General features: G+C 32.7%; 10 protein-coding genes across 34 annotated transcripts in view; 5 read left to right on the top strand and 5 right to left on the bottom strand.

Moving 5' to 3' along the window:
* Positions 1–3,738, top strand: part of LOC105166521 (magnesium transporter NIPA (DUF803)) — a 5,282-nt gene extending 1,544 nt beyond the window's left edge. For 2 of the 4 annotated variants that reach the window (XM_088882927.1, XM_088882928.1), the window contains exons 3-8: positions 26–82; positions 261–351; positions 429–589; positions 1,339–1,697; positions 2,223–2,315; positions 3,133–3,738. In XM_088882927.1, the coding sequence (XP_088739053.1) occupies positions 26–82; positions 261–351; positions 429–589; positions 1,339–1,697; positions 2,223–2,315; positions 3,133–3,306 (935 nt within the window). In that variant the 3' untranslated portion in view covers positions 3,307–3,738. Of the gene's footprint in view, positions 1–25; positions 83–260; positions 352–428; positions 590–1,338; positions 1,698–2,222; positions 2,316–2,939; positions 3,072–3,132 lie in introns of those variants that run through there. The other 2 variants (XM_011085900.3, XM_020695485.2) reach the window with 2 other exon arrangements.
* Positions 3,739–6,891: 3,153 nt separating this feature from the next.
* On the top strand, positions 6,892–15,904 carry LOC105166522 (RNA recognition motif (RRM)-containing protein). 8 transcript variants are annotated; one of them, XM_088882923.1, is made up of 7 exons: positions 6,892–7,608; positions 9,151–9,582; positions 9,887–10,403; positions 11,479–12,828; positions 13,336–13,412; positions 13,664–13,753; positions 15,511–15,904. In XM_088882923.1, the coding sequence occupies exons 1-4, from the start codon at positions 7,026–7,028 to the stop codon at positions 12,491–12,493; spliced, it is 2,547 nt and encodes an 848-aa protein (XP_088739049.1). In that variant the 5' UTR covers positions 6,892–7,025; the 3' UTR covers positions 12,494–12,828; positions 13,336–13,412; positions 13,664–13,753; positions 15,511–15,904. The 8 variants fall into 8 exon arrangements, with proteins under 8 accessions (XP_088739049.1, XP_088739047.1, XP_088739051.1 ...); XM_088882921.1 differs by having other exon boundaries at positions 13,650–13,753; XM_088882925.1 differs by having other exon boundaries at positions 11,479–12,852.
* An 18,004-nt stretch (positions 15,905–33,908) lies between these two features.
* LOC105166524 (chaperone protein dnaJ 20, chloroplastic) lies at positions 33,909–36,856 on the top strand. Of its 2 annotated transcripts, XR_016066289.1 has the most exons (3): positions 33,909–34,426; positions 35,915–36,212; positions 36,458–36,856. XR_016066289.1 is itself a non-coding variant. In XM_011085902.3 (2 exons), the coding sequence occupies exons 1-2, from the start codon at positions 34,001–34,003 to the stop codon at positions 36,053–36,055; spliced, it is 567 nt and encodes a 188-aa protein (XP_011084204.1). In that variant the 5' UTR covers positions 33,909–34,000; the 3' UTR covers positions 36,056–36,273. The 2 variants fall into 2 exon arrangements, 1 of the variants encoding a protein (XP_011084204.1); XM_011085902.3 differs by lacking the exon at positions 36,458–36,856 and having other exon boundaries at positions 35,915–36,273.
* Positions 36,857–39,889: 3,033 nt separating this feature from the next.
* On the bottom strand, positions 39,890–46,271 carry LOC105166525 (HXXXD-type acyl-transferase family protein). Its single transcript, XM_011085903.3, has 2 exons — positions 45,745–46,271; positions 39,890–41,006 (listed from the first exon to the last, which is right to left on the bottom strand). Exons 1-2 carry the CDS (start codon positions 46,183–46,185, stop codon positions 40,143–40,145), a joined length of 1,305 nt encoding a protein of 434 aa, XP_011084205.1. The 5' UTR covers positions 46,186–46,271; the 3' UTR covers positions 39,890–40,142.
* An 8,559-nt stretch (positions 46,272–54,830) lies between these two features.
* LOC105166526 (uncharacterized) lies at positions 54,831–64,426 on the bottom strand. 2 transcript variants are annotated; one of them, XM_011085907.2, is made up of 4 exons: positions 64,062–64,426; positions 62,680–63,748; positions 56,181–57,183; positions 54,831–55,938 (listed from the first exon to the last, which is right to left on the bottom strand). In XM_011085907.2, exons 2-4 carry the CDS (start codon positions 62,755–62,757, stop codon positions 55,391–55,393), a joined length of 1,629 nt encoding a protein of 542 aa, XP_011084209.1. In that variant the 5' UTR covers positions 62,758–63,748; positions 64,062–64,426; the 3' UTR covers positions 54,831–55,390. The 2 variants fall into 2 exon arrangements, with proteins under 2 accessions (XP_011084209.1, XP_011084208.1); XM_011085906.2 differs by having other exon boundaries at positions 62,680–63,698.
* A 9,041-nt stretch (positions 64,427–73,467) lies between these two features.
* GRP4 (glycine-rich RNA-binding protein 4) lies at positions 73,468–76,100 on the top strand. 2 transcript variants are annotated; one of them, XM_011085909.3, is made up of 5 exons: positions 73,468–73,608; positions 74,634–74,767; positions 74,882–74,950; positions 75,590–75,696; positions 75,783–76,100. In XM_011085909.3, exons 2-5 carry the CDS (start codon positions 74,644–74,646, stop codon positions 75,915–75,917), a joined length of 435 nt encoding a protein of 144 aa, XP_011084211.1. In that variant the 5' UTR covers positions 73,468–73,608; positions 74,634–74,643; the 3' UTR covers positions 75,918–76,100. The 2 variants fall into 2 exon arrangements, with proteins under 2 accessions (XP_011084211.1, XP_011084212.1); XM_011085910.3 differs by having other exon boundaries at positions 73,608–73,749.
* Positions 76,101–88,192: 12,092 nt separating this feature from the next.
* On the bottom strand, positions 88,193–89,775 carry GAE6 (UDP-D-glucuronate 4-epimerase 6). The gene has a single exon (XM_011085911.3). The coding sequence runs from the start codon at positions 89,656–89,658 to the stop codon at positions 88,279–88,281; it is 1,380 nt and encodes a 459-aa protein (XP_011084213.1). The 5' UTR covers positions 89,659–89,775; the 3' UTR covers positions 88,193–88,278.
* A 13,436-nt stretch (positions 89,776–103,211) lies between these two features.
* On the bottom strand, positions 103,212–108,521 carry LOC105166529 (3'-5' exonuclease). 8 transcript variants are annotated; one of them, XR_016066511.1, is made up of 9 exons: positions 108,143–108,521; positions 107,127–107,282; positions 105,791–105,921; positions 105,518–105,679; positions 105,143–105,229; positions 104,318–104,425; positions 104,075–104,166; positions 103,855–103,965; positions 103,719–103,745 (listed from the first exon to the last, which is right to left on the bottom strand). XR_016066511.1 is itself a non-coding variant. In XM_011085912.3 (6 exons), the coding sequence occupies exons 1-6, from the start codon at positions 108,453–108,455 to the stop codon at positions 103,653–103,655; spliced, it is 966 nt and encodes a 321-aa protein (XP_011084214.1). In that variant the 5' UTR covers positions 108,456–108,518; the 3' UTR covers positions 103,212–103,652. The 8 variants fall into 8 exon arrangements, 4 of the variants coding, with proteins under 4 accessions (XP_011084214.1, XP_011084216.1, XP_020550898.1 ...); XR_016066510.1 differs by having other exon boundaries at positions 104,075–104,428; XR_016066509.1 differs by having other exon boundaries at positions 104,075–104,425.
* Positions 108,522–111,049: 2,528 nt separating this feature from the next.
* Positions 111,050–139,413, top strand: RAD50 (DNA repair-recombination protein (RAD50)). Of its 5 annotated transcripts, XM_011085915.3 has the most exons (27): positions 111,052–111,412; positions 112,508–112,594; positions 112,692–112,859; positions 114,215–114,390; positions 116,086–116,200; positions 118,892–119,120; positions 119,228–119,406; positions 119,501–119,671; positions 121,499–121,603; positions 121,683–121,790; positions 121,872–122,083; positions 122,191–122,283; positions 124,026–124,153; positions 124,566–124,680; positions 124,772–124,901; positions 124,984–125,193; positions 126,743–126,951; positions 127,156–127,357; positions 129,410–129,579; positions 129,657–129,981; positions 130,341–130,466; positions 130,582–130,634; positions 133,274–133,424; positions 138,500–138,562; positions 138,670–138,803; positions 138,887–139,015; positions 139,132–139,413. In XM_011085915.3, exons 1-27 carry the CDS (start codon positions 111,290–111,292, stop codon positions 139,169–139,171), a joined length of 3,951 nt encoding a protein of 1,316 aa, XP_011084217.1. In that variant the 5' UTR covers positions 111,052–111,289; the 3' UTR covers positions 139,172–139,413. The 5 variants fall into 5 exon arrangements, 4 of the variants coding, with proteins under 4 accessions (XP_011084217.1, XP_088738629.1, XP_088738630.1 ...); XM_088882503.1 differs by lacking the exon at positions 111,052–111,412 and having other exon boundaries at positions 112,699–112,859; XM_088882504.1 differs by lacking the exons at positions 111,052–111,412; positions 112,508–112,594 and adding an exon at positions 113,173–113,245 and having other exon boundaries at positions 112,703–112,859.
* A 1,385-nt stretch (positions 139,414–140,798) lies between these two features.
* Positions 140,799–143,818, bottom strand: SHM4 (serine hydroxymethyltransferase 4). Its single transcript, XM_011085916.3, has 4 exons — positions 143,054–143,818; positions 141,840–142,230; positions 141,651–141,752; positions 140,799–141,300 (listed from the first exon to the last, which is right to left on the bottom strand). Exons 1-4 carry the CDS (start codon positions 143,729–143,731, stop codon positions 141,056–141,058), a joined length of 1,416 nt encoding a protein of 471 aa, XP_011084218.1. The 5' UTR covers positions 143,732–143,818; the 3' UTR covers positions 140,799–141,055.
* Positions 143,819–144,179: the final 361 nt, after the last annotated feature.

Below are 144,179 nucleotides of genomic sequence, written 5' to 3'. Positions count from 1 at the left end.
GTTGAATAATATGCTTTTTGATCAGGTGATGGAGGATATTCTTACCTGAAGGAACCTTGGTGGTGGGCTGGGATGATTACAAGTAAGATTCTTTGAATACAGTGTGGTGGATAAGACATTGTGATTAAAACTTAATTATTGGACTATCTCTGCACATGGATATTCATTCATGTAATATGTTTTGACTCATTTTCATCTTGAATTATCATAAGAAAGAACATCTTATACTATTTTATCACTATTTTACATGCTTATGGCAGTGATCCTTGGGGAGGGTCTAAATTTTGCTGCCTATGCATATGCTCCAGCTATCCTTGTCACTCCCTTGGGAGCTCTGAGTATCATTTTCAGGTATTGTAGTATAGCACCAATTAAGAGCTTTTACAGCAGCATATTTAGTCGAGTAACAAAATATAATTCTCATGCAGTGCAATATTAGCCCATTTTATTTTGGATGAACGGTTACATATGTTTGGGGTGGTTGGTTGTATCCTCTGCTTGTTTGGTTCTGTCACTATTGTTTTGCATGCCCCCCTGGAGAGGGATATTGAATCCGTCAAGCAAGTATGGCAGCTTGCCACTGAGCCAGGTATTAATGGTTTTCTCGTTGCTTTCTTTTGATAAGTTGTAAAACAGATTGCATAATATATGGAAAAGACAAAAAAGAAGAAAAGAGAGTGAAATCAAACACATGATCTTACAACTTCTACTTGATTTGGAGATGAACTGTTGTTACGTCCCAATCAGGTCTCTCTTACTATGGCAACAACCATCCATCAATTAATATAACTAGGGTGCCTGTAAACAATTGCAAAATCACACTTTTACCCTTAGGCAAACAGTGATGTTGGATCAAGCCCCGCGCTCCAACATATTTTTCCTGCTTCAATCAAACACTAAAAGTTGTTAGGCGACAATTTTTTTCTAAATTTTATTTGTAGAATTCCATTTTTCAAATCTTCCACTAGATATATTATGGGTCTCAAAGAGCAAGCTCTTGTAATTTCATGCTTGATGGTCTAACTTACAAGTGAAAATTTTAACACAATAAGGTAGCATCACCAATGTATTTATCTCACGAAACATTGAGCAAAGCAGATGTAGCTTCAATGTCGAGACTAAACCAGGTGCAGTCTGAAAAGATAAAAGAACTGAACTGAAAATATTGTCTTTGATGTAGTATATTTGACACCAATTGTCCTTTTAGTTGTCAGTTAAATGTATAATAATTTCAGAGACATGTACATTTTTTTTGTGCAAGTATTTTAGACTTGTTATGTTTCATCTAAAGGCTATTCTTTATTTACTCCTAACTAATAATTTAATTGTGATCGACAGGGTTTATTGTCTACACTGTTGTAGTTTTGGTTGTCGTCATTGTATTAATAGTTTTCTATGTTCCACGCTATGGACAATCGCATATGGTTGTGTACATTGGAATTTGCTCCCTCATGGGTTCTCTTACAGTCAGTTCCCTCCTCTCTAGTGTTTTTATTCAACATCATCTCTTCATCAGACATGACGAAACATTTTTATGTTTTCTCCCTTCTCGTATGCAGGTTATGGGTGTCAAAGCAGTTGCAATTGCTCTGAAGCTGTCATTTTCAGGATCAAATCAGTTTATATACTTTGAGACTTGGTTTTTCACTATTTTGGTCATTGCTTTCTGTTTTATGCAGATGATATATCTGAACAAGGTATTTCTTTAGTCCTTTAGTGGCATGCTTCTCTTTAGATAAAATTATGTTTATTTAAATGAGTTCCATTAGTTGAGTAAAAATAAATTCACATTACTTTTTGGCATTGTCGGTATTCTTCAATGTAGCTTATTTCTCACTGAAGAAACTAGAAAACCCCTTTTCACTTTCGTCTCTGTAGTTAAATTTTGTTCTACTGAGCGATAATACTACTATGCAACCACAAAAAGTAGAGGTCGTCCCTTAGCACATCTTTGGAAGAATACTATTATCATGGACCGTAATTTTTTTTGTAAAAAGAACTCAAATTGTTATTGTCTTTATCATCACCTCTTTTGAGACTTGAGTTCTGTTTGCTACCCTTTGACAATGGTGCCATATATTAGTACAATCCAACTTAATTGAAAAGTATTATCATGATACATAAATAATGTTGGGGAATGGAACAAAAATCATTAGTTCTGAATTTCTTTCCAGTTAATCTTATTCTGATCCGGTTTGATTGTCTGAATGTTGACATTGCAGGCACTGGATATCTTCAATACAGCCGTGGTTTCCCCTGTGTATTACGTCATGTTCACTACCCTCACGATCGTAGCCAGTATGATAATGTTTAAGGTGACAGCAAATCTGCACTCTGATCTTACTATGAATCTTTACTTTTTCCTTGTTTTTTGGACCATCCAAACTTATTGCATTGAAATATTTGTTACTTGATTAGCATGTCATCTTCAGCATCTCCCTTGATCTTGAAACATGACACTACACTACTTGTCATCATGTCTTTTTACATATGTTGAAGAATGGGGTAGGGGGTGTGAGGGCTATAACATAAATTTTCAAATTGAGGGACTTCTTGTTTTAATATGCTCAAATTCTATGAAGTCTCTATATTATTATTCAGGGTAAATTGCAATACGTACCTGTATTATGGAAAATAGGTAAACAACCCCTCATGAAAAATAAAATAGCAATTTATCCTCTCTGTATTTTTCAAAATGTAGCAATTTACCTCTCTATATTTTTAAAATTGAAGCAATTTATCTCCTTATGTAGGGAGGTCAATTGCTTCATTTTTTAAAATATAGGGAGGTAAATTGCTATTTATTTTTCATAGGGGAGTAATTTACTCATTTTTATTATCACATGAGGGTAAATTGCATTAAACTCTTATTATTCATTTTAAATAATCTTGTTTATCATAACAAACACTCACTTTTTTGTTCTGTCGTTAAAACTCAGGAATGGCATTCACAAACTACAACACAAATTGTTGTTAATAAGAGTAATTTGCTATTTATTTTTCATAGGGGAGTAATTTGCTCATTTTTAATATCACATGAGGGTAAATTGCATTAAACTCTTATTATTCATTTTAAATAATCTTGTTTATCATAACAAACACTCACTTTTTTGTTCTGTCGTTAAAACTCAGGAATGGCATTCACAAACTACAACACAAATTGTTTCTGAGTTCTGCGGTTTTGTGACCATCCTTTGTGGAACGTTTCTCCTCCACAAAACAAAGGACATGGGAGGGTCCCCGACCATGGCGACCCCGCTATACCACCGCTCTAGAGATTCGAGTCCAAGAGAGGTAGAGCCTTGACGCATGCCGACATTGTTAAGTTTTGAGGATAAATATGCTGGAATAATTAGAGATAAAGCTCATGGCTATGGGGAAAATGAGCACACACTTCTTAGCACTAAAAGTTTTGCTGCTTGTAGGAAAAGTTGAAGTTCTGGTCCAAAGAGGAGTAAGTTTTCCATTTCAAATACCTCAAACCCAACTCTCCTTACTCTTGCACACCTCCACAATCTCCATATATAGATTTTCACAGACTTAAGATTAGAAGTGAATTAGAGACAGGATTTTTGTTTTACACCCCCCCCCCCCCCCGAACCTTTTTTTTCTCTTCTCATTTTTTGTGGGGTGCTGTTCAAATTATATACTTGTAACATGAGAATGGATATTATGTTATACTCAGTTTAGACGGTGCTAACATGTGAATATGGTGCCTTGATGTGCAACTTTGTACAACATTGTGTCTCTTGTCATGGTTGTTTTTGTGTGTGTGTGTGTGCATGTTTTAAAAAGCAAAACTACCAATGTGACGGTGGAGGAAGCTTTTCGGGTTTTCATCCCTTCTATATAAAGATGTAAATAAAATAAGTATAACGGGAAGTACCAACTCCCTACATTTAGGAGGACTACTCCCTTGCAAGCATAAGCAAGAAAAAACATAAACACGAGCATCAGTCCTGTACAAAATAGTACCCTCTAGTTTCAAATCAACGAATAAATGAACAAGGAGTACTACTCATCATCTTAGTTCACCTTGTTCATTGAGAGGCTTGTGATATATTAGGAGTGTAGATTAATAATATTAAGGGTTATTTACACTTAGATCCCCTTTAAAAATTTGAAAGTACACTTTTCTTCCAAAAAAACTTTGAATTATACGTACATCCCTCCAAAAATTATTCATTTATACTTAATTTCTTTTATTAGGGTCTGAACAAAAAATGTTGATTTTTGCAAAATCAATTACATAAATTTTAATTTGGTCTTTTATTTAACATTTCTATGCATATTTTTATACTTATAAAGGGCTAAATATATATATATATATATGAAAGTAAGGTTAACATCATTATATTTTTCCTTTACAAGTACAAAATATTACACATGAATGTTGAATGAGGAGTAAAATTGAAAATTTATATAATTTTTTTTTGCTAACATTAGCACTTTTTGTCCAAACTCTAAAAAAGAGAAATATGTGTATACAATGAATTTTAAGAGGGGAAATAAGTGTAATTTCAAAAAAAATTTGAAGAAAAGTATAATTTCATATTTTTAGAGAGGTCTAAGTGTAATTTACCCTAATATTAATAAAAAATGTGGAGGCTTTTGGTGTGTTTTTAAATTATTTTACTAAATTGCCTTTTTCAATCTACACATAGGGTAACAACCCCATAATATCACTTCATAAATGAGAGTTAATAATATACGTTTAATTTGATAATTACAGCTTAATATCCTACATTATTATAACATTTTTACATTTATTAAACATTTCATTCAAAGTTAAAATTTAAATAATACAAAGATTTTTAATTAATACGTTTTCCTTCACAAATATATAATCATTATCAAATACATAAATACTTATTTTATATTTTGCACACGTATTGAATATGGTCAGTTGCTAGTTGTTTTAATTCCAACGTGAATGTACTATGCTTTTACAAAACTATGCATATTTTTGAAATTGTATATATATTGTTTACAATTCTAAATATTACAATTATTTTTTTATATAATTAAAAAGATCTCTAAAATTGGTTGTAATCATTTATAATTTTAGAAAATTAATCATTATTAAAAATAAATTCTATTAGTTTTTCTATAAGTTATTATCTTTCATTTTTTTTTGGGAAAGGTAAATTTCATAAATGGGAAAAGGAGGTATAATACAACAGTGCTCGTACGATATGTTATCCCTCGACAGGCCAAGGAATACGCTATAATTTATAAAGTGCACTAGAGCTAACAGAGCTAGGAAGATGTTTGCTAAGAATCCGTAGTCTGACATCCTCTATGATTAAGCTAGCTAATGTAGCCGACGACCTCGAAGTATACTCGAACCGTTTCATGTTGCGTTCCCTCCAAATATGGTCAACGCATGCCCAGTTATTATCTTTCATTAGTAAACACACGGATGGGGAGGTTTTTCCCATTAAATTTTATTTTAGGATGAAATAACAAGACTTATATACCTATCAAGTAACAACCATTAGCCTTCTAGTTAAATTTTAAAATTTTCTCATTCTTTTTCCTTTTTATTTTTTGCATATTACTAGTAAGTATAAATGTCAAGGTCGATTGCTATAGTACCGAGTTTGTTCCAATGTTTCTTATTCTTTTTGGTTTGTGTCCTAATGAAATGATTCCATTTGTATGCTTTATCGTTTGATGTGTTGTCGTTTTCAAAAATACAATGTATTATAAAATCATATTAAAATATAACAATAAATTAAATTCATATCCATTATATTAATTATTTAAAAGAGAATTATCAAAACTTTCTAAATTATTGATTAAACTTACTATTAGATAGATATTAGATAATATAAATAAAAATACTACATTTTATTATAAAATTAACATATGTGATATTGATGAATAATCTAATATATGATTTGATGCAAGCAAAAAGTTGTTCGTTTAGGTTGTCCTGGACTTGAGTCCTTGGGGCCGAATTACAAACCTAGAAACGAAAACCTGCAAAAAATACGTTAGCACTCTGATACTCAAGTTAGTAAACATTTGCGGAAAGATAAAAGTTGGACAAAATAAAGCAATAGCGTAGCACGAGAATGCTTAATATGTTAGTGTTTTATGCGTATGTTGTTATAAAAATATAGTACCCTTTACTGGAAGGGGAAGACTTGCTTTTATAACTATGATCTCCCACATGATGAAGAAGTATGACCCCTTTGGGTCAGTAGTTGTTGCAGATACACCTCCAACAAATTCGAAAGCAATTAATGGGGATCTTGAAGAATTGTGCTTGTTAGGAGGCCCTTGTGATCGAATAAGTCTCCTTGTAAAAATACGTCCCAAATTCCTAAAGGGTTGTTGGAGCGCATACTAGATGTGTAATCCTTTGTCATATGTTTCACTAATAGTCTATCTCCTGGGGGGTGAAACCTTCTGGCACTTGTGTACATGGACGCCCCAATAGTCATGTAGGTGTTAGGTAATTCTTCTTTGTGGGCCAGCGGGTCTTTGACACAACCACCATCTTTCAGGACTTTTATTGGGTGCCTGGATCGAGGGTCCCTCCTTCTTGGGCCTCATGCACTTATGAACTCCTTAATGTGCCTTATTCAGAATGGACTTCCTCTTGGACTGAGTGCAAATTTGAGGCATTGTTGTAGTGTTTTACTATATTTTTATGACGTCTGAATGAGTGTATTGACGTTTATAATTAAGATTTTTTCATTATAGATATATAAATATATGGGTATAATTCATTATTTAAGATATTTGATGATTGAATTACTATTTTTTCTAAAAATATTTAAGTTTTAGCATAATTATTTAATTGTAATTTAATTTATCCAAAATCACAAATATTGATCGATAACTCATTTATTCCATACGGTAGTAAACGCGGCCGAGGAGATTTGACTTGCACGCACCAAGTCCCCAGCCAAACCCCCCCACTTCATACATAACTATATCATTATCTCCTTCCTACGGTATCCTCCTCTGACTATAATTAGGGTTCGGCCATTCCTGAAAAGTTTCCCAATACAATGGCCGATCGGAACAATAATCCACCTGTCAACAGCAATTCGGCCGTGGCGGCAGCCGCAGCGGCTCCCAAGCCGATATGGATGAAGCAAGCCGAGGAAGCGAAGCTGAAGAGCGAAGCGGAGAAGGCTGCCGCTGCCAAAGCCGCATTCGAGGCCACCTTCAACAAATCCCTACCTCAACAGCCCCAATCTCCTTCTGCCGCGTCATCCTCTTCCTCTGACTCTGACGATGACGAGGGATCGTCGGAGAGAGAGCGTCCCGTCGGGCCTGTGGACCCCGCGAAGTGCACGGCGCAAGGCGCAGGGATTGCTGGCGGGACGGCGTGTGTGGGAGCCACGTTTACAGTGGTCACGAAGGACGCAGAGGGGAGGAAGGTGGTTCGGGGTGGGGCCCAAGTGAGAGTTCGCGTCGCCCCGGGAGTGGGAGTTGGGGGAAGTGAGCAGGATGGGATAGTGAAGGATATGGGGGATGGGAGCTACAGTGTGACGTATGTGGTGCCAAAGAGAGGAAATTATATGGTGAATGTCGAGTGCAATGGGAAGCCTATTATGGGAAGTCCATTCCCTGTCTTCTTTAGCTCAGGTGAGAGATCCTTCTGTGTTTAGCAGTATACTTTTGTCCCTATGTGTTTGCATATTAAAGATACCAGCGTGTCATGTTTTTGTCTTAGCGTGGTGCCATTTGTCTGATTGATTAGTAAAGATGACCAATTATACTGCCAGATGAATATGTGATGATTTTGTTTCTATGTAATCTTTGTTTCCCAAATACTGGCGCCTGCATGTGGATGGGGTAGTCAATTCATGAGACATTTAGTAATGCATCGCTGGTGATGTATGAATGTTTATAGTGAATGTGGTAGATCCTAGATGACATTATTGTGTAGCTGTTTCTATTATAATTTAAATAATCTTAATTCTTGATGGATCATCCTATCATGTAATGAGGAGTGTAGAATTGTCTATCGGAGTGCTATTGGTACTCCAGAGTTGCCTCAGTGACTTTTCAATTCACCTACTAGGAGTACCTTCTCTTTGACCACCTGAGGTAAATTTCTCTTTCACCTACTAGGAGTACCTTCTCTTTGACCACCTAAGGTAAATTTATCTGGAGCCCCAGTGTCAACAGCAGTGCATATATATATGTTTGTAGGACCTTAATGTTGTGATGGTTTGGTATTTCTGGATGATTAGCACAGATATAAGTGTGGAGTGTCACAAATTAATTTTTTATTTGGTCTAAGATTGTTTGTTCACCTGACTATGATGACGAAGGTTTAGATGGTTGTCACTGGCAATTCCTCAGCATACGTTTAAGCATGTGGACCTATTGCAGTGAGTCAACTCATGATGCATTTGTTGTATGCTAGATGCAAATATAGCTGATATCATACAATATTGCAGTGTGATAACTAATTGGGAACTTGTCAGTAACAAAATTTAGGGGATTGGTGAATCAACTGATTTGTTGCATGTTTGATGCAAATATAGCTGATCCCAGCTGATATTCAAATGTGAGTTTGTTTACTTATTTCTGGGGGAGTTTACAGAATTGTGAATGAGAATTAATGTTAAGATTTTAACTGACAGAATTTTACATTTTAATATCATTGCGTAAATGTTAACATTTCCTGATAAAGATAATCCAAAGAGAGGATCGTTTGGTGATACTTTTTAGTGAATGACATTAGGCACCTTGGTGCTTGATAGAGTTGTATCTTGTCTTAGAAACTAGAGTTCTGCTCTATGGTCTTTGTGGACTTGTTGGTTCTCAGTACTGGATGCTAAATATTTGGGAGTAATATTTCTTATTTATATCCAGAAATACAGGTATTTTATGAACATAAAAATGCCATGGTTCAAAGAATTTGAATGTCAGAAGATGCTGTCTGAATTTGGGTTAATGAGCGAACATACACATCATATATACTAGCGCCTTTTACTTGTTCATGTCTTGTACATCAATAGAATGTTAGAAATTTGGTCTCCTTACATAATTAAGCATCATCATCTGTTAATAATGATATGAGAATTTTTGTCTTCCCTTTAATTGCTAAAGAGAGGTGAGAAGTTGATCAATTTCTTTGCTTGGAAGAGTTTTCAACTCTGCAATTCTGTTGTTCAGGCACTCCAACTGGAGGGCTTCTTGGCATGGCTCCAGCAGCTTCATTTCCCAATTTAGTTAACCAGACCATGCCCAATATGCCAAACTATTCTGGCTCTGTATCTGGTGCTTTTCCTGGATTGCTTGGTATGATTCCAGGGGTTGTTGCTGGGGCCTCAGGTGGAGTGGTTTTACCTGGAATGGGGTCATCTTTAGGAGAAATATGTCGAGAATACCTTAATGGACGATGTGCAAGTACTGATTGCAAGTTTAATCACCCCCCTCATAATCTGCTGATGACTGCTTTAGCTGCCACCAGTACAATGGGAACTCTTAGTCAAGTGCCAATGGCACCTTCTGCTGCTGCCATGGCTGCTGCTCAGGCGATTGTTGCTGCTCAAGCTCTTCAAGCCCATGCTGCAGCTCAAGCTCAGTCCAACAAAGACTCCTCTGGTAAAATCAAGTATTAGGAATTTGTTACATTTCTGACTCCCGTTGTTCTATAACATGGCTTGGATCAATAATGTTTTCAATTTTTTCTAACTCAAATATCATGGAGTATAAAACAAAATTGCTTTACACTTAGTGACTTGGGACCCTTTTCTGGGTACTGCCTGGTGATTTTAGAATGCCTTCCTGCATTCCGTAGTGGTAACAGGTGCTCTTAAGAACTCAGCATTTTCAATTTATACTCAGTTTCACTGGTATCCTAAACAACTTTGAAGGTTCTTAATTATTTATGCTTGCCATCTATCAGGATCAGCTGACAACGAGAGGAAGGCTGATTCACTTAAAAAAACTGTACAAGTTAGTAATCTCAGCCCACTGCTGACAGTGGACCAGTTGAAACAGCTCTTTGGCTTTTGTGGCACAGTTATTGAATGTACCATCACTGACTCTAAACATTTTGCTTATATTGAATATTCAAAACCTGAAGAAGCCACTTCTGCTTTGGCATTGAACAATATGGATGTCGGGGGTCGTCCGTTGAATGTTGAAATGGCTAAATCACTTCCTCCAAAGCCCATTTTGAGTTCACCATTGGGTTCATCATCTTTGCCCATGGTGATGCAGCAAGCTGTTGCCATGCAACAAATGCAATTTCAGCAGGCTCTCTTGATGCAGCAAACATTGACAGCGCAGCAGGCAGCTAATCGAGCAGCAACTATGAAGTCCGCAACAGAATTGGCTGCAGCTAGGGCTGCAGAAATCAGTAAGAAGTTGCAAGCTGATGGACTGGTCATTGAAGAAAAGGAATCTGATAAAAAATCTAGGTACGTTATGAATGTTTTATAGCATCTTTATATGATATCCACAAAGGAAATTGTTATCGATATCATAATTCACCTGATGAAGTGCTTAAGATATGGCAACAAGACAAATATTTTAGCCTTTAAATCAAAATTCTATGATCCAAAAACAACGAATCATAAATGTGAGTAAGTATATTTCTAAAGCTTGCCTTTTGTTGTCAGATCTTTAACTAGGGTATTTGTGTTCATGTTTGTGATGTTAGCATATACCACCTTCACTGCTTTCTTGTCTGTAACATGCGAATAGGGAATAATAGCTTGTCCTGTTTCTTTGTTGTAGTTAGAAGTGGGGTGTGCAAGAGTATAAGGGTACACTTCATATAAAGATTGGTCAAGTGGATGAGGGTATGGGTTAACATTTAAATGCTCAGTTTTTCATCATCTCCAGTTGGTCCTACGGCTTATTCAATGCACACTTTTGATCTGTACTTATTTGCACGTTTATTCGTTGGGAATCGCTGACTGTTCATACATATTGGATTGACACCCAAGAAAAAATAAAACTTAATAATTGGCTGGTTATTAGGTTGAATTATTCAAGCCTATTTCTTATGATATCCTGCATCTGGTGTTTGAACTAAAGAAGTTAAATGTTATGCTGTTGCTATACATGACCCATGGAACTTCACCATTGTTTCTTTGATATTGGTCCACTTTCATGTAGCCCTCAAAGAGTTATTCTAGAGTCTACTCGTTTCACAATTGATAGGTTAAGATATCCTTCTTCCCTCCTTTAACTGCAAGAGAGGAGAGGACTCTTTCCTGAATTTGGAATTATAAATCACGAAATTCAGTGGGTAAAGGGTCCTTGAGATTTGTGGAATTAGTTTGCTTCTTCATGAAATGTTTTTAGTCCCTTGGAAAACATTTATAAGGGTCCTCTTTTATTTTATGCTTCTCTCTCTCTCTCTCTCTCTCTCTCTCCCCCCTCTTTATTCTGCTCAGGTTTGAGCAGGCAAACTATCTTTCCAGGTTTTTACGCTTTGTTAAGCTATTCCATATAACCAATGTAAACTGATTAGCAATGATGGTTTAGGTCACCATCTATAGCTCGTGCCAAGTCAAGATCTAGGTCGAGGTCCAAGTCAACCTCTCCTATTAATTATCGGTTGAGACGCAAGTCCCGCTCATCATCTCCTCCTACTCGCCGTGGCCGAGACTATAGATCCAGATCACCTGTGAGATCGCGCTACTACTCAAGTTATGAAAAAGAAAGGAGATACTACAGGAATAGTAGGGATAACAGTGACAAAAGTAGGAGGCGAGATTCAGGTAGATCACATGATAATGGTTCCCCTGTTTCCAGGAGAAAGAGGAGCAGGAGTGTGAGTCCTCGACCTAAGAAGTCATATCGGGATGATGTAAGCTCACCAAGACGCCGTCGAGAAAGTCCAAATGAGAGGACAAGGAAGTCAACCCGGTCTGATTCCAGATCTCCTCGCCATCATAGGAGGTCTTTATCCTCAGGAGAGGATGCAAGTAAATCAAAACATAGAAGGACCTCTTTGTCAAGGTCTGATGAAGTTAAGCATCACTCAGATGATAAAAAGGACAGCAGAAGGGAAGAGAAGTCCAGCAACCGGAATAGAAGACGGTCCAGATCAGCTTCAGTGGAGGGTCGTAATCATGGACGAAGATCCTCCCCTAGAGTTTTGGAGGAGAGCAGATCAAGACACAGAAGACGCTCAAGGTCCAGATCCCTGGAAGTTAAACATCAGTCAAGTGAGAAAAAAGAAAGGAGCAGAGAGGATAAATCAAGAAACATGGATAGAAGGCATTCTAGGTCAAGGTCTCCAGAAGTAAAGCATCGCAAAGGCAGTAAGACATTGTCACGACGTTCAGATGTGCGCAAGTCAAAACATAGGAAGCGCTCTCGGTCAAACTCAACTGATAATTTAAATGATATTGTTCCTATTGAAAGCAAAGATAAAGCATCAAAGGCTGAGAATGACAGATCTGTCAAATCTGATGGTGTCTATATGGACAGGTTGAACGAGTCGTCGCACATGAAGGATGAAGATGGTGGAAGTGATGAAAGTTATTCAAAATAATGCCAAAAGAAATAAGAGTAATGATAGAGGATGCTGTTGAAAATATGAATCTCTGATGTTTCTTCTTCGAAGAGCTTTATGCATGTTGTTTGACTACAGATTGGTTGAAAGGAGGACCACTGAAGAACTGGGTTTTGTATTTTAACGGTCAGATAATTAGGTAGTCTGACACTCTTCAAATGTTAAATGTACGATGTGTTTGTTTCTTTTGCAGGTGTGAGGCTAAATATACATTGGGGTCTGGAGCTGTCTATTTGGTTAGAAGGGTTGAAGAAGTGATCTGCCAATCTCAGATTCAACCATGAAAATGTTTTTTCCTGAACTGTTTAATTGATGTATGGTGACCTCTCTATTAGTAGGTAGTTGAATTATTATTTGTGATTTCATTGTGTCTGCTTAAAAGTTATTTGTGAATTCATGTCCCACAGCTGTTTGAATTCTGTACCTTCGCAAGATGCCCCTCCGTCCTTCTGTTAAATGTCTTTTTATTTTGGTTTAATTATCATATCATTTTGTTGAATTTTGTTTGTTTGAGTACCTCCGCAGAATATGCCACATCTTCCTCCTTATGTTAAATGTTTTTAGTTATCCTGTCACTTGCATGCTTGCTTGAGTTGATACTTGCATGTGTTCTGGAACCTAAAGTTTAACAGCATGACTAAAATCTTTATGCTCTAAGTTCATTTGTTGGAGTTGACCCCAAGTCATATATGTGGTCTTCTGAGTTTTGTGGACAGCTACTGGTGGGATTAATGGGTTTATGTGATATGGCTAATAAGAAATTTCACATTCAATTTGAATTTACTGGTATCGTGAGCCTATTACATTCCATAAAGATGCAGGTGTTTTTGGGCTGCTAATTCTTGGTGCTCAATCAGATGAATTTGGCACGATTGTATATATCTGATTGTAGATGAAGGTATGCTCCTGCATATTTTGGTAATGTAAAATCAGATTCACAGTTGAGCTTAAAATATCCTAATTGGCAGTGTTAGCTGAAATTGTAGAATGGAACGATAAATGACAAAATTTAAGCTGCTTGTCATGTACAGTGCATTTACTATGCTCTCTTCCTCATCTTTCTGTTTTTCTTCTCTTCTTTTTCTCCTTTTCTTCTTCTCCTGTCCTTTTTCTTTTCTTTTCTCCTCTTCTTGAGAATTGTTTGGTTAGGCAAGGTTCTCTTAAAGCTGATTCCAAGTCGGATGTTGCTGGGTTGGTTGGTTAATTTCTTGGTGAAGTCATTTGATTTCTTTCTGACAGGTAATTTTTGTTTAAACATTGCTTTGGATTCAGTTCTGGTAAATAATAAAATGGGTTGTCTATGGATGTCATGGCTGACAGTGCGGCTATTTTTTATTCTTATTTTGGCTTGCTTATCCTGTCCGTGCTTGACATTACGAACACGGATTATATCTGTATTCACTTTATCCTGTATAGTTTCATGCCTTGTTGCCTATTTCAGAAATCATATGTGAGCATTATATTTACAGAAACTTGCTTGTGGGGAGCAAAATTCACTTTCTGCATTTGAACCGCAAACACCACCCATCCATGGCCATGCTCACTCAAATAACCATATTTCAGTTAATTCTTATCATAGTTGTCCTTGTAGTTTAAATATTAAATTAAAAACTTTTTTGTTGTTGAATAACTGTTTTCTTATCAGAGATTCCTGTCTTCAATTGAAGTGCAAAGTGTAATAAATAATCTTGGTTGCTCCTTCTGAGTGAAAAATTTAATATTCACATAATGCTGTTGGATATCCTGGACGACAACAATGAAATGAGGTCATCATTTGTAGATCTTGAGACCTACTTGACTGAGCAGTAAGCAAAGATCTCACCTAAGTTCCTAACTTTCCTGCCAAATCAACTTCAGAACTAGACAAAGGAAGTAGGTCATATGAAATCTTGTTCAACTGTGATTAAAGAGATGGAATATGACTTGCTATCCGTCTAATGACTAGAGAAATTAGCTGTAATAGTTTAGATTTTTATGAGGATGTTTTAGGATATGAGCATGACAACGTAAAAATGTTCATAATATGTATCAGAAAGCAAGGATGCCATATCTCTGAATCATTATTCCAAAATACATTTGATGCTCCATGCCTTTAATCAAGTGAGCAAAGTGAAATGAACGGACATTATAACTGCGTATGAATTTATGGGAGAGCTCTTCAACAAAAAGTTCTGCAGCCTGCTATTGGGATGCCAGTTGCCTCTAGTGAAAAGCATCAAGACTTCTGTGACTTTTGCCCTACTTATTTTACCATTAAATAGAATGTGTTTGTTCTCCCAGAAATAGAACTGGTAGTCTAGTAAAAACCACCGGCAAGCTCATTTAGATACTATTGTATATATATTTTCTGACTCTGTATGTGTGTGCATCTTTTCAGGAATTGCTGTATGTATAAGCTTGTGACTGGTTAATGTTTTGTCATATGAGGCCAATTCATGAATTAACCTAAAGTCATTAATGGACCACGAATTGAAATTTTTTGCGTGAAAGCATCCAATACTACTAATACTCACCAACAACGGAATAAAGAAATTGAAAATCTGCTTGTTGCTTGGATGTATTATGACCAGGTTAAATTCAATTATCAGATGAGTAAATCATCTAAGAGATGTTCTGGTTCTTATTTTGACTTATATTCTTTTTATTGTGAGATCTTGTTCTTGAACTAGACTGTGCTTGGTTTATTAGAAAATTCATTTGTTGGTTTTTCTTAGATTGCGTCGAAGTATGGTATTAATCATGCAGCAGCATTGTCTATATGTAAGTTTCGAATTAGAATAGACTTTTGGGTCACATCTAACTCATAAAAGTGACATCAAGTGAAGTTATTTTGTCAACCAAGTGGATGGTGGAGGATAAAGCAGTGCTCCTCTAGATTATTACCTTATAAGTCAATATTGCTGGTTGATAACCTGTTCTCTTGCATATTTTATATGTTTTTTTTTTCTTTTTCTTTTTCTTTTTTTTTTCTTTTTTTCTTTTTTACTTTTTACTAGGCGATGCTGGATGTTTAGTGGATTGGAAGCTGAATCCTTGCGTCCAATCAGGATATGGTGCAATTGATCTTTTATTTCTTTTTACCCATTCTTTTTTTCCTATCCCCTATTTCTTTCTTCCTTTCTTTTCTCTTTCCTTTTTCTTGTTTAAATTTTAGCGAGGATGTTTGATGAAGAGGATGTTTCAGGCAACAACGATTGAAGATTCTTGCTGCCTTAGTGGCTAAACTGAGAATTTTCAATCCCAACAGCTCCAGTTGATACTTGAGTACTTTTTTAATCCCTAATAGTACAATTGATAGCTGATATTGGAAGGATATGTTTATAGGTTCATGGTTGTGAGGTTTTGGCTGATTTTGAATTATGGAATTAGATCCGGGCAAGTTACGTTGAAGTCCTCTAGCTGTGCTTTTAACACTACACACACTCACCCCACCCACCTGCTAAGACTCCCCAACCCACACCCCAAGGAATGAACAAAAAGAGAATATACGAGAAAGAGAACAAGAATAAGAAGAAATCAGGCTGTGTCAAGCATCCGTTTATAGCTAACAGTAGTGCGGTAACTAAGCTTCGTTTAACTGGATTAGCAGTATGCCTAGATCATGGTTAGAAGTGGTGGTTATTGAACTTTTGTTGGTAGAATTCCCTGCCTGGTTTAGGTTTTCTCTTTAGTTGTGGAACACAATCTCCAATCATTTTGGACTTTGCACCATTGTAGTGCATGTGCACTGCAATCTCTTAAAGCATTATTCTGTGCAGAACAAATAGAAGCAACATGAGTCACGTGCTCTGCATTTGTGTGTAAAAGAAGTTGGTAACAGTGTTAAAATTTAGACTTGACACAACCATTAATGATCAGTGACGTCTTGTGGACGTACGTTGGTAGTTGATGTCATTAAGGGCTGTGGTTTGATTGAAATATTGGAGTTTGGGATAATTTACCTTTCTTAAAGTTTGGTTTAATTATACATCGAATACTCTTGATGTTTGCTTTTATTTAATAAATAAGTTTTTCCGTTAGTTAAAATTCATTGAATTTTTTGATATTAACAAACAAAAGAAATAAATAAAAATCGATATTTATCTTCGATTGACTTATTACTGATTTATTTAAGATCAAATATGTTTTTACTGAATTACTCTTATAACGGTGATATGCATTATATGTATAAAAATGTATAAGAGTAATTTGTTTTAAAATAGATTTACTTTAATGTAATAAGTAATAAATTAATTGAGGATAAATATAGATTTTTATTCTATATAAGTAAATTCGGTGTATTTTAAACTTACGGAGGGACTTAGGTGGTAGACGGAAGACCTCAAGAGTAATTGAGTCAAAGGTACTATGGTTGTCTAGTGCTTTAATATCAATCTTGAATTTTGGAACTATTTGCTTGGTTACCCGATTGCAGATCTATCTGTAATGGAGTTATTTAACTTCTTAGCACTCAATTTTAAATCCAAGTGCAAGTCATAGCCTTTTGGTTGGGAGTTGGAATATGTTTCTCTCTTTGGTGCAGTTGATAGGTAGATGAGTTTATTAGGTCGTAAACTGTCATAGATTTTAAGCAATCATCTAAGACGAGAATGTGATTGTGTGACACCATAGAGCCTCTGAAATTTTATTGAAGCCATCAAATATTTCTTGACTTGGGCATTCAAGTTGGAGAATTAATCTGTTGAATTTGTGTGTAGCTTATTAAAGAAATTATTAACGATAAAAATGTTATCTATGAAGGGTTTACATAAAAGTTTTTCTTTTAAACTTTATAACGGGATAATGTTTTCAAACATACAAAAGATGTAATTATGTGTGCCCCACATCACATGCATTTATATATAGGTATTCATATAAATATAGAAACATATGGGGAAAGGTAGAGAGGATAATGTTCATTTTCGTCCTTCAAATTTCAATCCAACTTCAATATAATATATATATATATGTGTGTGTATATATATATTTTTCAATTGACTTCAAATTAGTACTTCTAGTGAATTTTCAGCATTTATTTCTTGCCAAGTTATGTGATTTTTTAAAATTATTTTATGATGTTTTACCTTGTTCATATTAATCATTTTGGTCCTTCACATTAAAATTTTGGAACCATTTTAAAAATTTTATGAAACAGATTGCAAAAAATATTGATTTGTTTTAATATATTTTATAAAACTAAAAATGTAGTTTATTCTACATAGATTGTGTAAATCAGTTGAATATGACCAGAGCTTATGACAGAGTTATTAACAAAAAAAAATATTAGATGGACAAAGTATCAGTGAAGGGTAATGGTAAAGAGTAGTTATGTAAATCATCAATTCTTTTGGGTAAATTCCATCAACATTTTCTGGGGTTAAATTGCATAAACGTTGTTTAATTTTTGCAAAATTATAGATATGCATATTGAGATTATAGTTGTAATTAAAAAAATATTTCTCTATTCAATAGTAAAATTTTATACTAACACTCCCTAAAGTACAATGCATGACGCCTTTTCAAGTGTACTTATATTTTTATTAAAAAGTTGGGCTGGAGTTAGAATTGTAGGAGAAATAATAATGTAGTTGTCTCACTGTATCTAGCAGGGCTCGTTTTTATGCATCAAATATCATATTTTAGTATATATTCATATATATATATATATATATATATATATAGTATTGGTCTTATATGAAATTGGACTTCAAAGTCATTTTATATACATCGAATTTTACTTTACCTCTATCTCTTTCTCTAAACAAAATATCAAATTATCTCATGTACATTCATTTTTACTTCTACTTTTCTTTCAAATTTCACCGTAATTAAACACACTCTTAGTGTAGTATATCTTTAAAATTTCATCACTGAATAGATGATGTACTTGTAATTGCAATTACAATCTTAATGTATATACTTATAATTTCACAAGAAAAGGGAGTGTTTACGTAATCAAACTTGGCCTCAGTGGTGTCACTATTGTATCTCTTACTCATGCACTCACTTCTCACTCGATTTTTAGCTCTTTTTAGGTCACTCTTTGCACGCCATATAAATTATATCACTTAAACGTCATTTTCAATGATTATTCTCATTTTGATTGAAGTTTTCTTTCATTTATTTAGTAATTATGTTATTGACTTAAATATCAAAGTGATGACCTCTATTTTATAGGGTAGTCCCCCATTAATTTTAAAATTTTCGTGAAAATCCTTTTATCTCTGTAGTGCTGCTGAAATTTAATATGCATCAAAAACGATAATGGGTGGCCTTGGCGTATTCTGCACACTGGGTGAATTATCCAAATTGGAAACCATATTCAATGTTAGCGAATAAGAAACAATAGTGAGCAAGAGCATGATAATCTCTACAAATCTTAAGGGGTGTTTGTACAATTATAAAATAAATATTGAATATTTATATAATTAAATTTAATCTCATGAAAGTCGTGATGTAATCTGCCGTTAAACAAATAATAAATGATTTAGAATTTCTTGTAATTATTATCTTTCCCTTTTACCACTCAGTACATTACCTAATTTCCATTCTTAAAATATAATAATAAATCAAAATTTTCTTGCCTCCACACAATATAAAAACAAATAATAATTCGTGGTTCTTAGCCGGCAAAGATGACATCATTAATATCAAGTTCGTATCTATTTATTAACTACTTTTGTTTTATTTGAATGATAGTTTCTATGTATCACTGTCTGAAATAGGAATTTTAAACATGATAAAAAACTTATAATATATTAAAAAATATTATTTATAATTATTTGAGTAAGCTTATAAGTTCTTGAAGTCATCTTATACGTTGTTTTAAAACTTATAAGATTTTACAAGATATTTGAAAATAAGGAGACCCGATTGCATCAAAAGCTTCTTTACAACGAGTAAGGAGTTCTTAATTTATTTTTAAAATTTTAACAAACTCCTTTAATAGGGTGTCTGGATAAGTTTATAAGTTCTACGAAACATGTTATAAGATGTTCGAGAATTTTTATGAGCTCTTAACTACTGTTTGGTATTTTTTTTTTTAATAAGAACTTATAGTATTCTAAAATAAGATGTTTTGAATTTGATACGATCTTTACAGAAAAAGAGTTAATGTTACTTATCTTAAGTTTTGAAAACATGTTATAAGTTTTAATATCTTATAAGCTTCTAAATTATCTTATATATAATATATTTTAGAAAAACTTAGCCAAACACTCTAAGTTAGTTATAAATTTATCACTACTGACGTGTTATAAGTACCATCGTCTTATTTTATTCAAACACTTCAATAATTTAGGAAAAATTATTTTTTTTCGTCCTTTAATTTTATCTCCTATTAGTTTAGTCCTATAAGTGTGTCTTTTGTTTATTTAGTTATGTAAGTTACCAAAATGATGACAAGTAGTTCTTCGGCCATCGAAATTTTAATTTTTCGCTAGAAAGATGACATGACAGCTGAGTTGGACACTTTTTGGGAGGTTTTAATCCTATTTGGCTTTGGATATGAGTTGGAAGACATATTGGACATATTTTAAAGGGGATAAAAGTTACAAATCTTAAATTATATTATATGTATAATTATAATATATAAAAATTATATCATTATTTTTTTAAAAAAAATTAACTTCTACCCGCCGACCTTCCTCCCTGATCCCCCAACATTCACCGCACAGGGGGCGAAAACGCCGCCCCCAATCTAGGAGAGGCGGAGTCGTTGCCCTTCTTTGTGGGGGCGATGGCGATCGCCCAAACAAATAAATTTGGGCGAAGGCGGTGAGGAGGGCACGATCGTCCTTCTCTGCGGCGGCGATCTAATCTTCGTCGTTGCAAATACATAAAAAAATTAATTATTAATTAAATTAATTAAAAGTAATTAAAAAATTATGAAAAAGTTATGTTTTTAAAAGAAAGTTAAAAAAACTATTTATTTTTTAATTTATAAATATAGTTAATATTATTTATAGTAAATAATATACTTATTAAAACATATTTAATTTTTATATTATAATGTTAATTTAATTTTTTAATTTAAATTATAATTTTTTTTAAAATTTTATATACTTTTTTTTTAAATTTGGTATTTAAATAATTGCCAGTTAGCATTAATGGCTATGTGTCATTACATGTGCTGTACACGTGTCTAAGTTGCTGGAATTTCAACAAATTGCCTACCACGTGGCAATTTCTGGTCGATTTTTAAATCTAACCGAAAAATCATGTAGAAATTAACCCTAATTCGGACTAGTTGTCATCATTTTTTTGTTACTGAGGGAACAAATAAACAAAATGCATACTTGTAGGACTAAAACTAATAGGGGGTAAAGTTAAAGGATGAAAAAAATAATTTTTTCAATAATTTATTAAAATAAAATTTGACATATTATAAGTTTAATTTATTTCTTTTTTTTTTATAAAATGTATGAACTTATAAAGTATCTTAAAGAATAAAATACATGGACAATTTTGATGTCAGGTTTAATTATACAAACACCTCTTACCCCTAAAAAATTTTACAAATATATCCTAAAAATCGTAATTATAATTAATACCGACACATCCTCAAATAGACCAACAAAAAAAAAAAAAATTGTTCAAATACCATCGAAGTACATTACATCGATAATCTTACAAAATGTACTTATAATTTACTAAACGGAAGAGATGAAATATTGATATAATATTCCCTATTTTAATAAATTTAGCTATACGCCCTTTTAATGGTTTCTGGGTTGGACTTTGATTTCAGCCCATGCAAGCTTACAACAACCATATGACAAAATAATTGGGATTTTTTATATTATCTTCCCCCTACATTCGTAGGAGATTCACAAGATTTAGTACATAAGATTGATTGAAAACTAGTCACCTGTTTAAATAATCTAAGGGGGGATCAAATTCTTAAACGTGCCCTTTGTTTTTTAGGGTCGTGTATATAGAAAATAGGATTAATTATGTTTTGTCATGTAATAAATTATAATCGATTTTATATTTTGATATTTAATTTTTTTGTATTAATTTATTATTTTAATTTTATGAAATTTTATACTTTTCTATTTATATTTGTTTTTCAACCAAATTTTTTATCAAAAAAAACATCACAGATAGTAAAGATGTCATATTTAAAAGTTATGTGATATGATGATTTTCACATATGAACAACATGTGATTTTTTTTTTGTAGAGAAATGAACAGAAAACCGATCATATATGGTAAAGTGTAAATTTTCCAAAGTTGAGATGATACGTTGCTAAAAAAACAAAAATAATGGCAAAGTATGAAAATATGTATAATTCAAATGATAAAATATAATTTACCCAAGAAAATAAAATAATTGATGTATATGTGCATGTATACGTTGTGGAAATAAGATATACGTGGGAGTTGTGTATTATGAAGTAGACAAGAGTTAGACTTTTTATTTTTAAAATAATTATTATCTGTTGTGGTGCTAATAGAAATGATGATTTATTTTCCAAGATACAATGACTTACGATTTCAAAGTAGCAGAGAAACTTTGAGAAACAATGAATCAAATAATATTTTGGAACTCTCATAATAAAAGACAATATCTTTTATTACAAACACTTTGAAATGCTCTAAAATGCTTTTCAAGCTGAATTGAATGAATGAAATGGTATGGGAGTGCCTATTTACATAAATTGGAAAGGTATCATTAAATGAATATGTGCAATAAAAAAAGATACTTTTAAAAAATTATGACATTTCATCCAAATGAACGTATCATTTTACTCAAAAGACATACCCTTTCACTAAAATAGACACATTATTTTGTGACTAGGGATAATTGTGGCAATGCTATCTTAGTCAAATACAAATATAAAGAAATTGAATAATTAGGGGAAGCATTTAGGTAGCCATTAAAATTAATATAATTAAGGGGTGTTTGGAATAAGTTGACTTAAGTGCTTATATATTTTATGTTAAAAATAAGTTGAGATGAGTGTTTCTCATTGATAATTTATGTTTTTAAATTGTTTAAATTAGTTCGATTAAGTTAAAAGTTATAAATTTATCTCCATAAGTTTTCTGGAATTTTAACTCCTTTTTTCAACCTTTTAATTTCTTTTCATCATAAAATAGAAATTATTACTGACACTTTCTAAATATCAAATGACCAGAATCGCAAATTATTATTTTGAGTTGCATATTCAAAGGCCTCTTTTGCTTGGCGCATGATAGAATTGGATGAGATGAGAAACAGAATGATCATTAATCCCATCATGATCTATTATATGTTGTTTGAGTTGAAAATTAATTATCTTGAGGCGTATAATGGGCTTCTTATGATATGATTAGGCATGATGTGATTGGATGAAATGGAATATGGAAGGATATATACTCCTATCATCTATTATATGTTGTTTGATTTAACGTATTGTGATGTGTGATATATTCCATGTAATAATATAATCTAGTATTTGGCTGAAAGGATCACAAATTAAACATAAAAAGACCATTAAGGGTATCTTCTTTTAAGTTATTTTCATTTTAATATTATAGTCTGTAAATAATTATAAAAAATAGAAAAACTCTAAATGTTTATTGAAATACAATTTTTAAAATAAAACTTCTCGTGGGAATTTTTTTTTTAACATTCATATAAGACAGAAGTTCAAAATAGCCCGCAATAGAGAGAGAGAGAAAGAATGTTAATTTTTTTTAAAAAAAATAGTTATAAAAATATAGGAAAAATTCAACCTTTTGAAATTTAATAACTAATAAAAACTCTAATATTTTTTAAAAATTCCAAAAAAATAAAATAATATTTTTTATTATATTTATTTATTAAATTATTACTTGTAGTGCATTTATTTAAGCATACATGAAAGCCAACGTGAAAAGTAGGACATATAATTAAGGAAGAATTTTTTTTTAATCCTACCTTATTAATAATCGGTTGGAATAATGTATCCCACCCCCTAAATAGAATATATTATTACACTATCCCATAAATTAAAATTACGAAGTTCGAGCTTGATATTAATATCGAGTTCTAATTAATTAATACTTTGAATCAAATGTATAATTATATATAATAGATAATTTTATCATATTTAATCATAAGAATTACATAAAATGCAAGAGGTGGAATACAATATTTCATAAATTAGTATTAAATCGAATCTGTGATTATATAATAGATAATCCTATCATAGATAATCACGAAATCAAACGAGCCCAAAGTGTTTACTTGGACGAGGCAGATTGTTAGGTGGATGTGTAGCAAACGTTTAGGTCTGCCAAAATTAAAGTTGGCTGGTATACGATAAAGTGATCATGAATGGAAAAAGTGTTGCCTAGCTATCTTCCAATTCAATTTATAATTACTACTAATAATTAGTCCACAAAGCAAAGATGGTTTGGTTAGCGCACCACATATGAAAATGAGTTACCATAACTATGAGATTGTACAATCCTATGCTTAATTTCTTGTATGTATCTTTAATATATACTTAAAATGCGCGGCATGAAAAATCATCGAAAGAAATATAGTTTGCACAACGGGTATTAATCGAAACTTTTGCAAGTAAGGTCAAAATATTTGGTACAACTAAAACCTATGACAAAATATTTTGACTATAGAAAAACCTTAACTAATGTTGATTAACCATGGTGAAAACTTAAATTTTCGCATCTAAGCCCTGGTTCAGGGGGACATCTTATTCTTCCTACGACAAAGTCTTGAAGTCCTACTCGAAGTAGGTCCCTCAAATAAGCCCTCATTCAAGGAGGCACAATAATCTTGCTCGTCCAAGACCTTTTCATAATATATACACATCTTTATTGTTAATATTTTCTTACTGAAAAATGAAGCCCTCAACTGGAGTAAGCATAAAAGGTACCCGCTAAGTCCTTGTCCGTGGAGGCACCTACATAAAAGCCTTGCTCCATACAGGCATGAAGTAAGCTTTTCTTTTTCTAACCATGCTTATGCTACTAAAATTCTTTCAGGAATTCAAAAAGAAAAATAGCTCCTTCTTTAAGCCTCGCCTCTAAAGATGTCTATTCTAATAGATGACTGAAATCTCCACTTATTAAAGTGGGGACTAATAATATGCATAAAAATAAACTGGCCCAAAGAGTCCAAACAACTCAAAAAGAAGAAAAAAAAATGCAATGCTCATAGTGCCTAAAGGGGGCCCAATTCGAAAGAAGGCCTAGGAAGCCCAAGCAGACATCTTCCAGAAAATAGAAGTCTAGCCAACCAAAATCCGAAAGGGTCCTAATCTAACAAGGCCTCATAGGCCCACAAGGAAGAAAGGGACCCGAAGCCCCCTAGCCAAACTCAAAAGTCCACCACATGGTGCCCACGAGGGACTTTGGTGGAGGTCATGCAGGACCTTTGGAAGTCTCTCTCACAAAATCGGATAAGGACCAATAACCCTCTCAAGAACACATGGCAGTCCCAAGGAGAAGTACTACAAATCCTAACATACTTGGATTTTAACTAGGAGAGGTCTTTTCAACCACCTCCCTGAAAATCCAAGAAAGCAACTACCTTATCCACCCAGCAGATGCACAACATAATCCAACAGTCCTCCAAATCTGGCGGGAGTCCTCTAGCTATCCCTCAAATCTGAGGGGGATCAGCCAGCCGCTGGGGACTCAGCACCAAATTTGAGAGAGATTTAGCACGCTCCCCCAATTCGTGACCTTCTAAAATAGAGCTCTCCCCCAACAGAAAAAGGACACTCATTCAATATGTACACACGATCAGAAGGGCATGGTTAGAAGGACATTTTTATTCACACATGTTCACATGATCAAAAGGACATGGTCAAAAAGACATTCATTCACACATGTTCACACGATCAGAGGGACATGTTTACACGCCTTCATATGTTTTGACATGTTCTTCACTTTGAGTCGACCTACAATAATTTTTACCCTTTTGCTACCATTTTAGCTTAAAGAAGCACTGTTATTCGTACTTAGAGTTTTTGATATCGTATCAATCTCTCTATTATACACAAAATCAAACAATAACAGTCTTTTCGTCACTCATTTAACCATTTTTACCTTCTAATATTTATTTCATCACTTTTCACTCCAATTGAAATTTACACGCATCTACTACAACTATACATACTAAAATTATTGCCTCCAAACACTCATAATTTTCTTCTCATTTTTCATTTTGCTATTCAAGCACTCTCAACTTTTGTGATTACTAAATTTATAATTTTTTTTACAAGATTCCTTGCAAGCTATTGCAAGCACTCTCTTGAATATCAAAAGTTGAATTCGGCTATATGACAAGGATTGAAGATTGATTATTTGAGTTGTATACTCTAAGTGTTTATGTGGAGAAGGCGCACTGTTAGGTCGATGATGTAGCAAACGTTGAGGTCTACCAAAATTAAAGTTGGTTGCACACAATAAACTCATCATAAATGGAAAAAGTCTTGCGTACCTATCTTCCAATTTCAATGTATAATTATTACTAATAATTAATCCACAAAGCAAGATATTTTGGTTAGCACACTACATATGAACATGAGTTACCATAACTCTGAGATTGTACAAATAATCCTATGTTCAAATGAGATGTTAATTTCTTGTATTTATTTTTATTATAATAAATTGTGTTGGATGTGTGTTTGTGGGACGTGTGCATGAATATTAGCATATGGCCTAATAGTCAAAAATTAAAATAAAATAATATCCAAAAAATAAAATAAAAAATAAAGTAAAAGACGAAACTTGAAGATATTGTGGAAATTATAAATTGTGAGTGGATTAAGCATTGAGATTCATTGAGTTGAAAAATAAATTTCACAGCCAATTATTGTGGTCTAGCGGCAGGTTAAAGTTGAACATTATCGCATTCATGATATAGGTTTGAATCATTACTAAGGCTTTTAGTATGCAAAAATATATGCTCTGACCTATATGTTGATTTTCACGTGGTTAAACGTTAGTTTTTACTGTTAGTAAGTCTGCTATCAGAACTCTGGGCGGCACACATGGCGCAAGCGCAATTCTCTCTAGTGGATCAGTAGGGTGCCACTTCTACTTTCTCATTTATATTAACAAAAAATTAAAATTAAACTTCAAATCTCGACACTAGAAAATTAGGAGTTGATTTTGTTTTTAACCCGTTTAGATTATGAATATTATCAATTCTCTCTTTTGGAGTTAGAAAAGCTTATTAAACTTTACTCTCTAAACCTACTTCCACAAAAATACCCAAGCTTATTAAGGTGTAATTGCAATATTTTCCACGGGGTGTTTATGTAAATTTTGTATTTGAATAGGGATATAATTATAATTTTACATAATGTAGGGGGTGTTTGTATATTTTGATTTAACCTTAAAAGATGTCAATATAATTTATCTAAAAGATTATATGAAGTAATAATTATAAAATTGTCAATCAAAACATATATTAAACGACAATAACATGATCTATTCTTTCCAATATAATTATTAATAAAAAAAAATTATAGACAATATTATCACTATAGACAATTAGTAACAACTTATAAAAAAAGCTTGTGAACAAAGTTGTCCCTACAAAATATATTTTGTTAGTGTTGTTTGACTTTACAATTCTTTTTTTTTTTTATTTTTTATGTAGTGCTACTTGACTTTACAAAAGCATACTTTACAAAAGCAAAAAATGGGCAAAAGCAATTAGAAGCTTTTACGATTTTTATAGAGTCTAGGTTTAATTATACAAATATTTTTTATTTTATGTAAAATTATAGGTATATTTTCTGACAGAATTTTAGTGCACTTCATGGGATGTTTGTGTAAAATTTTATCATTGAATATAAAATGCACTTTTTATTACGATTAAAATCTCAAATAATGTATTTATAACAAAGAATATGAGGTGTTTGTGCAATTAACTATAACTTTAGGGGTTGTCTATTTAATTTACCCTTTTTAATTTTTGTTAGCAAGTTATGTGAACAATTTCATCCTTGTTAATCTATTGAAACCCATGCTTCCTTTGACCTTATTCTATACTAATACATAAAAAAAAGAAAAATGACTTCTTAATTCACGCACAATGATCTGTTACACTGTGATATTAATTTTTTTGTTATATCAATAATACTCAATTTAAATTGTCGTTTTTTTTTTATTTTTTATTTTATCATAAAATGTGATGTGCTAGTTTATATGTTATTCTTATATATAATATATTATATCTTAAAGTACAAAATATTATCAATTATATGTATGCAAAAACAACGGCTATTTTATTAACTCACCGACTCAGTTCTTTTCACCACTATGACAACAAGTAGTCACAACAGTAGGAGTGTGCAGTCAATAAAGTCATATCAGCATACCTAAATTGTATATCGCGTATGCAAATGAAATACTACATATATTTAGTATATTTGGTTCGGTAAATGATAAATGACATTTCAATTATCTAATTTATTTATACCAAATACTGAGTATTTTAATATATAGTAAGGATATTCTAGTCATTTCATATCCAAGCAAAATTCATTTTGCCCGAAGCTTTTCTTTTTTTTTTTTTTTCCCTCCGTTTCGTTGCGAAACTTCTCAAGTCAACTCTTGAAGCTTCTATACTTTTGAGAAGCATTTTTCAAAGGTGCGTTTGCGAAATTTTTTTTGATATTTTCTTTTATCGTAAAAGTAAAAGTTTATGCAAACACTACCAAGTCCGTCTTCATTGAATGTATTTCTATTATTGTATAAATTTTCATACAGAAACGAAATATGTTTGAGTTCATTTATAAAGTTGCGAATAATTTTTTTCATTATTGATGTATCAAATTAATATATTTTTATTTAAATAAAATTATTTTTTTATTAATTTAGAATTATAAATTTATTATGAATCCGTTTTTTCAAAAAAATAACAACTAATGTGAAAATTACTAAAATATTTTTAACAAAAGCACATAAAAGCAAAACGATATTTTCATCTTTAAAATAAAAAACTGAAATTGAAAAAATTAAAATAAATACAAAAAAAATAGCTCCCTATTCTACAGCTTCAATTTTTTTTTAAAAAAGAAATACTCTAAAGTAAATTTAAGTATATATATATATCAGTGTCTTATAGGGATTGTAATTATACATAGACGTGATTTAAAAAATTACACCTAGTACTTCTGATATTTGATTTTATTCAATAAATAGATTCATCTATTAGTAAAATTTAAGATATTTGTTGATATAAGCAAAACAGTTAAAGAAAAATCCACATTTATCTCCGATTGACTCGCAAACTTATTATAGTTCAAAACAAATCTTTTCTGCTACCAGACTACCTTACAAGGATGAAAATATATCTTCACATGCATTAGCGTGTGAAAATATATACCGATAGTTTAGTCAGAGAAGATTTATTTGAGACACAATAAATCTTTAATAAGTCAATTGAGGGCAAATATAAATTTTTATTCAATTCTTTTATTGATGTCTATGAATTTCGTAAATTTTAACTAATAAATGAATTTATTTGTTTGACGAAACAAACGTCATAAATACTAAATGCAACTTCTCTAACCTACAAAATTATACGTATGATTATATTACATTTTAAAAGAAATAATATAATTATCTCTTAAATAAATTAATTAAAAAATATATGCACAAACATTCATTGTAGTGAACCTTTGTAACCTCTCACACGCTAAAAGGTCACTTAACCACACACATAATATAAACATACTCCACCGCCTAATTCCTCCCTGCCCAACACATAAAATCCTCTACTTTTATCTTTTTTTTTTAAATAATAATTACATTATTACGTAAATATATTATTAAAATTATAGTTTTAAAAAGTATGCCAATAAAATCTTTATTTTTAATTAGAATTACAATAAATTTACATAAAATGATACAAATAATCATAAATATAAAAAATTTAAACTCATGAGTTCATACTTTTTCAACGGGTCAAGAGCTTAAGAATTAGGGATAATTACACTCTCATCTCCTAAGATTTAATATAATTACATGTACACTCCAAGGTGATGTGGGATATTACATCTAGTACTCTTTGAATTTGCTTCCATCTAATAAATAAATCCCTTTATTAGTTAGAATTCACTGAATTTGTTGATGTAAAGCAAAAAAAACTGAATAAAAATTGATATTTATCCTTATTTGATTTATTATTGACTTGTTACAAATCAAACAATTTCTTTTCATTTTTTGGTTAACTACCCTTATAACGATAAAGATATATATCCTCACATATATTAACGTGTGAAAATGTATAAGAATAATTTGATCAAAAAAGATTTATTTGACCTGCAATAAATTAGTAACAAGTTAATTGGGGGTAAATATGACTTTTTATTAAATTTTTTTAATATCAGCAAATCCAATGAATTTTGTTCAATAAAAAAATTAATTTATTAGACGCAAGCAAATTTTAAAAATATTAAATATAATTTTTTTAAAATTATATATAATTATATTAAATCTCAATAAAAGAGGGTGTAATTAGAGAGTTTTTTGTTTTTGTTAAATTATCCGTAAGAGTTAAGAACCTCACTGTTCCCTTTTGACTTTGGATGTTAATGCACGCAACCGCGCGCGCGTACACATACACATTTGGAATTATTTTTTCAACTTCAAGTAGGGATTTCGGCAAGTTGTGATTGTGACTTGGAGAGGCGCTTGACAGCATAAGATATAATTATGCTTAAATTTGTCATTTAAATTTTATACTATTTCAGTTTTTATCTTTTTAATCATTTACTTTGTGAATAATTTTTTATTTATGAATATTCGGTATTAATTTAATTTAGATAAATTATCCATTTTTATCTTTTTTTTATTCAACTAAAGAAATATATAAATTTAAATTATGCATATGATTAAGAGTGTGTTTGGCTATATTGTTTTCAAATATATTATAACATCCTATATTTTATAGGATGTTTTAGCAGCTTATAAGTATTAATTTTATTTTAAAAATAAGTTTTTAAGTGTTTAAATAAAATAAAATGTTAAAATTTATAAAATATTAAGAATTTGGCATAATAAAATGATAGGGTATTTGAATAAAAATATATTTACATTCATTCTAGTCGAATATTAATATAAAATATATAATTGATATTGTTTTTGGTAATGCAGTGATTATTTGTGATTGGGACAATTACATTTTCCTCCCCTGAGGTTTGGTGTAATTATATGTAGACCCCTAATGGTTTGAAAAATTATATCTAGACCCATGAGGTTTGCTTCTATCTAACATATAAGTCCATCAGTTAGTCAAAATTAACTCAATTTGTTGATATTAATAAAAAAATTAAATAAAAGTTGATATTTACCCTCGAATTGACTTATTACTGTTTTATTGTAGGCTAAATAATTTTTCTCGAACTAAACTATCCTTATAACGGTGAAGATATACCTCCTCACATGCACTAACGCATGAAGAAGTATGAGGGTAATTTGGTTATAAAAAATATTATTTGACCTGCAATAAGTCAATCCTGGATAAATATAATTTTTCTTTTATTTTTTTTATTAATATCAATAAATTCAGTGAATTAGGAGACTTATTTGTTAGACGGAAGTAAATCTCGTGGGTGTTAGATGTAATTTTCTAAACAACATCGGATCTATGTGTAATTACATCAAATCTTAGGGGAAGATGTTGGGTGGAAACCACAAGTGATAAGTCCAAGTGGCGAATGCCCTAATCTACTATTACAACGAACGTTGGTTATGAAAACCCTTAGTATTACAAACTAGTATACAAAAATATTAACAAATCTTATACAGATCTAAAATAACAGAATATATATATTATTTACAGAGTTGTTAAATGCCAGGAATAGATAAAACAAAATCAATAAAGAGATTGGCTCAAGAAGCTAGATCTTGAGAGAGAAGCCCACAGCCACTGCAGACGGGCAACCTCTCACAGTTGCTTAGTACCCAAATACAACTACTCAAGCCACACAGACCGCTCAGGCTCACATAGATTTCCACACAGGAGATTATTCACAAAGAACCTTTAATTGTAGAAGAAGGGAAAGAAGGTTTCTGATTCGGTGTGTATAAGTCAGAAACCATGGGAGGCTTTTATAGAGGTAGAACATTGAAGACGGAGAGATAGAGAGAGAGAGAGAGAGAGGTGGCAAAGAAAGATTTTCCACAGGACAGGAGATTGGCAGAAGGAAAAAACAAAAAGAGAGACAAGGGATGGGAAAACAATGAGGTTGTGGGAAATAGGGTTAGAATTTCTGAAGATACGGATATAAGTATTAGAGGAACCAAGTAGGGTAGTAGAGATGGGTTGGCCAAGGCAGCTGATTTGAGCGAACCATCCAGGTGAGAGGGCTTAGGCACTTGTGGATTCGGTCTACCAAATGGTCCTGGGTCGTTTTATAATAGAGGAAAGTATAATTATCTCTTTATAATATTTTAAATTTATATTTTTCGGTAAATATCAATTTTATAGTAATTTTATATTTGTTCAACAATATTAAGTTATTATTAGATAATGAGACATTTGTTCTACATCGATTACAAAAAGAATTAAAAAATAAAATTCTCCAAATCCTAGAGAGATAGTGTGCGTGCGTGTGAGAGAGAGAGAGTAAATGTGTGAATAAGGACAAATTTTTCCATATAATCTTACAGAGCTTATTAAATATTTTGAAAAGTTAGATGAAGTTGGCTTCTCTTTTTTCTTCAAAGAGGGTATAAGATCCAAAAAAATCTTAAGTTAATATATTATAAGCTTTTTAAGAAAAATTTTGTGAAACAATTTTTTAAAATTTATACACTATGTTTGTTTTTATTTCCAAATTATTTTCGAAACAAGTCAAAACATACTCAATGTTTATCATCATTCAAAAATACCTTATTTATGTATTTTTGAATATTTTAGCATAAATACATGCATATATATACACACACACATATATATAAATATATATAAAAAAGACATGATTTGACAATAAATAGTAATTTTTGTCTCCCAAAACACAACAATAAACATATAATACTTATTTTAAATTATCTCAAAAAATAAATCCAAACATACATGCTATCTCTAACACACACTTATTTATCTTTATTTTTCTCTCTCTATATTCATAAAACACAACAAAACACTCAAAAAATGAATCCAAACATTATGATAAATTTTCAAATATCTTCTAAGATGTTTCGAGAAACTTATAAGTTTATCCAAACCCCATGCCAAGTGTGACTCTAACTGTTGTCCGCATCTATAAAGATGAGTTGGTTCACATTTGGGATTCTCAAATTATTTTTCAACTGTAATTAAAATTCTTTGCAAGTCTGAAAAATTATTTTAGTTGACAACGACTCTCACATGTTTCTAGAAACTTAAAATATAATTATGTATTTGAATTTTTTAATAAAAATAATGTAGTATAAATATATATATATATATGAAAATATTATTAAATAAATTAAATATTTATATTCATAGGACTCTATTTGCAACTTTCTAATTATGATCTATGAAAAGAAATAATCGAAATTCTACAAGGGGGTATTTGCAAAAAATCAAATTAAATGCTTTACTAAATTTTGATGAAATTAAACTAAGTTAAAGTGTTTGAAAATACAACTTCTCATTATATTTTTGTTAAATTGAATAAAGTAAATTAAGAAGCTGTAAGTTAGTGAAAATTTGTTTAGTGCAACTTAAGGAATTTTTTGTAAATAAATAGAACTTATTTAAGATTTTTCTGGCCTAAATTTTTTTATATATTTTGAAAATGCCCAATTTAACTCTACTCACTAACAAATTATTTAGGTAATTTCATAAATAAATTGATAATATACCAATTTATGTATCATATACTTTAGCATCAATTTTTTTCTACTCAATTATTACTTCGAAACTTTTTTATTTTACATTTTAATCACTTTTCAACTTTTTATACAATTAAACACTTTTAATAAAGTATACTTTTTTGCAAAAACACCAAGATGGTTGGGTACTAAATTTTTTTCTTTTAAATAAAAATGGTAATTATTTTACTACACTAGTCGTTATGGCACGCCTTTCCTATGTGTATATAATGAATATTTTTTACATACTTTAAAATATATTAGAAATAATATTATAAATAAAAATAAAATATATAAATCAATACATTACATTAAAAATTAAAAAAAAGAAAAAAAAAACTAATTTATCAATTAATATAAAATTTAAAAAATTAAATAAGTTAGTTATTTTATCGATTGAACAATGTTTTTAACTTATAAAAAATTAATGCATCAGTGTAAATTAGTGTAAGGCCTTTTCTTTCTCATAGTATAAATTAATAAATACTTTAATAAAATTACATAAAAGTTGGTGCACTGAAACTCTTGATGTTATGGAATCAGAAAGTAACTGTTAGACTAACTTTTTTACAAAAGTAATTGTTATATAAGATCAATTTGGTATTCTCACACCTTTGTAGATCATAACACAAACCAACCTACATAGAATAGAAGGAAGAGTTCCAAAGTAATTCCAAACAGTCGCACGATATGTACAGCAATGGCGTAGGACATCTCCCCAGAAGCGACCCCCTCCGCTTCTCCTTCCTCCACTCCACTCGACTTGAAAACCCTCCTCAATTCGTCTCCTTCCGGATCAGACCCGGACCCGCCATCCGATCCTCACTCAACGACACTATTTCCGAGCGACCCGCCATGAGTTTCTATGAGCTGCTGGGCATACCCGAGACGGGGTCTTTGGTAGAGATCAAACAAGCGTACAAGCAGCTTGCGAGGAAGTATCACCCGGACGTGTCTCCGCCGGGTCGGGCCGAGGAGTATACCCAGGCGTTCATTAGGGTACAGGAGGCTTACGAGACGTTGTCGGATCCCAGGAGGAGAGCGTTGTATGATCGGGACATGGCCAAGGGGGTTCACCTTGCGTTTACTGCCCGTCGGCGTGGCATATTTGATGAGGTTTGCTCAACTAACTCCTTTTACTTTTTCTCAATTGTATCAAATGATTGTGTGGGAATACGTAGCGGACAGAGCATAAATGCTGGTAGTTTTTGAATTTGGGGGTGGCGTTTTCGTGATTTGGTTAAAAAATCATCAGTCAGTTGTAGTCTTCTTAGGTTGAAATTGAGACTCTTGTGTGTTTCAAGATTGGCCATTTGATGGAGCCCGGTCTGTTACTTTGTTGTTCTGTTTTCTAATTGATATGGTTTTCTGGTTTTACAATTTTGTGGGCTAGTTTCTTGTGGGAATAAATTATAAAACAAGATAAACTCTAAATGGAGTTGGAAAATTAGCAATATTATTAACCTCTTTTTGTTGATCTGTAAACGTGTATGCATATGCAAATCTGTCAAAAAATTGTTTAGATGGCGAGTGGTAATCTGGTAATGAACTTTTAGTTCACTGACGGGCCGATTTTGGTGGAAGTTTTTCTATTCAATTATGTTTTCTGGGAGGGAAGGTATATTGGTCCTAACATAATAAGATTTCTGCATTGTTGTTCAATTTCGAGTCTATATTCTTAGTATTTCTGCAAAGTGTGCTTTATACTCATTCAATTTGGCGTCAAATGTAACTGAGTAAGTTTTTTTAGTCATAGCATTAAGATAGCTAGTTTACAAGGAAGAAAATAAGGTATCTGGAGGTCTTGCTACAATTCTTGTGCATATTTACATCCAAAATATTAATTATTATGGATAATATTGTACGACCAAGAGGTCATGTTTGCTGAGAGTGTTGATAATTAACAGTGGATATATACGAATGAATATGGGAGAATGAAGGTACAGAAGGGAAGAGCCAAATGAAATTACTAATTTTGCTATTTTGTGAGGAGGTTTGTACTGCTTCTTTTGGATCTCTGATGTCTCTAAGTCTACTCTAAGTTTGTTCACCAGAAGGAGAATTTTATCATTATCTTTGATATATTAAGTTCTTGTGGTGTGTCTGAAATGGCTTACTAATTCAGTTTAGAGTTCAGCTATTTGAAGCGACATAGACATAGGTGCATCCATGGAGTCTCATCTCTAAGTGTCGCTTTCCCAGAATTAAATCAGGCTGCATTGTTCGGTACGCAAGTATTGATAACTAGATGAAATTAGGTTGACTTATAAATATATAGAATAAATGCATCTGATCTCCATAGGATAACTGAAACGTAGTGGTGATATACAGTAAGCAGATCTGTCTAGCAGCTTTAGCATTTTCAACTTCTATCTTGTATAATGTGAATGAATTCATTACATAGGCCCACATTGACTTTGTATTTGAGATTTTGATTCTAGTGCATTTCAACCCTTCTGGACCGATGAATAAGCCAAAAGCGTGGCCTTTCGTTCCAATGGCTAGATGGAATGCATTCAAGATCTTTTTCTTTTTAGAATTTGGTTGCATTCGTGAGTTATAATCAATATCATGTGTCTAATAAGTGTTCTTGTGTACGAGCAGCAAATGGAAGAGAAAAGTGAATGGAAGAGCCGTTGGCAGTCTCAACTATCGGAGCTCAAGAGAAAAAGCATGCAGAAGGATTCCGACGATAACATGTCATGGGGAGCCAGAATGCGCAGAGAAAGGAATCAGTCATCCTGAATTTGCTTTGTCCTTTAATTACTAGTGTATATAGATTATAGCTTATATCTTTCTGTTTATTTTCTGGTGGTCTTAGATGGAGCATAGGGGCACTCTGCGTGAATAGCAGAAGCAGTTCAGAGACATGCTGGTTTTCATATAAACCAGAGAGCACGATGTAATTATATTATATTTTCTAATATTGCGCATAACTATAGGTCAGATTTATTAGTATATAATCACCTAATTGTTCACTTTATTCGTTAAATTCGCCTGCCGCCTAAGTAGCTCATGGAACCTGAACCTGGATGAAGTGATATTTTTTCGTTTTGTTTTTTCTTTAAGTGGTACTTATATTAACACCTCCATAATGATTATTCATATAATAGAGATATCTCTCCTTGTTTTTTTTCATGTGGACAGAGTTCAGAGAGAGTAGATGTGATTCTTCCTCTCTTTTATTTGGTACAAGCTTATGGCAACTGGCCGTCAGCTTTACAGGGTGAAATCTCTCTTGCTGCCCATTTCATTCCTACTGATGCAGCACTCTCCTTGGAACTCATACCACCCATTCATTAAAAGTAATAACATTTCAAAAACTGTTCAGCTTAGTTGGTGAGCCTAGGTTGTTTCCGACGACACGCTTGTGGATTTGGTTCCAAGGGCAGTATTGATAGGTAATCTGTAGGTATCCTTGTAAGCAGTCGATGGTGCTAGGGATATGGTTTGTCTATTGATGATAACAGAAGTTGAAGCTGCTCAAATTCTTTTCCATGAAAATTAATAATAATAATAATAACATCTTCCACTTATATTTGAAAATTACAAGTGTGTATCTATACGTTTAGATAATTTTCCTACTTTTGTGGTTCAAATCCGAGGTTTATCATGGATCATTCGTGCATCTTAGGCAACTTGCCTCTTGTCTAACTTGTGATAGAGCCCCTTGTAGACTCCTAAAGCCACTAAAACGAAATTCTCCCAGAAAAGGAACAAAAAACAAAGAAATCGGTGCTTTAATGAAGACCACAACGTCGACCTTCCTGAACTCTTCACATCGAAAACGTCTTGAAAATATTATTTGTAGTTATCTCTTTTACATAATATAACAAAAAATACGGATACAACAATCAGTATACGATGACGTTTACCTCAAAATTGTCCCTTATAAGGGTTTTCCTCAACCAACTTTATAGTCGAGAAATTCTATCCATTACTTGGTCCCGCAACTCTTATCACCATTTTAGATGCTGGATATTTAAGCAAGTGTATACAATGTAATTCACATACAAAAAGATCCAAAATAGTAGTTTCCGGGATTGGACCAGCTTTTGGACAATTGCCTTCATAGTATTGAAGCAAAACGAAACGTTGGACCACCAATCGTTCTAATAAAATCGAATATTGCCACGCCAATGATATGGGTTCTCGAATCTTTACCAAGGCGACTGGTGGGACAAAATGCACTACGTCCTACCCTATGTGTTGATTCCCACTTGATTAAATCTTGATTTTTTACGACAATAAATGACTATAAAGATTTTGATCAGTACACATAGTGCATACCCAGTCCTCCAAGGGATCTGTGAGGTGCACCTTTGTATTCCCATTGTAGTAAAAAAAAATTGTGGAAAACAAGAAGCACTGGGCGTCTGGTTTGTGTGCCTTTGCCTATTCAAAAGGTAATGTGGTTTTGAGAGTTACATTTAGGGTTTGATAAAGACTCTTTGTGTTGCGTTAGTGGACCTGTTGTTTTGACATCAAGAAAGGGCTTCTGTGTTTCAACATTTTAGGCCCCTTTTGTTTTCATTAGATTGATCGACAGATATTAATAATTAAAGACTTATTTAACTAAATTTTTTAAAACATCTTATAAATTCTGAATAAATAAAATGCCAGAATTTATAAAATATAAGAGTGTTTGACATAATAAGCTTTTCATACTGTAATAAAAACCGAAAAAACCACCAAACTATTAGAATTTAAAATTACATAATAGATCATTTTGTTGTTGGGGCAAACCATCAATTATATGAACGGTAAAAATGAAAGCCTAACAAAATTATGAGTATATTTTTGTTTATTGAAAAAAATTGGTAAAATTAACTTTTCTTTTAAAATTTTAGGATCTTATAAGCTTTAACAAAATAAATAAAATTGCGAAGCGGTTGTTTGAGAGCTTATAAACTTAGCCAAACACCCTCTACTATTGCCATAAAGTATATTAATTATTGTTTAAAAATTTTATTTGATTTTACATTTGGAATGAAAATATTCTGAAAGTTATGAGAAATCTTTTAAGGGTTTTTGAAATTCTCGTTATCGATTGATTTTATGTATTTGATATTAATAATTAATATATTAATTATTAAAAATTAAAATTTATAATATAATTATACTCGACAACTATATTATTAGAGAAAAGGAGAGAGAGAGAGAGACGAACCTTATGATATATGATTGAGACTCTCCAAGGAATTGTATGCATAAAATGAGCATCTACGCCTGTAAGGCCATCACACGCTGCTGATTTTGTGGCCGCCCCCCTCTCTTATATTGTGGAATTTGTTGATCTCAAAAAATCAAAGGAGAAATTATTCTCACGGTTCATGAAAATAGACAAGAGAGTTTTCATTTTTATTTAATCTCTTAATCATCTCTAATTAGCTACTTATACTATAATAAAACTTGCTATCCGAAACCAACTAAATTGAAAAGGGTTGGGGGACAGTCCAATAGTTTGGGTCTCAAGATTTCATTATTTCAACTATTGGGTATGACAATATTTCGTATCAATTCGATTATAGCTTTTGCATATGTGAAAAATAGTTAGACCTAATCAAATAACAAAGATGGCTACAATTATGTAATGCACATAATTAATTTACTTGCTATCCGTACCAATTATTCATGAAAATGACCATCATTGAACTCATAGATAGCAATAGAACAATGTACACTGAATCGATTTGTCTGATTAATCAATCGTAATCATCCCGTAAAGAATACAATCAAGACAAGAAATACTTGGAGAAATCATATATACGCAAGACCTCTATCGTAATACATAACTCAGTACTTTTTTTACTACTAGTTGTTATGGCACGCTGTCCCTTTGTGCATATAATAAATTTTTTTTTATGCTTTAAAATATATTATGCATAATAATAAAATATATAAACCAACATGTTACATTTCAATAAGTATATAAATAAATAAATAAATTTAATTTAAATATATTATCGACACAAAAAATTAGTTTTGCAGGTGTCACAAACCGTCGTTTGTGAATGAGAAACGATCTTTCTTTTATTATATTAGTATGCTTTATTTATTTTATGAACAAGCTTGTGCGTAAAGTGCTGTTTGAATTAAATTATATAATAAATTGATCTAATAATATATAAACATCAAAAGAACATTATTTAATAATAAAACAATATGATCACAGAAACACATTATAACAATACGGTGATATCATCGATTTAAATTCTTACATCTATCAATTAATATTAAAAAAAGATAGATGAATAATAAAAAATTAATTAACTAGTTGATCTCATCGACATATTTATACATGTGTATTATACAACAACAATAAAAATATTAATTAGTATTATAGTTGTTCTTATTGTCTTTAATATTATTTTGTCGATTATCAAACTTTTGTACAAAATTACAAAAAAATGTAGTATATTATTACTATTTTCATTAATATTAATATTTGGCCGAACACAACCTATCCGGTCAACGTAAATATAAAGCCGAATCAGATTGTCAAAATACATTCATTTTTTCCCCCTAAATTCGTCAAGAAAAGAACACAACTCGAAGATCTTATTAATATAACCACTATTTGCAAGAAACAATACTATTTTACCATTTATTTCCACAACCAACATTTCCTAAACAATCTGTCGTCAAGTCTTGAAGAATTGTTGATATGATTAATTGGTAGAAGAACTACATGCACAACTTCTAAATTTGCCATTGCTCATGAAGAACATTACATAAAATTTAAAAGCTTTAGATAAGAGGAAAAGAAAAAGGCTCACTCAAACCACAATGAAAAGTCCATATTTGGATGCACAACACATTCATAACTTGTTCATGCCATAAGACCCTCCCTTTTCAACTCCAATTTAAGCTCTTCAATCTCATTCTCCGGCAATATCGCCATAACACTCCTCCCCCCATCGTCCCCTTTCGGCCCCGGAAGCACCAAAATTGTCCCTTCCTCTCCAACTCCCTCAATCCTATAGCTAATGTTGACCGGCCTCTGCCCCCTATACTCAAACGCATAAAATCTTGCGTCTTCAAGGTTCACAAAAGTCAATTTTGCACCATAAACGATGAAATCTGGCAGTCCGCCATCTCTCTCCATAGCTTCTTCGATCTTCTCTCTCTCATCCAACGCCCCGTTTTGCACCAACAACGCTAGCTCACTAGGGTTGGAGTCCAATATCTGAAAATTAGCGTTAACCACACTCACAACTTGACTATTGCTCAAAGTACCATCACACGTCTTGCTTTCTTCACTTCCCTTGCAAATTGTCACAACATTGGAGTCCCATTCCCGAATTTTGGCAATGCATTGCCAAATGACAGCTGAAAGAGCTTCAAATGCACCAAATTGAGTTCCATTTGGACTTAGCTTTGATTGAAGATGGCTCAATTGTGTAGGTGTGACATTGAAGGAGAAGGCTTCCATCTTGCATTTAGTGACATTGACCCAATGATCTCCAACCGGCCCGACCCGTTTGATGGATAGCGGATCGTCACCGACTTTTTCCGGGCCATTGGGGGTTGTAACCTTTGTGCGAGAATGGGCCAAACTAGTGGGCTGGCCCAGATCATACCCCGCCACTGCCCGGCCCAACATGTTCATGAATTCTGCGGCCGAGAACGCATCGCCAAGAACATGGGACCAACTTAGGCCCACAGCCGTTCCTCCACATTTGAATTTAGTTAACTGCATAAAAATGTATCTTATCAAAAGGGAATAATTACTTTTTTTTCTGAATTTTTTTATTTTTTTCAGTATTATTGAAAATGAGGAGGAGTTACTATAAAATTACCACTTAATTTCTTCTGTCACTAATCACTCTCCTTTTTCTTTTGTTTTTGTATTGATTTTAAAATTTAGAAATTTTTATTAATATGATAATAGTTATTGATTAAATTGCGACGAGAAGCATTAATTCAATGGCTGAAATAGGTAAAACATTATAATTATTCACATAAATAACAAATAAATACTATATTGATATTAAAGAAGTCAAATATATGTTAAAATTTTTAAAATACATATAATAAGAAAGTGCGACTTAATTTCAAGGGTAAATTATCCCGATACTTTTTGAAATTATACCTAATTACACAATCACTTCATGTCATTTATTAAATTACAGGCGTGCGGAATGTTATAAGTGCAATGTACATGAGGGTGTTTGTGTAAAGTTTTGCTACTAACTAGGGATGTATTTATAATTATAACTCTATAAGTTTACAAAAGACAGAAAATATTTACATAATTAGACATAACCTCGATGAATTTCAATATAATTTATCCTATTTTTAAACTATTTTATTGTTTCTATATCTATGTTGCGGTTTGTGACACCATAATACCAAATTCTAAAATAAAAATTATACCCTCAAAATATTTGTAGCAATATAATTACTTATTTATTTTAAATGGTCCACATCATCTTTTAACTTTTAATATACTATTATATTTATCCTTCACTTTTACTTATATTAATCAATTAACCCACCTTTCATCATATATTGAATTTTTTTTTTAGAATTTCATGTCGTTTTTATTTAATTATATGCACGTAAATATGGCGTAATATGACAACTAATATATTCAAATACAAAATATCATAAGATGAGTTTCAAGTAAAGAAAAGATAAAATTTTACTTTTAGTCCTGTAATTATAGGTGTGTTACATTATTCGTCATTTATCTTTTGAATAAACACATTCAATCTTGTAATTTAGATATTTTTGACACATTTAATCCTACAACTATTAACAAAACAAATTTAGTCCTGTATGTATTTTACTTAAACACATTTAATCATGTATGTTTAATAAGTGTGACACTTTTAGTCCTGCTTTAACGACGAGTGAGATACGATACCTGAGAAAAAATGCGTGTTTTCACGCGTTAATTACTAAACACTATCAAACTTTTTATTTCACAAGCCCTACCCTAATTCCTCATTTCAGCACTAATTTTTCAAACCCCCAGATGATTATGCATAAGAAACTTCAAGAACTAACACATTAAATATCCACAAAATTCTTCGAATATATGCAAATCAAGTGAAAAAAACACAGAGAAATTTGATTGATTGGAATTTGGAGCGCATAATCGAAGATACGGAGGATAGAAAGCTTGGAATTTTGAAGAATGTTGCGAAGGGGATTTCAAGAAGAGAGTTAGGGGGGGAATTTGGGAGAAAATTTAGAGCAAGTGAGTAGAAATTAGAAATTTAGGGAGAAAATTAGGGTTTGGGATGTCGAGAATGTGTGTAATTTTTTGTGAGAAATGACATTAAGTAGGTGAAAATCCTACAAAGCAGTGCGTCCATTTCACTAAATTTTTTTCGGCCATTGTTTTTTTTTTTTTTTTTTCGGAAATAGCAGGACTAAAAGTGTCACACTTATTAAATATACAGGACTAAATTTATTTTGTCTATAATTATAGGACTAAATGTGTTAATAATATCTAAATTATAGGACTAAATACATTTATTTAAAAGATAAAAGATTAATTATGTAACACACATATAGTTATGGGACTAAATGTGAAATTTTGCCTAAAAGAAAAGTCCAACTACCACAATAATAGCGCAACTGCTTCATAAATACTTTTACAGCTACAGAGCATTTGAGTGCTGTAAAACCCCTTACCAACCACAAAGATCTGAAATTATTGAATATCCAGCTTTTCAGGCTGTGCTTGTTTTTAAAATATTTTCCATCTTAGTTTACGAAAATTTTTATTTGAATTAAATTTGATTAAATTAAATTAATCATAAATGATTGGTTATTTTTTTTAAATTATACACCGATCACACGACAAGTATATTATATTTACTATATAATTAATTTAAATTCGACCGAATCGAGTCCGAACTAAAATATTTCTTAGTTTACATTAGTAGGCCAAGGGTTTGTTGTTTGTTTAAGGAAAATTGTTTTTTATATTAAGAAAATATATCTCAAATACATTTTACTATTCTTAAAAAAAAATAAAAAAGGTAAGTTTTACTTTCTAGAGGTAAGGTCAAAATATACACATGCCTGTCTTTTTTTTTTTTTTTACATAATTACAATTACACCCTTTGAGATTGTGGTTGCAGTTACAACTATACCGCCTATTGAGTGACAAAAGCTTACACTAACATCCCTAAGGGAGCGTGTCTGTGGTTTTTTCAAAAGAAATGGGGTGTTTGTGTGTTTAAATCTAATTTCAAGGGGTGTTAATATAATTTATAAAAAAACAAAAAAAAAAGAAACACTATTTTTAGTAAAATTTATTTCATTCAATTTTTACTTACTGAAATGAAATGAGATGAATTTACCCTAAATTTAATGGAATAGGTAAATAGATAGCATAGCTTTAACTTAACCATAAGCATTTTTATACGTAATTCTTTTCTTGAGAGCTTTTTATTTTTGAAAATTCGAAGAATTTTTATTTTTATCTTAATTTTAGTGTTTCTATCACTATAATTATGACCATTCTTTTTTACATACAAAGAAGAAAACATGATTAAAAATTGGAAAAATTATATTTACGTCCCTAATTTATAGTCAATTTATACAAAACCACCCATATTTTTTACGTAATTACAGAAACTATCCCTAACAGCCAAAGAACATGGATATTTTGTGTAGTGTTGACGTTTCTAAGGGTATATGTGTATTTTTTTTTTTCTCAAAAAACATAAGTGGTTCATGTAAATGATGTTGACGTTTCTCATGGGTGTATATATAATTTTTTAAAAAATATGAATAATTTATATAAATAAATTATAAATCAGGGATCCTAGATGCAATAATTCCTTAAAACTTTTAATGTTTCAATTATTTTGCCTTTTCCTTTAAACTTTGGCAATAAGTTGGAGCCATAGGTAAAGGTAAGATAGGTTGGTCACCGCTGTTGTAGAAGAAGCATTAAGTGATGGAAAGCTGTGTTTGGTTTAATGAGCATTTATTATCTGCATTTTCAGGCAACTTCTCCATAGAAATTAAATAATTTCATTAAACTCTTAGATTTAGACTTATATCGAGCTGCATAAACGGGTTGGTCAGATTTAAATTAATTATATGATAATTATAAATATATTTATCATGTAATTTATATATAATTTAGAAAAAATGATCAATCGCATATCAAATACATCACACTTTTTCTGTAATTGATTGAGATCAATCAAACTTGATTAGGACAAAAATTTTCATGAATAGGTCGGAATATATTGGTAGGATGTCTTATGTTAGGTTGATTGAAAAAATTGGCAACCAAGAAATTTGGGCTGAAAAATTGGGTATTTTATAATATAGTTGATCGATATTAATTTATAAAATTGTTAATTAATGATATTTATGTATTTTTTTTATTGATATATGATATTATATATTAATTTGATAATTTTCAATTAAAAAATAAGTAGTTCAATGAGAAGCCTGATTTTTTTGTTTTATTATATAAAGATATATATATATGTCAGAGTTCGATATATGTAAGTATATTGCATATTTTGATTGTTATTAATTTTTCTACATATTTTGGCATTTCAAGTGAAGCTATCCTTTTTATCTGCCATTAATAAATATTTGTTTTTAAATTAGTTTGCCTCACTAGAAGAAAACTTATTATTATGAATATTTTAATAGTTATAAACTAAAAATTATGATAAATAATTATTAATAATTGTAATTTAAATAAAACTGATGCAAAACTTAACTTATCAATTATGGAAAAAAAATTATCGTGGTTCTTAACCATGATAAATATTTTAATTTCACTCGCAAAAGCTACGGCTAATAAACGTTGTGTGGCCATATATGATTAATAACTATTTAATATATTTATTTATTTTTAACTATGACAATTAATTATTATATATTAAATATTATATTTTTCAAGTGCATGACTCGATTAGTTGTTCATATATACTAAAGACTCATTTACAAGAGGTAAAAAAATATTAGCAAATAACTGCAAGAACTAAAATGGAACTAATCAAGATTTATAAATCTACAATATCTTGGACTGGTTTTATCAAATTTAAAGGGTTAGCTCTGCATTTTTTTGATGAATTAATTACCAGACACAAAGTTCTCCCAAAAAAAAAAAAAAAAAATACAACCTCTAAACTTTTAAAAAGAAGCTCGTTGTTTTCTGAGTCACGCTGGCCTTTATGTTAAAGTTGAGTTGTACTGTCGTTTTTTTTAAGGGGAGTTTTTTACCTATTGTTACTTTTACAGAACTTTTTTTAACCATGACAGCGGATTACAGTAAAAAGTCATATTTCTTCTAGTGCCCGCTTGATTTTCACCTAATTTATATTGTCAAAAATATTAAGAAAAGATAAAAAAAATCCTAAACTCGAATAATATCATTTTACTCCACAGATGGATCTATTTATAAATAATCATGCAATAATCCACACAAAATAAAAAATTACCTGTATGTAAACGAGGGGCGAAAACCCGAGTTCCGGGCCGAGAGCTTGATCCCTAACAAGGAGTTTCTCAAGGGTGGCATCCTTCATCTCCAGCCACTCATCAAGGGTTTTGTCACACTTAGCCTCCACGAACCTCACACCGCAGTCGTTGCACTTTAAGTAAGCCCGGCCCGTTTCAGTCCTCCTGAAACGTCCGCAGACTTGAGGATACTTGTTCAACCACGTGAACATAGGTTCCTTTATGACGAGGGTGCTCAAACCCTCGAATGCTTGGCTCCCAAAGTAGTATATGCCTCTTATGTAGTGGAGCTTCATTGCCAAGCCCATGGTTTCGGGCTCGTAGATGAGGTCAGAACCCGTTACGTTGGCCGGGCCGACGGAGGATATCTTGATGTTGTAGACGAGGCCGTCTGCAGCCATTGCAGGTGATGAAACGACCATGTTGTTCAACTTGTAGGGTTACACAAAATGGACTTCAATTAGGTTATATAATTTGACAACTCCTCTCTAGTTGATATATATGTATGCGGATTTATATGCCCACCTACATTTTGGGAGCATTAATGAGTAGCATCAACTTCATCTCCCAACCATATATATATATTTACTACAACTATATATGTTTCTATACTATATTTGTTTTAGAGGCAAGACTCTTAGAGTAGCTTAGGGTTAATTACTCGCCATTGAATAAAGGGTGTATTTGTAATTATACTACAAGCTCAAGGGTAATTATACTTATAAATTTCTAAAAAAATATTGGGTGTTTGCGACTAATATTGGACTAATGTATTTGTAATTACACTGCAACCTTTTTAACCAACTGACTAGTTCTATCAATAATTTTCCACTTGAGTAAGGCAATAGCTGCATGAAAATTCTCAATTATGGTGGCTTCATATATAGTTGAAAATTTCCTTCAAATTTGTTATATTTACTTTTTTTTTTAAATTTAATTATATGTGCATAAATGTGTGATGTGCATCAACCGCTAGTTATATAAATTTATGAGGGTAGAAGTTTTTTTCGGTATCGTTAAAAAATGTCATTTTCATTTTTGGTACCATAATTGTTGCGGGTTTGAGTTTTGATACCATTAAACTCAAAAATAAATCTTTTTAGTCCCATAAACTGCACATGACTGTTATGCTCCGTTAACTGCCATTAACCCCACTATTTTGGAGGAAAAATGCACGTGATGATGTGAAAAAGAAGGGAAAATTGGCATAAATTAGGACTTCCAACATTTCATTTCCACTTCATTTTCTTTCCCCACTTCATTTTTTTCTCATCTTTATTTTTGTATATTTATTTTGTATGGTGATTTTTAATTTAAAATTTTAACTTTCAAAAGTTTTATATATTTTTAGGTATTTTGATATTTAATTAATAGATTTTTAAATAATATAATTTATTAAAATATATTTGAATTAAATAATATTCTAAAATAATCAATAATAAATTATTTATTAAAATATATTTATATGTCAAAAAGGTGGAGTAAAATTAATAGACATTAGCACACATAAAGTAACCCTAAAAAATATCAAAAACGGTGCCCACTCTCATTTTAGGCATACGAAATGTATTCTCTATTAATTTCTAATGATAAGAAGATATTTTACTGCCTTTTAAATAATACAAAAGATTTTTTTTTTTTTTTTGTCTATAAACATAACACAGAGAATTTCACACTATTCTGCTAAAGTACGTGCTATGCAATTTACCCTGAGATATACTATTTATTAGCATCGGCGCCCCATACAATTAGAACTGGCAGCCGGCAGGCATGGAACCACATATAGTATCTCAATTTTATTTATAAATATTAATTATATTTTAAATAATTAAATATCATAAACCTTCGTAATTATTTGTAACACGATATATATATATATATATATATCAATTATTAAATAGTGTTTTTTTTTTTTTGCGAATTAGGTAGTCACGCAAATGGAAGAAATTTGTAGGGCTACACAAAATGGACTTGAAAAGCGAGACGACAGATGCAACAAAGATATTAAACTCACCTCATATATAGAAAGTAAAAAAAAAAAAAAAACAACAATGACTATAGATACTTTCTATTCAATGACTATAATTTGAGAACACTATTTTTTATTACAATTTTAAATATATTACATTGATCAGCTTACAAGTATAAAAATATTATTAAAAAAATGTTGCATAGGGGAATAAAATTAAAATATTATATAATTTTTTTGCTGACATCAGATTTTTTTCGTCCAAATTAAACCTAATATATAGAAGAAGATCAATTGTAAATGACGAATTTTTGGAGGAGATATGTGTAAGTATAATTTTCAATTTTTTTAAAAAAAAGTACAATTTTATGTTCTTGGGGGTAAGTATAATTAGTCTCAATTTTAAAGTGTACGCACACAAAAATGTACAACAGACAAAATATTGAGTAATAACTTTGAATTTATTGCTAAAGAACTATATTAAATGACCATAATTTTAATTCATCTAAATATAAATATAAAATTTTCAAAAACCAATTGGTGACATCAATATTTCATAAGTTATCACTATTGATAATTAGTAAGCCATCTACGGTGATAGTTTAATTAGTGTTGACGCAAATATAGCAACTATTGCTAATTTTTTTCAGTGACTTTTTTATAAAATAATTATCATTATTAAAATTATGAAAACTCACTATCATGACAAAATAATAAATCTTATTAATATATATAATTAATGACAAAATTATTATTTAATTTTTTGTCCTTAATCTTCTCATTTTTATAGTAAAATTAATTCATTTATCTTGCTCTGACTGTATTTTCGACTGAATTCAAAATACAACTACACTTATAATATACTAAAAATGATTATATATATAGATACTTAATTTTTAAAAATGAAGCAATTTACCTCTATAAACAGAGGGTTAAAATTGTTTCATTTCAAGAAACACAAAGGGATAAATTGCTATTATTTTTTCATAGAAAGAGTAATTTTTTCATTTGTAATATCACAGGGAGGTAAAGCACATTAAACTCAATAATAATCAGTCATGGCTGCATAATAGTTATTACCTGTTGTTTCAGCATACAGGGCCAAACTATTGATCATTGCGAAAAATCATGCCATGTGTAATTTTTGTTCATATCTAAAAACCACAGTAAATACTCTAGTTATAGCCAAAACTATGGCCAAAATTGATTAAAAGTGGTCAAAATTTATATTTTTATATTAATTTATTTGATTGTGATTGATATTCTTAATTTACCTCTATTTTTAAACCATGGTCATTCACTACGTAGGGAATCATCTATCCTTTTACATAAAATACTATAATTATGTATAACCAATGGGGGAAAGAAATCAAAATAAATAAGGTAATGATGACATGCTTAAAAAGGAAAATTTAAGATCAAATCTATCATATCAACACGACACAACAAATTACTGAAATAACTCTGGCTAATAATAGGAATTGATGAGGGATCAGATATCATCAGTTGGAGGATACATAAAAAGCGTGTATTGAACGTAGTAAAAGCGTGTCGAATCGCACCCTCATTTAATATAAATTTAATCGATCTCATTTTTTTCGACATCAATAACCAAGTGAATAAATTGAATCCGGTGGTCCCCAAAATTATGAAATTTGCATTTCGAGCCTTGTGATAATTTTATTTGAATTATGAATTATACAGAATTAGCGATTGACACCTTCACATAATTTAATACGTACATTTAAGCAACATTAAAAAGAAAACAGTGTGTGTATTAATTGATGAAGAGGACCGACAGCTAAAAGTTAGGACCATAAAATTGATAGAAGGAACTTGCGTGGCGCACATTCATAATAAGTGATGCAGACGGGCAGCTAAGGGTAAAGACAAATTATACACCATTAATTAATTGCAAAGCCACTGTACGTCATGACATGTGTGTCCATGATTTTTAAGTAGTTGAATTTTAGGTTTTGTACTTAAAATATTTTTTTTTTAAAATTTAGTATCTCAAATTTTCAAATCATCAGATTAGATACCTAAATTTTTAAATTTTTATTCACCTAAGTTCACATAATACATCAGTGAATATATATCAAACAAAATTCATATGTAATAAAACCCTAAAAAAAGAATTTTAAATTGCTAATATTATAATCAATTTATAGAAAAATTATATTTAATTTTCTGAGATTTGGGCTAATTGTAAATATATCACTGTCAGATTGAAAATTCCAATTGCCCCTTGAGGTTTGATTTGTCTTAACTCAATTCGATGGAATTTCGATTAATTTTGCATTTGATATTCTAAAACGTAATCCTTATAACATTTTGACTATAATTTGATTATTTGTTTAAGCTAAAATACTCCTCGAACCAAACTTCAGAGAAGATATCTCTGGTCACTTCACTCGTATTGCACTACTTTAAAGTGAAGATTACCAGCAACGAAGAGACGAAAAGACAACTAAAGTTGGCCGCATGAGGGAGACAATCCATAGAGACACGGATAAGAAACAAAGTGGGTGCTACATGTTATTATCTAATTTTGGATATTTTTGTCAAATTTTATTTAATATTTTCTCTTTTTTTCTGTCAGAAAAAACGATAATATCCAAGTACGTTTACACTTTCAATCGGATTAATAATATTCTGTATATCTCAAAAATTAAATATAATTGAAAATTTCAATTTAAGAATAAATGTATCTATAATTAGATTAAATTTCAGAAAATATGGATATAATATACCTTAATTAGATGATGGGAGTAATGGACACAGTTGAGAAGATTGAATGGGACAATAATTTGATCCAACATTTGAAGCAGATGAGTTGTGAGTTAGGTGGTCACATATATGCATTTATAGTTCTATTTAATGTCTCATAAATCAAGCAGTTGCACAGTTGGTAAATTCATCAATTTAATTGAATACCACGTTTTAGGTGCTGCTTAGAACCTATATGAGGTTATAGTTGTAGTTATAAATATATCCCTGAGGTTAGATCAAAATATATAAATACCCCATATTTTTTGTAAAGTTACAGCTATACTCCCTGAGGTTATAATCGTATTTACAATTACACCCCCTATTCAAATATAAAATTTACACAAAAACTCCCTGAAAAACATTACACTAGCGTCTCTCAAAGGGTGTAGCTGTAATTTTGTGAAACGCAAGAGGTGTTTGTGTAATTTGGCCTAACTTCAGGAAGTGTCAATGTAATTTATTTTATTTTTTAATAAAAGCATTAATTATATTATTATATTAATTTTAGTTAATAAATGAATACATTAATACATTTTTTAATTACAATCAAATTATAAAAAAATAATGTAAAAGTAAATTATAATAAATTCACATAAAGTAAAATAAACTTCTATATATTTATTATAATCAAATCAATGGTCCTGTATTTATACATCGAACTGGACTTTAATCACTAAATTAAGACCTGATTGATATACCTTTGGAATCAAAGAATAATTTACGAGAGAAATTATCGTTATTATTCTTTTCTCAGTAATAACCTTCTTTCATCCTTTGAGGGGGCTATTTATACTTATATATGGTCGATTTTATTTCGACAAGGAGGGTAAAATTATTGTTTAGTCCATCTTTTTGGTCCCATGATGCAACTATAATTACTCGGTAAGGGCACATCAGTAATTTTACATCTTCGACCCATCAGTGCAACTTTTTTTATTTTTTTGGAGTGAAATTTCTTTATTGCCCTGATACTTACTTTTATTCCCCATTATATTTATTTTTTATAACTTACTTTTTACTTTCTTTCAAAAAAAATATACCAAAATTTTTTTATATATTTTATCTCTCATTCAATATTCGGACAAATACATTAAAAATTTAGAACGTAAAAACAAGATAATCTCATACTAAATATAGCAAAGACAAATAGATATGGTTGCCATGCCCAAGTGTACTCTCACTGCAAATGATGTCAACACTTTTGTCTTATTATACATTAGCACAATTAAATAATTATTATTTTCTACTATTTTTTAGATTATATTATAGAAAAAGATACAAGATTCGCAGGGATATTGAGAATATTTAAAAAACTTCCTAAAAAATATAATAAATATTAAAATAATATATAAATATTTTTTAATAATAAAATATATTTTATATGTACATATATAATTATATTAATATTTTTCATATGATATTTTTTAATTATTTAATTATGTAATTAAATTAATTAAAATTAGTTTTTTCGTAAAATGGCTTTGTCATCACTGCAGAGGAGGACGACGTTGACTTGGCGGTCCAGACGGGGGCGACTGCATCGCTACCCCCGATTGGGGAGGAGGGTAGGCGGTGGGGAAGGGAGAGACTGCAGGGGTAATTATTATTGGTATTAAAATAATATTTTATTTTTATAAATTATAATAATACATATAATATAATTGTATCTAACATATCATTTACTATATTTTCTAAAGTCACGTAGGACTAAAAGCTCTCAAAGAATATTTAATTAGCATGTCATGTCATTTTTTGAATCAAAAATTAAAATTGTAGGCCACCAAAGAACTACATTTCATTAATATTGGGCATATTTTGACAAACCAAAAAATAATTTTTCCCATGTAAAGATTTTAATTTTATATATTATAGATATGTTTTAATTAAAATTTATATAATATAACCATTGAACTGTCCCTAAACGACAAATAATGCATTTAGTTGAAGTAGTTTATGGGTGGACAAAAGGATAAGCTTATAGACCAAGTCCATATGTCTAAGGCATGGGGTTGACTTGACAAAATTGTCATGAAAATATGTGTTCATGACTTAACCTTCTCTTGGGTTCAATAACTTGATAAGGAAAGAAAATAGGATAAAGGAATAATAAATGGAATTATAATTTTGGTCCTGCAAAACATATTTAGTATTTAGTAATTATAAATATAGTCTTGTACTTTAAATTTTGTTTTGTATATTTGGTTTTAATTTTGACACGTTTGATTTACGGTCTCACACATGTAGTCTTGAACCTCACAACTTAGGTATTGGGACACACACATTTGGTTCTGGATTGGTAAATATGGTCCTTTCTAATTTTCTGACGGAATGTCTTACCGGCAATAGACGCCTAGGTACCTCTTTTTTCCCCGCCTCATTAAATCTCTAAAATATAAAGAAAATTTATTTTCAACAGAAGAAGTCTAATCGGTCACATGATACTGATCATGTGTCTATTTCTGACAAGATTTTTTGGGCAAACAATTTAGGGAGAACCAAATTTATCAATCTAAGATCAAATGTGTTAAAATTAAAACCAAACGTGTGGGGGACCTAAATAACATAATTATATTTACTATAATTCTTAAAGATGCATGACTGATGAAGATTGTGTTCTTTGTTTTCTTTTTCTTTGTTTTTTTTTTTTTAAACTCTACATTTGATATCTATATTCTATTATTATTGAAAAAGGGCCTTCCAAAATAATTTTTCCCTCGACTCAAACTCTCTCTCGCCCATCTTGTAGCCCTATCGGCGCCCGATGGTGTTGAGCCGGATGAACGGAAGCTTGACAAAAATATTAAATGAAGGGTAAAATTAAAAATTTATATAATTTTTCGATGACATCATCAATTTTCATCCAAAATCCTAATTGAAAGAGTCCAGGGTGTAAACAAGAGAATTTTGGGAAGGGGTGTAAGTATAAATTTAAAATTTTTTAAGGAAAAAATATAATTTTATATTTTCAAAATGAGATTTAAGTGTAATTAACTGTATTTATTATTAAAATTTACTTAAATAAGAATATAAATATCTTTTCACAATAGAAAAAATTATGAATTCATATTATTATGTATAATATAAATATTGAATAGATGTGTTGGTTTGATATCATCATCCGAATGGAGAATGTTGGTTGATAGCACTGAGTCAGCACCTGAATTTGCCTAAACATTGGGGAATGCCATGATTCATAATGCTAAGCCTAAAGTCACAAGATTTTGGATTTATTACATAGTATGCGGTTTTGTTTTTTTTTTCTTTTCTTGTTAAATAAAGTTAACCTGAGAGTTTAGTCCAATTACCATATTAAACAAACTTAATTTACACTTAAACTCTCTATAAAAATGTGAAATACGAATTTTTTCAAAAAAAATCAAATTATATTTACATTATTTTCGAAAATTTTTCGTTTACAACTGACTTCCTTCATTAGAATTTGGATGGAAAATTGATGTTAGCGAAAAAATACATAAATTCTGATGTAATCCTTCATTCAATATTTTTCTATAGTATTTTTATATTTGTACAGGTAACATAATATATATAATGATCAAAAAGATGTAATTGTAATGAATTATTATTCACAAATAATAGCCATTATACAAAAAACAGTCTATGAATGGAAAACTATTCATCTTTTTGTACTTTTTTATATTTTCGATATATGAAGTGAAGTTAATATCATTGTTGCATTTATTTCTTAAAAATATCTTGTTCGAGTATTACATCTAATACTTCAAAAAATAGATGCAACAATAGGATACACCTTACCTTATATATAAAAAGTCCCAAAAAAAAAAAAAAGAAAAGACTAGTCTTTTCATTTATAAATGACTACCTTTTATCCACATTGCTATAATTATAAAATATTATTTTATTACACCCTTGTGACTTTATATATATTATATTTATCCTTTACAAATATAAAAAAACATACTAGAAAAATATTAAATGAAAGGTAAAATTATAATTCATGTAATATTTTTGCTGAGATCAGTGTTTTTTATCCATACCCAAATGAAAAGATGATCAGTTGTAAACAGATAATTCTCCCAAGTAACGGGCACACTCATCAATTGTTCAAAGGCAATATGCTAATGTTGTCCTTTGAGAAACGGATATCAACTTTCATCAAGATAAACAAAAATTGTATCAATCTGATATATGGAGGGCTTTTCTGCAGCTTCATGTTTCTAATGATCATTACTGGGAAAAGATGTGAAGTTTCTCCACATTTGCTAAAAGTAAAGACTCATTTTTCTGTGAGATTACTGAAGCCTGCAGCAGTTAATAATGCAGCTAAAATTTTGCAAGACATGAACATGATGATAATCATATGCCATAGAAGCCGAATGGGACTTATAAACAACAATTACATCCCAGTTAATGAAATGAATGGAGCTAACCCCTCCCTTTTTCCCTCTATCTTACATTTCATGTAAATAAGAGTACTATGTTACAAAATCAAAATTGTGGTAATGTGAAACTAGAGCTACACTTACACTCATTTAGAAAGGAATACATCAGCTTTATGCAATATAATAATCATTTGCAGAAGCTTTTTTATCCGTCTTCGTGGTCATGCCGATACTTCTAAATTTCATCTCAAGTACCACGTCCCATACCGATCGAAGTCTGTCCCCAGCATCCAAATCATTCCAAACTCTCGGAGACACAACACCGGCACATGATGATTAGTTTGGATCGGAAGGCAAGTGAATACCGATGGCCAACATTGCACCAGAGCGGTGTCGGCTAGTGTGGAAAAGCCAAATGGCCAGAAAATACACCAGATCATCTCAAGCCAGGTTCTGAGGGTAATCGAGAAGGCCGACCATTTGCGGAGAAGTTTACCGTGTCAGACTGAAGTTAATGACCAACCATCAGAAAGGAATGACATAAGGCAGAGCACATATATCTGCTGCTTCAATATGTACAGCTTCTGACCACACACGCAAATCCTCTTCGCCCACAGCTGATTCCAACTTAGGCTTATTTGACGGACCTTTCTTGCTAAACAGCCACTCCTGGTCGTCATTTTCAGACCAGTCCGCCATCTTAGGGACTGTTAGTACCTCAGCCAGATACTTGGAATCAGGATGAGGAGGCCTCCTTGATGCTTCACCAATTGGATCCTCCATCTTCGGCACCTTCAGCGCCTTGTTCAAAATATTGGAACCATGATGAGGGATCTTTGGAGCTTCAGCAATTTGGTCGCTGACCATAGCTGCAGCATTTGGTTTCAATGGAGATGGTTTCTGGGCTTCAATTATGCCATTCATCAACCGGTTATCAACTCGAACAGCAGCAGGAACAGCATGCTTGTCGGGAGAGGATTTACTGGGAGTTCGGCTAGCTTCAAGTTTCTTTCCATTCTCTATCGACTGATGAAGAGCTGGCCTTTGCAATTTGTTAGGCCTGATTTCACTCTCTGTAAAGAAGCAACACTGATCAGCATGGTAAAAGGTTAAGTTGCAGATGTACAAACTCATTCATTGACTTCGACAAAAAGTTACATTGATGTTCCATGAGAATCTGGTAAAGACCATTTGAAAGAAAAGTAGGAGCAGGCAGGTCCAAACAAAAATTATAAATAATTATTATTTCCCAATAATAGGAACAACATGCATTTTTCCCCTTGAAGTTTGTCCTATACCTATCCATTGAACTCACCATGGAGAAAACCATTTGCACCCATATCTTTTCTTTTCCTCATGCTTCCTTCATTAACAGCATCACTGTTGGCATTCTTCGAAAAATCAGTGCTCATATTACTAGAAGAGCCACCGCGATCGTTCCTCCCATCAGCTTTTAACTTGTCCTGCTCGCTTTTCTTATTTTCGGTTTTTACCTTCGGTTTCTCCTCCTTTACCTTCTCATTTTCCATGTCTTTTTCCTTCCCATGACTCTCCCTATCTTTATCTTTCTGTTTGTCCACCCATTTACCTGTTTCCTTATATTTCTGTTTATCTTCCAACCTTCTGCCATTTTGTTCGTCTACTGGCCTGGGGATTGCTCCCACTTTATTTCTGCCCATGGGATTGAGGTTCTGGACCATCATATTTCCACTAAACTCATTTCGCATTACATGAGGATCCAACTTTTTATCAACCCTTTTAATTTGGTTATCACCCTTTTCTTCTGCCAGTACTCTCGAAGAATTCCTGACAGCAGCTCGGGCTGCCATCTCTTGATCCCTTTTGTCCACAGCTGCAACTCTCTCAGGCAACTGGCTGCCTCTACCCTTCTCATCATCTCTGATCCTCCTATCCAGCTCCTGTACAAATTTTGATTCCTCATTTCCATGAGAGGGCAGACTGCTTTGCAAAGGCTTCCCACCATTTTGACCATGAAATAAGGCAGAACATTTCCCTTCATCCAAGGAACTGCTTCTATCTTTGCTTTGTCCTTTCTGATGAAGTTTCCCTCCACTTTTTGCCTCAAGTTCCCGAGCAACTGTTGACTCCTCTGATATGCTGCTTTTCTCCTTTTCTTTGCCCCGATCCTCCTTATCCTTCTTGTCCCTGTGCTTTTCTTTCTTGTCCTTGCGTTTTCCTTTTCGGTCTTTCTTGTCTCTATGTTTCTCATCACTTCCATCTTTCTCCTTCTTTTCTTTATCTTTCTTCCTTTCCTTATCCTTTTTATCCTTCTTATGCTTTTTCTCTTTGCGCTTCGCCTGAAAACATGAGACTCGTAAGCATAGTCCAAGCCAAGTCAATATTACAATGTACCTGATGGAATAATGAAGTATTATGTATATGTAGTTTTTTTAACATTAGAAGAAAACATAAATCAAATTCAAAACAATCAATTAATCAAATACTCAGTCTCGGTGAAGTGAACAAACTTGATGACAAGTTGTATGCATTCCAAGAAAACTGCCCCAAGTAAAGTTCCAACTTCTCACAAAATAAAATCCAAAATCAAATCTCTACAATAAATAAACTTCCACAACATCGACTAGAAATTCAGAAATACGAGGTTCTAAGCTGAGACATCATGAAGATAAAAATCCAGCCGTTGAAACAAAAGCTACAGACCACAATATAAATGCAATGATTGCACAAGAGAAGGCGTTCATTTTTTTGCCATCACTGACTTGTGGCATGCAAAACGATCTACGAATTTGCACAAACAATCAGTATGAACTCATCAATCATAATAAAACACTATAAATTAAACAGAGAAGATACTAGTACAATAGCAATCTTTCAACAATCATGATACTTGCATGTAAACTAATCTTCACCAGTTGCAAGTTTTATACCATATTACAGAAGTAACAGGGATATGGATAGTCATTCAAGCATATAATTCTCCTAATAGACATGTAAAAAATAATAAATTTCAACACTTTCCTGATCACAAGGTACATCTATGCAGCCACTTATATTGCACAGCAACTTAAAGCACTTTGCATCCCACATGATAAGCGGAAAATAAGACTTCGTAATACCAACTAACGTAAAGACGAGGTGAATTTAAGTACCCAAAAACACAACCCTCAATCAAAGAAAGACCAAAAGTGCTCCTCGATGTCCTTAATTTTCGACATCAAAGAAATACATAGGGATGTATGGATAACTCATTTAGTTCATATAACATATGCTCATTATTAAACAGGAAGGAGGAATCAATTCTATGATTGACGTATCTACTAATAATATTTGAACAGGAAACGATTCAAAAGATTTGCATGCTCCGCCAGATCAATAGAATTTTATCATGTAACAGGAAAGGAATCACTTCTGTGATTGACATGCCTACTGGTCTAATTACAGAAAATGATTTAAAAAAATTAGAATGGCTTCAAGATACTTGCATGCTTTAATGGTGAATGTCTGCAATCTTATTAAGTCTCCTCTCTTATATAATAATCAAGCTAATCAGTCATCACCATAATTTTTCTACCAAAGCAAAAGGAATCCCCATACCAACACTTTTGGATAATCTAGATGGCACTGAGAAGAAAAATCAAAACATATCAAAATCCATCAACAACAGGAAATATCTCTTTCTGCCAAACAATATTTCTCTATTATCTTTTGTGTTTCAACAAGCATGCATACCTGAGCATCCATCAAACATCAACAGATAGAAATTGTCAAACTACAAGATATAGACGTAACTGCTATGCGATATGCATCTGCATCATATTGATATGCTAAACTTATGTGATGCACAGACCATTATTACATATACTAAACTTGTATGATACACAGACCAGCATTAACTAAAATCTAGCATACTTTTATCAGTCAATCCATGAAATATCTTTTACTTATCTGTTTACCAAATTTTGATGTTATCTATTTCAGTTTCACAACAACATTTATGAAGCGCAGTGGAGGCCAGAGTACATGCTATATTAGTTTCCAACAAATCCAAATCAAGAATGAGCATATGTAAAAGAGCCCGCCAGGGATTGTTTTTAAGGGTGCTTTCAAATGATAATTATCAAAGGCAATGACATTCCATCTCAAAGACTCTTTTCCATATTGTTCCTCCTTTTTTTCAGCAGCATTAATAATCATTTCACAAAGCTGGTATCAATTCGGGGCGATTTTGGTTGCCTCTTACTTCCTTTATTGTTTTGGCTGGTCGTAAGAGGGAGTCATTCAATAGGAGAATGAAAGACTTGAAGCATGTTACAAGAAGATACCTTCTGAAATATGATCACAATGTCCATGAGGACTTCACTTATGCAATGGTATTGCATGGAGTCTAGATAAATTATTATGAGAGAGATAGTTATCTTTCCAAGTTTTCTCAAAAAAAAATATGCTATATAACTGCATTAAGTATCTTTACTTTGATTTTGGGTTATTAATCTCTGGAATGCAAATTGACAATAAAATAAAAAGTTCTGACACCCATAGCCAGCACAACTGGAGGCTGGTAGGTAAAAGGGTTTTTAGTAGAAAGAATATACCTCCTTACCTCATAAAGCAGGAGAATAGCACCATTCATTCTATCAAAGACATGATTGGAAGACAAGAACATTGGGCTAACATTTCCTTTGGACATTATAAGAAGTAGCATACTACCAAAATTGCATCCTCTGGAAAGATGTTAAGTATTACTAACGGTTCTTTCAGGGCTTGGTTCATTGTATACTACAAACACTGAAGAGCAGAGCAAGCAGCCGGAATTTGTCCCCTTCGGACTCAGATATGAACTGTTCATCTTCCAAGTGCTTGGAAGGTTGAAACTTATAACTTGTCTATGAATGAAAGACAAATTGCCTTAAGTAATGATATCTAAATGCTGTCATTGAAAGATATGCAAGCATTCAAGAAGCACCATGGATGCATTATAAACTTTGACAATATCAAGTGTCCAGTTGCATATTTTCACATCCTTCTGTTTTCACCATTCCATACTCTATATGCTTTCACTTGTAAAATAAATGCTATGTTGTATGCAATATTAAAGAGCCACCAACATTCTTCCTGAAGTTCATCATCAAATTGCTCGTTAGGGTTTATATTTTCAACCCCATACCCAACTGTTTTCCGCTGCATGATGTCAAAGCAGAACAGGTGATACAAATTTGCTCAATAGTAAGGTAAAAGGTTTATATTTGATCTATGCCCTCCAACTGTTAACACCATACATATGCTCCCAAATATAGTAAATTACCAATCAATCACATACTTCACATACATCTTAGAGGACTTACCTGGTAAAATCTAAGACCTAAAGTGTTTATTAATATTAATTACTAAAACAAAGTGAGCCAAAATTGATCAAGCGACGAGTTTCTAAATTACTCACTGGTTATAGGGAGACATCGGTGCATCAGAAATTACCAAATTAGCACAAGTGTTTGGTGAAAAATCAAGGAAACCATGTTAAACTACGGTTTTGTGAACTCTGACAAGCAGTATTACAATAGCAAAAATTCTTTTTCCTTCATTTATCACACTTGGCTATTCATCCGGAGATTGACTAGCCAAACAATCTACTTAAAGCGTTGGAGCAGAATCAGATTTGAGTTTAGACAAATTAGTATCATCAAGGGCAAGCCATGTTCCAGGGACCATATTTTGCAGCTCGGAGGACACATGTGCTTACTGTGACACTGTAATGGCTAAAAACAGAACAAATTGTAACAATGAAACACAGCAAACTCAACTTCTGAGACAACATGATGTGTATCATATACCTATCATTTGATACCATCACTTACAAACCCAAAACCCCTCGATTTAGAAAGCTAGATTAATTTAGTCCAATACCTATCTGAGAATGCAGTCATCAGACTTTTCTTGGACAAAAAAGATTCAGTAAGTCCTGATTTCTTGTAACGAAAATGTGCACTTGTCTTTACCACATAGGAATATGGATCAACACCAGACTTCAAGTTTAGTTCAATTCGCCCATGTCCACAACCCTACCCCTCAGAGTTATTTTATTCTTTAAGCTAAACCCAAAGGTATCAAAACAAGAAACTAAGACTGCATAACTAGGCACCATGAAAATGATATAAAGCTTCTGAAAAGCTACACTAAAGTGGTGTCTTGCATTTTTTTTTCTTTTAAAGAAAAATATGTCTGCTAAAAGCTATAATTATTGGCTACTACACCTCTTGGGATATATTTATTGGAAAGAATTCAGCATCTGCTTCACTGTATGCTATCTGGGTCAGTTGGGATTGGGACTCTTAGTTCTTTTCTATTTTCTTTTCCTTCTCATCTCCCTTTCGCTCTTTCTGGAAATTGCACCTTTAACTGTTCTGCTAATTATTCTGAGATTGATATTAAATATATTTGAACTATTGAATGAATAGATGGCAACAGATTCACGGCAGAATCTGTAACACTTGTTGATTCGAGCATGGTATAAGTCAATTTATAAGTTGCTACAGTTGACTGTGTTTCGGATTCTTTACATCTGCGTGTAAGCATCAAAATATTGACCCAGAGGTCTTACTTTAGAGCATCTTTGTTTCTAACAGAGTATATTCCGCATGTCATTTAATTGGTAGATTACCCAGTTGGAAGGTTTTATTAGGCTTTCCTGAGGTTAAACATATTGTCATACAACAACCATTTCGTTAGCAATTAACAGATGCCAAAGGCCAAACAAATTTCAGCATAAGCACATCTTTTTCTTTCCTTGCATGCCATGTGCATTCATTCAAACTTCTAGTTTCTCTTAAGTATAGCAACTTCAAGCCATTGAAATGAAATTATTTCGCCTATACTAGTTTATTACACCACTCAGCATTTATCATCATCCATTACATTCATTTCTAGAACTAGTACCCTAAATTTCCAGATCATGAGTTCATTGTTAATGACAAAGCAGCAAAGTTATTGTTCAGATACTCCTTCTAACCATAAGATTAGCTCCAAATCAACCAGCTTTTATCTCACCTGGATCATGGCTTGCCTAGTCATTAGTCAAAATATTTCTGTTGCCAAACATTCAACCAGTACAGATCTTACAGTTAACAAGAAGCTTAACACACTACAGTAGTTGGGGGCCATAAATCTAACATGCAGGTACGATACATTCATCAGAAAGTACTGTGAGGCCCTTTCTCTTGGCTGGAGCATCAGAATTTACTGTTTGCCAATAGAAACACTTTTGTCTCACTAAATGAAGCAAGAAGAAATAGAAGAGGGCTAAAAAAACTCCAATATGCACCCATAGATAATTAGATATACCAACCAAGCATCAATGCCATGGAGCAGAAACAAAATGAATAGCTCAACAGAGATTTTGGTTGTCCACATTAAACACAAGACTCACCTGGAGAGAACAGGAAAGCACATCCAGAGAAATATATTTTCACATGGGAGATGATTAAGACCAGTAAGGTGATTTTGGTTGATTCAGAAAAGCTTAGCAAAATTCAAGATGCAGGTCCACTGATTTCTCGTTTCAATTTAACCAAAATATCATTGTGACAGCTTTTATGTAAGGTATTAACATGCTCCAGGTACAACTAAAAGTTAGAAAAATAAACTTAATTGTTATATACTTAAGAAACTACCCAATGGAGGAGTAAAATATCAGACTAGGCTTCTAACTATCACTGATCAAAGTAGAATCAGAACCTTAGGAATTTATTATATGTTACATCCAAACATATCCCGGCTGGTGCATGTGGAAGTCGACTGGTATAAATGATAAACAGCAGAAAAAAAAAAGATGAACAAACCTCTTTCAGTAAGTCCAAGTCTTCGGGTCTGTGCTGTCTTTCATATCCTGGAGGCGGAAACGGAAAGCAGCGAGACATTGCACACTTTCCCCTTATAAGTAAAAATAATTCCAATCAAGATAACAATATTCTTAGATTATTTTCCCTGGATAGCAGTGCTCGAATATGGAAACAGACCAGCAACTGTGCATCTGTCCATGCAGCATGACCCAACACTAGTCCAGCTTCACTAGATCTCCATCTAGCTCCTCTTTGGGCAGGTCGGCATGCCCAAATTACACTTCGACTATCTCAGGCTTTACTCCAAATGTTTACCAAAATCCAACAGTTTGTCTACAACCTCAACAAAGTACGCTGCACTCTCTATCACAAATACACAACAAATTTGAAAGAATATATATCCTAACTCAACTGCAATCGGCAGGCCCAACAGTAACTGAGCAGACAGAATTTGCAACCAATTCAGGATACAAAATGCTGATATCTATAGTGCAACAAAAACTTCTGCAGAAACACTATGTTAATCCAAAGGGCTTCCTGAGAAAGGAAAATAGTTTGCTGATGGATGATTTTATGGCAGGTGTACTAAGAGAATGGCACTTGATGATCATCACCTTCACCCCCTCCACATTATCACCACAATTTAATCCGAAAATCATTCCCCAACTGAATAAAGAACAATAGAAGACCCACTACTTATTTCATCAGAAATCCCAAAATTTCTGACTTTCCAGTGTCTTATTAATTGTATTTGTGCCAGCAGTCCTCTTCCATACCCTTTTGAGAAGCAACTTTCCGCACAATAATAATGCTTACACTTAAAGATGCTGCTTGAGCTCCTTAGGATCAAAGCCAACTCCCATCAACTTTCCAATCTGCAGAGTGGAGTTCTTCCCGGGAAGCACCTGAAAACCTCGGAATTCCAAATTGAATCCCCCTACTTCCGGAATATGCTGATCAAAACCCTAATTGCAACTGTAAATCCAACCCCATCGGCAATCTGATCAGATTCGAAAACCCTAGATAAAATCCATCGTCAGTAACCAATCTCATAGCTACCCCGAAAACCCTAAATTCCAAAGAGGCAAAAAGCAAATTCCGATTCAATTAATCAAAGTGAATTTTAGGTTCCGCTACCAAAAAAAAAAAAAAAAAAAGAAAACCCAAATTCAGCACTTTTCAGCAAAAAGCCAACGCACAAAAGAGATTTGCTTTCGAATGAAGAATCGGATCGTAAAATTCATTCCGAAATCCGAAACATAACAAAAACCTTCAATTTCCAAAACACAAATAAATTTTCTTCAGAAACTCAGTTCATTTAAAAACCCACCAAGTTTAGAATAAATTATCACATCTAATTCAACTTTAATTCGTATTTTTACCTTGCCCGCTACAAAATGAAGGAGCATTTGTAGAAAGGGACAAGATCCCAGCTATCTTTTACTTTTTTGTTCACAACAATACAACCAAACAATCAAACAAGCAACGAATTCCTCTTTCTTCTATCAATATCCGGATACAGGCATCCAATGATGTGTTCGTTTAGGTTTATGCTGGCTCAGTGTGTGTGCTGCGTGTGAACAAAATGGGTAGAGACAGAGGTTTATTTTGGTGTTCGGGAATACCACGCGAAATGGGGAAAAATCAGGAGAAGAATAACAAATACCAAAGCATACTCCTTAGTAGTAGTGTTTTTTAGAGAGAGAAATGGAGAGGAGAGAGAAAGAAAGAGAGAAAGAAAGAGAGAGACGTGTACATGTATATATATATATATATATATATGTTCGTAATGGTATGTATATATGGAACAAGGCCACGCTCCAACTACACTCCGCTCAATGGAATGATCAAAACTCTCTACTAATTACTTCTATCCTAATACCCCTTTGCAAATTAGGGTTTTGATCCCTTTTGGATTTATGAAAAAGGGACAATTGATTGAGCTCACCACTTGCTAATTTTATTTTTATATGTAAGTAAAAGCTCCTCTACCATCCATAACATCATATTCCCACTTCTCCTCAATCTACAAACTAATAACTCATTTTTTTACCATTACAGTTTATAGCTTTTTAAGAAAATATTGGTCAAATACTTATTGCAAACTTAAAGTTAAAAAGTCCATAAATTATGAAAATTTATGACAACTCATTCAAATCAATATATTTCTAAGTTCTATTTGGTGATCAATTAATACAATAAGTGGGTTCTGTGTTTCTGTTCTATTATTATAAAAATATGAGTTATACGAACTACGTTAATATATTTTTATTAATTATGAAGTAAAAATATATATATGAAAATGCAGTTTTTATTATTATCGGGCTCCGATAAAAACTCGACAAAATAAGGAAATAAAAATTGCCCTCCAAGAATATTTGTTATTTAATATTAAATATTTATTCATATTAGCAAAATTACAAATGAAGCTCATAAAATTTTGGAAATTTCACTAAACCCCATTTTCAAAGAAAAGAAAAAGGGAAAATAGGGAGGAGGGGCGCGTGGTGGGGGAGGGCGCGTGAGGAGAGTAGGACAGGAGAGGGGAAAAGAGGCTTTGACACCAAGAAGCCATTTGCACAAGCACATGTGGGCTGGTACTGGGAATACCCCCCAGAATGCTTGTGTATCCACGTGGCACCACCCCGCGTACATCACTTCATATCTGTCCATACACGTGTCCATCTGTCTTTCCTTCACAGGAAGAAAAATGTTTTGTAATCCCATGTGAGTGTGTGTTTGTGTGTGTGTGTGTGTTAGCCAATAACACCAACTCAAACTTCACCAATGGGAATAAATACTCTTGAGAGAGTGATTTGCCTTGCTGCTGCCTCTCTATGTGAGTAGAGTTCAAAGTATAGTCATAGAGTTAGGGACTAAATAAGTTGACTAATAAAATACATAATTAAATAAGTCCCATTTACTTTGATGTATTAATTTAAATAAAAATAATAATATAATTTAATACAGTGTTTATTTGAGGTGTGGAAGCCCGATATTAAATTATGAATCTTATACTGGTGATCATTGTTCCATCTACATAATTTATTCAACTTTCGATTATCCGAATGACCGCAAGGTTTGCGACCAACCTGATGTTGTAATCGTAATTTAAATCAATATATTCTAGGTAAATGTTTATACATATCCTTTGAGTTAAATTATATTGACTTGTAAATTTACAAAGGGCATTGAGTGCTTGTATAATTAAGCATACTTTTAGGGACTGTAAGTGTAATTTATCCTGCTAAATATGATGTTATATTTGAATTGGCGCTTTTGAAATTATGAATTCCAAATCCTTAGTAACAAATCTTTTGAATTTATTTGGATAATTCTAAATTTGAATTATCTCAAATCCTTTATTTCTGATTTGAACTATATATGTTTTGTTGAATATTAATGCATTTCAAATTATTTTCAAATGGAGTTACTTGAAATCGTTCTTCAAATCCTTTCCTCAAATCTAAATTCATCAATCCAAACGGACCCTGATAGATTAAGAATTTTACCAACTCTTCGTATTGATATGGTTTCCTCTTATGAGGCATTTTTATTTCCATTAGAATCACATCATTTTATTTTAACGTAGTGCTTCATAAGAAGAGTATCTCGACACTTATATGCAACTCAAACTCCTCATCTTTACTCGTCATAGAACAACCAACCAGTCACACAATCAGTATCATGCCCCCCCCCCCCCAAACGCTAGACTGGAGATGGCCCACAATCACATTCTCAATGACAATGTCAATCAAGTCAAAATTTTTAATTTCATTTAATTTTAATGGAATCAATACCTAGAAGTTTTTCAATTTTCTCAAATTTTTCAACCACAGACCTTTTGAAATGTCGATTGTTCCTAACAAAAATTTCTAACGCTTAAGTTAGAACTTAGCTATAATCCCTGAAAGAAGAATGCTTTTCTAGAAAAATTGTTTTGAAAGTGTCACTATAATAATAGTTGAATCAACACGAACGTTTAGACACAGAATTGGAAATGACTAGTTTTTATAGGAAAAACTACCTCCAACTTTCTTCAACTCCCTCATCTTTTCTAATAAGTAGAAACTTCTAGAAAGAATACATAACATAAAATATAAAAAACAAGATAAAAGCTATAGAAAATAACAAAAGAATTCATGCCTCAGAGCTTGCATGTTAGAAGAATTCATCATTGTTTAAATGTTCTTCATTTGTATTAGAGCATGCATGATAGGTTGATTTCCTGACATGGGTATATGCATTCATATGTGATTATGAAACTTTAGTGGACAGGGCAATGCTTCATGTTTGGTGACGTAAGATAGGTTTTCACACGAGAAAGAAATGCGAGTTTTTGTTAAAGTTAATTATTATGGTTAAAAGACAGATAATAGTGAATATAAATGAATCACGGCTTTATAATGATCATTAATCGTTGTTTTAACAAGTGAGGTCTATCACCCATTGCTGAAAACATAACAAATATTTTGGTCATAATTAAAAACTATGTCAAATATTATATAACCGTTATAAAAGTTCAGTTTTTGTATGGTTAATAGTATTTATCTATTGCAGTTTATAAGTTGTGGTAATTTGTACTGCAACAAAAAATTATCTTTTTTATAGTGTCAAGTGATCAATTTATTGTATTTTAATTTAATTATCGTAGATTCGTCTCGTGTAAAGTTTCATCACAATATGTTATGCATAAGAAGAGAATTTATGCAATTTTCATCAAAACTATAGAATAGTTTAGTTTTGTTGCAATTTTGGGTCATTATATGTATAAAATTATTTTATAACCTTGTTCCTTTTGGAGACTTCAAAATTATTGATTAATATTAATTTGATCATTTTCAGGAGAGTAATGGCTTTTTCCAGGGGAGCTTCCAACTATTAACAATTATTTTTTTTTAGATATAATCCTTAATTACACTCTTCTTTTACACGAGCATATGTGGCACATTAACGTGTATGTCCGCACAATCAATTTAAAATTTAAAAAAAATATTTTTATTCTAAAAATATATTAATTAGATTAATGAAATATTAAAAAATAAAAAAAAAATGAGAGAAGAAAAAGAGATGTGGAAGTTGAGAAAAGAGGAAATAGGAAGTTAAGAAGATTGAGGAAAAAATTAATTAAATATTAAAAAATAAAAACTGACATACCAAAATTAAATGAGATATCAAAAGGGTGATGCCACTTTATATGTAGTATACTAGCTGTTGTGGCATGTCGTTCCAACGTGCATAAAATAAATAATATTTTATATTTTAAAATATATTATAAATAAGAGCAAAATATACAAATCACTATATTTTATATTAAAAATTAAAAAAAAAACTAATTTATTAGTTAAATATAATCTGGAAAGTTGAATAAGTTAGTTTTTTTATTAGTTGAAGGATATTTTTGACTTTACAAAAAATTGGTGCGACGGTGTCATTAACTGTCGTTTGTGAATATAGATCTCCTTTTCTTTTTATATTAGTATATATATATATATATTATTGCTCTCTTCTACTACGTTTATAGTCAAAATAGGGTAAATTAATTACAACAAGCTTTCCCGACTTTTCACATAATTACAAACATTCCCTTATTGTTGAAAAATTGATAAATACCCACTTGCTTTTAATGGTCATTTAATAATTAACCCAATCCTTTTGTTTTTATTAAATTTCCATCCACTTTTTATGTCTAAGTGACCAAAATGCCCTTGTATAGTATAAATTATAATATTATCTATTTTTTAAAATTTTATGAAAATTTTTATGGACCAAGTGGATAATTGTTTTACAATTATTCAATTTTTCTTCATCCATCTTATCCAATTTATTTTTTTAAAATTTTAAAGAAAATATAGCAAGGTTAAAAGTTGACAATTCCAAACATCCATCCAAGGATTACATAATTTTATCAAGCATTAGGGGGATATTTATAATTTTTCAAAAATAATAAAGAGGTATTTGTAATTATGCCAAATTTCAGAAAAGTTTATTATAATTTACTTGGTCAAAATATTAATGAATTGGACTTTTGGTTGTGTTATTGTTGATATCGTATCTAATAGGGAAATTCTAGCCCGAACTTGGTTCGACCAAATATAAATATCTAAAAAAAAATCATTACAACAATCATACTCTGATTAATAATATCAAATAAATAAAATCTAACCAACACCTACTATTATAATAGAAACAAAACCTACTATTCAGTAGAAACAACGCTCCACGCATAAGGTGAGGTTCGAGTCCATGACCTTAGAGTACCTCAACTTCGCCAACTGAGCTAGGCCTCATTGGCAATCTACTATAGTTTTTAAACAGTAGTAATTTATAGCGTAGTGAATAATTAATTTTTTTTTAATAGCATCTAATCAAATTTAAGAGGTGTGAGGTAGATTTAGTTTCATAATATTGGCTTTGCTTACTTAAGATAAAAATAAATAGAGTAAATTACATTTTATCATTTGAACTATGTCCGTTTTCATACTTCGCCATCGAAACTTTTTCTTGTGTCAATTTACCATCTCAATTTTGCAAAATTTGCACTTTGTCATATACGATCGTCTTTTTCTTGATTTTTCTATCGAAAAAACATCATATGTTGTACATATGTGAAAAATATCACATCACATAATCCTTAAACATCACATTTGCACTGCATGTGATGTTTTTTTGATAAAAAACTTGGTTGAAAAATAGTTATAAATGGCAAAGTATACAATTTTGTAAAGTTGAGATGATGAGTTGACATAAAAAAAAAGTTTAAATACCAAAGTGTAAAAATGATCATAGTTCGAATGATAAACTATAATAAACCTGGATAAATAAACAAAGGTGAGGAGAGGATTCACTAGTTATCTGAAATTGAAGGACATAATCACTATGCTTGTTTTCATTTTCAAGTTATTTCCGAAACGAGTCAAAACATACATAATGTTTGTCATCATTCAGAAACACCTTATCTAGGTGTTTTAAACTGTTTTAGCATAAATACATACATATATATAAATATATAGAAAAAAGACATGATTTGACCATGATATGATAATGAATAGTAATTTTTGTCTCCCAAAATACAACATTAAACATACAATACTCATCTTAAATTATCTTAAAATACAAATCCAAACATACATATTATCTCTAATACAACTTATTTATCTTTATTTTTATCTCTCTATCTCCATAAAATATAACAAAACACTCAAAAAACGAATTCAAATATTATGAATGTTTTTGGAACAAAGGCACGTTCAAGAATAGATAAAGAAGGTCGAATCGCATGATCATACATGTTTTCATGTTTCATGTTCACATTGTGAATAAATGAATTGGAGTGTTATTCAACACAATTCGCCTGAAGTCATGCTCTTTAGAGAGTCACTAGCATCGTCACTCAAATTACTAGTTCTGTTATATGTCTAAACTTTGGGTTTTGATGCTTTTTCGTGTTAGAAGATTACTTAAAGTCTTTTGTGTTAGTTTGGGATATTATTGGAGCTCTTGATTTTATTAAGTTTCATAGAAGTAATTTTTGTCGAGAGAGTTTAGTGTAATTATATTTTTCTCTACTGTTTGCGCATAAGTTTCATATTGTTGTTTAGCCATTTTGATAGTTGATGGTTTTTTCGTCACTTTTTTGTGTCAGTTCCTAATGCTGCAAATTAAGACGAGCGATCATTGGTCAAGTTGAAGTTTAAATTGATGTCAGTCTCCACACAAACACATGAAAAAAAATGAGTGTGGATAAGAAGGAATAGTTCTTGTTGATGATGCCTCAATCAAATATTTTTCAAGTTCAAAGTACAAATACTATCCAAATGTAAACCAAAGGAGTCAAGCCCCCCCATTCACTCAGCCTTGCCGGCACAAACATAATTTCAAGACAGCAAGGTCTTTAGCCTAGTTCTGTAACCAGACTAACAAGGCAGAGTGCATAAACAAGGTCCAATTAGTGAATCCAAGTACAAAAATAGCAAGGCAGCCATGTTAGCTACATTCGACACATCAGGAGGGGCCACATCAACCTGAAAGGGTGACTGCTAGGACTCTTTATCCAGCTGGATCCAGATGTTGTAAATAGCAAGTAACTGACTTCCCTACATTTTCAGTTGACAATGCAAGACATTTTCAAGCTAGTATATCTCTTAAGAGATAACTCGGTTTGACTGGATTTAATCTTTTGACTTTTACGCTTTCGTCACGTTTCCAGGCCAATCCACAACTTTGACTGGTATCAGAGCCCAGTCTAATACTGTGGCTTTGGATAAAAAAAATTATTATATTTTGGAGCATGTTTTACATATTTGTTTAAGCTTTGACTTCATGAATGACAGAGGGCACTTCCAAATCGACCGTATGGAATCGATGGAGATAGTTAGTTAGAGACTCCCCCTCTTTTTGGCAGATCATGAAGGACACTTAAATCATGTTGGGCAGCCCTAGCAAACGTGGTGTCAAAGACTCGGCACTTAATTCCATCAATATAATGGTGCAAGAGGGTTGCATTCTCAAAATGAGACAAATGCGCTTTGGGATTGTGGTGCCATTATACTCCTCGATAGAGAGGGTCCAACAGTTCAAAGGGAGCTTATCTATTATGACCCCTTCAATAAAGGGGATACCACAATGTTCCTCCAAGTCCTCTCCCATGACTTGATACTGGACTTTCTGAAGTCCCTTCTCTAAACACTACAGGCGGGCTAATTACTGAGGTGAGATTACTTCTAGGAGTTGCAGGAGTTGATCCTGCCTTTCTTAGGGAGCCATTAACCCTCGGGCCTGGGTCACCTCCTTCTCAGCTGCTGCCTCGACATCCATAGGGGTCATTATAGGTATGCGCGCCACAACCATCAAGTGCTCCCGTACTACTGATGCGATCATATATTGTATGGCCCTATCAATCTTGGAGACAATCTGTTGGAGGAGGTGTCTGACGACGTGCTATTTTGCGGGGGATCCACTCAGGGCTTAGAGAGCTAAGAAGACCCTATGATTGTTGGTCCTCCAATAGGGGCTAAGGAGGTGTTTACCACTACCTGGAGAGCCTGAGTATCATCGGCTATGTCCACAACCTTTTGTTTGTTGAAGTTGATGTTTGGAGCCTACATTAGTCCTCAGATCTTAGTTTTGTGTTCAACATATGGCTTCACTTGATGTGTACAAAATGCACGGGTAAAATAGTTCATAGACTTGATCTCCCTTGTAAGCTAATTGCCAAAATATGTATATATGTCGCTAATAAGTGCACTAGCTATCAAGTAGTATAATATGTATCGATACCACGAGGAATTAAATGGAATAATTACCAACTATGACTAATCTATGATTATTTGGATTGTAAATCAAATGATAGATTACTACTATGAAAAATTACTAACTAAAATAAATCAAACGAGAGTATTGGAGAAGATTTGGGAGTGAGAACCCGAAAACTCTGATACCACTGTTAGGTTTTCACCCCGTAGCGATTAGCCACAAAAATGCAACCAAACTCAACTATTACAATAATCAGAGATATAACAACAGTAACATTAAAATAAAGCGGAAACATGACATATAAAAAAGAAAAACGAAATAAAATCAAAGAGTCTCAGGGAGTCGAGATTAGGGGACGAAAAACACAGACTCAAAGCTTTCGGGTTCTTTTCTTCTGGTGATTGGTAAGATCGTTCCTCCTCGCTTGTGCGATTTCTGTATTTTCTTTTTTTTGTTCAATTTCTAGGATGGTGCTTAATGTTTTTTTCCTGAACTCTGTAAATTCTGCTATGTGCAACTATTATCTGTTGATATTTTACACTTGTTTCTATCAATTTGCATTGGTTGCTAACATCTCTATTTTGTAGGTACATTTTGGCAATGATGTTTGTCGGATCCATTCCTTGGACTAGATTTTCGTTTGGGTCTTGGTCCAAGACGAAATATGTTAGAAAATTGGCCCAAGATCAAATTCGGTAGGCCCAAGCCCATAGTCCCAATCCACTACCTGAAAGGCCTGACCCGACCCACCGACCGAACCCACCCATTACATGACCTGGTTCCTATTTTTGGATAACTGAAACCCTTTGCCTTTTTATTCTTTTTCCTTGATCGAATTTATTCACCCCCTCGTCTTCTCCCCACTTTCTTGATTTTTTGCGCCATAATTAATGGGGTTCTCTCTATTTATAACATTACTTTTGGAAAGAAAAAAAAAGAGGGAAACAAGTAAGAAAAAAAAGAGAAAAATAAAAAAATAAAGAAATAGATAAACCTAAGTGGTTTGATGGTGCCTTGGTGGCCGTGTGTGTGTTTTGTTGGCGTGGGTTAGCCTTGTTGCCTGTCGTCCCTTGGTGGATTTAAACAACCAGTGTTTGGGTTGCGGGCCTTTACCGGTGTGGGCTTCCTCATTGGATCCAACTCCCTGAGCCGAAATTATTTACTGTATATGTTTTTCCTTATTGTTCTTATTAATCTATAATCGTTGTTATATTGGTTTGTATTCCACTGTAATAATTATATTTTTTTTGTGGACTTACTATAAGGATAAATTATCAACAATATTGTATTTTAAAGCGTTAAAAGTATTTATTACATATAAGTAGAAATAACTTGCTACCACAATCGATTTTTTTTTTCCCTAAAGGGACTTTTTTACCTATTGAATTATGTGCAAGTATTTAAAAAGAAAACAAAAAAATGAATTATGTGTACAATTGTACCACTGCTAACCTTAAAATATCGACCAAATCACAGTCATAGCAACCATACAGAGCAACCGTAGGAAAAGTAACCGCACTGGAAAAGTGACGAGATATTTTCGAGAATGGGACAGTGGTATATATATGCATGTATGTAAACACTAGACAGAGTATCTTGAGAGTGGCAGATCATAAACCCTAGCCGCTTCGCCGAATACCCCATTTCTCCCTTAAACCCTTCTTCTTTTAACAGGTATTTTTCTTTCTTCTTTTTAGTGGATTTATTTCTTGCCGGTGGTTGTCTTGAGTTTCGCTTTTGGTTATTTGAGCTTCCTTTGAAGACAAGTTTAAGATTGGAATACAAGGAAATTTCTTCTTTTCTTTGTTTTTGAAGGTAATCTTGTGTAGTTTGCGGGTTTCTTTTTTCTGGCTCTGTTTCTTGATTTCTACTGTTTCCTCTTTCCTCCGCGAGGTTTGTTGATTTCATGGATATATGTTATATGCAAAAGAGCTCGATCCTCAATAGAAAATGTGGTGAAGATGTAATCTTTCATGTATGCTAAGGTCTTTTTTTGTGTTTTATTCAATATTTTTTTTAAGTTTTTTGTAAATGTTTTGGGCGATCGTCTAAGAAGTATAAGATATAAAAGAAGACTTCTAAGAAGTAAGTATAAGATATAAAAGATGACTTCTTTTACGGCTCGTACTTGGGCTGAAAAGAAGAGTAGTTCTGTGAAAATTTGTGAATTAGATGTATCTGCATAATACGTTCTATGTCGCAGTGAACTAAAGTGTGTGTCAATATTTCTGTGTTTGGATGGTTTGTTGGATTAGCATATTGTGTTGCCAGTTGATTCAGCTTTCTGTTTAGAAGACCATTATGTGCAAATGGGTTTCTTTATTTACTTTGTGAAACCTGCCAAATTTCTGTTTTTATGATTTAATGCCCATTGGATAAAGTTTTCATGATATGGTGTTATCATGATGTAGTGGGATATAAGATTGAACTTAAAGTTGGTTTTTTAATATTGTTCGCATCAAGAGGAAGCAAATCCTCTATTTGCTTTCATCCCATCTTTTAAATTTACAAATAAATGGAAAAGATAATTATAACGTTGCTATGTATTCTGATTATGATATTTAAGAACTTCAATGCGTAGTTAGTTCATATGCTGGAGAAGGAATCACATCAGATTTTCATTTGATTTTAGTTTAGTAATTGTATTATAAAGCCCTTTATTATTATGGAGACATTTGACCATGTAGTACTTTCTGCAGCTCTTGAAAGATGGCATGCTACAACAAATTTGGAACCCTGTTGAGGCAGAGCATCTCTTCCAGCAATGCATTGAATGGACAATCCTCCATGCTTAGTGCCATTCGCTGCATGTCGACAAAGCTATTTGTTGGAGGTTCTTTTTTTCCTTCTTTTTAAAGTGCCACTATATAGCTAATAGCTTATTATCAATCTAAGGCGTAGTGAACTTTTTGCTGATCTCTGGTAGCACGGTCTTTTTCGTTGATAGGGCTCTCCTATGGAACTGATGACCAGTCACTTAGAGATGCATTTTCCAGCTTTGGTGATGTTGTTGAGGGTGAGTCAGGATAATGAAATGAAACTATTTATGTTGAAGTCCCTTTTTCCTTGAAAGTTGTGTTAAACTGTTCATGTTCCCTGAATTGATGTATTTCTATGTATCTATGCATTTTTTTATCCAAGGGTTCATATTGCAACCTACTTCATTCTGCAGAAATTTTCCTTGAATCAGTTTTTCTTCTTTAAAGGTATTAACAGCTGATATGACAGATTATCGATTGGACCAAGTCCTTTTCAGCCATGTTCAAGTGTTTAATCAACATGTTTTTCATTTCTGAGTTAATTCTGCTTGTTTTCTCTTATGAAACAAGTGATTCTGATATGAGCCGATAGCATTTTGATTAAGAGTATTGAGGTACTTGTCCAGACACTAATGTCAGGGATTTTATCTGATGTTTGAATCTCTGGCTTACATTCAGTGCTTCATGGTAGGAAGTTTTTGTCATATAGCTTTCCTTGGTTTTCCTGGTGTTGCTTTACCCAATGGATTTTCATCTTTATTTTATACTTTTTATGTGTATGTAAAAACGACATACATTTGGATTTAGTACTGCTTGATTTTTCGAGACTTAATCGCCTTAGATATATTTGCTTTACTGCTGCATTGTGCTCAAAGTTTTTCTTCCCTTTTCTGCAGCAAGGGTTATTACCGACAGAGATTCAGGAAGGTCAAGAGGATTCGGGTTTGTGAATTTCTCTAGCGATGAATCTGCCAGCTCAGCTCTGTCAGCCATGGATGGACAGGTGAGTTTCAGAAATCAGAGAATTGTTACTTTGTTTGGTGTGGCTTCTAACCTTTTAAACATTATTGTATCATTGCTCTCATTTAGCAATTGAACGGGAGGAACATCCGGGTAAGTTATGCCCAGGAGAGAGCACCTCGCAGCAGCTTCAACAATGCTGGTGGGTATGGTGGTGGTTATGGTGGTGGGTTCGGCAATAGTGGACAAAACGAAGGCTTTTAAGGCAGTCGCAGCTTGTTATATTGTCTGTATAGGCATGGCAAGTTTAAATTTAGGACGTAAAGTTGGATTATTGTCTTTTCTTGCGCTTTCTTCTCGTTGAACCAATAACATTGTGTGGATCTATGGAAGGTTGCTTTGCTTGGCTAGTATCATAGCTTCTGCAAAGCATGTTTTGCTGCTCTAGCAACTATTCTTTATGTGGCCTAAACAAACCATTTCAAGTTTTGTTTCATCTGTAGCATCTTTCTTACAAAAACTTGTTGAGCATGAACTCGGCTCTTGACTTGGTGCCTGAACGAGTGTGGGAATATAGAAAGGTTATTGCTTCTGTATACTCTTCCTGTAAGTTTGATAACATTGATGCAAGCCTTGAACATTTTCTTGTTCAACTGTGATTGTTAATTACAAATTTACAGAAGCAGATCTCCAAGTAGCACTTGTATTATTTTCACTCTTGATTGGGTAGCAGCAAAGTATAGTTGTGATTGCAGATAGTGTTCTCTATAGCCTACCAAGTATTTGGTTTTGGTGTTGCTGCCTGTGTGGATTTGTAACCATATGGTTATTAGCGGTGGGACTGCAGGGGATAATGTCAGTACCTGTTGATTCAATTCTTCAGCCCACTGGATGCAAAATAATACAGACAGCATCAAGTTTTCTGTATTTTATGGTGTCTGATATCTGATGTTTGGGCATTGACTTTGAAATTATTTTCCCATCTCTCTGAGCAAAGGGTTCCGTTTGACAAAGTTGAATTACACCACTTGTTCAGATTGGATTAGTTTTCTTCTTTAATAGTTACATAGAACTGTGCTGCATGAGTATAGGTATATATTGGTATAACAATCAATGGTGGTTTAGGGGTTAAGTATTTAATTCTTCATGTGAATGTTATGTGTTTGAGAACGTAGAGCTCGTGATTTTATGTGGGTGTATTATGGGATGGTAATGACCAATTTACATAATGTTGAAAATTGGGTTTTAACTTACTTGGGGTAGCATAGTGATCAAGTTGACTGAATTTTCTCAATTATTAAAAGAAGAGAATGGATATAATTGAGATATGATATGGATCTGAAGATATGATGAATTTAACAGTGACAACAGACTTTCTTTAAATATTATTTATTATGTTGTGTAGTGCAGAATGATGTTGTTTTTGGAGTTGGATGCTTACCAAATTTCCAATGCGAAAAAATGGTAGTCGGGCACGTAAAAGATGAGTATGGAGTTGGTGCAAAAAAGGATTAGTAACTTGATACTCAAATTAGTAAAAACAATAGAAACGAAGATAAGAAATAATGGTTGTCAAGTGAGTAAAAAATAATGCAATGCACTTGAATACATCAAGTATAGAGAGTGTAGAGTGTTGTATATGCTTGCCTATGCCTAATATCAAAATTCATATGTTATCAAACATCCACATTACAAAGTCTAATTTTGTAAAATTTATATTTGGACTTTAAACAAAAATATATATATGTTTAATTCTTTGTTTTAAATCCATTTGATGATTGTCTCAATTTTTCATTTATTTTTTCTCCTCCTTTTCCTCTTCTCTCTTACCGTTTTCTTTGTTCTATGTGACAATTTAATTTTGGTGTTAAAAGTGACAATTTATTAAAAATTATTTTATAAAATCATTAATAATAATTTAATTTAAAAAATCGAAACCGCCCGGTAAGCACCTCTAAAGCTCACATCTCCAAAGCTAGCTGATGCAATCGAGATTCTAGAAATTAATTTCCCTATACCTCCTCCAAAATAGTTGGGTGGATGGTGTGGGCACTTCAAGGGTCTTTTGGATTGGGCTTGATGGGCTTCCATGTGGACATTTCTCAGTTGGGCCTAAAGGGGTAACTCTGGTTGGGCTTCCCTTGCTTGCAGTATTATCGGGAGTGGGCTTTTGGGCTTTCCAAATAAGGGAATTATGATTTAGAAATCCAGGCTCCGACCCAATCAATATACTTAGACCCAGATAAACCCTTTCGGTCTGGGTTGGTTCTCTACCCATCAATATCCATAGGTCTTTCAATTCAATTGATTATTATTTATCAATCATCTACTAAAGACATTCAATTTTGGATTAACCGATCAAAAATCGACTAAATTGAAATTTCATCTGATATTGGTTATTTTTTCAGATTTCGATTATTTAGTTCGATTTAAATTTTTTTATGCAGGTTAATCGAATCTAATCCAATACAGAATTTAAAATATATATAAATATAATTCAAAAATAAAAAATAAATATTAAATATCTTAATATAAATAACTATAATAAATAATAATAATTCAAACAACCCATATAGAAATTATGTAGCCTATCTGAACACATTAGAAGAATTATAATATTTTACTACGGTTAGTTGTTATGATTAATAAAAAATAGTCGTAGCAAATAGTTATTGACCACAGCCACAAAATGATTGTTGGCCGTAGTTTTTGCGAGGATAGCTAAAAGCTATGTCAAATATTTTGACCATAGCTTTAACTGTGACAAATAAATTTTTCATGATAAAAAAACTAATTTTTTACATCGATTTCTTTTAACCTTAATTAATAGTAATCATTTACCATAATTTTTAGCCATAACCACTAATATTGTAGTAAAAAAGATCAGAACTCGTAGCTAGACTTGAACCCAATTATTCGGATCTAAACTGACTCTATTCAAATCAAATTCAGAACGTAATTTCGCTCAACTATGCGTATGTATATTTATACATACATATATAAAAATACGTACATGCATGCACTTCAAGAATACATGTATATGTACGTATATAAATACACATATATGTATATATTCATACAATAATATTTGGAAAGTGTAGGGCATGTGGTTGGGCACTTCAGGAGACACCACTCATTGATAAGAGGACTTTTGGAGCTACGGAAGTGTCGGTGGAGGAAGAAATGTTCATAAAGACAAAAAAAAATTCTTTCTCGAATCAAGTTTGATTGAATCAAATTAATCGTAAATACATCTGTTATGTGATTGATCATTTTTCTTAAATTGTACACCAATTATACGACAAGAACAAATATATTATATTTATCATATAATTAGTTTAGGTTCAATCGAGTCAAATCGAAACTAAAATCTCCCCATATAGAGAGACTGATTAGTGATTAGAGGGTACGTAGAATATTTGGTGCTTTCATATTGCTTTCTCCTTTTTCAATTTTGGCTTTTTGCTTTTTGTCAAAAACACAACTAATCAACACCAATTTTCCGGTAAGCATGTTTCGGGCTCATGCCTCTACGTGTACGAGCAGTAGGACCCTCTCTCTCTCTCTCTCTCTCTCTCTCTCTTTGTGTGTAATTATTACAATAATATATAATTCTTGAAAAAGAGAAAATATATATATATATACAATAATATATAATTCTTGAAAAAGAGAAAATATATATATATATATATATATATATACATATACATAGTTTTCACTTATTTGAGGTGGTTGGCAAGTCCTTGTCTTGCTCTTAATTGTGTACCCACTACGTGTGAGAACTTAGGTCAAGTTTGTGTTTATCCAATTCTATTTTGTAGAGGAAAAAAAATAGTTATGTTTGCGATATAATTTGAAAAACATTAGAAATTTAAGTATATATATTCAATTAAGTAAAATTTAATTTGTATATACTAGTAAGTGCTGCACATTCTATGTACGTACCTAATTTTTAAAAATATTTAAAAATTAAAATATATTTGTAAATTGTATTATTTAATTTTTTGTAGAGTTAAAAATTACCCAGAATATACATAAGATAAAATATATATAAGATAAAAATGCATGAGGAAAAAAAAAACTATCAAAAGGTAGTTATAAAATATCATAATTTATTATGAGTAGAAAAATTAAATATAATTAACCAGATTAAAAAAATTGAAAACATAGCAAACCAGAATTATTTTGGACACAGAAAGGGTTATCTCGACAATAATATATAGTATAGATAAAATCCGCTCAAATTGAATACTGGTAAATTACATTGACACCTTATGCGATCAGATCTAATTACACAAACACCCTTTATTATTTAAAGGATTACAAGTACACTCTTTAAATGATAGTTGTAATAATTACAAGTACACCTCTTCTTGCTCTGTATATATCTAATGGTTAAAATTTGTCAAATAAATTCCAACATGACTATAATTATCCACGCCGCTAATTATAGGACTGAAATTGTAATTTTTTCTTTAATTTGTAGATGCGGGTCATACTTAATTAATAAAAACTACTTTCTTGAGCTGTATATGATGCCATCATTCGTAGAAATTTATGAAACAACGTTAACCATACCTGCAGAAAATGAAAGTTGAAATTGAGAACAAATGAAGATTATGCAGTTAGATTATTGAGGGTTGTGATATTTCTATTAATACGTTACCAAAAGTGATGACCTTATTACGAATAAAATAATCGCTTTTGATTAAGTAACGACGAAAGTGGCTATCATAATAAATCCGAAGACTACAAAGAATGTAATAATGGGGTAAAATAATAACGCTATTTAAAAGATAAAAACATCCTCAAAGAATTTTAAGTGCATGTACTAATAAAATTAAAGATTTGTATAATATACTAATCGAATCACGACTCGACAACCCGACACCACTGTCATCAATTCATCAGCATTTGAAAAGTGGAGGACATGTGAATCCGTATAAATACGAACATGTGGCTCTATGAATACTCCAAAACCACTTGGAGCCAAGATACGCCATGTTTTTAGAAAATATATATATATATACATATATTGTGTTCTACCTTGATTTCGGATTCGAATTAAAGTAGACATCGGAATGTTTTAGTTTGAACCTCCTAACATTTATAACGTTTGCTTGTTTTCTCAAAATTCCAGTATTTGTTCGGGATTTGACTATCTTTGAAAGTCTTTTCAACTTTGATCATGATATATCAGAATCGTAAATAAATTTATTCAAATATTAAAATATGAATCAAAGATAAGATAGATTAATTTCTTATAATATTATATAATAGCAAATTATTGAATGTTAAAAAAAGTGAATATGTAGGAGTGTGATATGTAATGAAATGAATGAGTGTGCATCCTTTTACATTATTAATTTGGGTGTGGGGGCTATGAAATAAAGACTACTATTATATATAAGTAGGAGCAATTGCGGCTAATAGTGCAGTCCCATAGGTTTTTGTGAGTGCAAAAATTCAAGAATAGTTTAACAAGCCAAAAGAGTAGGATGCCAAGCAACATGTATATTAATAAGTTTAGGTAATAAAGTATATGATTTAGGAAAAACTTTTGTCCGCATCAAAATTTAATTGAATTAAACTAATCATAAAGTAAATGTATCTTCTTCCGCTCACCCCCAATCCACCCACTCGCACCACCACACCAGCGCCTCCTCACCATCGGTCTCCTCCGCGCACATTGTCCTCCTCCTCCTCTACGGCCTCCTCTTTGCATTGCCTTTGTCCGCCTTCGCCTCCTCATCTGCGACGCCGCCTGTCTCCCCTCCTCCTCCTTATCTTCTCGCCCTCTTCCTCCTTCCCTCTTGGCGCCAGCACCAATCTCACTATTTTCTATATGTATATATATACACATTAAATATACATATACTTAAATATTTTACATTTAAATATATATTATATAATTTTAAAATATAATTTATATATTAAAATAATATTGGCAAGAACTGAAAAATCTAATAGTGTAAAAATAAGGATAAAAATATTGTTCTATAATTATAAAAATAAAGAAAATAGAATTGGAGCGTGTAATAGACCTCTGACTCCAAGGGGGTGTTTTGCTACATTTTTGAAATCACAGGAAAGTTTTTTCTTATTTTATTTTTTATAAGGGGTATTTTACCCATTTTTAAACACATGAGGGGCTAAATTACATTTTACCCATTCTAATAGTTGTGAAACTAGTAAGTGTTTGTTGGAGAAGTGGGCTTCGCTAAACTAGTAAGCATCGGATTCCTACTCATATTCGTATTCATACTCATACTCATATCCTACCCAATGAATAAGAGACCCTACTCTATCCTAAACTCATAAAATTAAATGAGTGGGTATACGTAGGGTCTGATACCCTAAAACATTTATGGATATGGTAATGGCTTAGTACCCTAAAATACATATGAGTATCGATATAGTCTAATACCAAAAAACGTTCATTTATCCATTATTTTAAAATTGGATTTGTAAACTTTTAGTAAATCAATCAACTAAATTTATTTAATATTTACAAAATAAATTATAATTATTTCATTACTTATTGCAATTTGGACGAAATATGCCAGAGCATTTCATATTGATTTCGTAATCATTCAAAATTAATTTTATGGTCAAATTAAGCATAACTTAACTTCACATGTAATAAATAAAACAAAATACGGACGGAATTTAATTTAGTTAAATTGGAGTAACATACGGAATAAATAAAATTTTTTAAGTCAAATTATTAAAAATTTATCAAATCAAAGCTGAATACAAATACAAATTAAAATGATACTTGAGAGATTTAAATGAAAGTTAGATTTATTATACTTAATTTATTTTTACCAACTCTTATGTCTTCATTCTTATTTCAACTTGGCTCGATTTCATAATCAATTAATATATTATTTGAACAAGTTTAAGATTCTTATTTAAAATAAACATTGGTATATATGATTTGGACAAAATCAAGTTTAATATTTAAATTTGAAAGATAATGAATTTGGAGGTATCTCTTAGGTATTTTGTACGAAATCACATATCACACTTTGTATCACTACACACAATCTCCTTAAGTGCTGCAATTAGAGAGTCCTACTCCATAACTATCCGCACCTTTCTCGTGCTCTTAGTACCTCTTTTCGCATTCACGTCACGCATTTCATTTCTACCCTTCCTATCCTATTAATGCATTTTTTGTCCTATACTTTACTATCTTTGCATAAATAATCCCATACTTTCTGAAATAGTATTTTTTGTTTCAATTCTAACGATTTCTTTTTGTCGGGGCATTAAAATTTCAACGAAATTGAAGTCACCAACTACATGAGGGGTGAAATTGACTGCAGCGGTTTAGATTTCACATAGCGTCGGACAGTTTTAACAAAAAAGAAAAAAGAAAGAAGAGAACTTCAAACAAATTGGTGATATGTGGAAGAGGAGAAGGGGTGAACCCTCCATCAATAATTTAAAACTTGGACCGTTTATTAATCAAAAGATTCAGTGAATTATGGATTACTGGTTAAACTGGTAAAAAATTAAAAAATTATATCATATATCAATGTTGAAATATTTAGTATACTTTAACATCAGTACCATCTACAATATCTTCAATACAATCATAAACTGGTAAAAAATTAAAAAAATTATATCATATATCAATGTTAAAATATTTAATATACTTTAACACTCTCATTGTATTTCGATTTGTAGTTTCAGTATTTTGTTTTGTGTTATGGAGATAAAGAGAGAAAAATAGAGATAAATAAGTGTATGTTGAAAATAGATGATATGTTTGGATTTGTGTTTTGGGGTAATTTAAAATATTTTAAAATAAGTGGTGTAGGTTTGATGTTGGGATTTGAGAGACAAAAATCACTGTTCATTGTCAAATTATATATATTTTTATATATAAATATGTATATATATAAATATTTTATGTTTAATATTGTATTTTTGGGAGACAAAAATTACTGTTTATTGTCAAATCATGTCTGTTTTATGTTATGTATATATATATATATATATATATAAATATTTATTGTCAAATCATGTCGATCATAACTTTCAACTTTCATAAACTAGCAAAATTTTTTATAAAGTTAGAATATCAATTTGGTAATTATATAACAAAAAAAGAAACATCATAAAAATTTAATAATCTAATTGTTACCTATCTTTCAACTTACAGTTGTAGAAAACATAAACCAATTTATTTAGCCTTTGATGCTCAAACTTGTTCCTCTTTTTGGTGTATATGCGTTTAAAAACTCTCCAATTTCTCTCGCATCCTGATGAGGTACTTATTTGATCGAGAATTTGAATTGTCAATTGTTGAAGATTGGGTGCATTTTAGCCAAACAATTTTCACCATTCGTCTATGTGAAAAATAAATAAATAAATAAATAAAGGAAAGAAATAATTAACTTAGAAAATGAGCAATTTACCCCATTGTAGAAAAAAAAACAGTAATTTACCTCCTTATGTTATTAGAAATAAAGCAAAATACCCTTCTGACAAGTTTCATGTATCACACGTGCCTTTTTATTTAATTTTTATTTAAAATTTAAAGTAATATTATGTCCTTATTTAATGATTGTTGGATCTTGATCAATCTAAGGTTCAAATTTAACTAATAAATCAACGGTGTAGATTCCATCTAATTTAAATTTAAGTTAATAAACATGAAAATGATATATTATATGTAATTAAATTCTATTTTCAAAAGAGTAAATTTTTCAATTTTGATAACACAAGAAATAAATTGCATATAAATAAAAGTAAGAAGTATAATAAATAGTGGGAAAGAAATGAAGAATGTGGGAAACAAATAGAAGTGGAATGAGTGTTGATGGTTCCACATTTTTCATCCTTTCTGCTTATAGCAAGAGACAGTAGTAACATAAAGTTAGTGTGCAGCCCTATCAATTATCATTCATTTATAGCTACAACTAACACTTCATCTTCATTTCTAGTTGTTACTATTTATATTAACATGTTACTATATGTCCTAATAATATGCTTTTATATTTTTAATGTACACTTTTTTTTTGGCCCATTTTTTCAATAATGACTTTCGGGGATTAAATTTAATTTAAAATTACGTTTTGGTAAAAAAAAAAAAAAGAAAAAAATTACAATTCTTTTAGGCTTTTATCCTTATTAATCTTAAGAGTGAAGTTAGTTTTGAAATTTAACTACAATTTTTTTATTTGCATAATAAATTTTAAACTCAACAGCTTAATTACACTTTTAAAAATTAATCATTACATAATTAATTCTCTCATAATCAATTACCACTTAATGACACATGCACCCGACCAGGCAAACTGGGCCATGTGCATGTTTTTTTTCAAATTATTTATAGGTTGCATTTGATTGATGTATTTGAAATTAACCTTAATAACAAATTTTTGGAATGCGTTCCGATGATTTTAAATTTAAAAATTATAATCCTTTAAATTTAATTTTGAATTATATTTTATTAGATATTTTGATTCTTTTTTAAATCGAGTCATTTAATATCTATTCTTTTTTTGCCTTTTTTTCTCGATTTTAAATCCATGAATTGAAATACACCCATATATAATTTGTATAGTTTGAGATATAAAAAATGTAGAAATGAGAGAAGAGAAACATGCGGGAGAGAAAAAAAATAATAATGTGGGAGAGAATTGAAATAAAAATATGAACCGTATTTTAAAAAAAGAAAAACATTTAATGATAGTTGTGTCAGGTCTCAGAGGAGACACATCATGTTTAGATTTGAATTTTATATAAAAGTTCAATGAATATTTATAATTTTATATTTTTAAAAATATAATACATGTCTAAATATGTTGAATTTTAATTGGTCGGCACTATATTCGACAGCTTTTGGAGGACGTTTTTGTAATATTCATAATTAGTAAATTAATTATAAATTGAAATTGAAATATAATAACACTTGAATGAAGAAAATTAGAAGTCAGTATAATTTTTGGGAGCAAATTATATTAATTAATTAAAATATTTTGAATAAAAATATAAATAAAGGGAGGGGGGGGGGGGGTTGGAGCACGTGGCTACCCACTGCCTCAGCCCCCTTCTCTTTTTAAAAGAACACACACAAACAAAATTCATACATATACACGTATACATACGTTTTCAAATTCGAACAGAAATAGGTATAGATATTTTGATTTTAATTATTATTAATTTATATTATTATATTATTTAATTAGTTTATTTATTAAATATAATTTATATTGACTGATATATTATTTAATCAAAAAAAATTATAAGTTGATTATTTAAATTAATCTCAAATTAAATATTATATTTGATATGAAAATATTATAATTAGTTAATTAAATTACTAAATTTTATTAAATTTAATTATTACTTAATTTCATCTGGCTTATTGACCGAGTACTTTATATACGTATCAGTGTTTAATTAAAGATAGCAAATTTACAGAAATATTCAGAAATTGTATTTAAGAAGTATTAGAAAATTTTATTTTGGAAATATTGTATTTATTAAAAGAAAATATGAGATTCTCGTAATAATTTAATTTAGGGATTAAGAATGATAGTTATAAAAATATGAGGAATTTGAGTAAATAAATTCTTATTAGTTAGTTGATAAATTAAATCATGAGAAGTTTAAAAAGGTTAGTTAGTTAGAAAATAACGGAACGAAAATTTGTATTTTGATAGAAAGAAAATATTAAAAGATTGTTGAAAATTGTACGAATAATCTTTAATATTCTATTTAGAAATTATAATATTATCGATATATGAATTATAACTCATTATAGTATTCGGAGATAAAGTGAGAGGACTGAACAATTGTCTCTTTAATATTATGGATGAGATGATAAATTTGCTAATAGTGGTGATGAGATTACGCGTTCATATATATACTCAGCACGGATTGTATTATATGCTTATTTACCTGTATAAATATTTTATTTTAAGTATGACATTTAAAGAAAATGTAGTCATAATACCTTGTAATTATCACCCCTCATTAATGTAATGCTTGGTAATTATTACAAATGATATGATTCTCACTCTTCAACTAATATTGATATAGTAATTTTGTGTAAAAAAGAAATCTTACCATATCATATACGACTCAAGTAAAACAAAATGCAATTTAAATTTGAATATAGATTGAAATCAAAGTCGGACTTGTGCTTCCGAATGCAGCGTGACCAATCAAAAAACAAACATAGATTATAAAATTGAAAAGAAATGAAAATAATCAATTTAGATATATTGTTATGAACACTGAATATTTACACTGTTATGTTTGAAAACAAAAAAAAAAAAAAAATTATTACAATTATTCGTATTTCAATTATTACAAGGGGACATTTTGGATTTAACGAGAAGATAGAGAGGTAGAGACTTAGCAATGATTTCAAAGTAACTGTTTGCAGACAGTCCCATCCTTCCTCAATCATGGAACCCATATTCATACAACTGGAATCAGAGATCCCCATTCCCCATTATATTTTTCTTTTTTTTTTCAAAAAAAATAAAATCGATAAGTTATTATTATTTAAATAAATTTTCGACAATGATAAGATTCAAACTCATAATCTTAAAGTTATGGGACTTTAATTTTGCTAGGCCTCATTAAACCGACTATCTTTTGTTCCTTTTTTGGTTGTTCATATGGTTGAATTTAATTAAATTTATTGTAACTATTCCAATTCAAAAAAATATAATTATCATAAAATAGTTTTTTGTCATCAAAATTCTATTGAGATTGTTTAATTTGATTACTATATTAACAATCAAATTCAACCTTCAATGACTCCAATTGTTATACACTAAACTTTACAATACACTTACATAAAATTATCAAAGTTATGGATTCCAAATTTCCAAACAATAAATTCCTTATAAGTCAAAAAAACAAAAATAATAAATTCTTTAAATTTATTTGAATAATTTTAACTTCAAGCGATTCGAAATTAAATTTTATTAAATATCGATAAATTTTAAATTCTTTTATTATGCAGTCATTTGTAAATTCTTTCCACCAAATCTTGGGATCGAATTCAAATTCAACGATCCAAATTCAAAATCCATAATAATATGACAAAACCCAATATGCCCCCACCTCCAAACCCCTCATATGAAAAGAACAAAACAAATAATTGCAAACCCAATACACACACTATAAAGCATTGAATTGTGAATAGAAATTAAACAAAAAAAAGAGTAAAAAACTAAATGAAGGGAAGAAGAATCTTGATGTCTTCATTGCTGTCATATATATAATAAAATTATTGTACAGTTGTTGATGATACAAAGGTTGATTCTGGACCACTCTTTTCCTTTTTTTGTACAGATTTCAACCCTTTTCTTTTCTTCTTTTTATTTACCCTATTTTCATAGGATAAATTATTACAACTCCAAATTCTTTTTTTTTTTTGTGGTATAAAAGTCTATGCCCTATACTACTACAACAACACCATCAATTGGGCCCAAATGCTTAGACAGAAGAAAATTTGAAAAAAAAAAAAAAGAAGTGGAAATTAAAATAATTTTTTTAAAAACAAAAAGAAAAAGAAAAAGAAAAAGAAAATAATTGAACATTACCCCACTTCCTCTCACCTCCCCATGTGATGATGGAGACCATATGCTTAGTCATCTGAATGCTCATTGGTGCTTGAGTGAAATCCCTTTTTTGCCCTTGACTCTATCCCGTAATAACTGACGTACCACTTCACGAATTTCCTCAGCCCTGCGGCTAAGTCCGTGGTGGGTTTGTACCCGAAGTCCCTGTACGCCAGGCTCACGTTAGCGTGGGTGAACGGGACGTCGCCGTTTCTGGGCATCTTGATCACGTGCTTCTTTGCTTTCACGTTCAGTAGGCTTTCTAAGATCCCCACCAGCTTTCCCACCGTGACGGGGGCGGTGTTGCCCAGGTTGTATACCCTCAGCTGCGCGGGTGCTCGCTTCTTTCCGCCGCTGCCGGTGCTTTTCTCCGCCGTGTCCAGCGCACCGAGGCATCCCTTCACGATGTCGTCAATGTACGTGAAGTCACGCGCCACCTCCTTGTCCTCCTGCGTCACGTAGACGTTTATTCCCTTCCCCTGGAGGATGTCTTTCGTGAAGAAGAAGTAGGCCATGTCGGGCCGGCCCCAGGGCCCATAGACCGTGAAAAATCTCAGCCCGGTTAGGGACAGACCATAGATGTGGTTGTAAGTGTGGGCGATCTCTTCGCCGGCTTTCTTTGTTGCGGCGTAGAGGCTGGCGGGCTGATCCGTGCGGTCGATCTCGGAAAAGGGAACTTGGGTGTTCAAGCCGTACACCGAGCTGGATGAAGCCCAGACGATGGCCGGCTGTGGGTCGGCTGATTTGGCTACTTCCAGGAGATTGACGAAGCCGGCTACATTCGAGCTGACATAAGAGAGTGGATTCTGCATGGCGTAGCGCACGCCGGCTTGCGCCGCCAGGTGAAGAACATGTGAAAAAGGCACGACGTCGAACAACTTGTTCAGCAATTCTGCGTCGTTGATATCTCCTTCAACAACGAAGATTTCGTGCTTGCTGAGAAGCTTCTGCCGGGCTCGTTTCAGCGAAGGATCGTAGTACGAATTGAAGTTGTCAAGGCCCAGAACGCCATCCCCGCGTTTCTTCAAGGCCAGGGAGCAATGCGAACCGACGAAGCCCGCGGCCCCAGTGACGAGAACTGAGAAGCCGTTGGGGCGGCGGGGAGTTGCCGAATGGCGGACCTGCTTCTCCCAGGCAGCGCCGCTGCCGTAGAAAGCGGAGGCCAAGAAGTGGTTGGTGGAGTGAATGTGGTGGTTGTCGGCGGAGGAGAGTGGTGGGTAATTGAGAGTGAAGAAGAAGATCAAGATCAAAGCAACAAGGAGAGTGACGCGGAAGAGGAGCTTGGAGGAGGCTTGGAGGAGCTTAGTACTGTTGACGCGGCGGATGTAGCTGTTGTACCGCTCGAGCTTGGTGGTCTTGCTGGTGTCCGGCGGTGACGCGCCGCCCATCACTGCATAGTACTGCATTCCCCGAATCTGGAACTGATCTATGAACAACTCTTGGATGATCTAAAAGTATTATTTCAAAATTTCTATAGTGTTTTCTGGTGTTTTTTCTTTTGAGGGTTGAGTGAGCGGATTTCTTTTGCACACCCTGAAATGTGAAGAGTGTAGATGACTGGGTTATAAAGAGAATTCACAGAAACATAGGGACCCACAATTGTAATTTTTATAATTTATATTTATTTTTAAAAAAAAACCCAATCAGCACCGTCAATGCCTTACTCTTTTTTATAATATTTTCTTAAAAAAATAATGAATTAGCTTTTTACAGGATTACATATGGAAAGAGGAGAAGGGGGGGATAGGAATGAGTAAATTAGAAATGGGCCCCATATCTTATAAAATATTATGAAATTGGCCCCCCTAGCATTAATGGTACGCGAAATGGCTTGCCAGTTAGAATGCGGTGTGCTTAGAAAAAATGGAAGGCATGTGAGTGAGTGAGAGAACAGTGTTTTTCTCTTGTGTTCAGACTTTGTTTGGACGACTACCAGTGGTTGTTGGTTAAGAATATATGAGTTTTGGGCCAATGGGGACATCACATTCATTGGATTTTTGATTTTCTTTTTTTTTTTTTTTGTGTGTGTGTGTCAATTATCATATTCAAAGTTTTAATTTGAATTGGTATTGATCTTTTTCTTTTAAATTGCAATTTTATAATTTATTTTGTATTGTATTTCAAGTATACACAATAATTTATATCGTTTTTTGTATATGCATGCTGTAATATTAATCTGCAGTAGAAGATTTATACTAATCTTGAGGGAAAGTTTTATTCGGAACCCAATTCGGTCGAAATTGAACCAGTTACATGACAAATGTAATACACTTGTTATGTGATTGATAACAATTCAAAGAATGTGACTGATCATATAATTGAGTAGTTTAAATTTGATTGGCTAAACTTGATTCAGGTAAGAATTTTCTTATCTTGAGTTTAAAATGAACCCTATAGTTGAGTAGTTTAAGTTTGCGCTCGAGTTTAGGTGCAATTATGTATAATTTGGATTCATTTTTTAGAGATCGTTATTGAAATTAAATTTTATCCGGACTAGATTTTGACAAATGTTATAATTTGTAATCCACGGCAATTACCTTTCACCTAATTACTCATTATATCTATTAAATGTTAATTTAATTCTTTCATTAACATTAAGAACAAGGTTGATTTTTAAATTTAATTACAATAATCCAACCACCATAATCTTATTTTAGAATTAATTATTCCAAAATCAAAATTCATAATCAATTATCCAACAAACTAGCCAGATTTTAGATTTCTTCTAAAAAATTAACACTAATAATTACAAATACTATATATAAGCGTACTCGATTATGTAATTTGTTAATTAAATTAATTATTTACCCGTGAACTATATATTAACCCTTAGGAAAAGCTTTCTCATGAATCTTGTACACCTTTTATCATTGATTTTAAAGAATAAAGTATAATTTTATATGTACTAATGAATACTTATTTGTAGTGCATTATTAAACTTAGGAAGTCGGCAAAAGTGTACATCTCTAATCCATTATGAAATTGGTATAATTTAATTCCACCAATTTCAATAATAATAATAATTATTATTATTATTATTATTATTATTATTTGGAAAAGAAATATAGGTATATATATGGACAAGAATATATTATAGTAATTAAAATTTTTGAAATTTCTGATATTGAGGTTGCGAATATAAAATAATTTATTTTGGATGGTTAGGTTGATAATAGTCATCAAGTGGGGAAATATGATGTCGATCTTGATTTTAGGATCTTATGTTGGTATAATTACTAATTTAAGATACAAAAAGATTTATTTAAGGAGACGATCATGACAAGTTTTGAAGAAATACAATAATTCTACTATAGTAAAGAAATAAATAAATTGAGAGAATTATTATTATTAAATAAAAAATAAATGGATGAAGCAATAAATGCAATTAATTGCAGTGCCTAGATTTGGATGTAGATTCATACAATATTATACAAATAAAATTCTCGTAAACTCCTCCTCGTTCACATGAAATGGATCCATCCACTAATATATATATATATATATATATATATAAGAATTTGACGTGGGATATATCTTATAAAGGTTATATCAGAATTTTCTAATAGTATAATTATAATTTTCAAATAACTTTGATTTACTTATTAATTCAAACTCTTTATGGGTCGATCCTCATGCATCTTAAAACCCTAATATGAATGGACTCATCTGATCATTTTTTGTATTTGTGGTTCATATGAAATCACACAATTGTGTAAAAATTTACAAACCATGCAGCGCGTATAACTTTTGTAACCCTAGTATATATTACAACCTTCACTTATATATTTACTTACGATCTATCCAATTTAAACATCGGATGGTTAATTATTACTTAGGCCTTCCCGATGTAGTTTTGATGGTCATAGTTTATTTTGTAGGTTTTACAGCTGAGAGAATCGAATCCTATCTTGTTCGTTGAGGTTAATAATCAGTACCCAAATTTATGCTTAAAGACCTCAACTCGATTTTTCCGTGCAATAGAATTATAATAATAATAACAATAAAAAGGTTTTGTGCAGATTGTCTGAGGTGTTAACTGGTGAAAGAAGAGAGGAAATAGAGGGATTTTCACATGGCCTCATTCTCAAAATCTTGATAGTGTTGATTAAATGGTCAACAGGGTTTTCAAACTAATCAGATATTCCTTATAAATAATTAATGTTTTTTTTATTATCTATCTATATATATTATTATTATTATTAAATGATGAGTGACATTTTCTCAATCACCGACAAACTGTTGATATATATATATATATATATATTATTTAATTTCAATTATAGTAATTTAAATCAGTAGAACAGCGTAGCAGAATTTGGAGCAGATCCTATATATTAATTATTAATTAAAAAGTTGGTTTTCTTTTCAAAAGAATAAAAACTTGGTTTTGTCAGTTGCCTTCATATTTCCGCGGGACTTCTCTAGGAAGCTTGTGTGTATATGTATTGGTATTACATTTACATTATTATTTTTTTATATAAATTATTTTTATTTTGTAAAAAAATTATACATACGCTTATAAAAAACATTCATGTTATACAATCTGCTCCTATTTTTAGAAAAATTACATATACAGCCCCCAAAAATAAAACTAAGGCAAAAATTGTTAAATATTTTCTTACGTTATAATTAATGACTACGACTTAAAAATTACAGTAATTAATACTATCATCCACTGTTAAATAAAACTAAGGCAAAAACTCGAGGTACAGTTAATCAGTATTTGTCATGATTTTAACCATAATCAAAATATTTATCATAATTTTATGCATACATATATTATAATTATAAAAATAACAAAAAACTAAAAGAATTATACTTACGATGCAAATTAATTTTTAAATAAAATATAAATTAAAATTATATATATTAATTAATGATAATTTTATAGAGAATAATACGCTCTAAATGACTGTTCCAAGAACTTGACAAAGTTTATAATTTTCCGTTAGAGGAAAATAATTACAGTTGCCGACACTTTAATTAGCTCAAATCGCATGGAAGAGACCGTTTGTCAAATATAATTAATAAATTATGGAACTCCCCCTAACTTTTCAATGAATTCAAAGACTTGATTACTATGTTAATAAATACAAATTAATTATTGGGTAAATTATATCTACTTTATTCAGATTTGACATAATTACAAAAATTAAATAATTTTTCATTGTTTGAAAAATTACAAATACTCTCGTCTTCTTTAAAATGAAATATAATTATGTAGTCTTGGAAGGTGAGGTTAAAATTAAACTTTACTATCACTGAGTTTTTGGGGGGGAAAATATTTAATTGAAAAATGTAAAAAAAAAATAACAATAAAATTAGACAAAGTAAATAACCTGTAGAGCATATTAGTCCATGAAATATATTTTAAAAAATTCTAAAAAATATGTAAAATTATAATTTACGTGTATTTGATCAATACACTATAAAAATTGAATAAAAATCTGACGAAAGTTAACGAAAGTGATATGTTGTTAAAAATCAATAAAATATTTATAATTTTCTAAATAATAAGAAGAAGGTTAAAAATCAATAAAGTATGTATGTAAGACAAGGAAATAATCATTGAAGATGAAGAAATTTGGAGGTCGATTATGACAGGACGACATGAAGTGAGTTTCTTGCAAGAGTTACTACATTGATGCCACGTTCTTACGTTCATGGTGGTAGTTAAATAGTCTTAAAGCCCAATATACCATTTGTCATGAATTTACTTCCCTGTTTACATACACTACGTCATATTCATTTGTCATGAACTACCATAAGTCCGTGCCATTCATAATAATAATAATAGTAGTAATTGATGACTACTGAATTTGAGTCGCAACACAAATGTAAAAAGACCTTTAAAGAAATTTTAAAATTAATGGGGGACTAATCTGTGAAACCCTTGTATGATGTTACTGATTAGTTCTTCTAGGTATGTGACTGGAACTTCTGTTTGGAGTTTTAATGGAATATTTCCAACATCTTCCATTGAGTCTGATTTAAGCCGAAGTTATTGATGACCTAAGAATCCTTGTCAAATGGGATCCACTTGATTTTCTCGAGCTGGATGATTGGGATGGCATACAATAGTGAGTGTTAGGCTTGCTGGTGCCCCTCAGTTAAAACCAACTGATGCTAAATCCGCAAAGCTCGATCTTAATGTATTTAATGCATACTTGTAAAATGAAACCTCTATTTATAGAAACTTATGTGTCAGAATCCGACAACGTGTTAACCAGGTAGCCACTGAATATGAATTGAGATCCACATTTAGCAATTCAAATAGTTGGGTCAGACGAATCAAAACTGGCCTGCTCAAAAAAAGACACAAATCTCTGTCCAATTTAGTACTTTTCATATATTTGAAGGGCAATTTTATCCATGCAAATCTTGATTAGTAATACATATATGATGGTAACCTAATGACAATAATTATTTATTATCATTACAGATATATCACTAATTATCCATAATGATAATTTTATGTACAACTATCATCACTAATTAATAAGTACATAGTGACGATACTAAATATTTTTTTGTCACTTAATATATAATTTTAGATAAAACTTAAAATTATTATATGATAACTTTGCCGCTGATATTATATTTTCTCATAATGAGCAAAAATCCTAAGACGAAATTTTTACTTATCTCAAACACCATAATTTTGTAAATATATATCATACTTCTACCCAAATTTTAAAATATTCAAACAAAATAAGAAAAATAAATAAATAAATCATGAATTCCTAGCAAATATTTTGCTTCTTATTGTGGATAAAATTTTAAAAAATATCACATGTAAATGAAGTCATATGGGACCCTAAATCATATAAAAGTCATGTAATGTTACATCATATAAATAGATAGATAGAGAGAGGATGCCAAACACAAAAGGTAGAATAAAGGAAGCTTCCCTTCCCCTTTACATATCATAGTTTGTAAATGTTATCACATGGGGAGAGGGAGAAATGCACCTTTCCAATTAATTCTTGCTTTATGTCACCATTTCAATATATACATAAATTTAAATACATATATATATATACATATTAATAGTTGTGGTACACTCTTTGTGTGTATAAAATATAATAAAAATACACATACGACTTGTATAATTATATAACATTAATCAAATACAAAATTATAATTTTTTTTACTGCATACGAGATATTAAATAAGTAGACGTATAATTGCCTCATCTTTAGTACACTATGTCAAGAATCAATTTTCAACTCTACCGTTATTAATTAATAAATCGTAGCGTTTCTTGAAATTTATTTAATTTAATATATATATATATATATATACATATAACCAATGTCTTTTCATAATTAACTATAATGAAAAGAACCCCACAATTGTTGGTAAATTTTCACAATGTCCTGACATAAAACTAACCTATATGTTGTCCCCTTCCTATCCAAATGAATTTTCATTCAAAGATGTGTCTGTTCTTATGATTGAAGTTACTTCAATTTTCAATGTACTTGTCTGAGAGTGTGGAGATTTTGGTTGCAAAAATTAACTTAGGACTTCTGTGGGCTCATATGTCTGCTGTGGACAACATTTGACTCATCAACTATTTCTTGGTATGAAATTTAAAACTAGAGCAAAATTAAATGTTATTTTATAAATTAAATGTATATTATTTTTGTGGTTGAGCATACACATTACCAATTTGAGGGAGCTTAATTCTCAACGGGCTTATAAACTTTTCGAAACATCTTATAAATTTTTTTTAATATTTAATTATAAAAACGTACTTATGATTTGTTAGTATTATACTTTACCATTTGCAATTGATGTTTTTCCCTGAAAGTAAAATTACCTATTTTTATGATTTTAAAATCTAATAGTTTGATGGCTTTTTCGGTCTTTATTACAATATGAACAACTTATTATGTCAAACATTCTATCATTTTATAAGTTCTGACATCTTATTTATCCGAACGCTTTAAGAGCTATGTAAGTTGTAAGAGTTTATAAGATGTTTCAAACAAGCTTAGTCAAACGCCCACTGAGTTCGTTTTGTACGGATAATCTATGAACCTTTTTATTGCATGTATTTATTCCATAGTTTCATATTATTTGCAAACGAGAAATTTGAATGACTTATGAAAGCCACAATATCTTCTTTCTGAACTGAAAGTTTTTTTAAAAAACAAATACATGAGGCTCATAAAATTACAACAAACAATACTTTTTGCAATGGGACATTATTTACGTCACATCAATGGATTAAACTTGTGTCGTGTAACACCACATATATCGGACTAATTTTATTTTATTTTTCCTGAAATTCCTTCTCTAGATCTTTGCCATGGCCACACAATTATCACATGGCACGTTGAATTACAATAGCTAAAGGACAAAAAATATCAAAAGAAAAAGTAATCGACTTTTTTTGTAATTATGGGACCTAGTTTACAACGACATTCTCTAAAATGCATTTCAAAAAATAAATTTTTATATTAAGACATGAAAAATAAAATTTCAAAATAATTCATACATATAAACTTGGCCTATTAATGCACCGAAAAATATATCAACCATCCTCCATAATAAAACACAAAATAAAATATAAATATTATATATAAGTTGACAATGACATGTTATATATATATGTAAAAAATGAAACTGAGAAATGTTAGGCACAACAAGTTTTAGGGTAGGATGAAACTCAAAATGTTTGGCCCTACATCTTTAGGGCATATGTCCGTGTGGAGCCACATACTTTGACTTTGTGTTTTCTCATTAATCAATTCCTCAAATATAAATACCCCCCAAAAAATTATATTTTTAAATACCTAGAAGAGTATCTTGAAATTAGAAAATTTTATTTAGAAATTCCCGCGCTAGAAAAAAAAGAAGAATTATTGGCTACAATTTTAATAGTTATAATGGGCTAAAAATCATGGTAAATAATTTTTATTGACCACGATTAAATAAAATCGATGCACAAACATAGATTTTCCACCAAGAAAAAGTAATTTATCATGGCTAAATATTTTAGCCACCCTCACAGATACCACAACCAACAATCATTGCATAGTCGGGATCAACGACTATTTGCTACGATTATTTTATTTCTAACCATGGTGGTCATGGTTAAACATTGTATTTTTTATAGTGTCAAATCCCAAAAAACACCCTCCTCCAATGGCTGATGCAACCAGAGATGTCGAGACTTCAATGAGTTGTTAATCCAATGGTAAGCAATTGAATCATTTAAGACGGATTCTTACAAGATAAATAGGGTTTCAAAACTTTAGCGCCACAATTATCGGAAAGGGTTTAATTGTTTCGCTCTCATCCCAAATAATATTGGTCACATCTCTGACGTGGGACGAAAATACCCATAGTAGAAATAAAAGAAAAAGAAAAAGTGATCAAAACGACAACGTGAATTAAAGTAATGCTTCTAAATACGAAACAATGAATTTTTGAATAATTGATTGAAAGGTGTTGATTTATGGTATTTAATCACGTAAATTAATACGTACAGATACGTATTAAAATGTTCTTGAATATATGATCAAGTGTGAATGAGTCGTAGTTTGTTCAACGTTGGAGTATGAGGGAACTTGTTTTCTTATAGGTGAGACTTGAAAATATATAATTGTAAATACCATGTCACATCATCCCTAAATTTTATATATTTTAATCCAAAACCAATAATTTCCTATAAAACCAGTTAAGAGAAAAAAAAATCTAAATTACTTTGAGGATAATTAAAAATAGGGATATCAAACTCTCTTCCCCTGAGATTTGGTGTAATTACACGTAAATCTCCTGTGGTTTGAAAAATTATATTTAACATCCCTGAAATTTGCTTCCGTCTAACAAATAAGACTCCCCGTTAATTAAAATTCACTGCATTTGTTGATATTAACCAAAAAAAAAAAAAAACTGATGAAAATTTATATATACCCTTGATTGAATTAAAATTGACTTATTGCAGGTCAAAACAAATATTTTTTTTCGAACTAAACTATTCATATAACGGCGAAGATATACAATATCACATGTATTAACATGTGAGACGTATGAGGATAATTTGATTATAAAAAAAAATTATTCGACCTGATATAAGTAAGTAATAAGTCAATCGAGAGTAAATATAAATTTTTTTTTTTTTTTTACTAGCGTTAGCAATTCCAGCAAATTTCGACTAATGGATGAATTTATTTAAAAGACAGAAACAAACCTCGAAAGTGTTAGATGTAATTTCTCAAATTACATGGGATATATGTATAATTACACCAAATTTCAGGGGAGGAAGTGTAGTTATTCCTTAAAAATAATAATTTTTTCCACTTAAAAAGAGTAGAATATTTATTTTTTTAAAGGAATAATTACACTCCCCTTCTCTGAAGTTTGGTATATTACACATAGATTCCCTATGGTTTGAAAAATTACATCTAACACCCTTGATGTTTACTTCTATCTAACAAATAAGTCCTCCCGTTAGTCAAAATTCACTCAAGTTGTTGATATAAACAAAAAAAAATTAATGAAAATTAATATTTACCCCTGATTGATATAAAACTGACTTATTGCAAGTCAAATAATTTTTTTGGACTAAATTACCCTTATAACTGTCAAGATATACTTCCTCCTATGCATTAATGCATGAAGATATATGAAGGTACTTTAGTTATAAAAATATTTTTTTAACCTGTTATAAGTCAGGTAATAAGTTAATTGGGGTTAAAATATAAAAAAAAATTCAATTTTTTAGTAATATTTTTGAATTCGGTATTTTTGAGTAGCGAATGGACTTATTTATTAGTCAAAAATAAATTTTAAAAATACTATATATAATTTTTTAAATCATAAGATATTTATGTATAATAACACTAAAACCCAAATGGAGTGTAATTGTTCTTTTAAAAAAAAAACAAAAAAGAGAGAAACGCCGTTTTCAGTGAGAAAAAGACGTGAAGCGACTGCCAAGTTTGTCTCCGTCAGGCGCGTACAAGCACGCGCCAAAATGTCGGCAGGCCCGCAGTCTCTATCCAAATCTCCTCTGCCTGCCATCCTGTTGCAATTTCAGCATGCATTGGGGGGTAAAGTCGTCTTTGGACATTGCTGCGACGCTTATCCAGCGCGGTTTTCACAAGTCGGACGCCGACACGCTCCCAGTCTCAGCCCCCGTACGAATTAAAGCGTGTTTGTTAGAACTTCCTTACCGTGCTTATCACACTTTCATTGAACGCGTGGGATTTTTTTTTTATTTTTTTTATTTTAAATGAAAGTGATAAATTATTGTTTTTTATTAAAATAATTGGATTATGATTATCACGAGGAAAATTGATAATTAATCAAATCTTAATAGTTTTTGCCATATAATTAATATTTATTATCATTTTAGCTATAATAAAAATATTTGTTTCATAATTTTTAATCATGACTAATATTTTTTACTTCACTTACAAAAATAATGGCTATTAAACAATTGCGGTTAGTTGGTATTTAACATGACCTTTTACTTTTAACCATGATAATTAATTATAACAAAAAGGTATATTTCTTGGGACACAATGTGTACGATTGTGTTCTTGATAAGTTAATTTTGACTATTTTGTATGTACTTCCGAATAATTTAAAATGAAGTACATTATTAATTATAAAAAGTATATAAAATGAGTACATTATCCATAGCCTATTTCCCTGAAGAAGTTGCTCGCAAATAAATTGGATGGAACATTCTGTACATATATACATACATATATATATATATATATGTATTGGTAGGGACTGCAATGAATTGACCATCCAACCATATATTAATTTTAATTTGAATTTTTAATTCAATTTCTTAACTAAAGAAGCAAATTGAATTGAATTGTTTTGACCCTCCATGTTATTGCTCTTTCATTTATTAATATAAGGGTTTCTATTTTATCTTTGATAATCATAAAATTAAAAAAAAATTTAAGTAGAAGATTTTATTTTTATTTTCTTTTGGCTAAAGGTAAATTGCATTAGAAGTAAAGATAATGATAAAAATGAAATCATTTCATAAAAGATTCTTGAATTTGAATTCCACTTACGGGCAGACGTTTTTTTTTTTATTTTTACAGTAATTGATCACTTCTAAAAAATAAAAAAAAAAAGAGCTAATTTATTCACTATTATAATGGATTTCAAATCTCCGATGATCCTATTCACAAGTTTAAAATTTTCAATTCAAATACAACCACGAATGAAATATTAAAATGAACTCAAGTAATTATATAAATTGAAAAAAAAAATGAAAGACAAAATTATGGATCATCAATTAAACTTTATGTTACTATATATAATCTAAAACCAATGTGCAATACAAGTTGTTCTTCAAACTCAAAACATTAAAGACTATGATGAAAATATCCCAACAAACTAAATAAATGTCAATCATTGTTTTGACCATGTAAAATCCTTCTCTATTCAATGAACTATATAGGGATGTGTTGAATTAAAATATATATTTTATTACTATTCAAGATATCTAAAATTGTATAATAATTTTAGTCATTAAAATTCTTTCAAGATTTAAAAAAACTAAATTAACAATATTGATTTAGGGAATCATGCAAAATATTAATATTTCTTATGAATTTTGTAATTTATTTTCCTCTAAAGTTGATCTCTTTAGAAAAGCTGGCTTTACTCATTGCTTCACAAGCACTACAAAAACTTTTGTAATCTTTGGCTAACTTTTGTTTTTGGATTTAATGGAATAAAGTTGATCTTGATTTCATAATTGCAGGTGTGAAAAATCAATTCTTTTTTTCCTATTTCAATTGGTTGAATAATAACAAGGTGAATTTTTACATCAAGTGTTTATCATGTTTGAGGGGTTATAGAAATGATTTTATTCCACTTAATATATATTCTATTCATGCACATTTAAAATTAATAAAAATTATCTAGAAAGTGTCGGTGTAGATCATTAATTTATTTTATTTTTGTTTTTTATATAATTAAATAAATACAATAAAAAAATTAAATTATGCACAGGTACAGAGTGTGCTAGTTTATATCATTCAAGATTCAATTCTTGTGGAAATAAATTCACATAAAAATTAAAGGTATTCTCTATTATTGGCTGTTCCACACACACACTTTCACAAAAAGAGTTAGTACTATTAACAAGAAGGGAATTTCTTCTACACCAAAGTATAATGCAAAGCCCATAGTTCAAATATAGCCAAGTTGGTGTTGATTGGAGATGTCACATTTTGCGTCTATTTGCAAATGGTATCCCATACCCTCCACCCCCTAACCCCCCCCCCCCCCCCCCACATGGGCAACCCTTAATCAGTCCACAAAATTGAGATGGTTGATTGAAGTGAATGGGACTTTCATTTTATGCCAAAGGACCCACTCACATGCCAAACCCTTATTACTCACCAAACTTTATTTCATCTTTCCAATGTCACATTATAAACTTGCCCATACATATAGGGAATTTGGACATTTGGGCACATGCCCTACATTGAAAGGACCTCCTCTAAAAAATATCATAGCGGTGGAGTTGGGAAGTTGTAATCAATTTATTTAATGAGAATTTAGGTATGTGTTTGTGTTATTTATCAATAAATAGATTATTATGGTCATATTCAATTATTGCTGATTATAGTCATGTGTATTATTATTATGATGATGATGAAAATATAAATATCCATCTTTTTTCTGTTTAAAAACTCTTTTTTTATAGTTGTTGATACATATATAAAAATGAGAAGTCTAAGTCAAGTGGTTGCCAACGATCACCAGGGATGTGGGTGGTGATTGGGTGTTACAATTCAACATAAAAATTTGTCGGGGTGGTTGCTTATTTTAGACCACTAATCGATTAATCACAAAGTCAAAAAAATTTAAGAATCTAATCATAGTACAATAAATAATATTGTTGCTACAATTTCAAATCAAAACACAAACATCGCGTCATGTTTGCATATGCAAGCGTGTGTTTATTTATTTATTTATTTTATTTCTTAGTACATCGTTGTTAAACAATGTGTGCACGAAAACTGCACACTTGCATTCATATCAGCTTTCTTTGCGCTAATAACAAGTGAAGATCATCATCAGACAACAGCATTAACTGCAATTTGCATAGTTAAACATAAACTAATAAGTTTGTTTTAACAGAAAACAAGAGCTAATGAGGCAAGAAAACATGATCCAGGAATTAAGGACTAAAGAGGTTGATGAAGTGATGATGTTCCAAATAGCCCTCTGCAGAGAACTACGATAATGGATCTGAAGTGATGAAATGATCATTTAAGAAGTAGAGAATTTGAAGGAACGGGAGACAACCTTATTAATGAACAGTGAACTTAGTTATATTGGGAAGCACAGCTCACATGCAACCAGATTGCAAGAGCCCATATTTCAAACACTGAACATCCTAGCATCCTTAAAGGCCACAAAACTTCTCTTTGATCCAAAGCAAATAAAAAATATGAAATATCTTAAGATGGGAGAAAAGGTTTCTTTTTTTATTTTTTGATCTGATATTGAAGTTTCTAGACAGAAAAGGTGGGATGAACACAAGTGAAGTTTCCGGATCCAAAAGAAGATCAGATTACTTCTGAAAGAACCAATGTCCTTAATGATGCTAAACATCATCATCTCAAGAGTTTTACCTCATCTTTTACAAGACAAAGGACATGAATAGGAAGTGGTCATCAAATGATAAGAGGCAAAATAACATGATTCACAAGGAATAATAATGCTTTAGCAAGAGATTTGATATATTAAAGTTTACTATTCGAGTTAGTAATTTGAGCAGTGTTGCAAATCAAGTAGTCTAATGACGAGTTCCATACCCGAGAATGTGAGCATGCTCTATAATTGAGCATGGACTTTCCAAATGCTCAGGCCTGTCTACTGTCGAGCAATCAATTCTGGCACTAAAAAACCTGTAAAGTCTTGTGTGGAAACAGAAGTTCCATTTAAGCAAATGTAATTGGAACAGAATTATGTTTAATAACTGTGTGGGGAAAAGATGGTGACATCCATAACACTACAAGGTTTCCTACCAGAGTGCATGTTTTAATTTACGGGAGAAAATGGCACTGAACTATATGATGCTAAACTAAATAAATGTTCGGTAGTGTGCTACAAGAATCAATAAAGAGCAGGGATCAAAATTCTGGGGTGATGAGACTCAAGCACTTGAGATCTGTGCCAATTGATGCAGATCCAGAGCTAGCTGATACCTTAGCCAGGGTTCTGGATAAGAAGGGAGGAGGAGCAGGAGCAATGACCATATTTTTTCCCTCGCAATTGTCCCAACACTGAGGAAGAAGCATGCATGTTTTTGTTTCGCTGTTGGTCGGTTGCTTCTGGTGCACCTTCTAGTAACAGCAGGAAAAACACCATCGATAGTAAATTGGTCCAAGCACAACTACCAGATGCCGGTTGATGATATCAAGTCATTAGGTGGGACAACTATTTCCTCGCTTTTGTTCTCAGGAGGATCTGGAAGGTTTTTCAGCACCTGTAATCGGCAACATTGTTTTCTCAGGAAACAACTCCAAAATCAATTTTAAAAGTAAAACAGTATAGAATGATAATCAGATCAACAAGAGCAACAATAACTGTCATACCTGATATAGGTACCAAGAGACATATGCATCAGTTGCAGCATAGTTTAATTGTTCCTGTGACAGAACTGCAACTTCCCAATTTCCAAGTCTGATTTTGTTTGGCTTAGGAAGCTACAAGATTCAAACTTAGCGTAGTTAGAATTCATTGTCTATTAGAAATGGAACACAAATTCGTTAGTAGCACAAGTCAGACCTATTAAAACTAAATGCAGTAGAGTACCTAATGATTAAGGACTTCCAAGTGATAGATGCAGCAAAGTGTGTCTACAATATATTGTTCACTGTTGCTGTATCTGAAAGCAAATACAGTTTCTTCCTAGACCAACAGCTTGGTTGATTAGTACTTAACAAGGAGCCTTGAAATCAAAGCAAAGTCGGAGCACAGAGTGCTTGAACTATCTTATACAGGAAGCATGCACAAACCAAACTATCAGAATGCAGGAGACATCAAGCAACCTACAACCTGTACGTCGTGCACAGCCATGCTGCAGTTCTTATGTGGCAGCCCCTGGCGCCTGTCTGCCAAGCTATGATGCAAACTGACCATCATGCTCGAGCAAGAGGCTCATGTCTGCTGCATCAGCACCAAAATTGGTATGGATAATGTTAGAATATTTATCAGGTTTTGTGCATATTTTTCTTATTTGTTTTGCATAGTTATCTTTGGTAGATTATTGCTTATTTGTATTTACCACTTAATTCCATCTCTATATATGGTGTGCCGACTAAACAAAACAATTTATGGTCTCAGACTAAAGATAATAGAGAGTGGAATGTTCAGTAATATACACAAGAATTTCGTCTCTTCCTGCAGATAAAGAGTTGAATCGCTCACATGCTGATAATCAAAAAGATTATAGCATTCAAGCCAAGTTTCTGTCCACCAAACATTTTGATTCTCCTCACCAGCCTTGGGTGGATGGACTTTAGAACAGCAGTATAAGACGGAGTCAAGTGATTTATGTTAGCATCAAATTATTTCAGAAATGAAAGGATTATACATTGGATAGGTTTCAAAGTTATTTAAGCTTTATAGTTAGAAATGGCTAAGGGAATGTGTGGTTTCCTAAATCTACACACATTTCATAAAAACAAAGGCGGGTTCCAAATGGGTCAATTTTGAGGGAACTTTCATGTCCAGCATAATGATCTAACGTTATTTAGACTAAAGATTAGAAATCAATATTAAGTTATTAACAAAAAAATACATCAAGCAAATAGGATTATTCTTATATTTTTCAGTCAGCGAACCAAGCACGAAATCGTATTGCGTGATACAGCAGTGCACCTATAGTTCCTAGTCAGTCATCCCTGTGCATGAATGATGTACCATACCAGCTCCTATCCCTCCTTCTTTGTGAACTAGAAATCTAGTCTGCAAGTGGATGAACTCCTGTTAGATCAAAATGAGCCTAAGACTATGTCATGTATAGATAATCATCTGTACTTTCACACATATTCAGGTCCATGTCTTCGATTGCACTCAAGGGGATTCATTCAATAAAAGATGAGATCACTAAAAGACCATAGCAGCAGGTAAGGAGAGGAAAAAATGCAAGTGTCCCATTCCTAATACATCCAAGTTACTTCGGAAAATGAAAGGAAATTGGAATATTTAAATATTAACAAATGTCGATAATAATCCAGAAGGATGTTCAATTACCTGTCTACAAGTGAGCATTTCAGTTAAAGTTGATAGACTCCACTTCTTGGGTTCTCCACCAAGCTTTCGGTTGGCCAGATCAGAAAGATCCTCCAAAGTCTTAATTGATACATTATAATCTTGCGAAACCTTGGCAGCATCATTTGCAATGGCCACACCCACCTAGCCATGTAAGAAGCAGACACTAGGGTTCAAATATGATAAAAAAAACTATGTAATCACATCAATCAATTTAAAGTTTCAGCGAATTTCTTCGGAATTACTAAATAACACCTTTAAAGATGTTTGGTCCTCAAGAAGACGTTGCAAACTCTTAGGTATTTGAGAATGAATAATGTGCAATACATAGCAACAACTATTTTCCCCACATATCTGCAAAACTGCAGCCTTCCCAGGTGCAACACCTACACAATTCAGCAATATCTCTTCATAAGCTAGCAAAATCCATTTTAGTCATGCTGTTGTAGGAAGCTAAAAGAATAGTATAAAAGCCCAACAGTGGATGGGAACAGTTGGTACCTAATAATTCACTTTTCTCTTAAGCATACACAAAAATGACTGCTAGCTTAGAAGTACAAGAATATTTCAAACTTAATCCTAGAGCATATAAAGGCAATAAACTCAATTCTTTCTCAAAATCTCAAATGAAAAAGACTTTAAATGATTTCCCATCCTCATACTATATTAATTTCATAAGAGTTCTGAAAGAATCATCAATTATCACCAGTATCTGGGAATAGCCTGGAAATTACACTCTTAAAACACAAGTTAAGAAAGCTGTGATATAGATTGTAGGATGTCTCGACTAGATGCAGATGAATTTAGTAAAATGTGTTGACAGATACCAGAGGCTACATGGTTATTACCGTATTCCCAAACAAGCAAGATAGCATCAAATTAAACATACTACAGGAACCGTTGCTGAGTATATTATTTAGGATGCTGCACCAACTCAGATTTAACATAAATAAAGTGCAACAGTTTGATCTTGATGTTAAAATGCAGGTCCAAGAAATTTTTTTTGACAAGATCAACTTCGAGATCTTGTACATCACCAGTAGTATAAATAATGCATAACTTTCACTAAACTCCAACGAAGGAAAAACAGGTAGGATTTCACTATCCAAGTGAAATTAAGGGAGTGGCACCAATGAAACTAGTTCGCATTGGCTGAAGTCCCTCCATGCATGCCCGATTGTGAAGTATAAAGGTTATAGAGGGAAAATGCAGAGACAACTGATTCTCACTAGAGCAGTCAGTAGAATGGTACATGATTAGGCTGCAGAACTGTCCATACAAGTTTCCTTGATGGCACCGAGTTGTAAGCTTCAACTCATGATTATAATCTCCCAAGTGGTAAGGTGCACTTTTGAAAGACAAAAAGATTTGATAATTTCCAATTTACCTTCATTCTTGTCTACATTTTCCATTTCAACTCATTTGTTATGTTACTATGATATACATTCCTTGTTATTTTTCAGTTTGGTCCCATTTATGTATTGGCTAAATTGAAGTTATCTCTTCAAAGTCAGGATTGTATGTTATTTTGAGCAGGAGTACAATTATTTTCCAGTTCAATCTCACTTACATAGTGATAAATTGAAGTTACCTCTTCTAAAAGTGGGTCTCCACTCAATATCCAGACCAAAGATGCATTGATCCTCCTTTCTTTTCTTAACTTCCACAAATTCTAGAAGCTCCTGAGCAGCTCTTTCCACCTCTTCTACAGTTCTGCTGTATACAGTGCGACCTCCAAATTTTATTTCTGGGCAGAAGAAAAGTTAAATGCCTTAATTTCCTGAATAAAAATAGAAGCTGAACAATAATGACATTTGCTTTGATAGAAAAGAAGGAAAACCAGTGCCCTAATTCTGCTGTATAATAACTAAATACTAATATACTTTATGCTTGCCCAGTGTTCTGTCTTCCCGTTCATTTTTTGTTTTACAATTCTTACCTTCTCTTCCAGAACTGTATGTCAACTTTACTTAAAATCTGCAAAAGGTAATTCAATTCTTATAATTGACTATCCAACATTTAGATCTATATATCTACTTTTTAAGTATCTGAAAATATATTTGATTATCTTAAGATCTTTGCTTGGGATCAAAGCAATTCTCATCCTTCCAACCAGGATATATCTTTTAATGCATAAAATATTGGAAAACCAAAATATGTCAACAATGCACTTCTGCTCTTGAGTGAGAGAAACCGCATAATGCACAAGCCACATTTAAGTGGAAATGTCACAAGAAAGGTACACATGCATATGCCTGCTCGACCTAACATGACAGCTATATCAATTAATAAAAAGAACTCAAAGTTGGAACAGAACCAGCTAGGAACTATTAAAAATTTAAAGCGAAATAACAAGAGAGAAGAAAGAAAATAAGATCATCTGAATTCAAGGAGAGCATAATCTATATAATTCATAAACGTAGTACGTTCCAAGAAATATACACCAATCCGTGCAATTCATTAGGCGTACCACTTCGCAACCGAAAGTTCAACATTCTAGTAAAATTCATAAGATGTATTATTTCCCAGGCAAAATGTACAACCAGACCAAACTTCAATCTGCTAACAGTAAGAAAATTCAAAAACATAATGCAGTTACTGAGTTACCTCGAAAAGGAGACATGTAAGAATTATTTCCGCTACGGTTAAAGCGATTTCTGGAGCAAGGTGAAAAAGATAAGGATGACCTGTTATTGTTCTGCTGTTGTTGGAAAACAAAGAGCGAATCGGGCAATCGGCGGCGTGTTTTGGGAGGAGAGTGAACGGATGAATTCTCCTCATCGGTGTAACTGAGAGCATGCCGCTTTGAAGGAGGCGCGGAGGCGGCCGCGGCGGCAAATGCGGAGTCAATGGCTCGGAGGTCTTCATCGGTGAGGGGATAATCCCAACCGGTATCTGAATTGGGAATTTCGCTTCCCATTTCTTTGCAATTTTTGGCGGGCGTCTCAGTCTATGGGCTTTGTACTATATTTTTGTTTGGGTAAATTACATCTAAAAGAAGGTTTGGGACAATTAAGAATTTTTTTTATTGTTTGAAAAAATTATAAATATTGTTTGGATAATTAATTTCATTTATTAGTGTTCGTCAGGTTTTTATCTATTTTTTGTACTGAATTTATCAAAATGATCTTATAATTTTTCAAATTTTTCATCCATTCCATTTGATTTTTCATATGTTTCTTTGTTAAAAAAAGCAATACAGTAAAAACAAAGTTGACAATTTTATATCTCAAATTACATAATTTCATCAAATATTAGGAGTATTCGTAATTATGTCAAACCTCAAAATAAGTCGTTGTAATTTACCAATTTCTTTTCCATTTTCTTGTTTTCTTTTCAACTAATCAGCAAGTATTGTATTTTTAAAAAAGGTAATTAAATAAAGCTATGACTTATTTTATTTAAAATATAAAAATAAATAAATTTAAAATATAAAGTAATTAAGAAATAGAAAAAAGCACAAAGGATATTAAATATAAGAATAAATTTACATTATTTTACTAACTAAAATTTATTTAGGAAAAAAAAATTAGTAAAACATTTGGATAAAAACAATCAATTATACACTTATCTAAATTTAAATAAAAAAAATAGATAATATCTTTTTACATTTTATTAGATATCAAAATAATTTAAATTATATTATTAATTAATTTATCCAAAAAAAAATGGTGATTCTTTTGAATAAAGATAAATAATCGGACATTTATCAAATTTAAATAAAAATAAAAAATATTTTATTATATGGCACGCAAAAATTAAAGAGGTATTTTATTATATAAAGATTTCGAAATACGAATATGTGATTTCTGATACTTTTTCAATGATACATATTGAGGATCATTTATTTACGTATAAAACAATTGAATTATTGATAAATATACGTGTAATATACAATTTTATTATATTATCTTATCGGTGTGTATAAAACCAACTAAGTACCCCATATTTTGAAATTTCATCAAAAGTGGACCAAAATTTTCCTATGCCTTGATTAAAGAAAAAATTGTGTTTTACCCCTTATTATAATCTACTTTAATGTTGATTTTTAATTTACACCCTAAACAGCTTATCCTCTTCACCAACGTTACTATCAGTACCAAAATCCTCATTATCCGAGCAGACTAGATGTGTAGGGCCCCCTTCGAGTACCACATGTATTTGTAATGGAACATAGTGATGCATGTTATGGGGACAACAGTTAAATGCCATGCATAGTTAAACAATAGGCACAAAAGATGCCGAATTGTCATTTCAGATCCCAATGCCCCTACAGCAGGATGTAGTGGGCCAAGTGGCTCATGAGGTTTGGTGACTCACGAATGATGCGAAGTATGTTATTAACACCTTGTCAAAATCTAAATATGATATGGATTACATCCGTCGTTATAGGTGGTCAGACCACAAAGATCACATTGCTAGTGAGGGCGACAATACCACTCGATTGTGTCACCCACATGAACCAACCGCGTCACTGTGACGGTTCGCAAGCATACACTTGAATATGTAATTATGCTTTCGTTGAATTGCATTTCATATGTTACATATAAAACTAAGGGATGACAAGAACATAAGTTTATGATGATTATGTGTGATTTCATATTATGACTATTGTGTGATGCCCCTGTGGTTTATTTGTAATTTAATTTCATTTATCGTTTTTTGAAAAATTTAATAGAAAAATATTTGAATAATTAACATATAGACATTTTTTAATTACTAATTTTGAATTGCTGAATAGAAAAACAATACATAATTGGTTATTGACATGATACAATTGATTTAACTCCGTAATATTTATTAAACTGAGGCATTAAAATAAACTAACTTTTGTTGTCCAAATGTGTTTTTACTAAAACACTTTTAAATAACTTATATTTGTTTGACAGTAATTTTCCTACATTCGGTATTTTAATTAAAGCAATAAAAAGGAGGGTTTTCCTATTTTTATGAATATTTGCATTAAAAATTCATAAATTTTAATTAGTTAATATTGGAATTTGTGGATCTTTGAAATTGAAGAAAGTGGAACACGAATTTGAAGACTTTTGGCTTCGCCTTAAATGTATACAATTTATTATTATTTTTTGTGTGTATTATTTTTTGCATTAGAAAATGTACTATTTTAACCATTTTAAATAAAATTTACTCTGAATGCCCTATAATTATATGCAATAATTTAGAATTTAAAAAAAAAGTTATAACATCAAAGTATTTAAATATTTCAACCAAATTATTATTGAAAGAATCTATTTAAATTTATCATTCAAATAGACGTCTAAAAAAATTCTGTACCCGTTACCTAATATGCATAAAATTATTTATTAAATATATAATTATTATTTATAAAATAAAGAAAAGAATGTGTGGATTATTTTTCATATAAATAATAAAAAAATAATATTACATATCAATTCACCTATACACGTACACAAATATAAATACTTATAAAAAAGACATAATGTGACGAAAAAAATGAATTTTGTCTCCCAACTAATAGAACCAAACATACAAAATCCCTCTGTGAGTTCAGTCTATACCGCCCTTTCCAGATTCTCCTTCAACCCCTCTTAAACCCTACTCTTTCCCTCTGTTTTTCCTGTTCTTCCCCTTCTTCTCAAGTGAGAAATGGCATTTCTGATCGAAATAAATATAATTAACCCTCCATAAATCAATCGCACAGTTAGTCTCATTCTATCTGTAGAAAATCAGCAAGAGAATTAGAAGAAATTCAATAAAAGGGGGGCAATAAAGATGAGTACTGTTGATAAAATGTTGATAAAGGGCATCCGGAGCTTCGACCCGGAAAACAAGAATGTCATCACCTTCTTCAAGCCTTTGACTCTCATCGTAGGCCCCAACGGCGCTGGAAAAACGGTAAAGTCAACCCCGTTTCTGTGTATCTGTGATGCATTTGCCACTAGAAGTTATAGGTTTCGTCATCTGTAAAGTGTTCAGTTGCAACTGCATGGTGCTGATATGCATTGTGCTTAGGAAGTGGTATTATCATTTGTTTAAGTAATCAGGGCCTTATAGCATCTTAGTTTGTGTTGTACTTGCGCAATCGAATCTACTCCATATGCCTTTTTCTCTTAGTATACAATGGCGTCGGCGTCATCTCCTGATGTATTGATAACTCCTCTGCATATAATCTGAACTGTTTCAGTCTCTCTTTTGTACGGAATCTGTGCATTTAAAAAATAGTACTAGTAACAGCCAAGGTATCATGTTTGGAGATACATATTATACATGAGAAGTGATAAATCTGTTCCTTTTGCTGATCCTAAGGATCAACAATCCTGTTGCTGATGCATCTTATGGTCAAAAAGCACACGACCTGCTTCATTTTGCTGGTTCTGAATATAATTGAAAATTTTACGGTTTCATCATTATGCATAAGAAATTTGTTCACGTGTTCTAGGGTATGCATAAATTTTGTTTATCATAGGATTCGAACATTTAGTGTTGCAATTTTACCTAAAAGCTGAACCTCATTTGTTTGCCTAAATCTCTGTCAGGCTGATACTGTCAGTTGCAAGCATCATCACTGTGTTGTATTATTGTACTTCTCAACACAGAAGACTTTGCTGTTTCTTTTTTATATTTTAGATAGACATGCACAGAGGTTTATGGTCCTTATAAAATCTATTGGAGTGTTATTGTCTCTTACGTAGTGCATGAAGAATGCATGCCTTGCTTATCTTTTGCAATATTGCTGTGAATGAATGAATACTTACATAGAAGTATTGTGTTTTTGTACATTGTAAGGAGCACTGTGGTGCAATGCAGTACTGTGTTGATTCTCTTTCCTATGAATCTAATAATGTAGCGATCCTAGTCTTCTTCATTGTTGGATGCACCCTGCTTCATTCCTTTTGCCTTTTTGTTTCTTATTTTTTTTACCTTGAGCATTTTCTATTGGAAAACTCATTTCAGGAGTCGACTAATGTACCGATATTATTATTTTGGCAGACTATAATTGAGTGCTTGAAAGTAGCCTGCACAGGTGAACTACCTCCAAATGCACGGTCTGGTCACAGCTTCATTCATGATCCTAAGGTCTTTACATTGTTTCTGACTCTATACGTGGCTAATTACTTAGCTATGAAGTGGGCATTTGTAATTATGGAAGTTTTGTTGACATTGTTGCTTTTAGGTGGCAGGAGAGACAGAGACAAAGGGGCAGATAAAGCTGAGGTTTAAGACAGCAACAAGAAAGGATGTGGTCTGCATAAGGTCATTTCAGCTCACCCAAAAGGCTACCAAGATGGAGTACAAGGCAATTGAGTCTGTACTCCAGACAATAAATCCCCAAACTGGAGAGGTACAAATCGCTAGTGCTAAAATAAATAACAAGAGGCACCATTCGGCATTTCCTTTTCTCTGTTTTCATTTTTCTTTCTGAATGTCACTATTTAGTAGATGTTACTATGTATGAAATTTTACTCAAATGTTTCTGGCTATTACATTGGTGAACACTGTGTAATTTAATGGATCTTGTGAATTTGGTTATGCTAGATTGTTTGTGTATTTAGGACTAGAAATTTTAATTATATAGGTGGATCTTGACTTTGTTGATTCTGCTGGTGCATTGCTTTTAATTACATGGTTCATGGGCTCTACTTGGTGCTGTGCAGATAATTTGATTAGTGGGCTTTCTGATTTTGTGCTTCTTGTTGAATTCTTTGAGAACCATAGAGGGTATGCCAGGTATTCCCTTGTTAAGCTTTATCTTTATTCAGCTTACCCCTTGAGAATAATCCTCTTAAGAAAAGAGGAGAAACTGGTTTCACAGTCTAATAGACAGCTGGAAACATAGGACTTATTAGGTGCAAAGTTTGTTTTTATCTTTTAGAGCTATTGAGGAACTCTTCCATGTATTTTGCATGTGCAACTAGGTAAACCGATCTTTCTTAGATTTGAAGTCAATTTTGCTGTGGCTGAAGATGTTATTGCATAATCAAGTTATGATGAAGAGAGGCTGGTGATAGAGTTATGGGCATTACAAACTTAAGTGTAACTGAGACATAACAGGACCTGCAGGAATGAAGTATCATTTGAGTTTAGGAGTTGACCACACTAAGGAGGGGAATAGAAGACATGAATCTTTCCAGTGACCGATTCGAGGTGAATTAGGTTTCAGTAGCATTTTTCAGTGTGGAGGTGAGGGGGAAGAGAGAGAAACCTGGTCATTTTGGTGGTCAATGGGAACATACAGAAAATTGGGCTCCATTACAAGTGCAAATCATTCGTACTGGGCAAGTGATGTTTTCATGGCTCTTATTTTTTTCTTCTTTTTCTTGTTCTTTCAGCAAATAATTATGTGATCAAACTAGTCAATTAATTCAAAATTCTCTTTTTCTTGTTAGGTGTTAGGTAGGAGTGAGGTAAGTGTGATTTCCCAACTTCAGGGGTGAACTATCATAGTATTGTAACTATGTTCACATAATATTTTGTTTATAGTTGTCCATCCTATCTCTGTGTGTTTCTTAAAATTTTGCCCTGTATGGTTTTCTTGTTTTTATACTGTGAATTTGAATGAATTAGCTGTGTATTCCTAGAGCTTCTACCAAATGTGAATTAGACTGGTAGGCCATGTTTGTGTTTTTGTTAGAAGACCGTGACTAAGAATAATTGAAGATCTAGTCTCATAAACTTTATTATATTTCCAAGTGACAGAAAGTTTGCCTAAGCTACCGATGTGCTGATATGGACCGAGAAATTCCTGCGTTGATGGGGGTATCTAAGGCTATTCTGGAGAATGTTATATTTGTTCATCAGGATGAGGCAAACTGGCCGTTGCAAGATCCATCAACGTTGAAAAAGAAGTTTGATGATATCTTCTCTGCAACTAGGTATGTGGTGGTCTCTGAGAATCGAACGACCTTATATTTGAGATTTTATGCTTTACTTTTCTTTGTCCCTTTTCAGGTTCTTAATTATGTTTTCTTGCTAGGGTCTTGATAGAAGTATGACATCATCATTTTTCTAATGCATATTATCGATATCTTATGCAGAAAGGGACAAAAGAAAATGAGAAGAGTATGTAGGAAAAAATTATCACATTGCAACATTAAATTGAGAAAATCCTGAAAACAAGTTAACTTTCCCTCTATTGATAGGAGTGGGAAAAGAAAATTTACATACCCGACCTGGATTCATTAGGATAAGGCTCTTTTTTTAGCTTAGCTGAGCTATGTCTGTATATTAAAGAGTGAAGCCTAAGTATCTCTTTCCTTCGGTTGTGTCTTAGTTGCATATAGCTTGAACAACCTATTGGCTGTTGGATAAACGTTTCTATGAATATTGAATATACCTGTAGGACATTTTCAATCCAGAACCTCTCAACAATTAGTTTGATATATTTTTAGAGTAATAATTCCATGCTTGAATGTTTCCATCTGATATATAATGGAGTTTTTAAGTCAGATGAAAAGAGTGAATCTTCCAACTATCAAATTTATACAGGATTCTGAAATCTTTGGTTACAAATACTTTGAATTTCACCGCATATTTTGGAAAGAAATGTCTGTAGGCATAAGTAGATGGGCATTATATTGCAAATGAAGGGAGCATCGTCCATGAAATTGTTTTCGACTTACACATATCTTGATAGTGGATAATTGTTGATATTTCACATACTTTTAGTGAATTGTTAAGTGAAGTGAAGCTCAAGATCCAGAATAACAAGTTGAAAGCTTGTGAAGTGAAAGCCGCTTCCTCTTATTTCTATAACAGCAATGATCTCTAGTTTTGTAATCCAAAGCCCAGCAGGTAGACTGAAGAATCTTGCACAGAAAATAATATCAATAATCATTATGGACTCATTTGGAATTGTTGATTACGTGTGGTAGACAATTATATCACACTGCATCAGGTGCTTCAAGGATATAGGTCTGATAGATGGCCATGACCTAATCTAAGCCCATGTTCTCTGATTACCTAATCATTTGTCCCAGCAGCTAAGATAATATGAAAGTGACTCTGCACCCCTCAAATTGAGAACAGAGTTTCATGTTTTCAACATCAAAATTATCTCCAACCAACTTGTACTTTTCTTGATACAAGAGGATATGGTGGAGGTGAGTTTTGTGGGAGATAAGAGGTGTGTCTATATTGTGAAATTGAGGACTCAGTTACTCAATCTGATGTTTGATGTGTGGAATATTGCAAAATGGTGGAGGCTGTGGATGTAGCCATGGGGATGATGGTGGTTGACTCAGAAAAGAGGGAAGAGGGGGAGAATTAAAGGGACTGAAGGAAAAATAAAAGAAAGACGAATAAACTCCTTCCCTGGCAATTTTTCTTCAGCAATTACCTAAGATATCCTTAGTCCTGGTACTTCTCTGGCAAATCCAAGAAAGGGATATCCTGCACTCATACCAAAAGAAAAGTCATTAGTTGCCTTTAAATCCTTTAAGAAGACAATGTTACTCCATTTTATGGTTGCAAGTTTGTGCATGGTTTTTCTATTTATACATTTCTATTTCTTTTAATATTTGCTTGTAGTTCTTACTAAATGTTTATGTGCCATGCCCATTATTTTCAAGGTATACAAAGGCATTAGAGGTTATCAAGAAGCTTCACAAGGATCAGGGACAGGAGATAAAGGCATACAAGCTGAAAATGGAGCATTTACAGACACTGAAAGATGCTGCTTTTAAGGTTTTTATTGATGACCTGGTGTATTACTTAATGAATAGTTAAAATATGATCCTTTTATCATCTAAGATGCCATCTCTAGGAGATAGTTACTGCAGCAAAGCAGTCCGTTTCTCTTTTTGTGTTGAGCTACTTATCGAGATCTCCTCATGATTTTGATTTGTTCACTCTTTTTTCCTTTTCCTTTCCCTGAGTGAATAAACTTTATGGATAGATTTTGATCAGGAAATTTCAGCTGGTGCCACAATGATCAGTGTAACTGATGTTCTCAACATGACTGGTCCAGCTGGTTCACTGGACCTTTGGCCTGAGTTGTCTGCTTTGTCACAAAAGCAATAGGGTCGAAAGGAGGCAGAACCAGTTTGTGACTCACCGACTCAGTAACTGAAGGTTTTGGGTTTCTAGTTCTTTTTTAGGATGGAATGCAGATGGTGATCCTGTTTATTTTTCCTCATGGCCATACCTTTTTCTATTCAAATCAGTGAGAAGGGATGTTGTAAGTGAGATCTGTACTCCAACATACCTATAACGGCCCAAGCCTTCAATCTTTAGCCTTTCTTCATTTTGGCATAAAAGGGCACAATTGCCTACTTCTACCTCCACTTGGACATTATTTTTGTCCTTAGTCAGGCACTAGAAGTAGCTACACAGTCTGATGTTCTGATTTTACAGGATGATGCCATGATTATTGTGTTGAAGGGAGAATTTTGTCTGTAATCTGCTTTGATGTCACATGCCCGTTTGGATTTTTGAAATGGTTTTTTATTATTTATACTCAGTATCCTACTTTCTTTTTATTTGTAGATTATGACTATGTAGTTTGTGTAAGAAAGGATTAGAATTTCCTTTTTAGGGAGGTGGGTGGGAGTGGGTTAACATTAAGATGTTTTTAGATATTGAATTCAATACTGATGTTGAAGTGATAGAACGCCATTTTTGCATAATACCAGTTGAACTAATGATCAAAGGTGATGAATCCAGTCTTTTTTCAGAATATTGAATGCAATAGAGTCTTGCTATATTTCTACCATATTGTGATCTTGCACATGTAGAGTCAATGGATTGAACTTGAAGAATCTAAGATCTAATTTTACAAAGTTAACCAAACTATCTGTCAAACCCACGTCTGCTTCATTGCCTGGAGCCATCACCAATCATCACTCAAATTTAATGGCTGATCAATTAATATCTATTAGCTTTATTGGATATCCATGAACATTTTCACAATCCATCCAAATGAGAGAGCATCAGATGGATATGGAGGAACTTTCCTGAATTTTGCCATTTCTAATATAAATTTTCTATGTGAAGTATTAATCGTTATTTTAGTATTCCTCCTTTATCCAAGAAGTTTTTCGGACTGTAAGTATTTCATACTAGCTGTGCTCTCTTTATTTTCCCTGGTCAATATTGGAATTCGAAACATCTATGTAACTAAGTGCACTTTATCCAAATTTAATGGGTGGGTTTTAGGAATTAAGTACACCTAACTCTGATGCCTAGACTCAGAGAAAAAATTATTCTGGTTGCTCAAGTAGAAGAAGTATACAACTTCATTTTGTGATAAATCTGCTGGCATATGTTCAACAAAATATTCTTGCATTTTTCCTTTGCTTAAGTCTCGTACACTGTTGCCATACAAACTAATTGTTAGAAGATTATTTCTTGTGTGCCTCTTCCCAATATATTCTGTTCAACCAGGATAGAAAGAATAGGATGTCTGGATAATATCTGGCTTCTTCAAGGATGTAATTAGAAAGGGAAAAGTTTGTTTGTTGTGTTTCAATTGAGTTCTTATAGGTTGCGCAAAACTTATAGCCCCTAGAACTTTATTATAGCTTCTCCCTTAGTTATTCTTTAGTTTTGTGAAAAATCATTATCTGAGTGGAAGTTTCTAGTGACGATTGGACCTTCTGGATTGCTTTATATTGGAAAGATCCTAGTTTGGCACTTGTTTGAGGAAGGACTTGGGATCAGCTGACAGGAGCCATATCTTCACAATATAGGATTGAGGCAGGCTAGCATGTGGAAAGATATGGACAGCACAACTGTGACCTCCATTTCTTGCTCTATAAGGGTGTTCATAGGATAACAGGACAATTTTATTATGGTGAAAAAAAAGTTCATACTGGACTTCTTTTAGGCATTTGTTTATTAAATAAAAAATACTAGGCAAACTGGAAATAATGCGAACCTGAAGAAGGCTATCTTTTGCATAGTTAACACTCCCATTAAATAGTGAGAGAGTTTAATAACACAAGCAGTCTATCCTTGTAATTGTGCTTTCTATTAATGTGAGATTGAACTCAGTTTAAAGATGGTGAACCATAGCATGCATTAACACATAAAGAAATGTACCATCCTGGACCATTATATACTTAGATACTTGCTATAAATTCTAAAAACTACGTCTCATTGTTATTGTATAACTCACAGCTCGTTATGCATATAACATTAGCCACCTGCTGGTGGTCTCTATCGAGGAATTATGCTACAGAACTAGATTAACTGGAGGACAACTCATTGTTTCATTCCATGAATAAGACTTTGGACATGGAACAATGCCGTGATTTTCTTCTAATCTTAGTATATTCTGAAACCTTTCAAGACAATTCCCACTGTATCTTTCCTTATTATGATTTTTGATGAGAAGACTTCTCAGGAAAACTAATTCGTAGTGTTGGTTTCATTCAGCTCCGGCAAAGCATTGTGCAAGATCAAGAAAAAACAGAAACATTAAACTCCCAAATCCAGGAGCTTGACATAAAAATTCAGGATATGGACAGGGAGATTAATCAAACTGAATTGGTGTTGAAAGACCTACAGAAATTACAAAGTCAGATAGCTACAAAGTCGGGGGAAAGAAAATCCAAGTTTGAGGAACTGCAGAAGCGTTATGCAGCACTTGCTGAGGAAAATGAAGGTCTTTCTAATCTTGTTTCTTTTTCTTTCTTTGGTTATACGTTCTGATTTTCTTATCCTCGGAATCAGCTTGTAAATCTCTTTACTTCTTAATATGTTTTTTCTTAGACACTGATGAAGAACTCAATGAGTGGAAATCCAAGTTTGATGAAAGGATTGCAATTCTAGAATCCAAAATTAGCAAGTTGTTGAGGGAAAAGGCAGATATAGAGGATAAAAGTCGAGTTCTTGCAGATGTGATTGGAAAAAATACAACGGAAATTGCCAAACTTCAAGCTTCTGCAGAAGTACTTCTCCTTGTTTGCTTTGATAGTATTTTGGACTATGATTCATTGATTCTCATTCTTGTTGATTATCTACTTCCTTTATTTTTTCTTATAGGCTCATATGACCGTGAAGAATGAAAGGGACTTGAACATTAAAAGCTTATTTCAAAAGCACAATTTAGGTCCTCTTCCAAGTGGCCCCTTTAGTGATGAAGTTGCTTTAGACCTTACCCAACAAATTCAATCAAAGTTGAAGGACCTTAACAAGGACTTGCAAGAAAAGAAGGTGCTATTTCTTTCCGAAGCTTCCAATTGTGTATTTTAAGTAATTTCTTTCTTCTGCCAATTTGTGACAGCCTATACTCAACTTCGTTATATAGCCTTTAATTTAATGTGAGTATGACTTTAAGAACAAAGAAGGCAGCTTTGTCTTTCAAGTTTCACAATGATCCAATTAGCCATTATTGCATTTTCCTTGAGTTTTGAAGTTGATGTGATTTCTGCACTGCAAATGGACTCATTTATGACAGATCTATGAATTGATAAATTATCCTCTTATGCACATATTCATATACCTACTCACTTAGGTACTACAAAAGAATTTTCTTCAAATGTTGATCTTAACATATTCAAGAATCCTCCTTATATACATATATTTTTCGAGAGACACTCTTGGTTAATATGTGTTGATTCTACCCTTGAGCATGGTTGCTCCATAAAGATAGTCTCACTTAATTCACTATAGTGGAAGACATCTTTTACATCCATCTGATACATACACAAATCTTGATGAATACCCAAGCAGAACAAAATGCAAATGGATATTGAGACGAGCAACATGAGAAAATGTCTCAAAGTAGCCAACATCATAAGTTTGTGTGGTCCCCTTAGCAAACTTAACATGCCTTATACTATTCGGTTGTCCCATTAGCATGGTACGTAGCTGCGAACCACCAAGAAACTATATCTGCATTAGCCGGAACAGCTTCAAGTTCCCAAGTTTCTTGAGAAATAAGAGAGACATCTAATCATCCATTGCTAACTTTCACTCAAGATGCTGTACTGCCTCATTGTAAGACTTGTGAACAAAAATGGTGGAGAGCGAATTGGAATATGTGCGGAAAGAGAGACTGTGGTGGTCAGAAGAAAGAGAATTAGCTAAAAGATACATAGTACAGGATCGTTTACCTCTGCGAAGAGCAATAGGAAGATCACTATCAGAGTTTGAAGGGAGATACAAAGCAGGAGCTGTAGGAAGATCCAGTGGATAAGCAGAACCATCAAGGAAGGTGGACAACACCTGTTGAAAATGAGGACACTTGAAGACGGTGAGTAGGAAGGAGTAGAGAAGACGTAATAGACACAGGCACAGAGTCGAAAGAAGCTTCAGAGAGACTATTCTTTGAGTAATAAGGAGTAGACTCCAGAAAGGTAACATCAATAGAAGTGAATAACTAACTAGATACTGGATCTTAGCAAGGATATCCTATCTGTGTACAAGCATACCCTCGAAAGATGCACTTCATATCAGAATCAGGGGTGAAAGCATGAAGAGAAACATATGCAATCAAAAGTTTCGAGGAGGTACAGGAATTCTAGGTTGACTAGGAAACAAATAGGAACACGGAATATCTCCTTGTAGGAGGTCAGAGGATGTTCAGTTTATAAGAGAACAGGCAATATGAACAACATCCCCCTAAAAATAACTTAGGAATATTCATGTGAGCCATAAATATAAGGGGCAACATCGAGAAGATCATGATGTTTACGCTCTCAGATGCGTGAGGACACGAGGTTGGGTGTAAAATGCCATGTTATGCACATAATGTCAAAAAGAAGTGATTCTATGAGGAAATTGAGATAGTAAATAAATCCAAGGATCCTAGGATAATCATCAATTATAAAGTATCTAAAACCAAAAATGGGGCCAATATACTAGAGTTGTGACATACTGCAAGTCTGCAAAATGCGCGTAAGCATTCTGTTATTTATTAATTGACTAAGATGCTATAACAATGGCATATTCCCAAGGATATTCTGAGCATGCAGAGAGAACATCATGGCTTGGGTTTTTGTGGTGATGAGAATTGTCTCTGATGGTTTGTTGTATCAGAAATCAAACGAAGTGGAACTTAAGGCAACATTTGATCACTACATGCATGCAAATGACCGATGGAAAGAAATTGAGGCCCAGAAGGAGGCTAAGGCAGAAATGAAGGTATGTTTTTGAGATGGTTGCTGCCCTGCTCTCCTTGCCATTCTTTTGTTATGCTTAATTCTTTATGATTCTAACACAGGCTGGCATTTTAAAACGTATTCAAGATAAGGAGATTGAACGTGATTCATTTGAAGGTCAGATTGCTGACGTTGATGTTGCTATGCTTGACGAGAGAGAAAGGAACCTGGTAATTGCACCATGCTTCAATGTTTGTAAATTGCCTTTTATCTTTTGGCACAGAACTTACATTCTCATACGAGTCATGCAGCAAGTTGAGGTGGAAAGGAAAGCTAATCAACTTTCTATGAGGGAATTTGATTTGACTATAAGGCAAAAGCGGCGCGAAATATTTACAATGGGTCAAGAAATCGAGGCTCTTAGTCAGGAAAGAGATGCCATGAATGCTGATTCCCATGACAGGGTTGTGCTCTCTCTTAAAAAAGCAGAGTTGGAAAACCATAAAAAGAAACATAGAAGAATGCAAGTGTCTTTTAATTTAAGTTTGTGCTGCCTCATTTTCAAACAACTGTATTTCCTGTACAAAAGGCTGTTGGGTCAAAACTGAATTCCTCTTCAATATTATCCAGAGTGGAGGAATGCAAGGAGCGGATTAGGGGGGTGCTGAAGGGTAGGCTTCCGCCTGACAAGGACTTGAAGGATGAAATTATCAAGGTCCAAAGGTTGTTACTTTTCTTTTTCCATTTTACCATTTCCCCGGGTGGGTTGGATTACCAAAGTAATGCTTTTTATGTGCTTTCACTAGAATCTACTTCTTCATGGTCACTTTTGGAGCAATCTCAAAAGCACTATTCTGATTTACTTTCTCCAATGGGATTTTTTGTTGGTCATTCAAATATATCATTCAATTATCTTAGCAAGCTCAAACGTCTGCTGAATGCAAGTCTCAAGTTTACAGGTTTTTATCTATTGGCTCCTTTACGAATTGAAAACGTATTTTGCAACTTTATGAGGCTTGACAGTCTTCAATCTGCAAATCAATATGTATATTATATCATACTATTGTGTAGGTGTGGATTGTTCTCTCTGTGCTTTCTTTTCTTCAGTATCTCTTATTTTCTTTCTTTTCCTGATTTTAACTGATGGGGATAGTTAAAAAGTGAAATACTCTGGGAATAACAGAGGGGGATTGCCATTTCATACTAGTTGTTTTGGGATAACTGACTGGTGACATCCTGGGAAGATTTGTCTTCCTTTCCATATTGACTGATAGTCTCTAACTTGATTTTTTGGTTTAGAATGTCTACTCTGTTGAAGTTATCAATTCCTTTTGCGAGATGTTTCAAATCACACCTCCACTGGCAATTGGGTAGAGTTAATATCTTAAGTATCAGCTTGTTTTGCTTATTCTATGTCGCTTGATGGCTGTTTTGGAGTCTGTTTGTGCTTTGCATACATACATAAACTTGTGGAAAGAAAAATACAATGTCTCTTGCTCCATTGTCATTTCTAGATTGTTTCATTGTTTGCCCAAATTTGCATGTCATTTACTTCCCCCTGAATAAAGAAGCTATAATGCACTAAGACTCCAAACATTATCCATGCTGTGTTCAATGCGCATCAAACACCTTGTCTGGTATGAGTCATTTCTCAAATGTTTAGTGCCAATAAATTAAACAAAAACTAAAAGATTCCAATACTTCCGACGATGTATCAAATGATTATTGACGTGCTTGACAGGTTTCAGAATTGGGGAGTCTTAACATAATATCATATACTTTTAGGAAGTATGCAAGGAATAAAAAATTAAAATTTTGTACACTTCAAAAATTGTATTCCTAAAATAATGTACTTTCTTTTCATTCTGTTAGTGAAAGTAAAGATTCCTCTTCTCCCCCATGAATAGATAGCCTGCGAATCAGATTTGTAAATATGAAATTCTGTTTTCTTTTGTACTAGAACCAACGTCTCTATAATGTGTTAATAATTACTTAAATATGCATATTAATTTGTTGATAAATATGTGAATGCTTATACATAAAATTACATATATATATTTTGGACAGTTGTTTCAGAGCCTTTGCTATCCTAAAAGTTATGAGAAATGCTTTGTCCTGTTTTTGTAGTATGTCACTGTTTTCAGGTTTGTAACTTTGTGCCCATGCATTAACATAAGAGGTGAATGAGGGCTGCAGATTCTCCCACTTGCTTCTTTTGACTATTTGGATTAAATTGCAGGGCCCTTTAGGATAATTGCAGTTATAAATTTCATGGTGAAAATTTGCTCTCTGTTCCCATTCATGGCGTCGATGTCATTAAGTATTACTTAAGGAGCTTTGTCTAGGATTGTGGCTCGTAGGTGTCAATATTTGATATGCATGAATTATGCTTCATTCTTAATTTGACTGTAGCTCCCTAATGTTATGATTGTTTAGTTTACATTGACTTACATTTTCTCCTGCAGTTCTCTCCAAAAAGAATATGATGACTTAGACAAAAAGGCTGATGAAGCCAGGAATGAAGTGACTACACTGAAGTTGAAAATACAAGAAGTCAACAATAATTTGTCCAAATTCCACAAAGATCTGGAATGTAAGTTTTAATAGAATTATGTATCAAATAGCTATTGTGAATCTGGAGGGCCTATCCTTGTTCTTCCTCCTGTTTAATTTTGTATAGGAGAACTTGTCAGGAATTTCATGAAAGAAACAAAGCGTCATGCAGATATCTATTCTGATGTAGTTCTTGATAATTCAGAATACCAATTTCGTTGACTTCTGTCAGCAGGGCATAAAGGATAATTTATGGCACAGTATATACTCTATTATGCCCATACTAAATTGAAGAAACTTCTCTATTTTATTGTGTATCTACCTTTTCTGTGGAGAGGTAGCTAGCAGTTGTATTGTGATTTTGTTGCTTTTATTCTTTTAAATAATAGATCATGCATTCTTACCCTCTTCTTTGTGGAAGAGCAATAACAGCCTTATTGAATCTTATGCAGCAAGCAAGAGATTTGTTGAATCTAAACTTCGGTCAGTGGACCAGCAGTCTGGTGGTATCGACTCCTATCTCAAAGTCTTAGAGATTGCTAAAGAAAAGAGAGATGTGCAGAAAAGGTTTTCTATATGATGTTTATTTACTTGCATGCACCAATCTCATTCATGCTTTAATGCTGTATGCTTACTGACATTGCCCTGTAACATACAGTAAATATAACATTGCTGATGGCATGAGGCAAATGTTTGATCCATTTGAAAGAGTTGCACGTGCTCATCACATTTGCCCTTGCTGTGAGAGAACTTTTTCAGCAAATGAGGAAGATGAATTCGTTAAAAAGGTTACTTTATTGAATTTTAATTCTATAAGATGTCGTCCGACTTCTAATACTTAACCTGAGATGCCCCTGTACATCATTACAGCAAAGAGTAAAGGCTACAAGTTCTGCTGAGCATATGAAAGTATTGGCTGTGGACTGTTCAAATGCTGATTTTAATTTCCAGCAATTAGACAAGCTCCGCGTGGTCTATGAAGAATATGTCAAAATAGGCAAGGAATCAATTCCTCTTGCAGAGAAGAACTTGACTCAGTTAAATGAAGAGTTGGACCAAAAGAATCAGGCTCTTGATGATGTAAGTGTCAAATATGGTGTTGTTTGCTTTTAGTGGTAGACTTCAGTTGAATATAGGGATTCTTGTTCTTTTCATTTTTTATGCAGTTCTTGTAGGAAAGCTCACATTTTCAAACATTTTGTTCCTGTTTAACTGGTTACATGGGTGCTTCTGATATCATGGATGCTACCTGCTCTACTTATGTCAGAAGCTATATTCCTCTTCCGGAGGAATCATATTTATCCCCCTTTGTGTCTTTTGAGTGGAGGTCCAATGGGTGGTTTGTAGAAGCAAGAATTTCTTTGGCGTGTATTTACTGAACCAGGAACTCTCTAATCTTCGTATTTCAACATTCTATCTAAATGAGTACTTATACAAAAAAGAAGTGTTTGTACTTGCAGTTACTAGCATGTAATAGAACCTTGTGTCTCCTTAAGGTACACATATGCCTGCATTGCTAATGTTGTAACATCTAGCAGCATTATGATTAATGATTTCAACAAGCTTTCCTAAGAAAGGCTACAATCACTAGGCTGTGACATAGACCAATTTATTTTAGTGATTATCGAGAGCCCTAAACTACTATCATGGGCTTTTATTATTTTAAGCGGATTCGTCCACTGTGAAGGTTAAATAGTGTATATTTCATGATTGGATTCTTGGAACTCTTTTTGGCACCAATACCCTGTTATGAACCCTTTTAAGCTCATTTAAAATATCTATAATGTAGGCCAACATTTTCCCATTGACTCAACAAAGATTTTTAAGGGCTATTTAGTATCTGTAAATGTCAGGTATTTGCCGTCCCAGATTTGATAATTTGAGAGAGACGGACTGCATTTTTTCTTTGTGTTGCCAAGGCATCATATGGTTTTGGTTAGAAAGTGAAAGTTTTCTTTCTCACAATTTTGTGTGTATTTAAACTCTAATATAGTTATTATGATCTCTTCTGCAGTAACTTTTTAGTTGCTGTTCTGCAGGACCTCCATAAGGTCTTGTTTAAAAAATCTTGCCAGCAAAAAATAATTTTTAAAAGTTACTTTTTCGAGAAAGAATCATGAATTTTTTGGTAGGTTGATGCCAAAATTCTTTAAAAGCATAGAACTCACATTTTTCTTCACTTGTGAAATAAGGGTTGTCAGCTTAGTTATAGCTGAAGTTCGATATCAATTATTGACTGGAATCTATGGATCAGTTGTCAATTTTTGCATGCAGACAACTATTACATTATTAATGAACCTTTTGGCATACCCTTACAACTGCGACTGCGTATATAAGTAATGACTTTGGTTAACTTGAGAATCGAAAGTGAATATGTGCTATACCCTATGGTTTTGTCACAAAACAAAGAGTAAAATATTGCAACTTGTTTTAGATTGTTGATATTTTGCCACCAGATTATGGACATCTGCTATATTTTTCCTGAGCACAGTGGAAATGTTTTGCCTTATCTCTTGTTTTTTGTGTTCTTGGTTATCTGGCTAGCAATCATGTCTCATCAGGGAGGGACTTTTTTCAGCCAAGTTGCTTAATTTGCATATATACAGAAGACAATGTTTTATGGCTACAGGTGCTGGGTGTTTTGGCTCAAATAAAAGCTGAAAAAGATTCAGTTGATGCATTGATACCGCCTGTAGAAACTGCTGATAGGCTGTTCCAGGAGATACAAGCTTTGCAAAGACAAGTAGGTGCTTTGGAATGCAAACTTGATGTTCAAGGGCAAGGTGCCAAATCCCTTGAAGATATTCAGTCAGAGCTGAAAATGTTGGAAAAAACCAAGTTTGTGACGTTCTGTCTCCTTTCTACTAAAATGATGCTATTTTCTTCTTCCTGTTATAATTATCTGAAACAAGTTCTGTTTCGTGTTCGTTACTGCTTTCTTTTAGCTACCGAATTAAGATTATTTGATAACATTCTTAATCTTGTAATTGTTAGAGGTTCTTGACTGCAGTGTGTTTATTGTGCTCATCTATTGATCCTCAGGAGTACATTGATTGATGAGGCGGACAAGTTAAGAGTTGAACAAATGAGCTTGGATAAGGAATTGACAACTCTTCAATTACGATGGAATAGTGTAAGGGAAGAGAAAATTAAGGTTGCCAATGTATTATCTAACATTAAAAGAGCAGAGGAGGAGTTGGATCGTCTGTCTGAAGAGAAAAGTCAAGTTCAGCTTGATTTGAAGGTAAATCATTTGTAAAACATGCAAGGTGTTTATGACTGGGTAGCTGGGAGTCCCTATGGATGTGAACTTCAGTCTGTACAGACTTTCTATATTAGGTCTAGATAATTTCCACTGGAAATTTATGGTAAAAGCCTTTAAGTTTGGATATATATGCCCTGCTGTGCTACAGTCACATTGGAAAATAAAGGTCATCTACTCCCTTGTGTACTTGATCATAATTGCTTGTGTTCTCATCAATTTTGTTCCTGATTTTGGTTTCTAATTTGAAGATCCTGGAAACTTTGATACTTTTCTAACACCTCCCATCTGATACTGGTTATTGTATTATGTCGTCTTCATTTTTATTTCTGGGTCAGGTTTTTCATTTTGGCACTTATTTCAACTGGTGGTGAAAGAGCATTTGAATAAAGCATATCCTATGCTGCCATCAGGTTTAGTAAGCTGAAAGAGTTTATTTGACTGCTTCTAAGAGGCCATGCAGGTTGGGGGTGGGGGTGAAGTGCTAATCCTTTGGAGAAATGTTTGGTTTATGCAGCTGAATAACAGAAGCTCTTTAATTTCTTATTCTGGAATTCATCAAAGTCTAACATTCATAATCGTTATCTAAATAATATGTAACTGAATAAATGCTTGAACTTTGCATTTTCACTTTCAAATGCTTACCTCTCTATTGCCTGTATCTTCTACATTAGAAAGTATTTCTTATGTGCTTATATCATCTGATCACTTCACATTGAGTTCAGAAGAAGTCGTGGGTACAGGATTACCTCTGATCCACTCTACACTTTGCACTATTCATGAAACATGTTCATTGCTAGCATTGAACTGAACAAGTATTCAAATGGTGCATTGTTCTATGCTTATGTAAAATGAACAAGAAGTTAACCTGATGGCTTTGTCAAGCATGTTCCTTGGACATCCTATGTTTTATAATACCCAAACCTTAGAATATCGTCTATAAGCCAATGCACTACAATATGGGAAGTAAAGTAGTTAGTCACCACCTCGTGGTGCAGGCTATAACACCACCTTCATATCTAAATTTCAATCATATATTCTTCAATGACGTGTTTCTCTGGTTGGATTAGTAAAGTAGTTAATCACTGACTTGTGGTGCAGGCTATACCACTGCCTTCATATCTAAATTTCAATTTTATAATCTTCAATGACGTGTTTTTCGGGTTGAATTAGTTTTGACTAAGTTCCATTTCTAAATGTAATGCTATTTCTTTCTGGGTGAATATGTTTCAGCAACATTAACATTTATTACTTTGTGGGTTATTGTGCTTAAGAAAAATTTAGATTAAGCTACATATTATAGCTATTATGTTATGAGATTTGTTTGAGATATGTTATGAAATTTGTTTGAGACAATTGAAATATATTCTGTATGTCATATCTGTGCACAGTGTTGATTGAGTCAGAACCTTTTGCAGAGTGTTGACAATGTTTTGTTATTTTTAGTTTTAGAGACAGACCACTTGAATTCACCAATAAATATTACCAACCTTGAAGCTAGCATCTCTTTTGCCTTCTTTCGCTCCCTTTTGCGAGTTCTCATCGAAGCACTAAATTTGCATTCATATTTACATATCTAAAAACTGTAATGGAAAAATAATTTTGAATAAGTTATTAAATTGTTATCCTAGTTCTTTTTCAGTCTTAACACTATTTTTGGCATGCAGAAACTAGAGAAATTCATGTCTCCAATATATGTAGGAATTATTTACTGAGGATTGCTATTACCAATATAGTTTGTGAAGTCATAGCAAAAATTGCTATGTTACTGGGAAATAATGCAGAGTTGGATGAATTAGATACATTCATAAACAAGTAAATGTAGCTCAGAGTTTATGGGAGGAATGCATCCACACACTCCTGATATATTGGTTTTCTAATTTTGTGCAAGTTATGGATATCCATTGTGAACTGGTGCAGCTTATTTTCCTTGAAAGTCAGTTCTGTAATATCTGTGTGTATATATTTTGGTATACTCAGGCTCTTTTATCCTTCATTTGTTGTCTCATGCATTGATACCACTTGAATTTTCAGCATCTGGAAGAGGCTCTGGGTCCTTTATCAAAGGAGAAAAAGAAACTGCTCGATGACTACAACAATCTGAAAGTCAAGCTTAATCATGAATATGAATTGCAGGCTGACCATTACAGGGAGTACCAACAGGAAGTTGATACACTGCTTAACATGTTTTCTACTATCAAAGAGTATGTTTACTGGCCATAAGATCAGCCACTAGTTTTTTCATCTCATTAGTGTTTCCATAAGTAGATGTATTTTCCAGGTATGATAACTTGAATAAGGGAGAGAAACTGAAAGCACTACAAGAAAAGCAAGCTCTGTCAGAAACTGAGCTGCGAAGTTGTCAGAACAGAATGAATGAACTTTTGACTGAACTGGATAAGAGTAGAGACCTTAGTAGGAATCAGGCAGAATTAAGGCGCAACATAGAGGAGAACTTAGAATACAGGAAATTGAAGGCTCAAGTAGACCAGCTCACTCGTGAGATTGAATCACTCGAAGAAAGTGTGCTTAAGATTGGTGGTGTGTCCAAAATCGAAGCATTGCTTCTAAAACTCTCACAAGAAAGAGAGAGTCTGCTTACAGAGGTTTGAATAATTTTCTTTGAAATGCTTATGTAATGATATCTGATGGAGTTAGAGATCTCCAAATAAAAATCTAATAAAGATTTATGGAATTAAGCTGATGATTGCCGATTCATAGTGGCTTATTGCGCTGGAATGGAAGTAACGCCATTATTGTTGGTTAACATGCTTTCAAGATCACATTCTTTCTCCTTTTTCTCAGAGGATAAACACATTGTGGTATCTTAAGTTATATAAACTGTTAGGAGTTTTCGTATTATTTCTTGTATGGTTTTGCACAGGCTTGTATGGTTTTCTGATACATTTGCACTACTGTCTTCTGGCACCTTTTTCGATAACTGAGAGAGTGATTCTTGTTGCAGTTAAACAGGTGTCGTGGCACCTTATCTGTATACAAGAGCAACATCGATAGGAATAGAGTTGATCTTAAGCAGGCACAATACAAAGACATTGACAAAAGATATTTTGACCAACTGATTCAACTAAAGGTGATTCATAACTCACTTTAGGTTTCATTAAAACCTCCTCCAACACAAGAAAGAAAGGAGAGGAAAACACAAAGTTTATTTATATGGTAAATCAGAATTTTGTTTTCCTTGACAGACTACTGAGATGGCAAACAAGGATCTAGACAAATATTACAAAGCACTTGACAAGTGAGTTCTCCACTACTAGTTCATTACTACATCTATATGATTTGTTCTGTGAAGATATTTTGAAGTTTTCATTTTAAGATATTTATCAATATATATGCAAATTGAGATAGTTAAGGAATGGTGGTTGTGGGTAATTATGTATATTATAGTGTAAATACCATATCTATTTATCTGCTTTATGCCTGTTTCATCCTTGTATCTGTTCTTGCCCTTGACTGCACGATGGACATTTCTACATCATCATTCATCATTGCTGCCATCATATTTGCCCGTTACTGTTCTTCATATCATCATCGTCCATGTCACGGGTAAAAACTCTCAAAATATTTTGGCCCACTGAGGGCTGATTTGCCCTCAAGTCAGTCAACCTTCCCATAACCTCACACATTCTTGTGTTTGGATTTTTTGTTTGAGTGAATTTAAGCAAGCACCTACACCCACATTGTGCAGAATTGTCAAGGTAACACAGTATTGTTGCCAACAACTCGATCACATCTTTATTCATTATTTCAAACACAAAGGATAACTAAGCTTGCACACACTTAACATAAAATGTGCTAGTTGGAGGATTGAATAACAACAACCAAGGTCAGGGCAACAAACAGTTCCAACTATTAGCGAAACAGACCACCCATGTGCTACCAGGGGTTAGGTAGTTTTCCAACTTCTGCAATCTTCTTTGAAGAGTAACCTCAGAACCTGTCATGTGTCAGGGTCTTGAGTCAGACATCACAGACCACTTGCACATGGCCTGCACATGTCCTATCTGTCACATTTTCAAGAGACTTGGTCTGGATTTGTGTTTCCGCATGCACCAGGTATATCAGCTGGCTAGTGTCGTGCATCCAGAGCTTCCCTATGTACAACAGCCAAGCATCTAGTATGTTGGTACATGATCTGTTTTCTCAACACCTAGGCCTATGATTTACCTCCCGTTTGTTTCTATGCAATCTTTGTGGTGTATATTGTCATATCACCTGAAAATGCTTGGCAATGGCACCTCGCAGTCCACCTTGCTCTCTATAAGCCATGAGCCATCATCTGATAGATTACTGTCTAGCCACTACACATGTCCACATGGGAGACGTCTGTTGCCAGGTTACTGCCATTGAACATGTCTTTATTATTCCCCTTGCTGGTATTAATGAAGATTATATGTTTTCCTAAGTTCTAGAATCTCCACTTGCGCACCTTTGTGATTTACCTTTCATTCTGTGTGACAGTTGGTGTTATAATTCAGAAAGGTAAAAGAAATGTTTACCTCCCACTTTATATCTAACTTTTTGTCCTATAATGTTTATCTATTACCTTCCCTTTGTAACTTAAATGGATTCTGTTTCTCCTAATTTGGTCATTGAAAAGCTTAAGTTGTGCTGATCAGAAAGCTGCCGTAGCTGAAGCATAATGTTGCATTGGAACTTGATTTGTCCACCAGGAATGGCCTTGTGCTGTGAATGTGTCAAGTTCAATACAAAAAACCCATGTTACAGGGTAGAAATGTGTATATTGGTTATTTTGTTACTCATTGCTAAATTGCAATTACTGTTTACCAGTTTAGCTTGCTCTTCATTTACTTCAGCTCTATGCCAGATGGATATAAACCGGACATTTACATGGAGACCAAAATGAAGTCTTAGTTGAATGACATTTTATGCATGTTAGTGGTGGCAAAAAGGGGGGACCTTTTCTTTTCTTTAATTTTCTGAATGGAGAAAGACCTTAAAATGGGTAAGGAGAAAAGCAATCTGTATGAACTTCTTTGGTAATAAATTCATAATTATATTTACTCACATCAATCTGAGTTATGGATAATTTCCAGAACAATAAAAACTTATTATGGATATTCAGCACCCATGAAAAATGTCTGGAGTAGGCAATGTCATCCTGATACTAGACTCAAGTAAAATCATTAATCTTGCACCTATTAATTGGGTCTAAAGGTTCACTGATTAATGGAAATGGATACAGCATATGCATTTATTGCGAGTGGGGTGAAGTGAAGTTCATGGAATGGGTGATTTATGTTGCCACGGTGTATGTTCTTCCTACTTAATTTTTGGGTGAGAGATTGAGGGTTAGGATGGCGTGGACCTGGGAATATAACTAGATGAACATTTAGTAAGGTCACCATTTACACAATTAGGTCTGTTTCTTTTGGCTTGAGTTTGGGTTGACTGCTATTTTTCTTCAGGCAATATGTTTTCTTTGTGATAGTATGGAATTGTAATTTGCACTTCGCGTTGGCTGAGTTACTCCTATGCACTTATTGTTGTTTCAAGCGTTTTGGAGACTTTTATTGGTCTATGCTTTTTGGAATAGTTGCTCTAGCTTACTTTGGGGATTATCATGTTCAGTTGAGTTATGGTTTTCTATAGAATAAAGTTTTCTGTTCTTGTTTTTAATTGTGTTTGTAGGGTGGGGGGGTTGGGCATGGTGAAATATCTGTCACATCCCAAAATACAGATGATTTGAGTACGGTTTCCTATCATTCTGTCATTGGTAAAAGTGATGATCTAGTAGCATTTTATAAAATAATTTTGTGAGCTCTTTGATGGCATTCTTTTCATGATATACTCATCTGAAAGTAACATGAACGCTAGTCTGATTATCTTTCCGTCAAATCCTTCTTTCTATTTTAGAGCGCTCATGCGTTTCCACACACTGAAAATGGAAGAGATAAATAAGATTATACGGGAACTATGGCAGCAGACTTACAGGGGACAGGATATTGATTATATTAGCATCCATTCAGATTCTGAGGGTGCTGGTACTCGGTCTTATAGCTATAAGGTAACTTGAATTTGTTTTTTGTTGTTTTGCTTTTTAAATTCTTAAGGAACTAAACATGACCTTTGCCACTGCCTACTTAGAAAATGGCAGATGCAAACAGTTACCCATTCCCAAATTACTCTACCTCAGAATTATTACATGTTGTGGGATGTTTTTGCAATTGCAAGTTCTAAGCATATAAATGGCATTATCCAAGGATGCCTTATAAGTCACTAGCATGGACTTCTATAATTATGAAAGACTTTTGGAAATATTTAGGCATACCAAGTACCAGAATAAGTTGTAGCTGAAGAATTTAAATTGTTAAGTTATTAGGTCAAGCTCTCAAGAAAATACCTTTTTTTTTGCATGACTTCATGTCTTTTTAATTAAGTTCACTTGAGGTTAGATTTGGACCAATACAATTGTTTGTTATTAAGAGGGGGGATGGAGAGAGAGATCAGAAGTAGTTACACTTACCTCCTAAAGTAGCTGAATTGCCTAGTTCCCTTCAATAAGTTTACCAGATTTACCAAACTTCTGCTGCTATTAGGAATTCGTATAAACAATGATAACATTCTTATTGAACTTGCAAAATCTTTTTCTCGTTTGGTCCTTATATCTTGCTGAGCAATGTACTTTGATTTTGTGATTTAGACGATATAAATTTTATAATTAGATGCATAAAGGAAGGAATTTGAATCTGAAAACATAAGTTAGATGGAAGTTGTTTCAGGCCCCAAAATCCCATATAAAATAATTTAAAAATTCTCTGTTTCTTTTTTCTTTTCTTGATTTTCTATGCCTTTTTTTTTCTTTTTATTTTCTCTTTATTCCCCTTTAAATTTCTGATCACATGTTTCTCATTTGAGATGGCAAAGAGGATGATGAGGGAGGGAGGGGCCTACAAATAGGGAAAGAGAAGGTGGAAAGGCATGGGAACAGACAGCGATGTGAATGAGAAAGAGATGGAGGGGACAATAGGCAATGAAGGGAACAAAAACGACAACCATGTGAGTGAGAGATGGATTGGATGGCTGAGGGAAAGGTTACACGGGGAAACAGAGCGGTCGAAAGAGGAGAGACGGTGAAGGGAAGGAAGAGACGGGCAGAGGTGGGATAAGGTGGATGGAATGGAAAATAGGATGATGAGGGTAGAAACCGAAAGGGAGGGGATACATGAGGGGATGGATTCCATAGGGGAGTAGGATGAAAAGAAGAGGTATGCATGATGGTAGAGGTAAGCATGCATAGACTAAATTTATGATTTTGTAGGATTCAATCACGGTGGATTGACTAATTAAGGCCAAAATTTAAGATAAGTGAAGAGAGAAAGAAGACGAAGATTTACATGGTTCGGTCATATGACCTACGTCCATGAGACACATACTCAAAGGGCTAAATCATGATATTTTCTCATAGTTATAGAATTATATATGTCCATAACAGAAGATGGAGAAAATCTCTCCAAAATCAATCATATAGATATTATAAGAATCACTTAGATTTTACTGTGATTCTCTTGAGATTTTACAATTATTTGGAGAATCAATTCGTGATTCTCAACACTCCCCCTCAAGTTGATATGCAGATCTTAATTGGAATGTTCAACTTGAACAATAGAAGTCAATTTTCTTCACGTTCTGGATCACAGATGTCTTCCGCTGCGACGTTGGGGGAGGTGACTAAGGTCAAAGAGACCTCATGCCATGCACACATATCCACTGTAGTGTAAATAGAGTTATCAAATCAGACGGCCAGTTTTAGGTGCAAAACACCAGTAGAAGGGCACTTAGCCCATCTGAAACAAGTTTGGCATACATACAGTTAAGGTGTGGAACACCATCAGTAGTGTGTTATGCGCGCTTCAGATTTAATAACATGTTTATGGAAATTTCGGTGAAGGAATAGGGGATAGGATCAGAGAACAGAAAGAAATTTGAAGAGAAACTGGAGAAAGAGACTCGATAGAGAAAACTTGCTGTATTAGCACTCTACAGCTCCTCCAAAGGTTTTCTAGATATTTCTATTTGTAACTTCGAAAACACCGACTATAAAAAACGTTTTAGCAACTCTTGCCACTTTTTTCCTTCAATAGCAACTCTTCTTTTTACATAATTATACTTTCCTCTACATCTTGAAGCACTAGTCATGACATAGTGGAAGGGGACTTAGCACATCACAAGTAGGAAGGCCAGTTAGAGAATGAGCCCGACACACAATTTAGTTGTAGAACACCATCACTGGCTTGGTAGAGCAAGTGTTGTGTGTGTAGCCCAAGCTTAGAAACAACGAGATGAGGTTATTTTGCCTCAGAGAATGGAAGCTTGAAGAAGGCCATGAAGACTAGTGTTGGCGCAGCCATGAGGGCTGTGCAGAAGAGGAGCACATCGGCAAGGAGGCGACGCTTAGTAGGGTCTCAACGCAGCGGCAGTATGATGGAAGAGGAACTTGTAAGGCCGCTCGCGGTCCGTGCAAGGTAGGGCGGCGCGCGGCTAGGGTTTCAGTAGACTAGTTTTTTTTTTTTTTTAGGAGCCTGCTGTGATACCATGTTATAATTTAAGATAAGTGAAGAGAGAAACCGAGACGAAGATTTACATGGTTCAGTCATATGACCTACGTCCATGACACAAATGCCCAAAGGGCCAAATCATGTTATTCTCACTTAGTTTGAGGATATAACCTTCACCCATTTATATAGGTGAATTACATATGTTGATAATAGAAAATGGAGGGAATCTTTTCCAAAATCAAAACCGTACTGACCGAATAACCGAATTGTTAGAAAAGTATATATTTTTTATGTTTCAATTTTATAAATATAGAAATTATATTATAAATATATTATCATATTATATATTACTTTACAGTGTACTTTATTATATTATATTATAAAAATTCTACCATTTTATGTTTTTTATTAAAAATAAAAATATGAAAGTTCTTATTTTATTTTTTATTTTTTTTAGTAAAATTCGGTTTTTAACTGAACTAAACCCAAAAAAGTTCGATTATAACCAAACCGAATTGATTAATTCGGTTCGGTATTTGAAATGGTTCTGAATTTTCAGTTAAAAACCTGGTTCGATTTGGTTCGGTTAACCGAATTGAACAGGCCTAATCAAATCATATAGACATCACAAGAATAACTTAGATTTTATTGAGATTCTCTTGAGACTTTACAATTATTTGGAGAATCGATTCATGATTTTCAACAGAGTTGAAAACAATGAAAGTTGGGATGCAACCTATTCTTAGAGCTCACATCCAGGATCTGAACACTCTTTGTACTGTTGGGGACAAAATGAAGATTGTGTTTAAAATATTTTAAGTTTTTAGAGGATTAAATTTTGGTCAGGACATATTAAGAGTCTCAATCAACTATTCGAGTGTGGAGATATTACAAATACAAGTCTTCAAAATGTATAGAGTTTATTAAGACTGCCAGGAGCAAAATGGTTGTTAGTATATTAATAAAGAATATTTTTTAATTTTTAATTTGAGATAAAAACTGTCTCACTTATAACTTCTAGATGAAGTTTCTGAGTAAACTAAAGAGAGATGTTTGTAACTATGAAAGGAGGAAAGGAGCCAATGTTTAGCTTTTCAGAGAAGACGTAACTGCAATCAAGGAATTACATATTGATTTTGAGGCATATGTCATAATGATAAATTTACTAAATGAAAATTACCATTTTGATTTTAGAAAAATGACGAAATTTATAGGAATAATTGAAAATTTTAAGTGAAATGTTGATGTGTTTAATTAACACAAGTTATGTGTCTTTAAACTGGAAAGATTGGTATGTAAGTTCTATTAACCTAAGTTTTATTAAATAAAATGTTGAAAGTAATTAAGCTGGTGGTAAATACTAAATAATCTCATAAAAAATTATATTAAAATAAACTTGCGTGATTATATAATTGACTTCATTCAAAACCATATGGGGTTTTTAGAAGGATCAGCGATGCTATCACCATTTTTTCCTACCCTCCTCTTTTATATAGAAAGTACAAATTATCAGTTAAAAGGTAGACAGTACATTAAACGAAAATTTCTTTTTCTGTACATTGCCTTTTAACTTAATCTAATTGTGAGTACATGCATTAAAAAATATTTATTAATTCTTTAGTTAATTTTTTCATCATTATGTTAGTAATTGTAAGTAGGATTTTATTAATTTTGAAATACAAAAATGTTTTAACATTATTTGAAACTTCAGAAATTTTGGCAAAGTTTGGAGAATATTAAGAAACTTCAAATTCTCTTTTGGAAATTCTGCAAAAAGTTATATTGCAAGTTGAAATTGTTTTAGAGCTTTGAGGTACCTAATTTCTACCGAATAAGAGGAATTTAATATCATGATTGTAATTAACCCTAAATTTTTGCTAAACTTATGCAAAAACTAAATTGACTCAATCAAGTTAATCCCTTAATTAACCTTACTAATTCACCCTAATACTACTTTTAGATGGTCATTTTGTCTTCACGAGAGATTTGAGAACCATAAAATGTTTTTGAACTATTTGTAATGTTATAGTAGTTTATGGATAATAGAGTAACTAACTAAACCTTGTATATGAACTTCATGCGCCCCATGCCTGAACGATTCCCCAGCTTCTTCTATGGTTTCTTCAGTATAGAACTTGGCAGAAAAGGAAATATAAACTCCTTGGGAGCGATGGAATTGTCACTTTTACTCTATTCGTAGCAGAATTCTGGCCGTTTCTGTGAGATGATATTTGAAAATGCTTTTATGTGGAAATATCACCCTTACTTGCTCTAATACTTGGTTTATTTTTCCAAGAGTGGCCATAAGGCTTTGTTCGCAAGCTGACATGTGGATGGTCTCCCTCATCTTGCTAAAAGTTTTTACTGCTGCATATATGCAGCTACATTTGATCTGTTTTTGTTTGAGTCTATTAAGTTTTACGAATGTAAAACCCATGACACCAACTCTCGGCAGCCTTAATGGATACATCACATTGTATATTGTGTTGATTTAAACCCCACTTTTCTCCTCAGTTGATCGTGCCATAAGTTAACTTGAGATTTTCTTTTGTTAACTAAACTATGACTCTTGGTGACATTGCAGGTCTTAATGCAAACTGGTGATGCAGAACTAGAAATGAGAGGAAGATGTAGTGCTGGTCAAAAGGCAAGTAATTGTCTAGAATTTGCCATCGTTATATACTGATTATTTTTCTTATCATTGCAATTGTCCTTTGTTTGTTGCACCAATTCCATTTTCTCTCTCATTTATAGGTCCTTGCATCACTTATCATAAGATTGGCGCTGGCTGAAACTTTTTGTCTCAATTGTGGAATACTGGCACTTGATGAACCAACCACAAACTTGGATGGCCCTAATTCGGAGAGTCTTGCTGCAGCTCTCCTCAGGTACAGATAACTTGCTATTAACGAACAGTATCTTTACCAAATTGCCTTGCACTTTCTTCATCATTGTCCTGTAACATCATCAGAATAATGGAGGACAGAAAAGGCCAAGAGAATTTTCAGCTTATTGTCATTACTCACGACGAGCGGTTTGCTCAACTTATTGGCCAACGCCAACATGCTGAAAAGTATTACCGTATAACTAAGGATGACTAGTAAGCCTATTTCTCCAGCTGTCCAGATTACATTTTGATTGTACTCTTTTCCCCGTAACTTTACATACATTTTATGTTACTAAGAACTTATTTTTCATACTCTACTTCCATTTCAGTCAGCACAGCATCATTGAAGCCCAGGAGATCTTTGATTGACCGCACTGAGCTCATATGGATAAGGTTCATATTTCTTCAATTTACTGTAATTATTCAGTTTCTCCCCGTCATATTATTCTGTAGCCAGCTTCTGTTGTAGATTATGGCTACTGAACCAACAAACCATTTGTTGTCTTAAACGTGCTCTACTACAGCTGCTGGGTTTCTCAAGTTGTGTATCAACTTTATGATCCATTCTCTAATATAATAAGTACCCATTTGGGATTGCAAGTAGTGGTAAATTTTTAACCCTTAAATATTTTGTTAATTTATTTTTTAACCTCAAATTATGAAAATTCATTAGTTGGACGCTTGAAACCTTTTGGTGATTTTTAGACAAACAAGCAGATATACGGTTGGTGCAAGTTCTTTTTATGTCAAACTCATATCTGCAAAATCTCCCATTTGAGTGTCAAAGTCTGTGTTTGTCCCTTCTTTCCCTTTTGTTGTTCTCCCGATCTAGTTAACCCATTTTAGTTGACGTCAAAGTACTTGTTAGAAATATTGGTGTGTTACTAACTTATAAAATTACCTATCCATCCTCATAGGTGCTATATTTTAGCCATTTTAGGAATGGAGTTATACGTATACAAAAATAAGTTGCAATACGTACATTTTCACCTACTTACAATTTTTAACTTATTTTAGTTTAATTTAAAAGAAACATAAAAATAAGTTACATTTTCAAACCTGTACTTAATTTAATTTTCAATAGGACTACATGCAATTTACCTCGTGTTAAGGGGAATGTGCAAAAAATTTCCTGTGAGATATAAAACAATAATTTATTTCCTTATATTTTTAAAAAAGTGGAGCCCAAACTCCCTAACGCATCTCATAAATGACTCGGGCCCTTTTTTTTATTTTTTTTAACTTACAATTTAAGTTATTTATATCCTTATTGAAAAATTGTTGGATCTTGATTTTGATTTACGGTCCAAATTTAACTAATAAATAATTTTTTGTAAATTTTATATAATTTAAATAATAGTTTAGATTTAACTAAAATAACAATTTATATAGGGAGGTGGGTGCTGGAGGGAATGTGCGGAGACATGGTTGGGAGGAAGGGGAAGGGGGCACTAGGGCTGGTGAGGGGGTGGAGGAGTAGGGGAAGGAGGCGGCAGCGGCAGGAAGGGGAAGGGGGCACTAGGGCTGGTGAGGGGGTGGAGGAGTAGGGGAAGGAGGCGGCAGCGGCGAAACTGAAAGGAATGAAGGCGAGTGGCAACGGGGATGGAGGAACAAGCAGCAAGCTATACGCTAGGCATCTAGGAGATGGAGGAACAAGCACTTAGTTAGAGCATCCTACATAGCAATCTTGGTTTCTATTGTGTATCATATCTGGATTAAACGCTACAACACCAGCATACCTGCGTTGAGTTGGCTTTGAGTGAAAACTATAAAAAAACACACGTGATGCTTATGCTATGAGCAACTGAAGATAGCTTAGTTGGGATTGCTGGCTTATGAGCTTCTTGTACACTCCTTTATTCTAATGATATTTACCTTCTGAGGTGAGTACGTTCATCCATTCATATTAATCTTCACATGAACACTACTAATTGGAAGCCAAGAAAAACTATAACCAATTTCTTGGTTAGTTAAACTGCCAAACGGGGAACTGAACTTTAAATACCAAATAATATCACTGGTAGTGCATTAATTCAGTAGGATTTTCGCTTCAAACTTACATAAACAGCTACGACTTTCCACCAACACAATGGCAATCCAGTAAAACCTACGACTGTAGAAAACAGAACAGAAGCAGCGGGCAGAGTAAAAATTATTATTTCGCCCGGTACATATTTGGGTGAAAATGAAGGCAAAATTTAATGATGAATCAAAGTATTGAAAAGCCTTAGAGCAGAAGATAATGTAATCGACTTAGTCCTTGTACTTCATCTCAGACATCTTGAAGCCAGGCATGTCAAATGAGGATGCAAATTTTTCAACATCAGCCTTGAGTTCTTCAATGTCTTTGTTGTTCACCAGACCCTTGTTAAAGTCCTTCAATAGTTTGCCATGCTCCTGTTGGATCTTCAAGGTGATGCTCACGGCCCGGTGGAGGAATTCCGCAATCTGCTCAAAGTCTTTCTCAACCAATCCCCTTGACGTCATGGCGGGAGTACCTGCAATATGAGATTTATCACTCAGTCACCTCCTTGGAAACACGTACATGAAAATGCATGAACCAAAGGATGTGTTAATAATCCAAATGGATAGAATACAATGATCAAATCTTGCAAGGAGCTCCATTCAACCCTGAAGGCACCATGTACCATCTAAATCCAATTACTTGGATTTCCAAACAGAAAACACGAAACATTTTTAGTACTGATTTAGAAGACAATTTATGTCACAGCACCTTCAAGGCCTACGAGTTTCACGCTAGTTTATGCCTGTTTTGCCAATGCCAATCTTATTCTAGTAAAATGCAAATGTCTGACCACTAGGAACAAGGAGTCAAAATGATTCTTACCAATGCGAACTCCTCCAGGGGCCAAAGCACTGCTGTCACCAAATACTGCATTCTTGTTAACAGTGATGTTACATAGGTCACAGAGTTTCTCAACCTTGTTTCCTGAAATAAGCACAGATGAATATATCAATGGCAATTAAGACCATGTAAAGCACTTTCTGAGCAATGCATCAAATTCATAGTTGTTACCAGTCAATCCAAGAGGGCGAAGATCCCACAGAACCAAGTGGTTCTCTGTTCCACCAGTGACAAGCTTGTATCCTTTGCTCATCAGATAATTTCCAACTGCTACAGCATTGGCTCTGACTTGCTTAGCATAGGCCTTGAATGCAGGGGTTGCTGCCTGTTTCAAAGCCACAGCAAGAGCACCAATTTGGTGATTGTGGGGACCTCCCTGAAGAGAGGGGAACACAGCGAAGTTGATCTTGTCCTCAAAGTCATATACTGCATCCTGTGGCTGGCCCTTCTTGGCAGGCTTGGGACCCTTCCTGTAGAAGATCATACCAGCCCTGGGACCCCTCAGACTCTTGTGGGTTGTAGTTGTGACCAAGTCACAATACTCAAAAGGATCTGCCGCTTCCTAAAACCATGAACAATGATTTGGGATTTTCAGGTTGAAGCAACATTTCACATTTTCCAAACACAATGCAGATTCAGAAAGTCTTTTTTTTATTTTTTTTTCCTATCGAACAAGAATACAGAAAAAGTTTCGAGGTTTGATGAGAAATCATACCAATAAAATCTGAGAATTTTTTTTGATGCATCATTCATAACATTAAAAGATTAGATCTAGAAAGCCAAGAATAACTGAAATTTAGGAAATTCTTCCAAGACCAGATCTAGATAACCCAAACTACTCACATAGCAAGCAAATTACACAGATATGTGATCGCTGTAAACTTCAGGAAAATGCGCACTCCCAAGGCAAATATTGCATTTGTTAGGTGAGTAGTTGAGATCTAGCCAAACCAGATCCATGCAAAGTTTTACCGAAATGGTACGCCCAATGCCTAGCAACTCTCAACAACGAAGCCAAAGCATCACTTAAAAATCTTGGATCTGAGCATCGACATATTAATTATTTCGCTAGAAAGGACCAAGATTTCAATAAATACCAATAAATAATTCAAACAACATAACACAGAAAACCGGACACCATTTCACATTACTCACAAATTCTTCACACTATACTGCAAAACCCCAAATTGCAAAAATGGATCAGTTTTCAACCATTAATAATGCCCATACGACATTTAGATCTAGACATTTAAACAATCATAAGCTCAACATGCAAATAAATGAAGATTAGTAACAGATCAAGTAACCAAATCAAACCCATTTTCCAAATAATTGCTAGCACTCCATAGTAACATCAAAGAAAAAAAAGAAAAGAGTATGCATACCTGAGCAGCAACAAGGCCACTGATATGAGCCATATCACAAAGCAAAAGCGCCCCACATTTATCTGCAATCTCCCTAAACCTCTTGTAATCCCAGTCCCTGGGATAAGCACTCCCGCCACAAATGATCAACCTGGGCCTAAAATCCATGGCCTTCTCCTCCAACCTATCATAATCGATATACCCAGTCTTTGAATCCACCTTGTAAGGCAAACTCTCGAAATAGATCGACGTCGCGCTAATCTTCTTCCCTCCGGAAGTATAGTAACCGTGAGTCAGATGCCCGCCAGAAGGCAAATCAAGCCCCATTATACGGTCATGCGGGTTCAGCACGGCCGTGTAGGCGGCGAAATTTGCAGGGGACCCGCTGTATGGCTGGACATTGACGCCCCATTTGGTGGGGTCGAGGCGGTAGGCCTGGAGGGCGCGTGAGCGCGTGAGATTCTCGATCTCATCGATGTACTCGTTGCCGCCGTAGTACCGGTTTCCGGGCACGCCTTCAGAGTATTTGTTGGTGAGCGGGCTGCCAAGGGCTTCCATTACGGCGAAGGAGGTGAAGTTTTCGGAAGCGATAAGCTCGATTCCGCGGCATTGGCGGCGCTTCTCCTTCTCGATGAGATCGTGGATTTCTGGGTCCACGACGGCGAGAGAGGTATTGCCCCACTCGGAAACGGGATCCATTTTCCGGCAAAGTAAAAAAGAGAAAGTGTTGAGATGTGTAAGCGAGTGAGAGAGAGAGGGGAGGAAGGAGGACACAACGAAAGTGGGGAGGTCGGGGCTTGATTTATGGAGGATGGCGTACTGTGTGCATAGACCATAATGCCCTTGTGGTTGTTGGCACTTGGCACCTGGCACTGCCTCAATTTCTTTTTCCTTTATTTTTCTTGGTTGGTGTACATTATTTTTCTATTTTTATTTTTACTTTTACTTGTTACTCACTTCTCCTTCTATATTTCCAAAATCTATTTTTCCCTATTAATTATAGCTACCACCGCTCATAATTATGAATATTTTATTATTATTTAAAAAATTATAAATATTTTTTTAAATAAAAAATAATTATTTAGCTCCTAAACGGTGAAGTGGTCATTATTTATTTACCCTTGCTCAAGTTTTATAAATAATAAAA

The sequence above is a fragment of the Sesamum indicum genome, linkage group LG7, assembly GCF_026168435.1.
Source record: "Sesamum indicum cultivar Baizhima isolate 11 linkage group LG7, ASM2616843v1, whole genome shotgun sequence".
NCBI lineage: Eukaryota > Viridiplantae > Streptophyta > Magnoliopsida > Lamiales > Pedaliaceae > Sesamum > Sesamum indicum.
Note: the sequence above shows the minus strand (reverse complement) of the source record. Positions and strands in the feature narration are given on the sequence as shown.

What these genes read in the sequence shown, in the direction of transcription:
- LOC105166522 (XM_088882923.1), top strand. Translation starts at nt 7,026, where the DNA reads ATGGCCGATCGGAACAATAATCCACCTGTCAACAGCAATTCGGCCGTG. An exon ending in CCCTGTCTTCTTTAGCTCAG is followed by an intron (nt 7,609 to 9,150) that starts GTGAGAGATCCT and finishes TCTGTTGTTCAG; the next exon opens with GCACTCCAACTGGAGGGCTT. An exon ending in GTCCAACAAAGACTCCTCTG is followed by an intron (nt 9,583 to 9,886) that starts GTAAAATCAAGT and finishes GCCATCTATCAG; the next exon opens with GATCAGCTGACAACGAGAGG.
- LOC105166524 (XM_011085902.3), top strand. Translation starts at nt 34,001, where the DNA reads ATGTACAGCAATGGCGTAGGACATCTCCCCAGAAGCGACCCCCTCCGC. An exon ending in GGCGTGGCATATTTGATGAG is followed by an intron (nt 34,427 to 35,914) that starts GTTTGCTCAACT and finishes GTGTACGAGCAG; the next exon opens with CAAATGGAAGAGAAAAGTGA.
- LOC105166525 (XM_011085903.3), bottom strand. Translation starts at nt 46,185, where the DNA reads ATGGTCGTTTCATCACCTGCAATGGCTGCAGACGGCCTCGTCTACAAC. An exon ending in CGCCCCTCGTTTACATACAG is followed by an intron (nt 41,007 to 45,744) that starts GTAATTTTTTAT and finishes ATTTTTATGCAG; the next exon opens with TTAACTAAATTCAAATGTGG.
- LOC105166526 (XM_011085907.2), bottom strand. Translation starts at nt 62,757, where the DNA reads ATGTCTCGCTGCTTTCCGTTTCCGCCTCCAGGATATGAAAGACAGCAC. An exon ending in ACTTGGACTTACTGAAAGAG is followed by an intron (nt 57,184 to 62,679) that starts GTTTGTTCATCT and finishes TCATGTTTTCAG; the next exon opens with GCGAAGCGCAAAGAGAAAAA. An exon ending in TGCAAATGGTTTTCTCCATG is followed by an intron (nt 55,939 to 56,180) that starts GTGAGTTCAATG and finishes GCTTCTTTACAG; the next exon opens with AGAGTGAAATCAGGCCTAAC.
- GRP4 (XM_011085909.3), top strand. Translation starts at nt 74,644, where the DNA reads ATGGCATGCTACAACAAATTTGGAACCCTGTTGAGGCAGAGCATCTCT. An exon ending in GACAAAGCTATTTGTTGGAG is followed by an intron (nt 74,768 to 74,881) that starts GTTCTTTTTTTC and finishes TTTCGTTGATAG; the next exon opens with GGCTCTCCTATGGAACTGAT. An exon ending in CTTTGGTGATGTTGTTGAGG is followed by an intron (nt 74,951 to 75,589) that starts GTGAGTCAGGAT and finishes CCTTTTCTGCAG; the next exon opens with CAAGGGTTATTACCGACAGA.
- GAE6 (XM_011085911.3), bottom strand. Translation starts at nt 89,658, where the DNA reads ATGCAGTACTATGCAGTGATGGGCGGCGCGTCACCGCCGGACACCAGC.
- LOC105166529 (XM_011085912.3), bottom strand. Translation starts at nt 108,455, where the DNA reads ATGGGAAGCGAAATTCCCAATTCAGATACCGGTTGGGATTATCCCCTC. An exon ending in TTACATGTCTCCTTTTCGAG is followed by an intron (nt 107,283 to 108,142) that starts GTAACTCAGTAA and finishes TCTTCTGCCCAG; the next exon opens with AAATAAAATTTGGAGGTCGC. An exon ending in GAGACCCACTTTTAGAAGAG is followed by an intron (nt 105,922 to 107,126) that starts GTAACTTCAATT and finishes TGAATTGTGTAG; the next exon opens with GTGTTGCACCTGGGAAGGCT.
- RAD50 (XM_011085915.3), top strand. Translation starts at nt 111,290, where the DNA reads ATGAGTACTGTTGATAAAATGTTGATAAAGGGCATCCGGAGCTTCGAC. An exon ending in CCAACGGCGCTGGAAAAACG is followed by an intron (nt 111,413 to 112,507) that starts GTAAAGTCAACC and finishes TTATTTTGGCAG; the next exon opens with ACTATAATTGAGTGCTTGAA. An exon ending in ACGAGAGAGAAAGGAACCTG is followed by an intron (nt 121,791 to 121,871) that starts GTAATTGCACCA and finishes CGAGTCATGCAG; the next exon opens with CAAGTTGAGGTGGAAAGGAA.
- SHM4 (XM_011085916.3), bottom strand. Translation starts at nt 143,731, where the DNA reads ATGGATCCCGTTTCCGAGTGGGGCAATACCTCTCTCGCCGTCGTGGAC. An exon ending in GTGGCCTTGTTGCTGCTCAG is followed by an intron (nt 142,231 to 143,053) that starts GTATGCATACTC and finishes TCATGGTTTTAG; the next exon opens with GAAGCGGCAGATCCTTTTGA. An exon ending in TCGCCCTCTTGGATTGACTG is followed by an intron (nt 141,753 to 141,839) that starts GTAACAACTATG and finishes TGCTTATTTCAG; the next exon opens with GAAACAAGGTTGAGAAACTC.